At 36.8% G+C, this 144,179-nt stretch overlaps 3 pseudogenes across 3 annotated transcripts; 1 reads left to right on the top strand and 2 right to left on the bottom strand.

Annotated features, from left to right (window-relative positions):
• The first annotated feature begins 2,959 nt into the window (after positions 1-2,959).
• On the top strand, positions 2,960-3,829 carry LOC308557473 (GPN-loop GTPase 1 pseudogene; annotated as a pseudogene). The gene is made up of 2 exons: positions 2,960-2,986; positions 3,115-3,829. The product of its transcript is annotated as a GPN-loop GTPase 1 pseudogene (transcript).
• Positions 3,830-32,507: 28,678 nt separating this feature from the next.
• LOC308557474 (peptidyl-prolyl cis-trans isomerase A pseudogene) lies at positions 32,508-86,691 on the bottom strand (annotated as a pseudogene). The gene is made up of 3 exons: positions 86,669-86,691; positions 83,630-83,719; positions 32,508-33,020 (listed from the first exon to the last, which is right to left on the bottom strand). The product of its transcript is annotated as a peptidyl-prolyl cis-trans isomerase A pseudogene (transcript).
• Positions 86,692-120,389: 33,698 nt separating this feature from the next.
• LOC308557475 (hypoxanthine-guanine phosphoribosyltransferase pseudogene) lies at positions 120,390-122,727 on the bottom strand (annotated as a pseudogene). The gene is made up of 3 exons: positions 122,685-122,727; positions 120,723-121,320; positions 120,390-120,488 (listed from the first exon to the last, which is right to left on the bottom strand). The product of its transcript is annotated as a hypoxanthine-guanine phosphoribosyltransferase pseudogene (transcript).
• Between the last annotated feature and the right edge of the window lie 21,452 nt (positions 122,728-144,179).

Raw genomic sequence — 144,179 nt, forward strand, 5'->3', positions numbered from 1 at the left:
GAATATGTTCACAGTCAAAAGCATTCTTGAACCCTCCTTCTAAGTAGAAGAGAAGTGCTATTAACTATGGTAAGGCTGTATGTTAAGAGAAAAGCTATCTTTATTCATCCATTTTCCCAAATTTTATTTTCCAGTGAAGTACAAAGTAGAATAATGGCAGAGCTTTCCCAAATCCATTTGGCCCCACTTCCACATTCTAAATTAAGTATTCTTAAATATTTTTATTTTTATTAAATCAAACTCTCTGAATTGCACAGACTTTTTAAGAGCTTATAAAGTATGGGCTATCACAAAAATGCATTTGATGGTGGCACTTACTTTTGTCCTATTTTGACCACTCTTTTAATGTTTCTAGTGCTCTATTAAGGAAAGATTTAATACGTCTTACTGAAATTTATCAGATCACAGAACGCATTACTTCTTCTGGTGGTAAGTACAGTGTGTCTGGGTGTCGGACAGGGCTGAAATCTATCTCGCTCTGACAAAGGAGTAACATTTCCTGGTGGACGGTGGCAGAGCAGCCACTCTCCCGGGTATCCTGCCCTTTACTAACCTGTACAAGTGAACAGAAAGAAGAGCTTACATTTATAGAGCATCCACTTGTGCAAGTTACTCTACATAATAAAAGCTAGCTTATAGAGTGTTTTGTACATGTATTGGATCTGTAAACTTAATTCTGAGATGCGAGGTCCCTGAGGTAGATTCTGTTGGGCTTCCTGTTTTACAGATGAGGACCTGGGCCCACAGAATAGTTACACAGCTTGCTTAGGTTACCCAGCTGGGAAGGGGTAGAATTGAAACTTGAAGCCAGGAAATCTGGCTCTTTACCACCATGCTGGTTAATTCCTACCACAACCTGCTGTGTGGATGTCAATGTTTTACTAAAAAAAAGAAACCAAAAACAAAACTGAAGCTCCGGGAAGTGAAATAAGTGGTACTTGCCTTCCACGTTCCACCACACTCAGATAAAGAGAAAGGAAAAAAGTGTCCCGTCACACATATCAGTGTCTAATTGCTTCTCGGTCAAAGGGAAACAAAAGGCAGGTTTGGGTATAGTTATGCTCACCTATGGTTGCTGTCCAGGGCCCTGCACGCTGGCCAGGTGGGCTGAGTCCATGAAGGTGCTCAGGAGAGCTCGGGACAAGTGTGAGACCCACTGAGGCCTCTGTCAGGAAGCACATTTGGAACCTATGTTTGCAGTCCTCCCAGAACACCTGCTGGCTGACGGAAAGCTGGCTAAAGATTCAAAAGATGCCCTGAGCTGGCTCTCTGAGGCCATAATCCTCTCTGGGCTCGTCTTCTACACGCTGGCAGAGGAGGCCGGTGAGCAACCTCCCGCAGCCCCAGGGCTGCCCGCACAGGAGACTCTCTCTGTGATGCTCCTGGTCAGGCTGAAACAAAGGGAGAAGAGCGGGAAGGAGGCCAACACAGGGGAGACAGGAAGAGGGAATGAAAAGGGAGTGAAAGAAAGGAGGGGAGCCTGGAAAAAGTAAAGAAGTCCGGAGCTGGAGCTTGTCTGCCCCGTCGGAGGTTGGAGGGGAGAGTAAGCCTGCTATGAAGCCGAGTCTCCTGCCCCCCTGCTCCTGGGGAGAAAGCGGATTTCCTCCCCTCTGGGCTTTAAATTCCGCGCCAGGCAAAAAATTTATTTGAAAAATTAAATTACGTCTGAGGAGCCAGCACCCTCCAAAAGGCCCTGGAGGTCAGAACGATCAGGATTTAAATTAATTGCTTAATGGAAAAAACATTTCTGAGAACAATGCTGATAATTTGCTAAAAGGAGGGTATGTTTGTAACTTTCTAAATGAATTGAATTGCTGGTTACAAGAATTAATGCTTATAGAGAAATCGTGATTGAAATCCCTGAAGTTAAGTATTTCTTCCTTAAAGGAATAGGTAATTAGTGAAGTATTGTGCACGTACAGTCAGTATTATATTCAGCACTTAATTATATACTGTCTCAAACTGTTTCCTAGTTGTTGCATGTATGTGAGTCTTGTCTCCCTGAACTTGATCAGAAACTTGGTGAGAGCAAGTGCCAGGTTTCGTTCTTTCATTGGTGTTTCCCACCATGCTTGGCACAGCCCTAAACACACACCAATACTCAAAAGTGGGTGGATGCTGGTTGGAATAAACCCATGAGCCTAGAAAAATTTGGATCTTTGAAGGAAAATATATTTAGTTATTCCAGCATGCCAAGATCAGGGTACATTTCTCAGGAGAGCCAAAACAGGTGAACACCTTATGTAGCTTGTTAAGTGGAGTAGAAAATTTGAAAGGAGACATCCTATTTGAGTGAAAAGAAGTAGATGACTCCAGGTCAGGTGCTTGCTGCAAAGCAGCTGGATTGGGGTTTTGTTTATTTTCCTATATTTTACAAAGACTGAAAATAGTTATTAGGCCTGGAAGGGGACAGAGAACAGAGGGCTCCCGTGCTGCATGGCTGCCCCATGTTTTCTGGGGTCTCTTACTTCTCAAAACCTTAGATTATGATCTGTTTATAAAAAAAAGCAACTGAATAAAACAATACTATGATCCATGCATGAGAGACAAAAATAGAAGTATTTACCATTATGTTTACTAAGTTGAAATTCATGTCTCCACTTGAGACGCTTAGAAATAACAACCTCTGTTCTAGGAACAGTCACTCATATTTTCATATTTTCTGAGTAAGCCTTTTATTTAAAAATATTTAATGCATGTACCCTAACAATAATTCTCTTTAAAAGGATACTGAAGATGAGCCCATGTCTCATATATGTTCACTTTGATTTTTTATGAAAGGTGACAGTAGTGGCAGCTAAGCCCAGGTTTCTGAGGGTCTTTGGCCCCCAGTGTATGTGTTGATGTTGGGAATGGTGGGATCTGGGAAAACCACCTTTTTGTTCAAAGGCTCACAGGACACCTGCATAGCCAAAGCTCTGCACCGTATGTGATCAATCTGAACTCCCCCCCCCCATGTATGAAGTTCCCTTTCCTGCCAATATTGGTATGAAATTTATCATTGAAATTCACCTATAAACAATTTAAATCCTCAACTAAGTGTCCAGATGTGGACTTGGGCCTGACGGTAGCCTCGTGACCTCACTTAATCTCTTTGCCACCAGATCCGATCAGGTGATGAGATTTATTGAGAAGGATCTTAACTCGTCTAAATACGTCTTGATTGACACATTCGGGCACATTAAAGTATTTACCTGGTCAGCTTCTGGGACAATGGTCATTGAGGCCCTGACTCTTGTACAAAACCAAGCTTCCGTTCATTGCGGTCGAGAATAAAACTGATGTCATAGATCACAGCTTGGCAGTGGAATGGATGCAAGATTTTGAGACTTTCCAGGATGCCTTGAATCAAGAGACTTCCTATATCAGTAATCATTCAATGAGCTTGGTGTTAGAGGAGTTTTACAGCTCCCTCAGGGTGGTGGTGGTTGATGTGTCTGCCGTTCTTGGTACAGGCTTAGATGAACGCTTTGTGCAAGTCAGCAGTGCTGCAGAAGGCTATGAAAGCGAGTAGCGTCCTGAATATGAACAGCCGAGGAAATGACTGGCCCAGGCACAGAGCCAGCAGTGGAAAGAGCAACTGGAGCGCCCTCGGAAAGATACGGGCTCTGTAGCTTTGGACACGGGAGCTGCTACAGACAGCTCATCTCCTGCTCGGGACCCTTCAGACTTGGTCCTGGGGACTCAGGGAACCTTGGATGAAGAGGGTGAGGAAGCAGACAGTGACACTGATGATAATGACCACAGAGAGGAAAGCCACGAAGAGCCAGGGTTCCAGAATGTTATGCAACAATCAATGGCACAGGACTGGGAGAGAAGCAGCAGATAGTTTCTCGAAGTTCAAAAGTTTGGAACTCTGTGAGGGAACTATCCTTGCCTCTGATTGGGCTTCCTATAAAGAGCAATTTTGTTTAGAATAGCAGAGTTTCTCATACTGGGGAAATCTCCTAACTTGGATGAAGCCAGGGATAGGAGCCAAGGATAGAAGACCTGGCAAGTAGATGCCAATTCCCCTTGGCCTTTCCCTTGGATTCTTGCAAGGAAGGATATTCTGACTGCTCTTGGCTGCTGATATTCCTTCAAGTGTAAAACTCACATTTTATCATCTGACCTCAAGTGCTTTTGCTGCTGACAGATGGAATTTAGAGAGAACATATTCTCTTCAGGTCTCTATTATTGCACTGGATCTATAGCCTCTATTTCCTTAGCATCTTGCCCTTGACACACGAGTTCCCCTCCTTTCAGCAGAAAGGGAAAGGGAAAACATGAGCTTGGACAGAGTGGCAGCGGGGTCTCCTTGGCAACCAGTCAATGTTGGTATGAAATGTGCCTCGCGCTGGGTAGCTCATTATAGGATACCAGGTTTGTTGAAGAAAGTGGGCAAAACATAGAATTAATGAATAAGAGCTCTGCTTTCAATGGTGACTTGGATAAAGAGTTTTTAATTTTAACTTTGTTGTAAGACTGCCTGTCATAATTTCAAATAAGAAAATTATATAATTACAAATAGATTAACTTCTGTTCATCAGAAAGGTTTAAAGGCACATGTCCAAACCTGTCTCAGTAAGGAGGTGATGTTTACTCAAGTTTCCCCTGTACACATACCTAGTAACCAGGTATAGAGCCAGGCCCTGTTTGTATTGTGATATGAACTTAATGCAAATTATTCTTGGTGATTTACTCAAAGGCTACGGATTTGGGTCCGGTGGACATTCCATGTATCACAGTCATGGTAAGGTTGTCCCCTGCCCCCATTCTTCACAGTATCTTAAAATGTAGTACCCTTCCCTTAAGCAATTTTATCTCTGCCTAATCTGTACGCCAGTGGCCCTGAAAGTGTGGTCTCTGGACCAGAATCATGGGAATGAGCAGCACCTGGTGAATTGTTAGAAATGGGACCCTGAAAACCTGAGTCAGAAGCCGAGGGTGGGGCCCAGCAGACTGTTTGAATCGCTGCTCTAACTCAGCGGTTTTCAACCTGAGTGCCCCAAGAAGTTTTAAAACAGGCACTACCTGACTATTTAGTCAGGGGCACTGATCTCTTTTCCCTTAGATTGTCAAATAAAATAATGGCAACAGCCAACTCCACAATATCTATCTGGTGTGAATGAATAAAAATTATACCTTTTTTTTTTGGCCAGATCAGCAAAAAATATAATATCATTTTTGGTGCACTGCAGAATTTTAGTAATTAGTTTATATGTGCCATGAAATGAAAAAGGTTGAAAATTGCTGCTCTAACTCAAACAGCCTGTGACAATTCCAGGCCAGGTGAATTTCAGGGATCAATCCTCATATGACCTGCTTTATCAGAGTACCCTAACCCATCTCCAATTTAAACATTCTAAAAATAAAAGGGTTTTTTTTTGTTTTTATTTTAGAAAAAGATAACAGTGGTGATGGAAGGCTGGGAAAATATAAACAAATCCACTTTACAGCAATTATAAGGTACCTAAGACGTGATTACAGATCATATTACTAGACATCAATTCCAGGTAATACTCTTACACTAAGAGAACACCCTCTGGGAACTTGCCCCTATCTGTTTCTCAAACCTGTTTCCCACTGTTCTTCATATTACATTCTATATTTCAGGGACTTCCAATTGCTTAGGGCTCCCTGCATACAACCCATTTTTCTAGTTCAGTGAAATGTAGAAGTGCTTGGCCTAAAATACCCATCCTACTTTTTTTTCTTTTTTAATGTTTCTTTATCTTTATTGTTGAAATCATTACAGATGTCCCCTTTTTAACCCCACTGATCCCCTCCACCCCTCATCCATCCCACCCCCAGGCCCTCCCCATACCAATGTCCACGTCCATGGGCCATGCCCATAAACATACAAGTTCCCTGATTAATCTCTCCCCACCCACACCCCCCTCCCCGCCTTCCCTCTGAGATCCCTCAGTTTGTTCCAAGCTTCTATGTTACTGGATCCACTTTGTTCATCAGTTTATTTTGCTTATTATATTCTACATATAAGCGAGATCATGTGGTACTTGTCCTTCTCTGACTGGTCATTTCACTTAGCATAATACTCTCTGGTTCCCTCCATGCTGTGCCAAAGGCCAAAAGGTCCTTCCTCTTCACAGCCGCATAGTACTCCATGGTGTAAATGTGCCATACTACTTTTCTTGCTAACTCTTTACTTGGACAAACCCTCCAGAAAGCCCCTCTCCCTAAATCCTCAGAGTGGATTTGTCTTTCTTTTCTCTCTCTCATTCTTTTTTCTTTCTTTTCTCTCACTTGCACAGCACCAGCAGCACACAGAAAAGGCTCTATACATTCCGATAGTCATTGCTATCGTCGTTATTTCAGGGCTGAGATTTGAGTTCTTACGTGCATTCCAGATAAGAAATATTTCAGTTTAGAGTTTTTCCAGATTGGAAAGGGTATATCTCCTGAATATATTCCCCTGGCAGGATTTTGGAGCTAATCTGAATTTGCATTTTTGGTTTTGTGTATGTCAGGATTCTCAAAACTTTGAAAATATGATTACACTTGAAACGGGGACTTTTACATTAGATATGAAATTTTATACCTAATGGAGTGTGGGGTTATTTAAATGTAAGCAGCTTCATAAATGACTGAAAACATTCTTTTCAAATCTTCAAAATATAGCACAGCCCTTTTACTTCTCCCAGAAGGAATAAATGACTCAAACAACATGATATAGTAGAAAGAGCCTGGACTGGAACCCAGGTGGCTTGGATTTGCCTTCAGCTGGCTGGTGGCTTTCCGACAAGCTGCCCGGCTCTGTGGTCCTTACCCTACCTTGATTAGAGGGAGGTTGCCACAGGGACTTTAAACTCCCCTCTAAATGCCCTCTGGTGCTATGATTTTATAGTAAAATGTTTTAAATGATCTAGTAAAGATGCAATCCACGGATGGAAGGGAGGAAGTGCAGAAGGAAGGGCTAGAGTGGGGTGTGACGCGTGATGGAAAAGCTCTGGGAAGAGGTGGACTCTTAGTCTTGGAGGAAGAGATGAGACGCCTCCCAGACTAGGATTCGAGGGTGAGCTGAACCGCCTCCATGGCTATTTCATCCCCTTGCGGCTCTTACTTGTGGGAACTGGAGGAAGCAGGAGAGTCCACTGGAGTCAAGGTCAGATTTGCAGACCCCAGTCAGCAAGGACGAATGGAAAAGGGGAGCTCTGCCAGCAGAAATGGGTTCCTGGGGTGGAGCGGGGGTAGGATGCTTAAGGGCTCTGATTCCTTCCTTTACATCTTTCTGGGGGGGGAGCCAACAAAATGTAATCCTCTTTATGTAAAGCATTATTTTCCCAGGTCTGTTCTCTCATCTCCAAATCCTCATCTGACCTGATGCCACCCCCTCTCTTTCTGTTTCCCTCGCCTTCGGGGCAGCCGTGATAAAGGCAGCAGAGTGGGCTTAAAAATAAACGTCAGTTTACAAAGTGTGGTTTGCTAAAAATGGCTTTATCTTTTCTGTCCCTGTCTCTGTTGCATTTTCTTTTATATTGCAAGCTCCTTAAGTATACACATTCAAGCATTTGAGGTGCTTCAGTTTTAGCTTACTTGTCAGGTAGCAGTAAAATATGAGATATTATTTTAGGTTATAGAGAGGGATAGAAAATTATTATTATTATTTGTATTATTATTGTAACCCACAGAGGAGAAAAGAAAATAGGGACATTGAGAGTGACTCATTTCCCCAGGGTATCCTCCATGTATATATGAGCTACGTATGTTAATATACTTCTGTTTGTTTTTCTCTTGTTAATCTGTCATTTGTTACAGGGGCTGTGACTGAGAATTTAAAAGGGTAGAAGGAAAATTATCTGCTGCCCCCATGCCCACTCTCCAACACACACACACACACACACACACACACTACAATGAATAAAGAGGCAGAGATAGAGAGAGAGATGTTACAAAGGATAAACACACTCCAGGGCCTGCACAGAAAGGTAGAGATGCTGCACTTAAATGAAGAGGAAACGGACACCAGAGACGTGCTTCATAGTGATCACTGCATCTTGTGAAGGCACAGTTTTGAAAGCCATGTTGCATTTTCACAAATACTTTAACAACATTCTTTACCTTCAACTGCCTGGGGATGGGATACAATATTTAGCCAAGGGCTGCTGCTTCTCTGTGTTGAAGAGAGACAAGGACAGTGCAGAAAGGGAGACTGAGTACCATTTGCTCCTTCAGCTGGTCCTTCAGCTGATGTACCGTTTCACATGCATTCTCAAAACTAAATATTGACATCTGAATGGGATTATTAATATAGCCATAGAAGAGAGGAGCCAATAAAAGATTCAGGAATCATCCTAAGTCCCATTTATCTCCATCTTTCAATTTCTAGGCATATTTTCACAATCTTTGAAGGCATATTTTATGGTAGAATGAATACCTGTGCAGAAACCAAAATAACGGAAATAAATGGGAGAACATCTGGTTGATTCAGTCATGTTAAAATTTGAAGTCAAACTTGGCTTATTAATATTTATGACTTGAAAATATGTTCTTGGATTTTAACTAACAGTATCCAATGTGATATTTAAAATTGAATAATTTTTTTTTTTTTAACAAAATATTTAAATACTGTGGCTCAAATTTTTCTTTCCAAAATAATCAAGCCTTTGAAAACTCATTTTATCACTTCTTATTTTTTCCTTAGGATAATAATACTTCATTTGGATATTTGCTCATCTCAAGTGTATGATTATAGTAAAGTTGTAGAAATCAATGTTGTTTGGCTGTTAACTTAATACCTTTAAAATGTAAGGCTCTAGTAAGTAAAGATACTGTACTATGGTAGGTATACTGTGGATGTGAAAGTTGGTGTCTCTGCTGTGAGCTGTACTAGCCTCAGATGGGTTCTAGAAAAAAAGCTTAAAAGTATATATTTCAAGAGCTATATTGATAATAATTATAGTTACCTTTATTGAGTACTTATTTTTCGGCAGAGTCCTAAGTATTTACATGTATTATCCCATTTCGTGATCTCAACAAATTTTCAAGTTAGCTATTTTTTATCCCTGATTAAAAGATGAGGAAACTGAAGCTCATTGACTTTACAGAAATTGCAAAAGTCTTATACCTACTAAGTGGAAAAGCTGGGATTAAAATCTGTTTTTTGTTCTAAACTCCAGACTTCTATCTATTAGGTTAATTGATGTTATAAACATTTTAATCAGATAAAAGGGATTTAGTAACTTCTTTGGCATGACAAAGATATTTCATTAAAAATATTTATTGAGAAAAAAACAATACTAACACTACAAGACTTTGCATCTCTTCTATACGAAGATAAATCGTTGCCACTTTCCAGTTTGGAGTCTGCTGAGAATACTTGAAACTTTAGCTCAGAGAGAACCAAGGACAAGATGTCTGGGATATCGCTACCCTTTGAGAAACAAGCTCTACGAATATCTAGGGCAAAAGGATAGAGCGGGCATTAAAGGTCTATCTCCAGTTTGCAGAACTACCTACAGAATTCTTTCTTGACCTTATTTTAACTTGACCCCATTGTTTGTCCTTCCATTTCTTCACCTTACCCACCCTTCCAATCTGGCATTCTAGACCACAAACTGGAAAACAGAAAAGAGCAAGCACAAACTTTATAGGTTTGTTGTTTTCTCCCCCATGAATCAGATATTTACTCATCGCTACCTTTAGCCTAATGTATAGATTGGGCAGCTCATTCCCTTCACTCAGAGGCTCAGTCTTTATAGCTGGCTCGTAGTTTAGCTCATTCCGTAGCTGAAAGTACCCCTCATCAGGTATGTCATTTTATCTGTCCTTAGACCGCCTACCATCACTTTTTAATACCCCCTTTGGCCTCTACCCAAAGAAAAGGGGACGTTCTGGATTTAAGTTCCCCCCACTCCCCAGTGATCCTTGAGGTCGTCTTTGTGAAAGCATCCTCCTGATCCCCGGAGCAACTGCGCTCACGGTTTCCATTCAGGGACATGTCCGTGAACGGTTCCTCCCATGTGGTGCTGCCCTGACCACGATCAGAAGCAGTTTTGTTACCACTTCCTTTCCCCTCATTCATGTTTTCACAAAACCACTTTCACTACCCTGACTCCAGGCCTGGCTTTTCTTATCTCCCTGCTTTAAGTGTCTCTAAGGTAGGTCCTACTACTTTTTGTATTTACCTCTTTCTGATCTGTCGATTCTATTTAAAGGTTTCCTTTTCCCTTTTCATATTATCCGATTTTGACAACTTTGTGAGCACTCTCTGAAAGCTTCTGATTAAATACATTTCGTTCATTCTAAACATTATTTTACCTAAAACTGTGACATTATAATTGTGGTTACTTCTGCTCCTTTTGGGACCCTCCCTATTTATGGGACACTTCATCCTCTGGGGTTACAAAGAGAGTCAGTGCTGAGCTGTGTTTCTAGCTTCAGTTTTCTGGTGTCCAGAAAGCTTATTCCTCACAAAAAACAGCAAGCATAGAGGCTCACTTGGTAGAGATTAGGTACTGCTATCTGTGTATAAGGTTAAAACTGCACAGAGTCAAAACTAAACTTGAATAGACCTCTGAGATATCCATAGGGTACAGAATGGAGACTTTTTCAAATATGCTACTCTGCATATATAGTATTATGCATCTATAAATATATAATGTATACAGTGATGTTCTTATTTAGTAGGGACAAATAGTTGGCTTGTATTTAAAAGCTATAGTGAGTAAAAAAAATTATAGATATAATGCATACATATATAGGTGTACATGTGAATATAAATGTACATTCATATTAATCTTTAAATAATTGAATCACATCCAATGCACTTAAAGTGATCACACAAAGCCACACATGAGGAATCAACGAAATCACACTTATTCAAAGGTAAGGTGTGCTCCTGCTGGATAGAATGGTGAATATAATTATCATTATCTGCACTATTTAATTTTTTCTCACTTTCTTATCTAATTATTTTTGTTTTTTGGCTACTTACTTAGAAGCAAAATAAGTTTGAATTCTCCTGAATGAAGTGTTATATGATCTAACAATACCACATTCATGTTTTAAAAGGCTTGTCTCATCTAAACATGTCTAGTAATACTGGTTCATGTATCATTCCTGCAGTTTTAATCAAGAATTCTAATTTCATTTAACAAGAATAAAGAGAGGGAAATCCATGGTTTAAATCTGTACTTTTTCAGATCACTGCTCAGCTTGTAAGAATCACTCATGTTGTGGCAAATAATCTTGCAAATTAAACAAAATTTTGCAAAGACAGACCTCTAACACAACAAATACTAGCTTGTTGTTCAGTCCTGCTTCACCGAGCTTAAAATAACGATCAGACTTCAACTGTCATCTCTCCTTTCATTTTCAATTTCTTCTCTCATGTGGATCTTTATACCCACAAATCCACGGCCGACTCCTTCTGCTCCGCCACGGCTGCCTGGCTTGGCAGGCCTGCGCTCACACAGTGATGGAAGTGTCAGGTTGGACAGTGTGTTTAGAAGGCGAACTGGGTTCTTTCTTTTGAAGCCGTGTTTGCTTAGCAAGCACTTCTTTTCTTAGTTCCTGTGTTTTTTGGGGGGTTTCAGGAGGTTAAATGGCAAGAGGCTATGGGCACTGGTTTGCCGTTTGCCCCATCTGAAATTCAAGTAGCTTCTCAAATCAGAGCTTTCACGGTCACAGAGGCCTCTTTTCTCCTTCTTAGTTTTGTCCTCCCCCCCCCCCCCCAATAGTCATTGAAGAACAAACTTGTTTTAAGCGTCTTTTAGTTAGTCTGCTTCTGATTAGTTCATTGATTTCTTTCAGGTTATTTAAATCCTGAAATATGAATCAACTTACATTCTTTTTCTCTTTTCAGTTTCTTTCAGCAGAAGTATCTTTGGGCTATATTTAAGCTCCTGAGTTCATATCTTAATTCTATTGCCATAGATTGTCCCCTTGATAATCTTGTACTCTAGTGAACAATCATTTCTAATAGGTTTAGGTCTTTCACATTCAATCGCTTGGTCTATAGGAAAAGGGGCAATAACAGAATCTATAAAAGAAGTCAAAAGTGATGATAACAGTAGCACATATTGAGGATATAGCACCAGTACTTCATACCTTCTCCAATTTAATCCTCATGTGGGGCAGGTTATTGTCCGTTTCTTATTGATGAAGAAAATGAAACCTAGGGAAGTTAAAAATTATAAAATATGTATTGCTAACATTTATTCACAAATACGTATTAAGCTCTTCCATGAAGCTAATTACACACAATCTTTAATTATTCCTTAGAAGTTTCATGTGTTCAGCTTTTTTCTACCTACCGATTATATTATTTTGAGGGTAGAGGCTGGGTTTCATACTTTTTCATGTCCTCATATCACTGTTAATAATGATCCTGCAACAAATAATTATTAAATTAAATTATTGTATTTAGACATAATTACCCCCCCCTCCACTTTGATCAGCATTTTTGCCACTTAAATAGAGCAAATCTCTACTGGGTGCCATTGCTGCTAGATTCCCTGGGAATCAGCAACTGAGCTCAAGATGATACTCTCCTCAGATGGACCCTGCAAAGAAAGGATTGCAAGAAAGTATCACTGTCCTCGACCTTACTTTACTCCCAGTAGGGGAAATGATGTATATTTCTTCATTCCTATCACCCATCTTTCCAAGTCCACATGAGAAAAACATGAATTTCCTTTTCAAATTTAATGCTGTGGGTAAGGGGCCGGAATGGAGGAAGTATATATTGAAGTGTAGAAATTGCGTCACTGAGATGGAAATCAAAGGTAGAAGCTGATCTAAAATAAAAGGCAGGACCTCTTGGTTCTCTTTGCCATGGTCTTTGCATTAAGAACACTTTTGTTTCAGTAGGTCTTGGGACCATCACACATGGAAGATCACAGCCCTATTATGTCAGGTGAGGACTTATAGCTAAGATTCTAGATAAGTGTGCCCTGCAGATGAGTTAGCTAAACATGCAACTATCAAACTCTAGACAGTGTCACAGAATCTTCAGGTACAGGCTACAATTAGGACTCGGCACAGTCCTGAAATAATTTCATAACTTTTTTCACTGGGAGTTTTCTAAATTGAGTGGTACCTTGTCATACTCCATCTGTATCGACTTCCATTCCCAGCAGGTCAGCCTAGTAGGTCTGGTGTTTTCATTCTGGGGCATAATGACATGATTCTCAAAAATTTGAGAATTTTTGAATTCTTACTAAAAAAAAGCAGCAACACTTTTCCTGATAAAATAAAAAACATTTTCATGAACACATATCTGTGTCTCAGTTCTGTCTTTCGTTTTAAGAAATGACTGTCATTTCTACTCTACTCGTAGTTAAAGAGACAAAACTTGTGCTATAGCTTTTGGTACAAGAAAAAGCAAAGATTTATTTTTTCTAGGTTAAGCACCTGTAGCAAGAGAAAAAGTGGTGGATGTCATGTTAGACATTTGGGGGTGAGGAAGTGAGCTCTCTTGGTTATAAAAGCTCAACTCAGTACTGTTTTGGTTACTAAAGTGCAAGGAAAACTAATTTATGAAACCGTAAATAATGGGAAAGAATGGAGTGGGGACAAGGGCAGCTCTGAGGATTAGAACTGGGGACTTTATTGCTGCCAGAGATCTCTCTTTCTTGCCAACGTTCCTCTCTGCTTTTCTCAGGTTTTGGGTCTTATATGGGCAGTCACAGGCCTTTTTCTGGATTCAGGAAAAGTAACTAACAGCCTCTAAGAAAACCATGTGGTTGGAGTTTAGGATGACACATTTGATAAAGAAAATGAAACTTATTTCTAGAACAAGAGCAGGGGGAGATGATAAATAGGTAGCTAGGGATGGAGCAAAAATACGTTATTTAACACTAATTTATTGTATTAGTCTCCCTCCCACCCCAAATAACAAATTACCACAAACTCAGCAGCTTAAAATAAACTCATTTATTATCTCACAGTTTCTGTGGGTCAGAAGTCATGACCAGGCAGGGTCTCACAAGTCTGAAACCAAGATGTCATCCAGGGCTGCATGCTAATCTGGAGCTCAGAGCCCTCTTCCAGACTCACTAGTTGTTGGCAGAATTTGCTTCCTTGTGGTTGTAGCACTAAGGTCCCTGCTTTCTTGCTGCCAGCCAGCGAGAAGGTATTTTCAGATTTTAGAGGCTTTCTAGTGAACCCTGCCACATGGCCCAATTCAAAGCATGGCAGCTTGTTTCTTCAAAGCCAGCAAGAGACTTTGTCTCATTTTGAATTTCCCTTGTAGGGTTAGCCTTGGACCCTCCTGATTAAGGCAAGACTACCCCAAATAATCATCTTTTTGATGAACTCAAACTGATTTAAGAACTCAGCTGTATATGCATAATTCCTTCATCTTTGTTGTATAATTTAATCACGAGTAACATCCATTGTGATCACAGCTGCCAACCACATTCAATGGGATAGGATTATGCAGAGTGTATATTCTGAAGGGTGAGAATCTTGGATCCTATCTTAAAATTATGCCTAAACATCTAAGTTTCCTGGAAATAGATACAATGTATAATAACTACAGAATGAATATCTATCTAGATATGGATACACACACATGCATCTATATAACAAATTATACAGAATTCTATATAGATGTACTTGGGATAAACTTTATTTTTGTTTGTAAATTCCAATTAGTATTATGCTATGCAAACTTACTTCTTACATTTACACTTAGAAATGTTGCATAAGGAGTAATTTCTAAGCATCATTTATATGAAATTTTTGGTGTATAATTTTCTCTCACCTGTGCCTTGACATTTCAAATATTGGCATCCAGCTGTCACTATTATCTGGCTTTATTTCTCTGAGGTGTCCTAGAGAAAATTATTTTAAAAGTCCACTAAAACCAATTGCAGTATGTAAACCAGGGCCTCAACCCCCAATCTGTGAGTCATCTTTACTTCTTAAGATCTTGCATGAGGGCCAGTGATTGCTTTCAAAAAAGTGTGAATAGCAGTGGCCTTGGCAGACTTAGGAGGCTGTGGTCTTTGGGGAATCAAGGTGTTTTAAACTTTGCTATAGAACAAAGGCAGTACCCGGAATATCACTTCTTCTTGCAGTGCTAAAGTTTTTACTAACCTAATTATTACAATATATATGTATTGTGTATTCACTTTGTTCCTCAAACAGTACGATTGCCCTACAATTTGGGAATATCAGAGGAACTGGAAGAAAATGCAACTAGTGACCTCAAGTTGCCCCTTAGGAAATCTATGGCTGATTCTGTATTAATCTAGCTTTTAATCAGCCCGATAAGTGTTTCCCTTTAAAAATGTTCTTCTTTTCCTTTCTTTTTCTTTTTTCCCCATTGAATATATATAATAACATGATTAACTAAATGGTCTTATAATACTTGTCTTGGGTGACTATTTTTAAAAGTATTTTAAGAAATGCTTCAAATCAAAACAGCATCACTGAGAGCTGCTTACTAAATTACAAATAGCTCGTTGACGATAAGGACGACGATGATGATAATGATAATGAAGGCTTTCATTTGTTTAAAAAATTTCAAATGTTTCTGAGGCTGTCAATAACTGCATATACTTAATGTTATGCTGTATTTTCTAATCCTAATATATTTTCTGTTTCTGTGCCATGGGCAGCATTTTGCATTGAGTATTTTTTTGTTGAGAGACACAGAGAAAAAAAATTAACCTTTTTTCTATAAATTTTTAACATATTTTTACATTGAATAAAAAGAAAAATATAATTAAAAAAATACATTTTGGTTGCCCCAAGGTTGTTTTAATGTTTTGAGGCAAATCCAGTTTGGATTTATGGGAATCCTGTTCCTAAATTACTACATTAATAAACTCTGAAAGCACTCAAGAATTTTTGGAAGAATGACCATCTCTCCATGATGTACTCTGCAGAGCGCCTGGGAACACTGCTGACTCATCTGTGGAGACACCAGGAAACACCTCTCCTTCACCGAGCATGAGGCCTGTTTTCAAGGCTGAAGGGTCTTCGGGGATGCGCACAGACCCACTGCCCCAGGCCTCATCGGTGTGCGGCATCTGTGCCTGAAGAGATCATGCGTGATGCTTAATTAGCCTGGGCCTGGGGAGAGCAGCCATTCGTCCCCCGTCTCTAGTTTCTACCTTGGTGTTAAAAGGCTATATTTCTATCACTGTCTTCAATCCATTTAACTTTGTGTCAGACTCAGGGTAGGAAGAAGTGGTTTTGCTTATGACACGGTCTGAGAATGCAGTTCTGAGACAGAGCGTACGTGCAGCTTAGGTCACTACATGCCTATCAGCTTGTGGAACGACTCGCACTGTTTTTCCACTGCTGAGAAGCTGTCTGACTGTTCAGCCAGAAAAAGCCAGGCAAACTTTACATATCTCCTCCACGGCTCTCTTGACACAACCTCTGCAAGCACGCGGGGTTTGTTTTAATTCCTCAGCATGGTTCATGGTGTTTCTTCTCTGCCTTCCTCTGTGGAAATTCCTCTCCTCCTCCCCCTTCCCCCTCTCCCTTTTACTCCCCCCCCTTTCCTCGCCTCTTCCTTCACTTGCCTTTCCTTCCTCCCTCCCTCCCTCCCTCCCTCCCTCCCTCCCTCCCTCCCTCCCTCCCTCCCTCCCTCCTTCCTTCCTTCCTTCCTTCTTTCCTTCCTTCCTTCCTTCCTTCCTTCCTTCCTTCCTTCCTTCCTTCCTTCCTTCCTTCCTTCCTTCCTTCCTTCCTTCCTTCCTTCCTTCCTTCCCTCCTTCCACTGCTATAAATGCTACTGTTCAGGTTTCTGTGTGCACAGAAGCTTTAAATTCATTTGAATAAATAACAAGGAGCACGATTGATGGGTTGCACAGTAAGAGTATGTTTAGTTTCCTGAGAAAGTACCAGGCTATGTTCAAAAATGCCTGCACCGTTTCACGTGCCCACCAGCAACGAATGAGAGTTTCTGTTGCTCCATGTTTATACCAGCATTCGATGTTGTCAGTGTTTTCAGATGTTGGACATCCTCTCAGGTATGTAGTAATATTCTTTAAATTGAGATATTTTAAACATATAACATTATTTTAGTGTTAGGGGTACAATATAATGATTTGATATATGTATATATTGCAAAATGATTATTGCAATAAGTTAATATTCATCACCATACCTAGTTACAATTTTTTTTCTTATGATGAGGACTTTTAAGATCTACTCTCTTATCAACTTTCAAGGATGCAGAACAGTCTTGTTAACTGTAGCTACCATGTTGTACATTCTCTCCCAGTACTTATTCAACTTCTACTTAGAAGTTTCTACCTTTTGACCACCTTCATTCACTGCTGATAGTTCTTAGTATTCAAAACCCAGTTCAAAAACCATTTCCTCAATTTCCTCATAATCCCTTAAATTCTATTCTAATAAGCAATTCTATCAATGCCTAGCATAGATATTTTATGAATATACAGATTGTCTCCATAAAGAGATTATGAGTTCTATGAAGTTAAAGACTCTCTTATGTTACTTTGTTTTTAACTTCCCGTTGCCTATAGCATAGAAGGCCGTGCTCGACAAAATTTTTTCCAATCCGAATCAATAGAATTCTTTCTCCATTTCGATAGCTGCTTAAATTTATACAGCAATTTATAACTTGGAAAGAGCTTTCGTGTATATTTTCAGTCAACACTGATCTTTTTCATTCCACCCAATGGCCTCACTTTACTACGTGAGATATTTTCCACAGTGAAATGAAGGGAGCAAGCTGGGGGAGGCTATGTAAATAAGGGAAGACTCGACAAGATGGAAACTGGAGCAGAGCTTCAGGTAGATTTGAACCCCAACAGGGAGACGGAAGCTGAAAAAGTTCTATCATCTATTTTTTAAAATGTTGTTTACCTATTATTGCTGAGAATCACATCAGCCAAATAGCAGTAAATTATGTATAGAATCTAGTTGAAAAGATTTGGCTCATGTTAAGTCAATTATGATTAAAGACTGTGAAGACTGTGAATAAAAAAATATGTTCACAGGCATTGCTACAGCTCCTTTATTTAATGAAAATTCAGACTGTGCTTTAATGTTTCTCACTTTCTCATCAGAAAGACTCCTCTTTTCACACCACTCAGAACACCTTACTGACCTTCTTGGCCGAGGTCCTTGCAGCACCAGGAGGACAGGACAACATAGGAATGTGAACGGTGGAGTCCGTTTGTTCAATTAAAAGGAACATCAAATGCAAGGGATTTAATCAATTGTGACCTTGGGCTGCTCATTTAACTTCTTTGGAGCTCAGTTTACACCTTTGGGAAATGAGGGGCTTATTGTGCAGATGGTATTCATACATTTTTGCCCATAGAACATCTCTTCATGTAATTTTATATTCATATGACCCAGCGAGGTAGTTATTAGTATTATCATCATTTCATAGATGGAGGAAAAGATAAATAATTTGGTGACTTGGTTAAGGCAACACAGCTTGTAAGTGGTAGGGTGATGGGTCTGATTCTGAGCTTCTGTTTTTAAATACTCTCCCTTTTCTAACACCCAAGTTGCTTTGCTATCTATAGTTTGAAAACAATGTATATTCCACATTATCTTTTTGAAAGCCTTCAAAATAATACAAATCCAAGTATCTCATCTTACCAAGTTCAAAATAACATTGGCTAGTATTGTCATTAATTTCCTAGTGTGGATTTGTCCTGATCTTCTATACCCCAAAGGGAATGGTAATGAAAAAGGAGACTTGTTACTTGTAGGATTTCTTTCTTTTTTAGACAACACAGGCAAATTGATGATATCAAAACTCATGAAGGGTGAGAATTTAGAATTTCTCTTGTTTTTCATATCTATTTCACTTTTTAGTTCACTGTCAAGTCAGGGCAAACACATATCTGGAAACAAAAGCTTACTGGTGGCGACATTTTCACATAGGATTTGATAACAGAACAAAGCCAGAGCCCATGTTTTCTATTAGCCGCCAGCCCTGCCACATAAACTGCAGATGTGGATGAATCTGGGCATTTGAGTTGAATTGGCCTCAAAACTATATTCTTAGAAGTACCTGCGAACTTCAAAGGTGATGTCAAGCCACCGATCAATAATCCAGACATAAAGTATTAGTCATTTACGAAATATTTTAATGGAAATGATTGCAAATAATGCACATAAAATTTCCATAAACAAGGAAACAATTTGGTGAAATGTGGCTTGTTTTAGCAGGAAGATCTCTTGACACATATTGTACTTCATAAAAATGTATGTTAATGTCAAAAACCACCCTGTTTCAATAGCCATCTTACAGCTTGTAGCTCGGGAATTTTAGAATATTCTTGGCAAAGATGTTACACACCTCTTGAAAAAATCTTTTCCAAATGTGCTTGTTGGAATTCTGTTTTGTGGCAATGATATGTATTATTGTTGTTTCTTATATACATTCCCTTTTACTATGTTATTATTTTTTTGTATTATCTGTGTTATACTCGGTCATGAAAACAGAAAAGTGCACCAAATATAAATGCACACAGCTCAGTAATGATATGAAGGAGATCACCTGTATAGCTAGCAACCCCATCAAGAACAAGAACAGTGCCAGAGACAGAAAGAAGGCTCTTTTGGGTCCCCTCCTGATCACAACCCTCTCTCAAGGTAACCGCTATCTTGACTTCTGATGCAATAGTTTAGTTTTGCCTGTTTTTGAAACTATAAGCCTTGCATTCTTTTATGTCTGATTTATTTTACATTGTTTTCAAGATTCATATTATTGCTGAATATGATTATATTTCATTTATTTTTATTTTTGTAATAGTATTTCATTTGATCAACATACCACAATTTATTTATCTAATTACTGCTGGTGGACATTGGGGATGTTTAGATTTGGGGGCTATTAAAAAATGCTATTGGAGGACTGCATTCTAACAAACATGGGGTAGCAGGATGGGATAAGTCATTCCACCTGCAGTAACAACAACAAAACTAGAAAAGATATACACAGTGGTACCTCGGTTTTCAAACGTCTTCGTTGAGGAACATTTTGGTTTACAAAAGCCATAAATCTGGAAGGAAATGCTTCGGTTTTCGAACACACCACGGTAGTCGAACCTGCCACACGGCTTCCACTGAGGGCAGGATCCTGAGGCCCAGCTGTCGGCTGTGGATCCCTCGGTTTTCGAACTTTTCAGAACTCGAAGTATCTCCCGGAACGGATTACATTAGAAAACCGAGGGACCACTGTAACTGTTTCCATATACATTGGACATTAGGCAATGAAGACCAGTGATCTCTGTGAGACGGGAAATACATGAAGTGTTAAAAAAAGTACCCCAAATTATTGGCTTTAGAAAGTTTGCAGGCCTTTGTGCAAGAAAGAAATTCCAGGTAGACTCCCTGAGTCTGCAAAGGCGAGTACAAGAAAAAAGATAGCCTCACAGAAAGAGGATTCTGGGGATCTTGAAGGTTCCCCTTGAGTATTCAGGAGAACACTGACCAGCACACGCATGTAAGGAACCTACCTGGGGCAAGAGAAAGAACTACCAGAGAATATTAGGGGGGAAGTACCTGCCATTCACCTAGGGCTGGGAATAGAGCCTGATCCCCCCAGTTTGAGTGAAAGGCCTGATTATTCACAGGGCACTGGATAAAGTCTGTTGCCCTGCTCCCACCCAATGCATCTTAAAAGCAAGACAAGATACACAATTTGCAGGACGCTGTGTAAAATGGAAACACCTGGTCCCTTATTCAAAACTATTAAGACTTTCAACTGGCAAGGGTAGAATGCAAAGCCAAGCTTAGCCTCTCTAAGCACCAGGTCACAAGCCCATGAAGCAGCCCTGCTTAAAAGCAAGGACTGAAAGGATCAAACTGCTTCCCCGTAACTGTGCTTGTCTCTCAAGCTCTTGCAGATCTGTTGTTGCTGTCTGCTTTTTTTCCCTTTCATATTGTTTTGGTTCTTCAGATACATGATTATCTTGGTGAAATGCTGGATATTGTATGTGAAAAGCTGTAGAAATAATTTCTAACCCAGATTGATAACGTCTTCCTCCAGAGAGGATATGTGTTTTTCTGGCAACCTGTTTGGGACAATAGAAGGTAAGATTCCCTTAATCTATTTTCAGGGATTGAGTGTTAGGCTTTAGTTACCGCAAGAGCTGATCCAACTTCGAGTCAGCATTATTCCTAGTGTGCAGTTCTTCACAATTCCAACCAGAAGCTTTTAAGAGATCTTGACTCTAGTAGGCCCTGGAGTCCAATCTTCTATTTTCCCTTTTTGTCCCCTTGGTCCTGTTTGTTCTGATCAGCTTTTAGCTACCTTTCCTCAATTAGCAACTAACTGCCCCTAGGGAAAACATGTTCCCTCACAACTCTCGAAGGATATTCTGAAAAAAATCACTTTAGTTGGTTTTAAGCAATAATTTTATTTTTAAGAGGAAGTGACAAAATAAATTTCATGCTTTCTACTGTGCTAGATGCTTTAGAAAACTCATTTTAATGTTATTAACGACCCTAGCAGGTAGGAAGTAGTATCCTCATTTTAGACAGCTGGAATCCCATTCTCGGGTTAAATGAGGTACTCAAAATTAAAGGGCTAGTGAGTGATAGAGTCACAGTTTAACCTTGGTCTTGCTAACTTCAAAACCCATATTCTTTAAATAAAACTACATTCTCTCATTTAACATAATGTGGATCGCAGACTTTACAAATATTTTATAACTGCATTTAAAAGAGTAAAATAGCTAACAGTGTCAAGCATGGTCTTCCATGATGACACTCTAGTAAAGGACTGATTTTAAAATTTATTCTAGTCAGTTAATTAGATGATAGAGATTTCTGTCCTTATATGGAGGTAGATTGAAGACTCAGTGGGTGAATCTTTTACAAATACCTTTGTGACGGAGTGCAATCCTGGGTCTCTCTGATTCCATCCTTTTGGGGCCTGTTTGTTGATCCCTTGACCTTCAGGCTAGTGGCTCCTGCTTTAGACATGCTTGTCATTAGAGGATTTGCTTGGGACTTAAGTTTTTACGTAAACAGTCCTCCCCATTTTCTCTTCCCTTGACATAAAAGAAGTCTGAACTCTATACTGTTTGTTTTTTTTTAAGGTATACCTTGAATCACTTTTGTCTAAAAAAATATGTTTTTATTGATTTTTTAGAGAGAGTAAAAGAGAGGGAGAGAGAAAGATGGAAACATCCATGAGAGAGAAACTTTGATCAGCTGCCTCCTGCACGCCCCCTCCCCTGGGGATCTAGCCCGAAACCTAGGCATGTACCCTGACCAGGAATTGAACTGGTGACCTCTTGGTGCAAGGGAGGACCCTCAACCAAGTGAGCCATACTGGCTGAGTTAAACTCTATACTTTCTTATGATAGATTTGAAGATTAGAACTCCCATCTTCTCAGTTGGCACCTTCTCAATCAATAGAGTTTCCTTACTCCAAACTCTGACTTTCTAGCTTTGGCCTTTTGAAGCTTTGGGCATGTGGACTTTGGGCCAGTAACACCTGTTCAGTAATGTGCTGCAATTAAGAGGTATCTATTTTACAGCAAGGCGAACCTGTGTGTGCACATGTGCATGTATGTCTGACCGAACTCAGAAAACAGGAAAGGAATTATTTCAGTCCATCTTTTATCACTTATGCTCTGTATTGGGTGGGTCTGCTGGCTGAAAGTAGTAATAACCTGGCAGTGCATTACACCTTTATGCTGTTTCTGAACAGCTTCGAGGGTCTTAACAAATCTCTGAAAGCTATGGCTTTGTCATAAACTCTGACACAAAATCCAATATGATCTTTTCATAAAAACTTGGCCGTAAAATATTTATCATTTATAAGCACAAGCATAAATAGCCAGGCTGTTTTCATCTAATTTTACAGCAGTATTAGTGTTACCACATCCAAAAGAAAAAAAATACAAATCCAATTTTAAAAACACTGAAGGTGTTCTGGTTTACAAATGCAGTCATCCCCATCACACTGAAAACATCCCTAAAATTTCCCCTCATAAATTTCCTTATCTCCAAATTCCCACTTCATAGAGGAGCTACCTAAAGCTCTGTCTTTCTTATCTCTGCCTCCCAGCCCCTCCTCTGGCTGCTGCTTCTTCGGTATGTAAAGTTTAGGTTATAATGTGGTGAGTTGCAGTCCAAATATAGCCAAAGGGTATTTGGAGTTTAGCTTTCATGGAATGTTGAATTAGTTGCCAACCTTTTCTGAAAGTCAGGATATCTCCTGTTAAAACCCAGATATCTGCCAGGCTGGGCATGGCTCAGCGGTTGAGAGTCAACCTGGGATCCAAGCGATGGGGGTTCAATTCCCAGTCAGGGCACATGCCTGGGTTGTGGGCTAGATCAATGACTCATCATTGATGTTTCTCTCTCTCTCTCCCTCCCCTTTCCTCTCTCTGAAATCAATAAAGATATATTTAAAAAAAAAAAATCCAGATATCTGAGTATCCCTTGGCACACCAGAAGATCCGGTGACCCTAGACCTTCTGCCCTATGGTACAAAGCAGTTAGCAGTCCCCACTCAGCTCCTTAGACATTCAGATTGGCCTGTGTAGTAAAGGGGGCCAGGCTAAATTATGTTTCTCTTACTTGCATCCAACTCATTCAAATAAATATAGATAATAGATTCCTTAAAATGTGGGGAGTGAGGGGGTCTGAAATGGGCAAGTATAATTACTCATAATTTAAATGTTTCCATCACATGCAAATCCAAAAAAAGTGCAGTGCCTGTCCCTTAACAATTTACAAATAGTGGCAGTGTCATGTTCTCAGGCCTCAGCTCTCTCACTCTAGATAGGCACATCTATTATTACTCCCCAGGCTGTTTAGGGCAAGGCTCTTTGAAAAGGGGAGGGTAGGGGTGATACTGGACTGTTTTCTATCAAACCTGTCAAACATTATCCCTCATGATGTGAAATTCTGTTGTGTCGGTAACATAGAGACCTCAATTTTCCTAGAAGTTCTCTGTAAAGGAGAATTTTCATATTTTCTCACCACACATAATATACCGATTTGCTCTCAAGTTCAGTATATAATTTTTTCTCCACAGGCAAGCTTCTGAGGCATTTTGCTAATGTAAGTATTTGAATGGTGTCGTTTTCTTAAGCGACAGAGAAGTTAAACTGAAATCCAACAAGGGATGGTGAAGGCAGAAAGAAGCAAAGAGGTTTAGGAACTTGCTGGGGTGAGAGAAGTAGGAGATAAATGGATGTTATAGGTTATCAAAGAGGGAATAAAAAGATCTGAGGTACTTAGATAGCAGGATACAAAATACACATGCATATAATTTTCAGCATTTGGATTTCAAATATAAAAAGTAAAAAGCAAGAATTTTTATGGTTTGGAAACCTGTGGACATTTATTTATCAAGATACTAGAAGTTAATGGGTCCTAGATACAGCTGTGTTGTATGATACAGAATTTGACTTAGGCAACTATCTTACCATATTCACAGTCCCCCACATTGCCTGAATTTTTTTTTTTTTTTTTTGATCCTCACCTAAGAATATGTTTTTATTGATTTGAGAGAGAGGGAGAGAGAAACATCGATATGAGAAAGAAACATCTATCAGTTGCCTCTGGTACATGCCCCAACTGGGGATCAAACCCACAACCTTTTGGTATAAAGAATGACATTTCAACCAACTGAGCCACCCAGCTAGGGCCATATTGCTGAATTTTAAGGTACTTAATAATGAAAAAAACACTTAGGATAGGTGTTTAGATTTTGCAATTCAAATTTATATTAAGTCTATTATAATCACACTGTGCTTGCTGCTCCTCAAAACATCACAATCTTGCTCTATGATCTATGATAAGTATTTTATTTTTTAAATTTTTAAAAATTGTTGTAAAATATATTATCATCTTAAACATTTTAAAGTGTACAGTTCAGTAGTGTTAAGTGCATTCACTGTGTTGTGCAACCAATCTCTAGAACTATTTTCAGGAACAAAACTTTTAATCAGAGAAGTAACATTTTTTAAATGAATTATTTTAAATAATAATTCACTTTTAAATGCAATAATAATAATGCCCTTCATAAAAGGGTTGATGAATATATTGATATGTGCCTCAGGACTTAATGTGCTTTTTGAAATATAAAGTATTTTATTGCAAGGTAAATATAAACATAATATCAGTATAGTGTCCTTTTCACCATGATTGATTCCAAATATATAATATGATAAAAAAAAGTGTCACTGGATACCTTGAAAACTAATGTTGTATATTACCTCTCCCCTTGGCATCACTCAAATCTTCCCCAGGCCACCGACGTCCCTCCCTCTGCAGGTGAGTCTCCTACAGAATTTCAATGGAGCTTAGAACATGCTGTCCTTTTGCCCTGTTATGGCTTTTTTTCCTACATATCTACTTCATATTTTTCCCCTCTTCCTGATTCTCTTTCACCTAACAATTTCATTCTAATATTTTATAGTTATTTACCTTTTTTTCCTTTTTCCTGATTTCACATGTAGGGATGGTATTTCTTCCTGTTCTTTCCTTTTGTTCCCTTCTCTTTCCTTCCCTTTCCTTCTTTTCCATTCATTCTTTCACTCACTTATCTATATTACTTACTTTTTTTTCTTATTTTGTGTATGTGTAAAAAATTTACTGCCATGTGTGCAGTTCCACTAATCTTCAAAAAACAAGATATAGCCTTGAGAATAAGAAAGGAACTGTGTATAACCTAAACCTTCCTCACCTGCCTCGTCCCCGCCCACAAGGGAACAGGGTCCAGCCCCTCCGCTCTCTCACATTTCTCAGGGGTGCAGTGCGCCCCACAACACTGGCTCCCAAGCTCCTTGTGGCTCCTGAGGCTGTTTTCTGTTCTCCGCCCAAGGATGCACCAAGTTCTGCAGAGCGCCATTGATACAAGACTGTTGAGCATCACAGGCTTTAACGTGGACGTGGTCAGGCCGCTGTGCCAATGCATGTGACCTTCCTTTCTACAGGGCTTACAGAGCTGCGATCAGGCCGCTGGTCTCTACTGTGGTCCGGCCAGGTTGGCAGAGGGCTCTACCCTGGAGCTCAGCTTTACGCAGGCTCTGAGGAAGAATTCAGCTGACACTGTTAAAGTTCAAGCGCATAAAATGCCAGGCATGACAAGACAAAAAGATGCTCTTCTGGTGACAAATAAGCAGGAGCCAAGAGGCACAATAGTCAACTTCCATCAATTTTATTTCCATCTGTTCATATCCACTTAACTACCCTGAGTTTATTTAGAGAATATTATCCATGGCAACAAACTACATCAGTTCCTCCGAGGAGTTTGTAATTTTTCACGAAAGACTCAATGAAAATTCAAAACCAAGAGACACCACAGTATAATTCCCAAGCTAGTTATTGTTAATTACAAAATAAAATTAAATCTGCTGAAGGGAAAGCAGTAAATGCACTCCACTCTTTTAAAAGTCTTTACAAGGAAGAAGTGTAAATTTCTTTAGAAAGAGACTCACATGTAGATGATTATAGATGAAGCCAACAAATCATACTTAGTTACCGCTTCGCAAATCCTGAATTTCTTCACTTTATCTGAACAAAACCAGTGTTTATTATTGTCAACCCTATGAGCAAATAAAAATATTGTGCTTTCCCCTCATTGCTGCATCAGAAATAACTCTCAATGAACTTTTTTATGTGAATTTTTTTTCCAACTATGGCATTTCACAAAGATGTCTCCTGACATGTATAATGCATATTACTGTCAAAAAATTAAGAGACAGGCCTGGCTGGACGTAGCTCAGCGGTTGAGCATTGACCTACGATACGGGAGATCGTGATTCCATTTCCATTCAGAGCACATGCCCAGGTTGCAGGCTCGATCCCCAGTTGGGGGCATGCAGGAGGCAGCTGATCAATGACGACTTTCATCATTCATGTTTCTATCTCTTTCTTTCCCTCTCCCTTCCTCTTTCTGAAATCAATTAAAAAAAAAAGAAATTTAAAAAACCAAACATTAAGAGGCAGAAGTGGTTTTAAGTCAGGAAATGTGTGTAGTTACTATGAATAGTCACTGCCAAAGACACCACAGAAAACGGAGAAAAAGGGGAAATACCTCGGCTTACCTGCTTGTCCTGTCCTTCAATCCTTGGCCACTGCCTTTCAATTGGCCAAGCCTACCAAGAAGCTGGGGGGCAGAAGAGCCTAGAAAATATTTCCTATGGAACAATAGCAGAGCTGGGGAAGGGAAAGAAGGTATTTGAAGGAGACTGACAAACAGTCTTCTATCAAATGATGTTAGATAACTGAGACAGGAAGACTTGTCGACTTATTTGTTAACTCTGGACACCAAAGTCCCACAACATTTGTCACAGGCATCCATCTACTTCAGTTTCTCTACTCACTTCCTGGAAAGTTATTTGAGTTTGGGTTGATAAAAAAGACCACAACAAGATGAGAATTGATACCTGCTTCACAGAATAAGCTATATGCTGTTTCTTAGATGAATGATATAAGCATGATATACACATACCTCTTTTTCAGATAAATCTATGATTATTGATATAATTTTACTGCTATACTGTGATTTACTACTAATCAACAACCTTCCACCTCACTGCCCCATAGTTATTTGTGAAAACCCTTAAGTAGGTGTGGTTAATGTAAAAGTGAATAACATTTTTGTGTTCAGAGGCCTAACCCAACTGTAGGTTTTTTTTAGAAAAAAACCTGTGGTTTATTTGTACGTGTATGTGTGTGTGCTTATGTGGGTGAAACGAGGACCAGAACTCTGCGTTTGTTGAAGGAATGAAACACCCTGTGCTCCAGAAGGCAAGGGAGTAGCAGGAGCCAAGGCTGGAAGGGTCCTGGAATGGTGCGTGAGCTTTTGTTTGGGAAAAATAGGTTCCAGTTCCAAAAGGCTGTAGCTGATGGTACCTTTCCTTCCACCCACTACTGAGAGTAGGACATTAGGAGCCACAGCCTATTTTATTCAAGTCGTCCTCTCCCCAAAGGGGAGAAGGGAGTAGAACATGGAATCAGTGTTTGTTTGTTGCCCTAAACATTGTAAGATGTACTATATTCTTCACCACCTTTAATGTTTCTTAACACGTTTCTGATGCAGAATTCTTAAGCCCAAGTGGCAGATTAGAAAATCAATACTGGGAAAAATTAAGCAACTCACTGAAGGTTACATAGCAAGTAACCGGTAGAGTCAGCTTTTTAACCCAGGCATGGAGAACTGAAAAGAAAATATTGTACAGTGTCTCCTGATGCTCACCCAGGATGCCTAAAATCACTGAAGTGAGTTAGAGGACTCCGCTTCATGGAGCAGTCTAGAGCGCCGTCACCTAAGTGATCACCCCAAACTCTTCCCAGTTGTTTGAAGTGTTCAATGGGAGAGGAGCTTATATCTCACAGTTACAGAGAAAAGAAAGCCTTACAAAGCAAATTGGACTGTGATTCAGTAAGTATTAGTGTGAATAGTCTAAGTGAATGTGCCAATGACTTCTTTCAGCTTTAAATAAAAGAGGGAGCTAGCATGAGAGGGACTAAATGCACCAGAAGTAGGGACAGGCCAGACTACCAAAGAGAGAAGAGGGGCAGAGCAGTGGTGCTGTGCGCACTGAAGACAGGTTTCAACAACTTGGCAGTTTTCTCGTAGTCATTCTTTCTAATCTTCAACTGTAGATGGAAAAAGCAAAGCTGGGTTCCTGCTACTTTGTGTTGAGGGAAATGTCTCCCCGATTCTCTCACTAGATTACTTCTTTTATCTGCTGCTAACATCAAGCTTTGAGTTGGAATTTGTTTGAGAAAGGGGGTCTTCTGGGGGGGAAAAACGTCTGAATACACCAACCTAGAATGTTGTTGACAGTTGGAGAAAAACCGCTGACATAAGGATTGGGGAATCCAGTTTTATTCTAGTTCTTTCTCCTTCTAAAGGGTGGGAAAATTGTTTCACCCCCCAAACCTCCCTTCATTTGTTAGTGGCACCAGGATCTCACTAATTAGAGTCCTGCCAGCTCCTACATCCTGTGTTTCTTCCATGGAGAGATGCATTTTCCAGTCTAAATTGATTCTTTTTAAAAAATATATCTTTATTGATTTCAGAAACAGGAAAGGAGAGGGAGAGAGAGAGAGAAACGTCAATGATGAGAGAGTCATTGATCGACTGCCTCCTGCACGCCCCCCATTGGGGATGGAGCCCGCAACCCTGGCATGTGCCCTGACCGGGAATCGAACCCCGATCGCCTGGATCCTAGGTCGACGCTCAACCACTGAGCCACACCCGGCCAGGCCAACTTGACTCATTAGTCCCCTTTGTTGTCGTCTCTTCAGGAACTGTAAATTGTTAGCTCCTGTATTATTGGAGGATGACCGAGCATGCTGGGCTGCTGTTAGCTATAGGTTAGCAGCATTCTGAGGTGTGCTAGTTCTAATTGTTAATTCTAATTAGGTTGAGTTAGCATGAGGAGAATTTGTTCCCGAACTTCCTTCTTCTAAAGCTTACAGAGTTGACTGTGGACCTGTTAACATTATCTGGGACCAAGATATCACTGTCAGACTCTGTTATAGGGACCCACATAATTTCTTCACCTCCTAATCCTCCTGGGAGGCTTTGGACTGGGACACTTGCCCTGCCTCTCCAGAATACAGGAGGGAATCTCTAGGGGGGACCCAGGAAAGCTACGGAGATGGGGCTGGGTACCTGTTTGTGCACTCATACATCAAACCCACCCAGCAGGCACCAGTGTCTCTGTCCATATACCAACTTTACAGAGCCTTGTTAGTGCCCAGGAATATATGGCTAGACTAATGAAGGCTCTTTTTATTTTATTCTAACAATTTTGTTTAGTGTGAGCTTTCCTGATAGTGACCTGTGTAGATAATAATGGATTTGTTTAGGAGCTACAATTATGATAGAAAATAAGACAAATCTGCTGGTCCAGAGATGCAAGTTTAATTCTTTTCCATTGATTTCCTTTTTTATTTACAAGGATATTCAGGAGGTTTATAATGAGGAACCTTTCTAGAATATGAGTTGTAAGGGACTTTTTCAGCTGCCTTGGATATAGAGCATGTAAAAAATAACTAAAATAAAGTACGGACTTTGACTCCAGATAATAATGTTAGAAGGTGTCTGTGATCCATGAGATATTCTGAGTTTTGGGTGAGAAATGACAGGATAGGTTCTAGTTCATTGATTGGCTCCTAAGCCACTCACAGCACAGTGGTAATAAGAAAAATACACAAATCTAATTGTTTATTTATTCAGCAAATATTTATTTATTTATTCAGCAAATATTTATTGAGTCTGTATAGTGTGCCAGGCACTGTATTAGGTTCTGTATGAATAAGACATATGTTTTAGGACATAGTGTGAATAAGACATTTTGACAATATCTCTGCACTCATGGATATTATTTTATTGTCAACAAGACAGTAAACAAATAAAGACTCCCCTACTACATAATGTAATATCAGATATTGACAGTGCTCTTAAGAAAAACAAATTAGATAAGGTGATAGAGAAAGAGGGTTGGGTTTATCATGAAATGTGGAGTCCTTTCTGACAAGATGGCATTTCAGCAGAGATCTGAAAAGTTGAGAAAGCAATGATATAAATATTTGAAAAAAATTAAGATATTTGTCACTACTCTTATTTTAACACTATGGTTGACCATTCTGTTTCCTACACTTAGCATGCCCTCTTCTTTCACAAATTTTGGCATTGAAGGCCCAGTCTATAATACACTTTGTTTCTTAGTACCATCTTGGGAAAAATTCCTCTTGTTGAGTCTAAAGATCCCCTTCTTGACTTTATCATACAAAGAATAATTTTTTCTTTATCTTGGGAAAAATAGAATAAGTGTGACAACAAAGTGCATTGCATGAGGCTTGGTATGTTCTTTCTTGAAAACAAAATATCATGATAAGTAATCTGAGCAGCATATTTGTGAGAACTTTCTTTGCACATAAATTATTCTTCCTTGGTTTGTTATTGCTTATACCTAACATTAGAAAAAGTCTATCCCACTGCAACTGCTTCAGATGAGGTTCCAGAGTTATGACTAAATTTTATCACTTCCCATCATTCCTCCACAAGAGAAACTGGTAACTACAGACAGATGCCAATGTGGCAGACAGAACCTCACACCTGCCCACGAGGATGAGTGAATGGGTGTCCTCATCAACAGGGACTATTTTTAAAAGCTTTTTTTTTAAATTGTGGTATAAAATACCACATCAAAACTTACCATCTTGACCATTGCTAAATGTGTAGGTCAGTAGTATTAAGTATATTCACATTGTGCAACCAATCTCCAGAACTTCATCTTAAAACTGAAACTCATTACCCATTAAACAATAATGCATCTTCCCGTCCCCGCAGCCCTGGGAACCGTCATTCTACTTTCTGTTTCTTTTGAGTGTGACTATCTAGCTACTTCTTATAAGTAGAATCATACAATATTTGTCTATGAATGGCTTATTTTACTTAGCATAATGTCTTCAAGATTAATCCATGCTGTGGCATTTGTAAAAATTTTCTTCTATTTTAAGGCTGAATAATATTCTATTATTTGGAATAATATTCCATTTTGTTTATCCATTCATAAAACAGTTTTATTAAGGTATAATTGATATAAAGTGAACTGCACACATTTAAAATGTAAAATTTTTAAGGTTAGACATATGAATACATCCATGAAACCACCATTACAATTGAGATTATGAACATATCTGTTGCCTTCAGAAGTACCTCATCTCCCTTTATAATCTCCTCTTCTACTCTTCCCACCACCTGGCTTCAGGCGACATCTGATCGGCTGTCTGCCGCTACAGCTTAGTTTACATTTTTTAGAATTGTTTCTGTCATTCATTGTAATTATTTTGAGATTCATCTATGTTATTGCATATAAATGGAGTTCACCCTTTTTATTGCTGACTAGTATTCCACAGTACCAATATAGTTTGTTTATGCATTTGCCTGTGATAGATATTTGGGTTGTTTCTATAAATTACAAATATGTAAGTATTACAACTACAATTACAAATACATGTGTGCTAATGACATTCACGTTTAAGTTTTTGTATAGATATTCTTTTATTTATCTTGGATAAATGCCTAGGAGTAGAATGGCAAGATCATACTCTAAATGTACATCCATTTTAGGAAAGTGTCAAACTTGTCCAAAGTGGTGAACAATTGTCCATTTCTACCAGTAGCATATAATAGTTCCGGTTCCTCCACATTCTTGCCAATACTTGCTATGATCAGTCTTTTAATTTTAGCCATTCTAATAGGTGTGCAGTGGTATCTCTTTGTGGTTTTAATTTGTTTTTCCTAATGCCTAATTAAGATGAGAAAAAGAAAAGATGAGTATCTTTTTATTTGAGTATTTGCAATCCACATATCTTTTTGGTGAACTGTACAAATCTTTGGTTCATTTTTGTTGTTGTTACTGCTTAGTTTTTATTTCAAAATCATAAACATAATTCTGCAATCCAGCCAGATTTGGAGAATGACAAGGAAAATATGGAACCCAATGAACTATGGCAAGAGCACACAGATTATAGGATATTCTGAGTGGATGGGGTGACAGGGTTCTCTCCTGAGCTACAGAAGGAATGGGCTGGTGGTTGAGATAAATCACAAGCCAAATTTGTTAGAGTTGTCCACAGTCAGCAATGGTGATCTTCTTGCTAGTCTTGCCATGCCTGGACCCAAAGCACTCCAGGCTTCCACAATATCCCTGCTTTCTCTCACCTGGCTGGAGACCACATGCTTGCCATCCAACCACCCAGTCTTGGCAGTACAGATGAAAAACTGGGAACCATTGTATTGGGTCCAGCATTTGCCATGGAAAAGATCCCAGGACCCATATACTTCAAGATGAAGTTCTAATCATCTAATTTCTCCTCATAGATGGACTTGCCTCCACACCCCATGCCCTTATGGCGTGTGAAGTTAACACCCTAGCACATAAATCCTGGAATAATTCTGTGAAAGCAGGAACCTTTATAACCAAATCCTTTCCCCAAGTGCTTAGAGCACAAAAGTTTTCTGCTGTCTTGGAATTTTGTCTGCAAACAGCTTGAAGGAGATGCAACCCAGAGGCTCGCCATTGATGACCATATTGAAGAACACAGTGGGGTTGACCAAGACTGGGTTGAGGCATCTTCAGGGTGGTGACATCTGCAAGGCCTGGTTTATTTTGTTGTTGTTGTTGAGTTGTATTCTTGTTATTGAACTTGGGGCTTTTTAAAATGTATTCTGCACACAAGTCCTTTAGCAAATACATGATTCGTAAATATTTTCTCCCTATCTATGGCTTACGTTTTTATTCTGTTAATTGTGCCCTTCAGAATATAGAAGTGTTGTTTTTTATGAAGTGTAATTTATTTATTCTTTTCTTCTATGGATGATGCTTTTGATGTCATTTCTAAGAAAACTTAGCCCAATCCAAGTTCATAAAGATTTTCTTTTATGTTTTTTTTCTAGAAGTTTTATAGTTTTAGGCTTTACATTTAGGTCAATGATCCATTTTGAGGTGGTTTGTTTTTTTTTAAATATATAGAAATAGATTAAAGTTTTTTCTGTTGTTTTGTTTTGTTTTACTTACTTGTTTTTGTTTTGGCATAAGCATATCCAATTGTCCAAACACGATTTGTTGAAAGGCTATTCTTTCTTCACTGAGTTGATCTTACATTTTCTCAAAAGTGAGTTTTCTGTATGGTATATGTGTGTGTATTTCTGGACTCTTCTGTTTTATTGTTCTGTTTTTCTGTTTTTATGCCAATTCCACACTGTCTTGGTTACTGTAATTTAAAACCAGAAAGTCCTTTCTAAGTTGTTTTAATTATTTTCTGCCTTTTGCATTTCCATATAAAGTTTAGAATTAGCTTGTCAATTTCTTCAAAAAAATGCTGTTGGGATTTTGGATGGGATTGTATTAAATATATGGACAATTTGTCGAGCATTGGTGTTATAAAAAATATTGAGTTTTATGATGCGTGAACATAATGTATGTCTCTTGTATTTTAAAAAACCTTTTTTTTTTTCTTTCAGCAATATACTGTAGTTTTCAGTGCAGAGGTCTTGAACATATTTTATTAGATTTATAGTTAATATATTATAGCTTTTGGTGCTATTGTAAATAACATTTTTAAATTGAAATTTCCAATTTATTTTGCCAATATGTAGAAAAACAATTGATTTTTGTATGACAATCTGTCAGATCCTTTTAATAAGGCTTGTGGTGACACACACAATGGAGCTCAGTACTTTTACTGAATCCCAATTAAACATTGAAGTGATTATCTTGACTGAGTAATCCATTTGTTGAGTGTTAAGTCTGCAGCTCATCCTAGTCCTGTGAACTGTCTGTGGCAGAAGGTTATGACTCTTGTTATTAAATCAGACTTAGGAAAGAATTTAGAGGTCTTGTTTTGTTTCCTTCTTAGGAAAAAGAAGAGATTCATTAGGGATATTTTGAGAATGTTCGGAAAGCATTTCCTCCCCTCCCCCCATAGATTCATAATAACACCAGAATGGACAGGTGAGGAAGACATGCCTCCATCCACTGGTTCATTTTCTAGAGCAGACATCCCCAGACACCCTGATAACAATCATATATGGGGGACACAGTAAACAGGGGTAGAAGATTCCACCCTCATCTCATCTTTTTTGAACCACTGGTAGAGTAGCTGAGTGAGAGTGCAGAATGGAGATGGCAGGAGGGGCTGGCACACAGGATAGTGAACCAGAACAGTCGTCAGAAGACCGGGATTTAGTTTGGCTGTATCCCTTTCTTGATGCGTGGTCCTGAGTAAGTTATTCAAACCTCACAGGGTCTCAATATATTTTTGGTTGTAGAAAAAAGAGATAATAATGTGCTTTTACTGCAGTAATTTAAAAAAAAAAGAAAGAAAGAAATCTTACCAGTTGCATAAATACAGATGGACTTAGAGGGTATTGTGCTAAGGGAAATAAGTCAGACAGAGAAAGACAAATACCACATGATTTCACTTATATGTGAAATCTAAAAAACAAAATAAAGGAACAATCACAATAGAAACAAATTTGTAGATACATAGAACAAACTGAACATTTCCAGATGTGAGGGAAGTTGGGGGACTGAATGAAAAAAGTGAAGGGATTAAGAAGTACAGATTGGGCCCAGCTGGGCGTGGCTCAGCGGTTGAGCGTTGAGCTAGGATCCAGGCGATCAGGGTTCGATTCCCGGTCAGGGCACATGCCCAGGTTGTGGGCTCGATCAATGACTCTCTCATCATTGATGTTTCTATCTCTCTCTCTCTCCTCTCCTTTCCTCTCTCTGAAATCAATAAAGATATATAAATATATATATATACTAAAAAAAAAAAAGAAAAAAGAAGTACAAATTGGTAGTTAGAAAATAGCCATGGAGATATAAAGTACAACACAGGGAATATAGTCAATAATATTGTAATAAATATGGGTGGTGCCAAGTGGGTGCAAGGCTTATGGGGGGGGGTGTCAGTGCTATAAATTATATAAATGTGTCAGTGCTATAAATTATATAAATGTCTAATCTGCATGCTGCATAAATGAAACTAATGCAATATCAAATGCCGACTATAGTCAAAAATTTTTTTAAAAATGTTTTAAATAGACAAGATCCATGTACAGGCATTCTCCGTTTTACTGAGCTTTGCTTTATTGTTCTTTGCAAATGTTGCATTTTTTTTACCAATTGAAGGCAAGACCCTCCACTGGCAAAAGATTACAACTCTCGCTTGTAATACTGGCTTTGTTGTAGTGGTCTGGAACTGAATCCACAATATCTCTGAGAGATGCCTGCATACATAAGGTTGTTGGATACCGTAGGGAGGTATAAAGTTTTAAAAGGTATCAAGCCATACACTTGAGATGCCAATCGTCACTATATTTTAATGTACATTGATACAAAGCACACATATAGAGATGAGGGAGAATGGTCCTTAAGTAGTCACGGAGACAAGGACGTTTTACTTACAAGTCTCCTTCCACCCCAACCCTATTACTCATGACCGGTTATGGTCATCCTTGCTGGCTGGTTTCAGGTGGAATGTTGGGGTATCACCAGGTCTGTTGTGGCCAGAGACTCCATGGTCACCAGGCAATCCCTGTGCGGATGGTCCATGGATGGGCTGCGGTCCTCTGTGGAGCTAGGTTTTGGACCCATATTTGGGAAGATGGGAGGGGTGGCGGTAGAACTGCTGCCCAATAGCTTGAGCCCACACCTCACAGTCAATGTCCTCTAGTGGAATATATTTGTGTGTCCTCCTGTCATCGGCTTCTTGGTGGGTCTCTCATTTATAGTCAGACTTGTTCGGTCTGTTGGGAGTCCACTCTATGTCACACGTGAAGCACAGGTCGCAAAAGCACTGGCTGCACAGATTGAGGAGAAATGCCAACCATGGACAAGTTCAGTGCCGCGAAAGAGGAGCGGGCAGAGATCAAGTCATCCTTAGACAATGCCAGGCATGAGTAGGAGTCATTAAATATACCCAAACTTAGCGATGCTTACAGAAAGGGGACCACAGTCCAGTGGATGCTGAGGCAGGAAATTATGTCCCTGGTTCACTAACTGAAGGAAGAGAGATCCAAACTCTCAAGGCAAGAGGAGGAGATGGCAGAGAAGCTAAAGATCCTTAAGTCCCTGGAAGAGTTTGTGAAAATCATATCACAAGCTGCACTTCCAAACCTTCTAAGAGACCAAAGCCAAGTTCTGATGGACCCCTCCTAAGGAGTGTACCTCCTCTCCACAGAGGCCTCCCTAGCTGCCAACTGTGCTGCCCATCTCCACCTCCACCTCCACCTGACAACCCTTGAGGCCAGTGGACGCAGGAGAGCCCTCTCCCCGTGCTGGAGTTCCTCCGCCTCCACACGCTGCACACAGCAGTCAGCTTCTGCATGGAAAATTCCTGCAAATGTATATATTCGCCTCCTAAATCAGCAATTTTGAACCTGTGTGCACCAATAATTTTTAAAACATGCAATAACCTGACTAGTCAGGGATACTGATCTCTTTTCCCTTAGATTGTCAAGTAAAACAATGATGACAGCCAGCACAACAATAGCCATCTGGTGTGAATGAATCAAGATTATATCTATTTTTTTGGTCAGGTTGGCAAAAAATACATATTTACATATTTTTTGGTGTGCTGCAGAATTTTAACAATTAGTTTATGTGTGCCATGGGATGAAAAAAGTTGAAAATCGCTGTTCTAAGTGAACATTTATATTTTATTCTCTCCTTAAATACTGTATTTTAGTTTGAAAATGTATGCAGCTTTGCAATAAAGATTTCTAATTGTCAAAAAAATAATAATCTCTCTTTCTCGCTATACATTCTATTGGTTGTATTTCTCTGGAGAGCCCTGACTAATATAGATACATACAAGACAGAAACAAAAGATGAAAGACAATGGAAAATGATGGAAGAAATTTTGTTCTTTTTACTTTTTATTGACATGTAACATACATAAAGAAAAGTGAACATAAATGCTAATACTCTGCAAAAATTCACATGAACACACATATGTAACCAGGACCTAGACAGAAAAATGGGACATTACCAGCACCCTCATTCTGATTCTACCCTCAGCTTCCATTTACAATCACAGTTCTGATTTCCAAAAGCAATCTCAGTTTTACATGTTTTTGAACTTTATTTGAATATTTGTACATATAAACATTTTACTTGAATGTAATAGTTTATTTTCATTGCCATATAATATTTAATTGTGTGAATATGCCACAATGTTTTAATCCATATAGGTATTTAGGTAGTTTCTAAATTTTAGCTGTTTTATGTAGTTGTTATGCACATTCTAGTATATGTCATTTGGTGAGCACATGTATACATTTCTGGTGGGTATATCCATAGGAGTGGAGTTGTTTGCTTGATTATAGAATCACAGAAGAGCAACTGATCAAATTAGCCTTTTAGAAAGATCTGTCTCATAGCAATGAAAACGATCAATTAAAGACTGGTGAGAATAATCTGGGTAAGAATTGATCAGGGTTTGAATTAATGCATGTAAGTGAGATAGACATTTAGAGATGAATATGAGAGCTATTTAGAGGGAAAATAATTGAACCTCATGGTTTAATTAGACATGGGTATGAGGTCAGGATGTCTTCTAGGTATGTAGAGGGGTGGATATTGGTGCCATTCATGGAAATAGGGGCTATAAGAATCTCATTAAATAAGCATAAATATACTTTCAGGAAAGTGCTATTATTCATTTTGGAAATGAGGAAATAGAGAATGACACAGTCAATAGCTAATAAGTGGTTTATTTTCTCCAAAATGTTTTTTCCAATTCTTTAAACACACTGAACAGTTCCCGGCTTCATATAACAATTGTCATGCATTCTAATAATTATATCCACTGATACCTACAGAAAGCTAAAACAGACAGACCTGGGTTTGAAGTTACCTCTGTCATTCAGAAATTACACGTATTTGGGCTGGTTATTTTACATCTAAGAGGCAGTTCTTCACCTATAACATCAGGATAATCAATGAGATCAGGTATATAAAGCCTCCGTTATATATGTTAATGTCAGACACATCATGATTTTAAATGATAGTCATTATTATTGTTATATTTAGTTATTACATTTCAATGCTCCTTTACCACTTATGTTCTCAAATCAAGAGAAGACACCATCTTTTTCTCTACCCTCAACAATTTACCCTAAAACCTGAGCATTTGGGTGTTAAGTAAAAAATTGACATCATATTTAGCAGCCTTGAGTCAGGCCCAATCAATCCCTTGAGGTAGCTTCTGATTTCAGATAAGGATGTGTGTACTGGTGTCAAATATGATTCTGTTATTTGACATTTCTAGATTATTCCATTTTAATGATATTATCTGCATTTTCATAGTCTTCCCCATTTATGAGTTTCTATCAATCTTTAGCTATCTATTTTTAGTAAGCTATTTTTTCAGATTATATATATAAGGTTATGAATAATATATTATCATTCAAAAGAATAATAAATTATTTTTATTTAGCATTTATCTATATGCTCTCATATTGTAATAAAAAGTCAAATTTTTATTTAATCAAGCTTATGTTCATAATAGGTGCATTCATATTACAAAAAAAAGTTTTCATGGTTTTTCTTAAACTTTTGTCTAAAATAGGTTAATACATTTTTTTTCCATTTTTTAGCAATATAAATGAAATTAATACAACTCTTTGATACAAATTTTGTAGAAGGCATCTCTGTAAACATGAAATGTAAATTGATCCCATATCTTGGAGGAAATGTTAATAGAACTAATGAACATTCTACAGAGTTGTTATCTATGTAGAGAGGACAGATTGTCTAGGTTACAAAGTTTGGAGTTGTATAGAGCCAACAAGAGTCAGCTGAATGGCCACAGCTGTTGAACCAGGGGCTAACTAGGTGTATATTGAATGAGAATGAAACTGCCACTAATTCATGGATTTTTGCTGCTTCACCCACAGCCAGTCACGAACAATGGCATGATTATTGCTGAAACCCTGCCCTGGGATATTGACTTAGGAAGCCTGCAGATTTTCTTAAAGGCTTGCTAAGTTCCCAACAAGTGCACTGAGGTTCACTGAATCTATTCATTCTGGTCTAACTTTTTCCAGAATGGTGAATCCCCTGTTCACCGTCTCCGTGACCTAGGAATAACCAGCTTCTGCTGCTCAGACTCACTTTATAACAATCTATCTCTATAAAAATTCTATCCAGAGAGATTATAAACAAGAGGAAATACTTAGTCAATTTCTTTCAAGTCTGCTGCCTAATTTCTTCCCAACTGAATGGTTGTGGATGTTTGGCATGCGGACTAATGCAAAGGGACAAATCAGGAGTCCCAACTCCATCATGTACTCATAAACCCTGAGAGCAGGGTTTCTTAACCCTAGTGGCAGAGAATCCCCTGGGGAGCTTTCACATATTATTGCTGGCATGGCCCCACCATGGCCAATTAAGTCACAGTCTTTGAGGATGTGTTGTAAACACTGGGATTGATTAAGTTCCCAAGAAGATTCCAATTTGCAGCCAGAGTAAAGAACAACAGCTGGAGTTTTCTAAGGTGATTAAGAGTCCAGACAAAGCACCTTAGAGACTATCTAATCCAATATATGAAACAGATCAAAGTAGCTCTGGTTAACATGGAGAGGAGCTTCCAGACTTCTGTCCACTTGTCCTCCTACAGCATGGATCAAAGAGACAACTATTCAGGTTATTGAGTGAAAATAATGACTAAATTCCATGTTTATTATTACCACTGTAGGAATATGAAATTGGAGAATTTAGTGACTGATCCAGGTAACAGCATTGTACGTAATGATGACAAATTTGAAAGCACTAAGCTCAAGTAGTTTGTAAACCAGCATTACCTTTTTTTATCATATTTGTAAAAACATAATGTTTGACATTTCCATAGTGCCTTTATTTCAAGATCTAGGACTCTAGACCTGAATTAATTTGAAAAATGTACTATAGTCACTTATCCAATGGCTATTCCTATCATCTTGTTTTTTTAGAGTTAGTAATTATTTAAAAGGTCATTTGTACCCACGGATGATCTTTTACCGCTTTGCAGGTGACAAGGTTGAAAGAGGTCAATGATTCTGGTCACTGCAGAAGGAAGGATGAGAGCCCTATCCTGAGGAAGAGCAAATGAGAAAGTGAGACGATGGATCCAAATGCCAATTAAGACAGCTGCCGGTGGTTCTGTGATGAGCAAATAAATTGTGGGTTTTTTTACATAGCCTCCATTCACATATTACGTGTGTGTCCTTTGACTGCAATAACAAGCTGTGGATAAACATTATTAGAGACGAATACTGAAGAAGTGACTAAAGAAAAAGATAAAGCACTGAGGGTGATTACTATCATCCCAGCAGGGAGGGGAGGCAGAAGACAATAGCATGTTTTTGTTTTTACTTCTCAGTCTCAGATGCTGCATGTACCTCATCTACACATTCTCCAATAACCTTAGAATATTTCATTGACTTTTGTGCTGCTGTCCAGTGATAATGAAGGGCAGATACAGCTCTGCAATCCTGAGGCTATTGAACATATTTGTTTATATATGGTATACATATGGTATAAATATGTAAAATATTTATACATTTATATGCCTCTGGCCTAGGTTTAAAAAATGTATGTCTCAGAGTAAAACTCACACTTTAGAATTTTCAGGGCAAACCCATCCAATTCTACCATGCACCTAAAGTACAGGAAATAGCCATGTAGAAGGCGGCCAGGAAGAGGCCATGAGAACTTTCTTGAAATATTTGAAAGGGTACCATGTAGAACAGCGTGTGATTTGTAGGCTCATTTTAGGAAATGGAGCTAGGAGAAATGAGTAAAAGTTTGATTACATATATGGAAAAAAATCCTAACAAAATAATATTCTAAAAGTATTGTCTATATTCTTGGGAGGTAGGGAGCTTACTCATGATGGTGTTAAAGCTTAATTTCTGTCAACACTAATAGAATTTTCTGTGATGACAGACATGCTCTTATTTCTGTATCCAATATGGAAACCACTAGCCACATGTAGCAGCTTATGAGCACTTGAACTATGGCTACTGCAATGGAAGAACTGGATATTTATTTTATTTAACTTTCATTAATTTAAATTTAAACATCATCAACATATGTCTAGTGACACCCATTTGGACAGTATAGGTCTAGCAGACTTTTTGGCAGGCATACAACTGATTTGAATGGTCAATGAGTAATCCAGTTGGAGTATATGACTTCTAGCCTAAAATTGTATGATTCTTTTCTTTTATAATTGATTTTAGAGAGAGAAAGTGGGAGAGAGAGGGAGAAAGAGAGAGATGCTAGTTGGAAAGGACAGAAGAGCATGAGCATGCCTTGGATTGTCTAAATTACTTTAAAAACACATTCACCATATTTGAAAGTGTGGTAGAGAGTAGACTATTCAGTCTAATATGAAAATCCAGGAGCTACTAAATGTTTGTTATAATTCATCTAAAGGTAACAGGGGACAAACATGGTTGAAATACAATATTGTTGTAGCTACTATAATTATAGATTATTTATACAAATAAATTTATAAATAGAAAACTGAGACCCAAATGGTTTGAGTGACAGGGTGCTCATGAAATTTTAGGCAGCCTGAGTTGAAGAGCAGTTTCTCAAGCAATGCCAGTTTTAAAATAGTGAATGTTAGAGTGGGCACTGCAACTCTGATTAGCTGACTGAGTCCAGTGCACATTCCTCTCACCACAAGGCCTGCTGAAAACACATGTAAACCAGGAAGACCCTGCAAACACACCCAGGATATTAACATAACTGTCACATGGAGGAATGCCAGAGACCTGAAGCTCATTAGATGTATGTTCTGGAGCTTTAGCTTGAAATTTTAATTTAGTTCAGAGAAAAAGTACAAAATATGTTTCTTGTGAAAGCATGAGCAACATTCGCAGGTTTGTTTCTTAGGTTCTCCGTATAGTGGAGAAAGCAGTGACCTATGTCTTTGACAGATATCTTATCTATAATAAGCAGGGCTTTGAAGAGAGAACTGCAACTTGAAAACTAGTTGCCTGGGTTATAACAAGCATTAATGTCAGGAAAGTCAATTAAGAAGTGACCTCCAACAACAAGTCTTTGTCATTTAGGTTTAGTCTACATTCTTTGTCAGCCTCAATGTGAATAACACTAACTGTTGCCCTTTTGCTTTGCATTGAAAGGTCACTAGGAAAAGTTAAGCCTCCAATGTGTTTACTCCTTTTTGAAGGCTGCTGTTCTCAACATTCCATCAAAGAGGTTATCAAAGGAGGGGAAGAAAATACTGGGCAAAGGCAAGATGAACTTTTTATCTATAAACTACATTGAGCAGATCAAATTGTCACCTGCCATTTAGCTGTATAATTACAAAATGCTTTTCTTTAAACTTCATCCAAATACCGTATCTCATTGTGATAGCAGCAAGAACATGTTACCTTCACCAATGAGTGGCTGTGTTTACTTCTATACTTTCGTACTTTCGGGTGGGGGAACATCCTCCCCGTGGGCTATATCACTTGGTCTGGCCTTGCCAAGGCCTCACCAAAGAGAAGCAGTTCCAGCCATCACATAGGGGTGAGTTAACGAAATGTTTGACCAAATACAGAAGGCTAATTTTTAAGCTGATGATTTTGTATGTCCCACAAATGATGTTATAAATATCCAAATGGCCCTTGGCAGAAAAAATGTTCCCTGCCCCTGGGCCTTAGATGGAATTGTCTATTTCTCTGAGCTTTCTTTTCCAGTGTCTTTTCCGAATCAAAGACATCTCAGAGAGCCTATCAAACTGAACTGCTATGGCTTAAAAAATGTGATAAATGAAAGTAATGAGTGTTATAATGTAATTAGGAAAATCACTAATAGATACAAGTGAGAAAAGCTCATTTTAATTTAGGGGTATGTTTTGGAATCACAGGTAAGAACCATAGAAGTATAGATATTCTATGCATGAAAAATAATTTCTGATTGGATGTTTAATATTACAGAGAGAGGAACAGCTAGTGAAATGACAAGTGTGTAACTGGTGGGTAAATAAAAACCTTGTAATATAGCCATACCAAGGCCAACTTTAGGAAAATCCTTTTGCCTCCATTTCACTAGGTAAAATGTATATATAGTCTGCCTCAACCTGTTTTATCAAGACAATAGGACAATACATGCATCTATAAACACCTCAATACCCTTATGAGAAAAATGGATATACAGTTTTGCCAGTGTTATTACAATCATGATTATAGTAAATGAAGGAAAATCATGTGTTGACATATACATGTTTTGCTAAAAATGGAATTTTGGATTAATAGATAATTCAAGATCCTGGTTGGGCAATAGCATCAACAGTATTTGATTTTACAGGTATGACATTCTAAAACTGAATTCCTGGGATGGGGGATATGTAGTTTCAAAGAATAATCTCAACCAAAGACTATGGGTTTGCTTTTTGCAGAAACATGTAATTTTCCTAAAAGCTGCTATGTTACGAATTACATAGAGTAATAAGTATAGGTCTTTGATAATATGTTGTCTTATTTTTGGCTTTAATTTGTACAGCAGTGAGTGTAATTCCATAAAGTGTCCTCTTTGTGTGAATACACATAATACATTCAAGTGCATCATCGGGGACATATCTTTTTTATGTTTATTTTTAAATATGTCTACTGTTTACTAAAGTAATATAGTAAAATGGAAAGGATATCCTATATAAATTTGACAATGAAATTTATTCCTTTCTTATTACTGAAATTTGCTAGATGTTAGGATTCGGTGGCTGTAAAAGCTGCAAAGATGGATTACTACTGAAAATCAGTATTTTCCTTTTAATCATTCAATAGATGCTACTGCAGGCAGGCAGTTTGTTGTTTCCTGGCTCTCCTAGAATGCTAGAGGTTTTTGTGTGTACTCTATAAGCTGGTTCATAATTTTGATCCTGCTTTTTGATAAGTGCTATTTCCAGCTGGTTCTTGGAGAAGGCCGTGCACACATTGTCTCGGTGTCAAGCAGAAAGTACTGGCTCATCATAAGAGCCCTGTGGCTTTTAATGAGGTTTGCCATCAGACAGGTATTTGCATATTGTTCAGTGGCCTTGTGTCTCACTATTATATTTTGCTTCAAACTTTGATTAAAGGAGAGTTGCAAAAAAATATCCTGGCAAAGCAATATTTACTTTGTGTATAAACTTTAGCAGCACATCAAACTCAAGAAGGATGACAAATGTTCTATATCCAGTCTGCTGTCACTTCTCCCTTTCCTTTCTGTTTTTTCTGGTGGTCTCAAAAGGGTCAAGAAACAAAGGGGTGAGAGTATGCTCAATTGCTGGGATGCTCCTGATGAAGAGGGATTACTCAAGCGTCTTAGCCATGTGGTAATGAGGAAGTCAGAGTAGCCATGATCCTTCTTTCTCTCTTAATCTGTAATACAACAATTTGGTGTGCTTGAGATAGCCCTGACTGTCACAAGCAGCACATTTTAAAAAGGAGAAAATGACCCACATCCTATAATGAAAGTACATAGTGGACCCTCAGTAAAAGCCTTCTCACCTTTACCTCCAGCTAATTCTCCTATTGACACCCAAAGAACCAAGGCTTTTCTCTTCTTTAGATAAGATTACACTACCCTAATGAAAACAGCAACCACTAATGCTGCTACTGCTACTGATAACAATAGCTGCTGTGGTGGTGAACTTTACCTGTCAAGTTGACAGGGTCAAGGGATTTTCAGCCGATTAAACATTATTTCTGGGTGTATTTGTAAGAGTCTATCTGGAAGAGATAAGAGTTGAAATGATGGCCCAGCTGGGTGTGGCTCAGCTGTTGAGCATTGGCTTAGTATCCAGGAGATTGAGGTTCGATTCCCAGTCAGGGCACATGCCTGGGTTGTGGGCTTGATCCCCAGTCGGGGGCATGCAGGAGGCAACCGATCAATGATGACTCTCTCATCATTGATGTTTCTGTCTCTCTCTCTCTCCCTCTGCCTTCCTCTCTCTGAAATCAATAAAGATATGTTTTTTAAAAATTAAAAAAAAAAAAGAGTTGAAATGATGGACTGAGTAAAATAGGTGACCCTCCCCATTTGGGTTGATATTATCCAATCCATTGAGGACCTGGATAGAACAAAAAGGTAGAGAAAGGTTGAATTCTCTCTCTAACTTTCTGCTTGAGCTGGAAAATTGATCTTCTCTTGCCCTTGGTGCTCTTGGTTCTCAGGCTTTCAAACTACCACCAACTTTCTTAGGCTGCCAACTTGTAATACATATATCCTACTGTTTCTGTCTCTCTGGAGAACCCTGACTAATACAGCTGTCATTTATTAAATAAATACTCATTTAGGATCTGTATTACATTCATTGCATGCATCATTATTAATCCTCACTACAACTCACATAGGCAGGTCGCCCTCTATTGTAGATGAGGAAACAGGTTCAGAAAACTAACATGCATACAGCAAGTAAATGGTGGGTCCAGGATCTGTAGCTGTCAGTTGTAGCTCAGAAAACTAAATTTTGATATCATTAAGTCAATTAGTGGGTAAGAGGTATATACCAGCATGAAGAATTTCAGACTGTGAATCATATATAGCAAACTCCATGCACAGAGCACTGTATCTGAATCTCTCCCATCTGAGCTCTTTTGTCCCTCCACAAGCCATCCTGGTCCATCCAGTTTGGGATTACCAGTCATGGATTTGTGTGTGCACCTCAGTCCCACATTCTTGCTCTATATTTTTCTCACTTCATTTTAGCCCCATTTCCCCCAAATTTCTCTTTATAATTAAGACCTTCACTTTGCTGTTTTCTTTCTAACAGCAATAACATACTGGACCTTATTTCAATATTCTTTAGTGTTCATTTATTTACTGTTTAGAAATTTAGTGAAGACTGATAATACGTTGAGGAAATCAATAAAAATGTAAACTAGTCCTTGCCATTAGGAAACTTGCAGGCTAATTGGACTTAGGAAAGCAGCTAAATACAATCCAGTGTGATATATAGAATTATATATGATACACACATAGCAATACATTTTAAAAATAGGTTGGAATCATCAAAGGTCTCTCCCTGGAGAAAACAGTAACTGAGTTTAGTGTTGAACACCAAAAAAAATGAGTTAAGCAAGTGAAGAAAAATAGTGCATTTCATAAAGAGAAAATAGAATGTATAAAGGCAGAGTTAAAAGAAAAAAGCAATTAATCCTGAGCAATTGGGATTTAGGTTTGGGTGAGGGGTGGAGGCCTGTGAGAGATCTGATTGAAGCGCTCAGAGAGCAAACCAGGAAGGATTTTGGAGGCCATCATAAGAAGATTGAATTTCATCCAGTGGACAGTCCTTGGGTGATTTTACACACTAATCCAGAAAGGGATAATAAGGGCTGAACTAAGGCAGTAGCCACAGACTAGATCAAGTAAACAATGTTGCCCTGATATTGGCACTTGTAGGGGACTTCCAGTACTTTAGAAATTGTGGTCCCCCAAACTACATTATTTACCACTAAGTTCTATCTGCTGCAGGAAGGGGGCTCAGTAACAGCACTATAACTGGAGTCTGGAAAGTAACCCCTAGGCAGTGATTTCTCACAGATATAGTTTCCTCTGTACCCCAAGCTCCCCTAAAAAATTTAAGTTATTACACTGATTTAAAACTTCTTTTGAAGAACAAGGACATTTAACCTGAAGCAAGTGGTTATTTGTGTGTGTATACATGCATGTGTGCATGCTCCTTTCTATCGGACTTGGTCATGTGCTTGATCTTTCTTGAAATCAAAGAGTGATGAGTTTGGCCTTGGGGAAAAGCTAGGCTATCTTTCTTGGCTAATCAATACTGGAATAGCTTTTAGTATCCTGTCAAATATTCAAGAAGGAGCATCAATCAACAATATACAATTAAGGACCTACTATGTATCCACATTTTACTCAGTTGTGTGAAATGTAAAACAGGAAATAATTATGTCTCTATCCTCAAGTTGCTAAAGTGTAATTGGAGAATTAAAAAAGGCCCTAAATAACAAGATTTGGAGGCAATACCATTGTTTTAAACTTGGTAGTATAGGCTACGAAAGCCATGGGAGTTCAGAGAACAGGTCAAGGCAGAATGTGCTTGATTAGAGGTGGGAATATATTTAGAAGGAGATTCTGGCTGAGCAAAAATAAGTTATTAATCCTGGATATTGAGCGTTGAGGGGGCTGGGTTTGAGGTGTAAATGATCAAGAACCTTTAACATCAGGCAAGAAATTTAGGTTTTATTGGATACATTGTGAATAGGAGAATATATTAATGAAGCCCTTTGGGGAAAGGGGGATGGACTACTCTTACAGTGGTGTATGAACTGGCAGCTATGTGCTTCAAAGGATTTTGTGACATCAGTGAACTTCACTGTCCTCACCTGGTTCCCCTATTGAAACCGAGGCTGAGATAAAGACTTATATGAGGGTAATTTATTTTGAGAAATCACCCCAGGAATCAGGAGAAGAGAAGAGGGGACTGGGATAAGGGAAATTGGGGGGGAAGACAAGCCAATGAGGGGTTCAGTACTAAGCAGGCCCTGCAAAGGCAGTTGGAGCTGATGGGGCTGGGACTCTCTGAGGAGCTATCTCACAAAATGACCACCCAAGGGCTAGAAGAAGGAGCATTTCTTCACAACTGCACCATGGGGTGTTAACTCTCTCATTCTTTCTATTACATTTGCGTGAGTGCTTGCTGCTAACTCAGGGAAGTCCAAGAACAGGCCTGAGAGAGTCTAGGTAAAGATGAGAGTAGGTGCTGACGTGATCCACTCTGTCAAAGGTGGTACAATGAAGGGACTGAAGGTCAGGATGGGCTAAGAAGACCCCACCCTGAGAAGGGCACTAGGTGTCAGATACGTCCATCATTTCTGCCTAATAGGAGCAAAGCCTGTCAGAATTTTAAACTATTACAAAATAAATGCAGTGTTATTATTGGCAAAAATATCATTGTAATAATGGGCTAACACAGTGTTGCCTAGAAATCATTTGAGCATATCTTTTAATGAACAATTAAAAATGGTTTGCTATTACTGTCATATTTCTCATAGCCTAGCATGGTATTTGGTAGAGCAAATGCTCAGTAGCATGTATGGAAGAATTAAATGTGTCAATTCGTGTAAACAGGTGCTTCAAAATGCATCGAAAATTATATTCCTCAGCACAATTTGAGAAGATTGTGTCCAGAAATGGAAGAGAGGACCTCTTATTTAAAAAAATAATAATTTATTTTGCAAACATTTACAGATAGCACCAGGGAAAAGTATAGCTTACCTTTAAACCAAATTATTTCGAAAGTTATTTCAAATTGTAATTGCTCAGTATTTAAAGGAATGGGTGTGTGGGTTGTTGTTTTTTTTAATTAAACCCCTTAACTATCTCCAAAATGCTCTGTTCTCTATAGTGACCAGAAATGGCCTCATGTGCAAATCAAGATGAAAAAATGTCACTGAAGAGTTGTATAAAAAATTAATAAAAAACTATTTTGTAAAGTTTCTAACGTGCTAATAATGCTTCCATATCATAGACACAATTTATAGTATTATTTATAAATATTATGGCAACATGAGGAATTTTCAAGATGTGGAACTGATTGTGTATCTGTTTTCTGAATGTTTTTTGTGCAATGAATACATCAGTAAGCAAAAATTGACTGAGTACCTGCTGTGTCCACTCAGCACTGTTTAGAATAAGTGTCAGCTCTTATCTATACCCAAATCTCTCCTGAAGGAGAACATCCACCTACTAAAGAGTTGCTGCATGCCAAATTTTAATTACAAAACACAGGTATTTGACTGACAATGCTCCCATTATGCTCTGGGAAACCATGCTCTGGAATGTTCCCTCAGATCTTCTCAGATTAACCATGGAATAAGAATCTCCTGGGCATACAGGAGGCTCTGGCCCCTTGCTCTTGACTTCAGTAGATTATGAAAAATCAATTTTATTACATTTTCTGTCAACTATGGAGCTTTAAATCTGAGTTGTCACTTCGGAGATATGTTTGTTGGTTTAAATTCTGCAGCATTGTGTGGGTTTGCAAGCTCCCAGAATTTCTAATGCCCATAAACATAGGCATAGGAGATTCTTCTTCCATGGTGGTTAATTTTAATTTCAAGTCATCTTAATCCTTGTAACAATGAATGATTTAATTTTAATGAACTAATTCATAAAAGAGAAGATATCACATAGAAAACAGCTGGAAAACTATCCTTTTTTGTTTCAGACTGAATTTTGTCAGGATTCTGAAGAAATTAGAAAAGTGGAATCAGAGCTGGCCAATGACTGTTTATGCAGCATTGTAAAACTCATAGTCATCCCATCTAACATATCTATCTTAAACCTTATATACCAATGCTTAGTAAAATTATATATTTCCCAATGTAATCTTATGTTTCAATATCAGAAGTCTCATGTTTTAGAAACTTGTTGCTTAAAATATTAGAGGTTAGCACCCAATTGTGAAGTGTGACAGCAAACCACATTTAAATATAGATTCTCTCCTATTTTTATACATAATATGTTCATAAAAAATTGAATGTTGAAAAGTCAAGAAATAAATATATATTAAAGAGAAGAGTTTTAAAATACTAAAAATTCATAATGTCCCCTCCTTTTTTAGATTAAAATCTTCTCTAACTAAGGAGATTGTGTCATCACCTTTATTTGCTCAAATCATTTGTCTGGGTAACCACCTTTAATGGTTCATTTCCCTTCCATTAGTGAACATTTTGTCCTGTCCAAAATGTCCATGGGTACATTTGGTCTATGCTAAATGGTCTTTGAAATTTAATACTATTCATAATGTCCATGGATACACTTGGTCAGTGCCAAAAGTCCTTCAAAGTTGATTCTGTCCAAAACATCCACATTTATAAAACATCCCTGGATTCAAATAGCCCATAATATTTATATCCACCTTAGGTTTATAGGATTAATATATAAAAAATGCTATCATATCTTGTTGGTTCAATAATTGTTGTGGCTGTGTTGCCAATAATACTAATAATAACCCTGCTTGTTTCGATTGCCTAGCTGGTCATGGCATATTGAGTTAGGTAGATGGTGGGGCTTGGATTAAATGGCTCCATGGACATTTTGGACAGGTACAAATGTCCTGCAAGTTTTCCTTCACCACCATTCCAGCAGTTCCAATAGGTCTTTTCCCAAAATATATTTGTTTACCTACCTATTTTCTGTTCCATACATGTCATCTCCCAGGTTGAAAAAGTTTCCCTCCATTACTAGTTTGCTGAGAATTGTTATCATTGAAAGGTGTTGGATTATTTTCAAATGCTTTTCCTGTGTTCATTGAAGTCATCATATAGTTTTCTTCTTTATTGTATTAATATGATGAATTACATTGATTGATTTTTCAACCTTAAATTTCCAGGATAAACTTCCACATAATCATAATGTAGAATTCTTTTTGCATATTTATTGGATTTTATTTGCTATATATGTATTCTTAACAAATTTTTATTTCTGCGTTTATAAGGAATATGGCTCTGTGATTCTGTTTTCCTATGATGCCTTCATCTATTTTTGAATGCAAGGTAGAACTGGCCTTATAAAATGAGTTGGGAATTGTTTCCGTCTCTTTATTCTGAAAGTGTAGGATTGGAATTACAAAAAAGAAATTTTCAGTGAAGCCATTTGAGCCTGGAGAACTTTCTCTTTGTTTTTGCCAGAGGTGTGGAGTGGGGGTTAATTATGTATTCAATTTCTTTAATTTATGTAGGGCAATACAAGTTTTCTACTTCTTCCTGAATAAGTTTTAATAATTTGTGTCTGTATCTATTCTATACAGGTTGTTGTATTCTTTGCCATAATTTTTAAAATAATATATTCCCTTGTTATTTAAAATTCTGAAGGCTCTGTAATGATGTCACCTCTTTCATTGCTTTTATAATTGTGCCTTATCTTCCCCCCCCCCCCCCCCCCCGCCGTTCCTCTTCTCCTTTTTCTTCTCTCTCTCTGGATAAACATTTATTCATTTAATTGATTTAGCCCCTAAAATATTGTAATTTCATTTATTGTTTTTTATTTTCTAGAAATTTCATTGATTTCTGCTTTAATATTTATTTCCTAACTTCTGTTCATTTTGAGCTTAATTTAATTCTCTTTCTATTTTCTTAGGGTAGAAGCTTAGACCCCTTTCATTTCAGACGCCTCCTTTTTCAACACAGATTTTTAGTACTATACGTTTTCCTCTAACTATTGCTTTAATTACAAATCACAAATTGTGATACACTATATTTTTAATCATTAATCTCATAATTTTTTTTACCCAATATTTATTTAGAAATATATTGCTTAATTTCCAAATATCTAGAACTTTTCTGGAAATCTTTTTATTGGGTTTTAAATTACTTACAGTGGGATTAGAGAATGTACTCTGTATGATTTCAAACTTTTTACATTTATTAAGGCTTTTTTTATTGCTCAAATTAAGTTTATCTTGGTAAAAGTACCATTGCATTTGGAAAGGATGTGTATTCTGCTGTTTTGGAATGTAGTGTTTTATAAGTATCAATTAAGTCAAGATACTTGATAGTGCTGCTCAGATTTTCCATGCCTATTGATTTTTGCTTAGTTATTTAATAAATTCCTTAGAGAAAGTGTATTAAAATCTTCATGTGAAATTGTGTAATCATACAATTCTCCCTTCCAGTCTAATTTTTTCCTCATTTAAAAAAAAAAATTCTGTTATTTGGTGCTTGCACATTTATGATGGTTATCTTTTCCTCATGAATTGACACTTTATTATTTTTGTGTACAGTTTTTTTCTCATTGATTACCTCTTTCTATTTCTAGAATTACAGAAGTGAAATTGGAGTAAATATTAAAGATTATGCTACATAGCACTCTCATTTTGTAAATAATTAAATCACAATTCTACTAGACCTTTTACCCATTGTTCCCATCTTTCTTTCTTTCCAATTACAGTTTACATGCAATATTATGTTAGTTTCAAGTGTACAAGCCAATGATTAGATATTATATAACTTTCTAAGTGATCATCCCAATAAGCCTCATACCCATCTGACACCATACATAGTTATTAGAATATTATTGACTATATTCCCTATGCTGTACTTTGTTTCCCCATGACTATTCTGTAACTATAAATTTGTACTTCTTAATCTTTTCACTTTTTTGCCCATCCACCAACCTCTTCCCATCTGACAATCACCAAAATGTTCACTGTATCTATGAGTTTGTTTCCATTCTGCTTGTTTGTTTATTTTGTTTTTTAGATTCAGTTGTTGATAGATATGTATTTATTGGCATTTTATTGTTCATATTTTTTATTATTTTTTCCCCTTAAAGAAGACCCTTTAACATTTCACATGGTGCTGGTTTGGTGGTGATGAATTCCTTTAGCTTTTTCTTGTCAGGGAAGATTTTTATCTGTCCTTTAAATCTAAATGATAGCTTTGCTGGGTAGAGTAATCTTGGTTGTAGGTTCTCGCTTTTCATCACTTTGAATATTTTGTGCCACTCCCTTCTGGTCTGCAGAGTTTCTATTGATAATTCAGCTGACAGCCGTACGGGTGCTCCCTTGTAGATAACTAACTGCTTTTCTCAGACTACTTTTAAGATTTTCTCTTTGTCTTTAACCTTTGGCATTTGTCATGCTATGAGTCTCTTTGGTTCATCTTGTTTGAGACTTTCTGTGCTTCCTGGACTTGTAAGTCTATTTCTTTCCCCAGGTAGACAAGTTTTTTGTCATTTTTTCTTCAAATAGGTTTTTAAATTCTTGCTCTCTCTTCTCCTTCCAGCTCCACTATGATGCAAATATTGGTTATGCTTGAAGTTTTCCCATAGATTCTTTACACTATTCTCACATTTTTTAAAATCATTTTTCTTTTTGCTGCTCTGATTAGGTGTTTTTTGCTCCTTTATGTTCCAAATTGCTAATTGCTGATTTGATTCTCACTTTCATCTACTCTACTGTTGACCCCCTGTAAATTATTCTTTATTTTAATTCATGTATCCTTCATTTCTGACTCTTTTTTTTTCAATGTTTTTTAAGTCCTTCTTTATGCTATTGAAGTTCTAGGTACATCTACTCTTCCTGTAAGTTCATTGAGCATCTTTATAACCAGTGTTTTAAACTCTGCATTAGGTAGATTGTTTGTCTCTGTTTTGTTTAGTTCTATTTCTGGAGTTCTGATCTGTTCCTTCATTTAGGACATGATTCTTTGTCTTCTCAATTTAGCAACCTCCCTGTGTTTGTTTCTTTGTATTAAGTAGATATGCTATGTCTCCTGCACTTGGCAGAGTGGCATAATATAGCAGGTGTCCTTCCTGTAGGGTCCAGTGCCCCTTTCTTCCGTGTGGGCTATGGCACTAGCAGCAGCTGGCTTTGGTTCACAAATTGGCCTTTCCTGGGCACCTCCAAGCCCAGCAAAAGTAGCAGCCATCTGCAGACCACTTTGTAGCTCATGCTGGGTGCCCCATGAACACAGGTGGTGGTTGAACTTGGCCTGAAACTCCTGTGAGGCTCCAGAGCCAACACACACAGTGGATAGCTTCAGGCCATGTTGAAGCACCACTTAATCACCTCCATAAGCAACACACTCAAAGGGCTGACTCAGCAGGCACCAGAGCCCTGCTGAAGTAATTCTCTTAATCTTTTCTTTGTTAATTTTTGTTTCTCTAAAGTTCATTCTGTAAATTTTTATTTCAGAAATTTATTCTAGAACTTTCATTTGTTTTTGTTTTTTCATTGTTTCTATTTCTTGGTTTATGCTTTCTATTACTTTGATTATATTTTTATTTAAAGAAAGCATCTTTGTTTTAGTTCATTGAAAATAACTATAATAGCTGCTTTGTGATTTATACTTGTTAGTTCCAGTATCTGGTTAATTTAACAGTCAGAGTCAATGGATTTTCCTTTCTTTTGAGAAAGTGTTCCATTTTCTTGATCCTTTTATTTCAGGTAATTTTGGACATTTGGGATGCTAATCTGTGAAGATTCTAGATTGTGCTGTTTTGTCCAATGAGTATTTCTTTTGTCCTATAAAGCAATTTTCAGTTGGCTGGAAATAAGCTGCAAACTTCTTCTTGGGCAGCATCTTTGATTTTGATTCAGATCTTTTTGTTTTTGTCTTTAGCTGAGCTTCTCTGAGTTTGTTCTGTATATGCTTGATTTAGGAGGCAGTCAGAAATTTGAGAAAACAGTTTAAGCATTTCCTCTCTGGCTCTTTCCCTTTTAGGTTCCCCTACTCTGTTCAGCATTTATGGTTTTCTGGCTTCATTAGTCCAAGGTGAAAAACCTTGTAGACTCACTGGTGTAACTGCTCTCTTTCTTCCTCAAGCTTTTATGCGCTTCTGAGAGAACCTGTTTATGTTGGTTTTCCAGTATTTTCAGAGTTGTTTTTTGCATTTTGTTCAAGATTTGTGGTAATTTTCTGCAGTGAGTTAATCCAAAAGGGTCTTAGATTATCAAAGTTGTAAAAGGAAGAGGCTCTCTCTTGCTCATGAATCACCATAGATTTTTAATCTGCCTCAAAGTCTCCCTTCTATATAATATTTTGTATCTTGCTAAATAAGTATTTTCAAAGCAAGGACAATGTCATGAGTTTTCTGTAGCTGCAACATACAGTAAACATTCAATATGTTTCTGCTGGATTTAGCTGAATTTAAACCACATTGACTTAAATACATGCAATAGTGAAAGGATCTTCCAGCTACAGGAAAGATAGAGGAAGCTTCAACAATGCTAATTGAGGCATTAAACTCATGCTATACTAATTTAATAGCATAACACTATGTAGGAGTCTCATAAGTACAAAATTCCCTCAGATGACCAATTTGTAAATTTTGGATCCCTTAGTAGCTAGCCTTTTTATTTAATCTGATATCATCTTGTTAGAAACTATATTGATAGAGAATGAAGCACATAATTTTTTCAGGAGTTCAAGGGCCTTTACGGAGGGGAGTAAATAAGAAAAGATAAAGGTATCATGGGAGAATAAAGGAGGAAAGACAACGTCTCCAAGGGCACCACTGATTTGGAAAGAAAATTACCCTGTTACTTCAGCAATACACAGCATGTATCTTATTGTTGATGTGTGGGAAACATGAGTTCAGGATTTGCAGTAATTCAGAAAAATTGTAGCTGCCTGCATAAAGGCTATCAATCTATCAATATGTACTGTGGCAGAGTTTAGATATTCTGTACTCTGTTATAAGACCTCATTTTGAGTAGTTATGTATGCTGAGACATTTGCGAACATTTTATTGCTTTTGTTATTGTGACATGCAGATGTGTGTTCTGGCTCCTCAGTTTCTCTTCACTGATTAACTTTGTAAAAAGGCATATATCTTGAATGTATTAGAAATTAAATTGATTTACCATTAAAATCGCCCACATCTGTTTTGTGATCAAAGATAATGTTTATTCATTCTTTTTAAAGGTGGAAGGATTTTGCAAAGTCAATCTGGGGTTCGCTTTTATTTACAAAATGATTGAGGGGAAGGGTTAGGATTAAAAAAAAAGAAAAGAAAATGAGTGTAAAAGCCTCTTTGGCCCACAAATAATAGTAGATATAAGGCTAAAATTTCCAGGAATTGAATCCTGGTCTGTGAGTTTAAAAGTGCTTTTTGAGTAAGTATAGAAAGACTAAAGTATGACTATATCTTTTAACATTTGGAAGATTAAGAGGTTAAGACTGGAAGGTTTGCTCTCAACCTGAGGCCCAGAAATAAGGGACCATTCCTGCCTAGTATAAAATGTTATAACCCATTTTATGAAAGTGCCACATGGGCCAACTCTGAACTGAGCTCAACTTATAATATCAGCTTATGCCCACCATAGCTATTTCCCTTCCTATGATACCTAAATAATTAGTTGACTAATGTTCTACATTCATTTTGAGTTTCTTTGTGGAAATAATACATGATACTCTTAACAATAAAGATAAATAAAAATAAAATAAAAAAGCATAATGTTTGTATCCTCTATTTATGTGCTTTCCTATAAAGTCCTATAAATTATTTATCTTGGTGAAAAAATATAATTAAAAAAGTAAATAAATCATTTGCTTAACAGCTAAAAGCCTTTAAAATCCTGGGCATCTTTCCTTGTCGTTGTTAGTTCATTTCAAACATACATCATAATATATTGGACTTCAATTCTAATAGTGAACCTTCAAAATTCACAAAAGACTCAAAGAGTCCTCTTTTCTCTGTTCTTTGTTTTTTTTGAAATTTTTCAATGTTCTGTGACACCATTTAACTGATCTCTTGAGTGGACTTCTTTTTTGTATATGTTTTGAAAAAATATATTTATAAAATAAGTTTCATATCACTGTTTATATAAATTGAACAACTTGAGTGTCTTCTTTGTTTGTTTGTTTTGCTGGTTTTTAATAAGGATCTGTTACGATTTTTAATTTTAAAATAAGTAAAACTATTTGATAATTGGAGAGGGTCCTCTTCTCTTGTTTAGAATCTTCAGAATAACTAATTTCTTTTTGTTCTTTTTATGATTTCAAATATGGATTAAAAAAGCAATGTTATATTTTGATATTTTATTAGCAATTTTTTTCTTGTGAACACAACATTGCTGGCATTTAATTATTCAATTTTAAATTAAAAATGGTTTTCCAGTTTGTTACATATCATGATCTTTTCCTTTCCTTTTACTATTGTCCTTTGAAGAAAAAAAATCCCAATTAAACTACACTTTAGAAGTTTAATTGCATAAGTTCAAAGGAGATTAAGATACTAAAGGGAGAAATATAAATATATTGCTTCTAAAATAGTGATCAACATCTTTTCCTCTCAGTAAGTAATGTGAAATTTCTTTGTTTGTAAATATAGATATTTGAACTTGGGAAAATCATCCAAAATGTATGTCTTAAGTTGGTTACAGAATAATTTTGTTATTCCTTAATGAAATTTTAGAAATGTATTTTATCAATTTGATTTGATAATGTGACACACTTTAAAATTCTGAAATTAGATCCTTGTGGCTCAATTTATTTTATGTTTCATTTAGTCCTGCCATACAAATAGAAGTTAAGATTAACTAATCAGACAAAAGATATTCTTGACCCTGCTCAATGTTTAAAACCCAGTCATGAACCTCTACTGGATTCTCTAAGGCTTTTTAACAGAATGGAAAAATAAATTTTATTTAATCCTTACTTAGGCTAGATAAGTACAATGTTTGAGCTAAAATAGACAATTACCCTAACACATTTTCAGCAACCTAAGCAAATGTTAATTTTAAGATTTTAACTTAGCATTCTAAATATCCACTTTAATTAGTGATTGTATAGGCAGATGGCTAATATAGATAAAAAAGATTCAACTTATTTTAATAAATTTATACTTTTATAAATGAATATAAGAGTGCCTTGCATTTGGATATAATAGAAAAGGTCATGAAGGACCCTAATTCTTTCTGACACAACAAAAGTCAAAGGAGAAACCAAATAATCACACATTTAAAAATTTCACTGAAGATTTTTTAACACAAATAAATCTAAAATATCTAAATTCCAAAGAGACAGCTCTTCCTAGATGAAGAAGATACATAGGATGCTTTCATGTTTGGATCCAAGTTGCTGATGGTGGGGACAGGGCAACCAGAGGAGTGACCCTGCAGAAGAAGGACTACCTCTGCTTAGAGAAAGAGAAACTGCCCAAATTTTCGATGAACCTATGTGCTGAATGTTGAATTCCAGTCTAGAATATTGAAAAGTACCAAGATAATCAATTCCTTGCCATATGGACCTTTCTCAGACAGTCTTTCCCAAATGGTGATTTGCTTCATCAAAGTGTGTGAGACAAGAAGTCAATAAAGAGAATCAGCTAGTAGATGGAAATCACACTCTTTTGTAACCCCATCATGGAAATGCTCTCTGATTACCTTCACAAATTCTATTGGTTGCAAGCAAGTCACTTAGTCTAGCTCACACTCGAGAGAAGGTTATTATGCAGACAAGAATTCTAGAAATTAGACATGATTGGGAGACCATCTTAGAAGTTTTCCTACTAGAGACTTTTATTGTCTTTTCAGACATATTGTTCAGAATTAAATTAAAAAACAACAACACACAAAACAAAACATGGAAAAATCATGAAAATATCTGATTCAATAGACATTTGATCAATAAGTGAGCTGTTCAAATGACCAGCCAATAAATTTAATATGTATTACAAATATGTTAAATAATTCAAGAATCACATAATGTATGAATTGAGGGGACATTTCAGGAGTATTTAAAATATATTTCTAAAAAAAAAAATCAAATGTACTGAAAGATCTAAAACTGTACCATCTGAAAAATTAAAAAGTACTTTGAATATTAAAAGCAGATTGAACACAGTAGTTAAAAAATAAACTTTAAGGCAGGAAATAGCATTCATTTAAACTGAAACACAAATGGGAAAAATAGTTGAAAAAAGTGAACAGGTCTTCACTGATTTGGTGACAGAACAATTTTAAGAGTTTAAACATATCTGTAATTTGAGTTTCAGAATAAGAGTAATACAGAGGAGCAAAACATAGTTTGAAGAATTATTAGCTAAAATTTGCCAGAATTTTGAACAAAAACCTCAACCCACTTATTAATGAAGTTCAAAGACCTCAAGCAGAATAAATATAAGGAAAAAACTCACTAAGCACATCATAATAAAAATCCTGAAACTATGAGAGGGATCGTTTTAAAGGAGCTGAGACAGGAGCTTATCTATGGTACCTAGAGAAAAGCAACGATAAGGATGCCAGGAGATGATCATTTAATTATTCCTTAGCATGCTTAGATGCAGGTATGCTGGAAACTAAAACAAAACTCAAAGAAGGCAGAGAAGGGTCTCGCATAAACATGGACAAGGATTCCCAGTGTGTCAGTAATCATGTGAATTGAAATGACACGTGCTTCTTCTTTATGGATTTTTTCTTGCCCATAGAGGAGCAAGTAAAACATAAATCTAAATCTTTACTCATTATGATAGTAAGGATTTGGAGAGTCAAAACCACCTACGTTAGCTTCCTAGGTTATCTGAATGGGAATCTCTTCAGACATTGTCTCCTATTCTTCTTGCCTACTCTCATGTGCTCTGGTCTAGTATCCCAGCCTGTACACTGCTCTTAAAATTGGATTGGTGTCTCTGCCTTGTCTCTTTGTCATGGCTCCTCAGTTGGAGGGTACGTCTCTTTTATCTATGTTTGTTGGATTACCCTGATGGCCCATTCCACTCCCTCTAGCCAGTCCTTGGCTCCTACTCATCCAGAGAGGGAGAATACTTCTTGATATAACTCTCAGCGTGTGGTTATTTTGCAAGGATGAGAAATCTTATACTAGTGACTAATTTTGAACTAGACATAAAAATAAGTTCTGGCAATTTTTTCCCGGGCTTAGTGGAAATCAATCAAGAAGCTCAAGCATATATTCGATCTACTCCACTTCCTCTGGATGATTTTAGTTGGTTTATTTATTTTTTATTTTTTGGAGGTGGGATAATATTAGATATTTAGACATAACCTTTCAGCTACTTAGTTTATCTAATATTTGCGTGTGTGTGTGTTTCATTTTCTGTGCATGAGGCTTTGTCTTAAGCGCTGGGGGTTAAATGGAGAAACAACAGATATGCATCCATGATTTATGGTTCAGTGGGTGTTGGAGGTTGGAGGAGCCTATTTCCCCCCCACTTTTGTGTTTCCAAGTAGAGGAAAATCATCAGTCTTGGATTTCCTATACTCCTTTACCAATCCTCCCCAGAGGAGGTGAAGTGGCTTCTCTGATGGGAAGTTTGGGATGGGGTACTGACATGGCTCCACCCTTGTGGGACCACTCAGATCTTCTCTCTGTTCTGTGATTAAAAAAGACACTTTCCATGCAAGCAGAAGCTAATGGTTATCCATTTGTGACAACTGGTAAGTGAATGCTATATAGTATAGCAACAGTGATAATTATTATCATGACTATTTGTTCAGATGCCTCAGCCATACCCTTTATTCTATGTTTTTTTCTTTTTATAAGACAGTAATAAAACTGACATTTAAAAATCTCCATCAGTTTGATTCCTGTGTCTATATATCTTTCTTGGGCAAGGAAGGATTTATTTATCGAACCCTAAAATCTCAATAGTGGGAATAGAGTCAAGCACATTCAATATCATCAGGGCTAAGGTAAGTGTAATAGAGAGTAAGATAGGAGCCAGAGAAGGGCACCTTGTCCAGACTGGTAGGACTGTGGTGGTCAGAAAATATTTTTTTTAAGTGTATAAGTAGAATTCTCTGTACTCTTTAGCTAGTGCCATGTGAAAGCCAGTGGATTCTGGGATGTGTTGGCACTTAATTGATTATGAAATCAGGCCACTGGAAATAATTTCAAAGTTCAGGTCAGTTACATCTTACTTTAGAGTTATCTATTCATTTATTTAATGATTTGTTATTAAATGTATATCATGGGAAGTATTTCTTTTAGATCTGGGGATACTGAAGAGGAAAATCTTTTTTTATCACTTTTTTTTAATCATCACCCAAGATATGTTTTTTAATGGACTAGAGAGAGAGGGAAACATCAATGTGAAACATCATTCGGTTGCCTCCTGTTCTCGCCCCAACCAGGGATCGAACCTGCAACCCAGGCATGTGTCCTGGCCTGGAATCGAACCCACAACCTTTTGGTGTACAGGACGACACTCCAACCAACTGAGCCACCTGGGGCCAGAGCAAAATAAAATTGTGAAACTCCAAAACCCCATGAAACTTACATTCTATGGTAGAAGGTTGAGATTTGTGGTTGGTTTGAAGAACCATAGCCCTCCTTTGTATTTTACTGAATGTGTAAGCTATACTCCTAAACAAGAGCCTTAGCACTTGCTATTTTTTTTCTGCCTGGAACAATTTATCTCCAGATAGTCTTACCTTGATCCCTCATGGGTTTTAGTTCTTTCCTGACCCACCCGGTGTAACATTACAACTAGATTTTTCCAAGAGCAGTTCTTCCACACCTCTCTGCTTTATATTCTTTAGGGCCATGATCACCACCTGGCATACAATGTTCTGTCAACAGAAATACCACAAGCTTCCCTTTCTCCCACAGTAAGCTCCCAAGCTCTCATGAAAGTTTTCAAAGCCCTACGGTCTGCACCCATCTCCATTTCTTCTTCAATCTCATCTCTTTTTCTCACTTCTCCAAGATGATTTTACTCTGACATTAAAAGTGGTTTGAGCAGAAGAGTTTAACGCCCTGACTGAGGTTTAAAAGGATCTCTCTGTCCACTGGGTTGAGGGCAGACTGGCACCGGGTGGGAGGTATGGTGATTAAAGTTTGAAGCCAGGAGACCACTTAGAAAGCTTCTGAATTAATCCAAGTGAGAGATGACTATCACTTGGATCTGGGTGGCTACAAACCAGGGCCCAGGAAGTAAAGAAAATTAGTCAGTTCTAGACATATTTTGGAACTAGAACCAACAGGATTTTGCTAAGAGATTGTATTTGGGTTCTGAAAAGAAAAGAAAGGCTATGGCTGGCTGGTCTTGTGGTCTTAGCTGAGCAACTGCAAATAATGACACCACATTTAATGGATGGCGATGACTGCAGGGGAAACAGGTGGGGCTGGAAACCAGGAATGCAGTCTGTGACATGTCACACTTTAGGATGCCCACTTGACATCCATGAAAAAGTGTTGAAGACTCAGTGGGGAACAGAAGACTGAAGTTTGAGGGAAAATCTGGGCTAAAAGCCTACATTTGAGGGTCTTTGGCATACAAATGGTATTTAAAGTTACTAGATGGAGTAAGAGCACCAAGATGTGAGGGTAGATAAAGAAAAGATAAAGGATCGACCCTGGGGCATTTTGACAACTTTGTGGTCAGAGGCTGAGGAGAGGCCAGGAGAAGAGAATTCAAGGGAACATCCTGGGAAGTAGAGAGCAGTGAGATGTGTGGTGTCCTGGAGGCCAGGACCTAAGAATTTCAATAAATAGGGTTGGTTAACTGCCTCAAATGCTGCTGATAGGTCGAGTAAGAGTAAGGTGCATTAGCCATAATGTATTGCCTCGATCACTAGAAATATGTTTCAGCAAATGTCAGGGGGATAAATTAAACACTTGCTATATTTTTGCCATGTAAAATGTCAGAAAGGAGAGTTCTGGTAAATTCCCAGTGGACACAAGATTTATTAGTCACAGTTTCATCTCAAAAAATAAACATATACACACACATACACACATATACCCTCCTTTTATGATTACTGTAGGTTGATACCCAGAACTCTTACTGCTCCAGAGTCCCATTTAAGGTGATTGAAAAGTGTGACTTTTCTAAACATTTGTATATTCGTTGAATTTGGGCACATCAAATAAAATTATTTAATTTAATGCCTTTTTATTTTTTGTTATTATGTCTCTCACTCTATTCTTAAATAGCTCTTCCTGCCACTAGCTTTACCTTTTCCAATTTGGCTTAATTATCAAGCTTTTGATAACAGAATATTTTTTAAATATTTAATTTTCAATAGTTTATTTATTTAAATTAAAGCAAATTTAAATCAATCACTTAATTTAGTTACATTTATTAAAGTATTTAAAAATATTTAATTTAAAATACTTGGAATAGTATACAGCAATCACAAAAATAGAGAGCAGCAAGAAAAGTGGAAGACCAAATATGGATTGTTTGTCTTCCTTTTGTAAGTTGTATGAGTTCCTTATATATTTTGGATATTAACCCTTTACGTGATGTGTTGCTGGCCAATATGTTCCCCCATACAGTGGGCTCCCTTTTAGTTTTGTTGATGGTTTCTTTTGCTGTGCAGAAGCTTTTTATTTTGATGCAGTCCCATTTGTTTATTTTCTCTCTTTCAAAGATGTTTTATGGTAACTTCTCATGCATTAGTTTGTATTATTTAATTGTTTTATTGTATCTATTGTGTGCTGCAGGCTAGTCTTTAAGTTTTTGAAAGTCAAGGTCATAAAACATATTCAAGCAACAGCAAAGAGAACTAATTTTTAAATATACAGGAAACTGAGTATCTCACGAAAACAATTAACATCTCCTCAAGATTGTTTTACATTTATTTCAATGATATTGCTCTTTCTTAAAAGCACACACAAACAAACAAAACAACAATAGTCTTTGCAAGCATTCTTGGAATTACCAGTAGAGCCATTTTGAGTAAAACGAGTAAATAAATCTTTTATTTATTGAGTCACATTTCTTCTTAGACTCCTAAAATGATATTATCCAAGTGAATAAATTATCTTTCTCATTATATTGGCCTCTGAAAGACACTTGGGTATTTCTTAAAAATTAACATACCCTCAAACACCATTCTTTCTAAAAGTTGAACCTGAATCTGCTGAAGTCTCTAGAATTAATTACCAATTTACAGGAACTCGAGGGGACAGAGAAAGGTGTTAATGTTGCCATGGGGATGCAATCCTCAAAATCCAGCCTGAAAAAATCTCAGGACAAAAAAAAAATCTGAACTCTTCAAAAACTAATTGGCAATGAAACAAATAAAAGGTAATAAATAGAACCTATAAATCAAAGAAAATTTTAAAATCTTAGGAAACATATCAGCTATCTGCAAAGCATAAATCTTTTGGAATCTTGATTCAAATAAACAAGCTATAAAAAAAAGAGAGAGAGGCAATGCAGGCATTTTAAACACTGTAAATAGTTAATGATATTAATGAATTATTATAATGTTTAAGCTAGTTTTGTGGCTATATTTTTATAAAGAGTCCTTATCTTTTAGTAGTTCAAAAATGTAAAAGTTATAAGTGAAATGACATGATACCTGGGGTTAGACTCAAAATCATCTGAGGTTGAAGAAATGGGTCAAGAGCCTACGAAACAAGATTGAATTGTGATTTATAATTGTTGCAGCTGATTGATAAGTACATGATAATTCATTATTCTCTTCTCTCCTCTTTTCTATATGTTTGAAATTTTCCATGAAGTTTAAACAATAAATATATCCCCTGAAATGAAGGGACACTGCCATAATTGACAATAATACGATGCCCACCTCAGAAGGCAGTCTCCAAAGGGGACGGTAAAAATATCCTGTGCGCCAGAAGCGTCATCGATAGGCCACAGCTCCTCCCTGCTCGGACCTCCCTGTCTTTCCCTGCATCCTTTCCTTTCCTTCACAGGTGACTAGGCTGCATAGAGATTCATAAATATAAGTCACATGCTTACTGACAGAGACGCAGCAGCGGTCCGCTCCTGGGGGCACCACCAAAGCCTCCAGGGCTTCAGCCTTGGGAACAGTGTTTCAGCTTTGCCTCTTGTTCTCAAGTCTCTGCGGCAACATGTGTTTAGGCCATTGTCTTAGGTAAAGTAGCTTCACTGCGAGTATAGATAGAGATTTAGCCGAGTACACGCTAAGAGCCAATATTAACTATAACCCATGGGCACAGATAATAGTGTGGTGAAGGCCTGGGGCAGGCCGGGGGACAAATGGGAAAAAGGGGGACATGTAATCCTTTCAACAATCAAGATAAATTAAAAAAGAAATTAGCGTTGTAACGAGTTAATGTATACCCCAATTGGGGGTGGAATGATTTAATTCAGAACCTTCTGCCTGCTTTTCCTTCAGGTCTGTCTGTGCGTGGGTCTCTTTATGTTCCGTAACGTTTGCTGAATTGATCCGGATTAATTTTGTTGCCGGAGACATACTGAGCCAACTTCTTCCCAGACCCATACCCCTTGGAGGGTTGTAGATAGCAGCTGTTTGATAGTTTATATAAACATCTTAGATTTGCTCTCTTTGAGTTAACTTTTTAGTTGTCCACCTTACAAATTTCTTCTTTTTACAGGAAAATATTGGGGCCTATACCCTGTAGCTGGGGTTAGAGATTCAAAGATAAATGAATCACATAGTGTCTGCCTTCAAAGGGCTTAGTCCGCTGTGCTTCTACCCACTAGCAAAGATTCTGAGAAGTTTAACAACTACTACTTATTTTTATTGACTTGTCATTCCCACTCTGTAAGACTTTTGTTCTCTCAAACAATGAGATTTCACACTGCACTCTTGCTTCATATCATTTATAAGATGTTAGATTAAAATTATTACAGAATTATTAAAAAAAAACCACCCACTCTACTTTTTGCCGTATATAGAAGCAATCAATTACCCCTACCAGTCACTTCTTTCTTAAAAGCCACTTCTTTTCTGACCAAATAACCTTTCCCTTCCCCCAGTCTCCTTGTGACTCAATTTTTAAACAATCTTTAATGAAATTTAACACAAACCTTTTCAATAATCTTTGTTTACTCTTTGTACCCAGACTAGCTTTGTCATCCCACCCTCAACAACCATAGCAAAACACTTTGTTTTCTTTACAATTGCAAATGTAATTATGCAAGTTGTGAGAAGTTAGGAAATGAGAGAAAAGTTTAAAACAGAAAGTTATAGACACCCAATAACCTCAACTGGTTAATCTTTTATGCAAAAATCCCTCCATGGACTAAATAAATCATCCCATTGTGGTCCTATTAAACTCATATTTGTTTGGTTCCTTTGAGAATGTTTTTATTGGTTATAGCCCCTTCCAGCTTGCCTGGTGTGAAAGTAAAAGCAAGAGTTATAGTTGTAGAGCTCACAGAAACCCCTAGGGATTCTCTCCATGCTCAGCAGAAGAAAGTACTCACTCTTAAGGCCTATTCTGTGGGAGTTTTACACATTTGTGTTTCAGAACTAACTGGACTACGTATTTAAATTGCAAAGTTGTATGGACCATGATTTGTGAATTAGGATTTAGGGATTTGACCTTCCCAACTAGGCAGAGTGGTAAACAACATGCCTTTGGAAGTGAATTGTTTTTGTCTGTACTAAAAGATCATCTCTAAAATTTTTGTTGTCTTTTATTTCCTTTTGCTTTTACTGTTTTTGTTTGTTTTTTTTCAAAAACTCATTAGTATGACCTCACATTCACCTCAGCATTGTATGCTTCTTTATAACATGTTTCTATGCTGATTATCTCCCTTGAAAAAGTGTTTGGAATTGTGAGGGCAAATACAGCTAATGGCAAACAAGCCCCTTTATGACCTTTGGGCAATAAAATGATTGACACTTACTAGACAATGCTGGCATGTTAAACATTATTTTAGAAAATCAGACAATCTAGTGTTTGTGAACCAGAAAAATGCTTATAATAAAATTTCAGTTTTGTGTATCTGTTTTTTTCCATATACCATTAAAAAAGGAAGATATTTGAAATTCTGTTTAAATTAAGAAATAGTCATAAACACTATTAATGATCACTTCTGCTAGGAAACAATTGTAATTTCACAGTCTATAATGAATTTTACAGTTGGGAGCATCTGAATGTGAAGAGAAGCTGGACCAGGTTACTTTTATGATTCTGATTATTGCTATTATCATTTAATTCTTCCTGGTCTACATTTCTTTGCTAAGTGTCTTTCATTTCCAAAAGACTTTGCATTTATTAATTCTAAAAAATTATTTTGCTTTAAACATTTTTTAGAGAGCTTTTTAAATTGAGGATTCATTTCATATGAGTTTAAATTACAAGAAAGACTTTCATGATTTTGATTGATTAAATATGAATTCCAAATTGGACTTTATTTTATACAGAATAAAAACCATATGAAGAAACATTGGTAAAAGGGATTTGAAGTCGCCCCCCCCCCCCCAAATATAGAAGAGACTTTGGGCCCCTTAAATTAATTTAAGCCTCCAGGCTCAGCTTGGAATTAGATGGGTTTTTTAGAGGATGGAAGAGATTCCAGAAGGTGGCAAACAGGCAGAAGTGATTGCAATATACTAAAAGTTAAAGTAGCGAGGGCTCATGAACTCCAGACTGATAGTGACTTTGATGCCTACCATAGGTAATACATTACTTAATTCTTTGATTCAGACACTTAATAATCATTTATTGAGCTCTGATGTGCCAGACATGGTATTAGGTGTTGGGATATAGGGATAAACAGAAAACTGTCCATAATTTTAAAGAGTTTATAGTCCAGTGGAGATTACATGCAAAATTGAATTCAAAAGAGCCTGAAGTGGAAAGAAGCTTTTCATCTGTTACAAAAGGCCCACTAAGAGATTAAGCTGTGAAGGTATTTGGGGAGAGGGGGAGGGCAGGACAAGTTGGGAGAAAGAGACTGAGATGAGAGAACTTTCCAGAATAAAAAGATGGCAGAGGCCAAGGTCTGAAGGAAAAAAAGAGCATGGTGTAGTTGAGAAGCATAGTAGGGGTTCAGGAAGGATTGTAGAATAGTTCATGGAAGGGATTATTAAGGATCAATACGGTTTTACAAAGACCAAGGCAAATCAAATTACTCACTGTCTTTTTTCTCCCCTCCCCTCGCCTTCCTCTCCCCTTTCCTCCCCTCCCCCTCCTCCTTCCCTTCCCTTCTTCTTTTTGTTTTTTTTACTCACATTTCCTAACTATTGCTCTAAATGAACAAGGCAGTGCAACTGGTAAACCATTTCAGGAATTCAGCAAAGTGTTTAACATTCAATCCCTGTTAACATACTTGTGGACCACACGGTGAATTAACTTTACCGAAAGGATATTGCCTAATATATGGATGTTTCTGGTGGCTTAAATTAAGGCCCTGTCTTTAGTCCTATGCAGCTGAGTCTTTGCACCCAAAGTTTGGGTAAAGATTTGGGGACTTCATTTCTCAGGCTTTAGAAATAATATAAAATACATAGGAAGGCTAAAACAAGATCCATAAGTTTTTAGGGTGAAATTATAGCTTAAATGTGACAAGATAAATTTTGAAAAAAAAATTCTGATTATAAAAGGAACGTATATTCATTGTAAAAGAATTAGAGCCATATAAAAGAGTTATAGAGTTAAACACACTCACATAAAGTTAACACATATATTAACTTAATTATTCCAGTAACCTGAAACATCAGTTATAAAACTTGATATATATACTTATGAAGTTTATATATATTTCCATAACAAAAATGCACTTTGAAAATGAGACTGTGTTATAATACTGTTTTTATTGTATTATTTCTTAATTATTGTCATATTTCCATGTTAATATATTCATATCTAGTCATCAGGATGATGGCTGCATATGGCATATATATCACAATGTAATTAACAACTTCCTCCTGCTAGCATTTGGTTGCTTGACATTCACTGTCCTTATATAGGCTCTTTTGATAAACATCTACGTATATTCATCTCTATGTACCTGCCTGTGTATATTTTTAAATTTCTGGAAATTGAAATGCAAGGTCAAAGGGTAAACTCCTTCAAATTGTGATAAATGTTGCCAAACAAACAAGATGAAATTTAATAGGCATACCTGCGAGACTCTGTGAACAAGCACAGCAAGTTGAGAACCATTATTTCTGAAAAATATAAAGAATTTTAGATGATGTTATTCCACTACTGTGATGTGGCTGCTTCAGTAGCTGTCTGGGTTTCAGAGCTGGCATTAAAACCTACCTCAGGAGACATTTGGAAATGTGAAGGGACCTTTTGGTTGTCACAATGACTGGGGGTATTGTGGACATTTGATGGTAGACAATGCAAAGGACAATCGAGCACCACAAAATGCAATAATACTATCTTTGAAAAACACTGAGCAATTGCAATCATAGGGTAGTTAATAGAATGGTATCTAGGTCTATAGGGCATAACATCAATATTAACTAAAAGGCATCAGTAATATTGTTTTTAAATTTATGTCTTGCAGTTTCAGGTATGGATTGGGTGGGGCAAATAAGTTTCTTTTTATGTGTCATCTCCTGTTGATGATTAGCAATAGCCTTGAAAGAAAGTTGTGGTGAAAGAACTCAGCAAACACTTCTGGGCTTGGAATGCTCTAATCGGTTACTAATGCCAGTCAGGTTTGTGAGACGGGAGGTAACAGCACTTACACCAAGCATTTGTCATAACCAACAGGGCAAACTGTACTCTGCAGTCAGGAAGCGCTGTACTCCATAGTCAGAGATCAAAACTGTCTCCTGATTCTATGCACACACTCTATTTTGTTAAAATGTCTCTTGAAGAATTTCAAATTTTAAGCATTCAGTATGGAGCATGATGATTTTTAGGTCTCTTATGGGCGGAATTATTGCATTCCCCTAATTCATATGTTGAAGACCTAACTCTCATTACTTTGGAATGTGATTATATTTGGAGATAGGGCCTTTAAAGAAGTAAAGTTAAAATGAGCCCTAACCCAACATGACTAGCGTTCTTATAAGAAGAGAAAATTTGGACACACAAAGAGACATCAGGAATGCACACACAGAAAAAAAAACATGTGAAGACACAGCGAAAAGGCAGTCATCTGCAAGCCAAGGAGAGAGACCGCAAGAGAAACCAAACCCGCGGACACCTTGATCTAGGATTTCCAGCTACAAGAACTATGAGAAAATAAATTTCTATTGTTTAAGCCCCCAGTCTATGATATTTTGTTATGGCAGCCCTGACAAACTAATACAATATCTTTATTAATATTTCATTATGTAAATTTAAATACAAAATTTTATCACAATGAAATCAATGGACAAGACAGTTTGGATGATGATTATACTTGAGATCATCCTTACATATACTGCAGTTATAGAAATTAAAGAGCCATCTCATACTGTGTCTGAGGACCAATCCACCCCAAAATATGACCTTCTCTTGCACTTCCCACCCATTCCTTCACTGTTTCTTTCTTCTGGCTTGAAATTTTCAATTAAAATTACCTCTTTGGACAACTGGAAAGAAATACACAAGAAACCTTTAAAATGTATGTCATCGGTATCTTTACTCCTTTACTTTCCTTCCGTTGGAACAGAGGTGTGGATGAGTTGATCAGATTAGCTCATTGCTGCTCTAGAAAGTTCACAAACAGAAGAGGAGATACAGGAAGAAGCATGTACAAACAGACAAGTAAATGGAAATAAGGGTATAGAGACAAAAAAAAAAAAAAGCAAAACAGCTGTAAGTTCTTATTCACTGAGAAACCAAATGAAGTCTTAAGCCTGCGGAGGAGAAGAGAAATGACAACTGAACCCTGGGTCTGGTCTCTCAGAAGGGTGAGACCCAAGAGAGGCGAAAGAGCCAAACTTTTTCTGTGATAATTTAGAATAGACTGTGTCCTTCCTACTAATTGTTCAGACTTCTCCCACTATATTGGCAAGCAGGAGCTAGTCCTATAATTATGCTTTTGGAGCCTATATTGTGCTGGAAGTGCTGTTACTGGCTGGGGCCAAATTGGGCATTCATTCCCTGATTAGCACCATTCTGTGATGCTGCTTGTGGGAGAAGCCTCCCAGGCATCCCTGTGGGGCGCCCAGGGGTATTCAGTATTTCACTGCACTGCCACGAGAACCCCTAGGGACCCACCACCACCTGGGAAGCGTGGCCCCTGTCTGTGGACAATAAGGTATTTATGTTGATACTTCAACAGGCAGATGGAAATGCCAAATGTACAATAAAGCTATTCAGAATTTCCTGTATTTTAACTTGAAAACAAGTGACAATGCATTTTATTTTTAACACAGTAATCTGGCAAACCAAGTGGCCATAGTCTATTTGATTTTGCAAGTCTTTCTCCAAGATATGGAATATTTGGGGAGCACTGCAAGGTTGAGTAAACAAACAAAAAACATATTTAAAGTTGCGGATGTTATTTCTAAATTGTTCGTAAGTAACAGGAAACTGCAGGATGATATTTACTCTGTAGGTAGCAGGCAATTTGCATTTTTAATATCAGCGTAATGAGTTTAAGATGCACATTGATCCCATTTTATTTTATAAGGAATGCAAAAAAGCATGTTAATGGGTAAACTAAAAGCATATAAATCAGGGAAAATGTAAAATGTAATAAAATGCAGAGCTGTCGTAGTAATTGTGCTTGTTTGAAACATCCCACCCAAGTTACCCACAATGGCTGTGCAATTAATACCAAATGTAATTACAGTAAATGGAGAAATGGAGATTTTTCTATTTTCAGTTTTCCATGAGATACAGTGGAGGATTTGTTCTAGAAAGATGTCCCACAGTAATATCTTATATGATTGACAGCACTTTAATTAAAAATAAGAAGCTATTTTATAGTCTTGTTAGTCTTCCTGTCTCACAAATAGCTAATAGACTTTGGCCATGCTGGCCTTTCTTTGTTTTTCAGTTGTTGCTCATTAATTTAATTTTTCAGAAAGTCATAACTCACTTAAATATTCAAAGAATCATTTTATCCAGCGAGGCATGTGTAATTTACTCATTCGTCTCAATTTTGAGAGAAATACATCACATTATTTCAAATTATTTTTATTTTATGATTTTGTTTTTCTTCGTGGTTGCCAATTATTTTAAGAAGGGCCGAATAAGTACATGAGAATTGTGAGGATAAATGTTGTAATACAAACACAACAGAGTCAATGTGAACAATTACAGATTATCTTTCCGTATATAAATGCTGTTGCTGTGGTCAATTCAATTACTGTGAGTCTCCAGGCTATCAGTAGGTAAGGGCCACTTATTTTTAGGAACGTACTGTTTCTTTACTCACAGTCACACAACCAACACAACAAAAAGATGCAAAATGTGAAAATAAGGGTACTTTTAAAGTATGCTGGCTCCCTCTAATAATCAGAGCAATGCAAATTAAAAGTATTTGTGTACCATTTCACGCACTTTCAATCGGTAACATTTAAGATTCTAATAAATGGTAAAGGCATGGGAAAATAGCCTTGCTGGCAGGAGAGCGAATTGCTACGAAAACTTTGGAAAGCAAAATGTCAGAACCTAGTAGAGCTGAAGACTCCCTTTGAATGTACTCGACATCCAGAGTGGAAGATATCTAGGTATCTTCTCTAGAAACAGTCTCCCAAATGTGCAGAAGAAGGATCATTTTAGTGTTTTTAAAATAGACGAAGAATGAAAACACTACCTAATCCCTCTGAATAGAGGAACGAATGAGGGTATAGTTTTAATTGATAAAGTGGAATATGCATAGTAATTAAAATGAATGAACCAGAGATAAATGTAGCCAAATATATGTATATGTAAAAAAATGAGGTTGAGTGATAAAATGATATTTTACCATGTGATGATGTTTAAGTAAATTAAAATATGAAAATTTATTAAATTTGAGAGACAATAGAGTTGTGGTTAAAAAACAGATGGTAGCCATACACACACACACACACACACACACACACACACACACACTACTTGCATGCCTATATCCTTTGTCCTGGGACACCTGTATTTAGGCATACATCTTAAACATCGCTATAAATTAATTAAGAATAACAGAGTAGATAATAACACAATGAAAAGCCCTTCACTGATGTCTAGTTTCCAATCCTATCTCCACCAATGTCCTGCTGAATGATTTGTGGCAAGTCCTTCATTATTTTAAATGTCAGCTTCTCCACCTTAAAACACCATGGATTAAATCTGACTACCTCAAATGACTGCCATAAAGATAAAACAATGGAATGTATTTGGAAACTCATTGAATGATGTACAATTATTCAGAATGTTATACTACAAAGATAGTTTATTTTGATGTTTTAATGTTAAATGTTATTTATTTCACACAAAATCTGAGAAAACATACGTACTGTCCTGAATCCCTATAAACACGTACACTCTTATGCATGAATCACAATTATTTAATAAACAACTGTGTATGAAATTCTATTATGGATTTTTTTTTCCATCTGAGACACTGCTCCTGTGGCCGTGGCTCAAACTCAACAGAACTGAGCTCACTTCTAGCTTCTATTTTGTGACTTTTGCTTCACTGTGTTCAACAAGTTCCATGATTTCTGACCTGAAGATGAAGGTTTAGGTCCCTCTGAGCACCATCAGGGGGGCTCTCAGAAAATACAACACATAATACCCACCTCTTTCCTGTGAACGAAGCTCAGAATTAACCCAGGGTTGATTATTTTTAGCATTAAATTGAAGATGAAGTGACTGGGAATTGCCAGGCAATTTAAAGAAAATGAGCCAGTGAGTTAGGAAATATCAGATTTGGGTCTCACAAGGGAAATAAGGTAGCTCCATGTGGAAATCCAGGTGAATCCAGAATGGACAAAATTTTATAAAAATATGCTGGAAAACTCAACTAATTAATTGAGATATTGAGTCACTGCCTGAATCTTGAACGTTCTATTTTTTCTTTTTCTTTTTAACTTCTATAAGTGACCTTAAATTTTACTCTGTTAATTTTACTCTTTTACTTCCTGACTTCCTCTGTCCCTTTGCCTTATCTTGTGCATCTTCAAGATGAACTTAAAATGGAAAGTTCTAGAATCCTCAGTCTTTAGTTTTCATTTGGAGTCAAAGACCATGGTGATGTTTGCTGTACAACCATTTTAAAATTAAGAAGCCCAGCACTTTCTTTGCACTTCACAGACTTGTAGAAACTACCTTTTCTTACAAACGAAGATGGGTTGTCCCTGCTTAACAGGGTTCATGTGACAAAAATGTAAGGGGATATCTTATGATCCTGGGGCAATATAGAAAAAATGAGAATCTATTACGTAACAGCTACTAGATAAATAAGAGCTATAAAAGGATGTGAATAAAGTTAATGTTATTATAGAAAAAGATAATTAAGAATCAAGGTAAACCCAGATATGCTCTTTGAGATTGAGATTAAAGCAGAGAAGATCTAATTGAATCACATGGTTCGAGTGACTTTGTGGAGGGCAATTTGAACATGAAACCCAGAGGATAAATCAGAGTTTCAAACAGAAGAGTGCCCTGCTCTCTTCCTGAAGGCTGTGGCACCAAGAGGAAAAATTTATCCTGAGGTCGGGGAAAGAAATCTCAAGCATAGAGGTGGGTCTGTTAAATAGGAGAGAGAGAAGCAGTAACTTTCAGCAGAGAGAACTAGTGCCAAACTTAATGAAGAACATAGGACTGTGTATTTACATCTTACCAAATCTGCATGCAGTGTTCATTCTAAGCTGCCCTAATAAAAATTATTAGGCATCATGAAATGTACTCTAACTTACTCTAAACTCTGAATTATTTTTGAATATTTGTTTCTGGGTGTTATTCCAAGTAAAACTTCTCAACTGGATACCTGCTCTTCTATGTTCTGTAGTTCAGAGATACTCTAAACTGATTACCAGTGTTACCTAGAGACTTAACAAAAATAGGAAAATGGACAAATGTTGATGGATGGGTAGATGGATGGACAGGTTTTTATATCTCTCCCCAGATTTACAAATTCGAAGCCCAGCTTCTAAGATGATTTTGACACTTGACCAAGTTGGTGACTCATGTGGCGTTGCTGTGGAGATTGTGAGGGAAGAATATTATGAGAAAAAAAAAAAAGAAAGAGAAAGAAGAAAGAAAGAAAGAAAGAAAGAAAGAAAGAAAGAAAGAAAGAAAGAAAGAAAGAAAGAAAGAAAGAAAGAAAGAAAGAAGAAAGAAAGAAAGAAAGAAAGAAAGAAAGAAAGAAAGAAAGAAAGAAAGAAAGAAAGAAAGAAAAGAAAAAGAGAATTGAGAATTCTAAGGGTTTAGTCTCTGGAGAAATGACCCTTTCTTTGCTGCCCAGTGGTGGCAGCAGAGAATTCTGAGGCGTCCCTCCTATGGGAATGGCTCTGGTGGATCCTTCTGTTGGAAGTTGCTATAGGGTCCTGGCTCCATCTTTTAGCAGTCAGATGAGCTGAAGGGAAGCAATGTCTATAGAGCTAAAGTGTTTTATTTTCACGAATAGGCTATTACCAATGACCCTTAAAAGGTGGTAAGGAAAATGTTTTGGAGTCCACTAATGGGAAGGGGGTAAGAATTACAAGACTGGCCCAATAAAGACACAAGAAGGGTGTGCCCAAAGATCCCACCTTTGGTAAGGGGTGACCATTGTAAGGGTGCATCTCCGAGGATAACCAGGAGGTGACCTTTCTAAATGTGGTGGGGAAAGACCCAGCACCAAAGCAGTGTTCACATATCTGAAGACAGGTAACAACTGTGACTCTACCCTATTCTCCACGGCAGTCCCACACTTCACTCTTTCTTGCTTCTGGTGTCACAAATAAAGCATCTTTCCTGAATGGCCTGAGAGGCGCTTACTTGAGTCTTACTACACCTCTAGTTTGCTCTATTTACCTCACAATATAAATAATACCCCACATGCAACACAACATCTCACTGCATCACATCTCTTCACTCCTTTTTAAAAATGTGTAGTTATGCAAAGATGACCATCTCAATTCTTAAACCCAACCATCACAAAGGCATCAAAACAAAAGTGGTCATTTTCTTTTTCTGAACAGTGTGTTAACATGCTAGCTAGGATGGTGTAGTAAAAAAAAATACATCCTTTCTACATACCAAAGACACTTTGCTTTAAATTTCTCCTATTGCTTTTCTAATTTTATGACAAGTTACTATAAATAACTATAAATAAACTATAAATTGAAGATAATTCTACTTTTGGGGGCTATTGTTAGAATTAAATGGGATAAGAATATAAACTATTTCTCATGTAGGCATTACTCAGTAAGAATTAAATATCTTTCTGCCTTCTACTTACATTTATAGACATCCGAGAAATATTTATTTTTCTTTTCTCTTTGATGAGCTCCCCAAATATCCAGCATTCTAGTCTTAGAATCAGGGATAAATAATGAGGGAGCCATGGGCAAGTAGGGGTTCCATAGATGGACTTTTAAGTGTCAATAATGGTAGGCATATACATTTTGAGGGTAAAAAGTTAATGGTTCTCTTTAGATTCTGAAATATTCTTTGACCTATATAACCACATAAAATGTTGGGGATCATTTTTATCCGACTTATAAATCAGATTAATTTCCACCCCTCATTTGGAAATCCTCTCTCTGTAATCTTCCATGATTTTACTTTCAAATTTTTGTGAGCATATTTTATCAAGATACATTTCACAAAGTGTGAGATCAAATGAGAAAATGTATATAAAATATTTCTTGAACTGTAAAACTCTACATAAATAAAAGATATTGTTAACATTAGGAGCAATGCGTACTATCTTCTTGCCTTTGTGGCTGTCGGATATCTCCTCCTGATTTGCTATGATAAAAATCATCATAATGATTACATTAATCACAATTACATTGCAATCTTATCACAATGCTCACAGCTGAGCAAGTTAATTGAAAACTTGATAAAAACTAATTGTGGCTGTTTATAATTTTTTTCTTGGGCAGCACTTCCTATGAATTTAGAACTACAACATTTTCATGTGCGAACAAATCCTTGATAGCATCAAATTTAACCTCTTTGTTTTTAGATGAGGGAACTGGGCCCTGGTTCCCTCTGTGGCTGTGAAAAAAGGATTTGTCCATAATTATATAGCTAGTTTGTTGAAAGTTAGGATAAGAGAATGTAATTAGGCTGTTTCATTGAAGTTTTTGATTGGTTTATATAGTAGATCTTTCCAATTTTTTTAAGGGAACAATGTTTTTAAAAATTTCTGCTTAAAGTATACATTTTGATAGATAAGGAAGATGATTAATATTGTCAAGGGAAAAAAATACATAAATCTTCCATGGAGCATCTGCCCCTAAAATATATTTCAATTGGGATGACCCAGAAATTTGCCTCAATTGTACAATGTGTTTTCCCCAGTAAGAAGCAATGTAGAGCTTAAACACTGGCATTTTGGTCCAGGTGCCTTGTAATAAGGACCCCCTTTAGGCTTGCTTAAATACGAGGCTATATTGAAGAACAAAGAACCAAATCTCAGTCAGGCTCTGGGGAGATGACCTCGGAGAACATGGAGGTCTTCAGGACCAAAACTTTTCTTTGTATGTGTTCTAATCTTCAAGTGAAGTGAAAATACCAGCTTTTTCTATTTCTCAGCATTGTACATGTGGTCTAAAATAAAGGAGTCAAGAATGACCCTAAATGAACTTCCAGTTCAAGTGCCCAGCCTATTGTATTGGGGTCTCTGTGCCTCTTTATTCATGCTAGAGAAGCAGATTCTGATCATGGAGTAGCTAGGACCCAACTCTGGTCTTTCCAGTGACTGAAGGTGGACTATTCTTTTGTTCCATCAGTCAGCTAATCCCACATTTTAGTAGAAGGAATACAGTGTTCAGTTACCAGGGAAGAGTTACCTCTAAGAGTAAATTTAAAACTAACTTAAAACACCAGAATAAAAGGATGGCTCTGAAATTTTTAAGGTTCAATTTTTCTTCCCCAGAATTATGTGTTGGGAACCTATATTTTGATACACAGCCTAGCTACGGGGAAGGGTTTTAAAAATAGATATGATACATCCTGTACAATCTAGGATATATGATTGCCATAATTCCAGTACCAGAAAATATACACAACCTAGCTATGGGAAAGACTTAAAAATAGATATGATGCATCCTATATAATCTAGGATATATGATTGCCATAATTCCAGTTATCAGGAGATATAGAAATTTCTGTTTCCCTGGGTAAAAGCAATGGTCCAAAAAGTTTCAGAGGGATTCTTATTGGCTGTGAGGAAGTTCAGTTTGTTTTTCTTTCTTTTTTTCTGGTTTAATATAGAATTGATTGATATAAAACACTCTCATCATAATTTCAGGTTATCTTCTAGTTTTTGTCACTAACTCCCACCTCCAATGCTGCTCTTGAGTTAAGGACATAGTATTTCAATGACTACAACATACCCAGGGAATTTGGGGTTGTTTAAATATTTTCTGAAAAGTTGCAGATCTTCTTGTGTTTTATCAGAATTACATGGTGCCATTTTTATCAATTCAGATAACTTCTTCAGAAATGCCACCAATTAGTATATATTTTGAGCTATTTACATACACATATTTATATATACAAATTCTAAAATATGATCATGACAACTCTGCAACTACTTAACATAAACTAAACATAGAAACGTTATAATAATCCGATGCATACTGATAGCCTTTCTGTTATTATTTTTTGAAGTAATGGTTGTACTATTCCATATCCCTATTAAAATCTAAAAACTCCAGAGTTTTCTTCCCTTTCTCCCCTCTGCAGAATGAAACAGAAAAGAGATAAAAATAATTTTAAAAACTAATTAATGAAACAGATTTCTTACTGTGTGGTTTATATCTATCTTAATAAGAATAAATAACAGTATTTAATTTTGTAGCTGAAATTGATGACTAGGTAGCTAAGGAAAGGAATTTATTTTTCTTAATGTAAGGCTGAGGAGGAAGCAATAAATTGTTTCAATTTGGTGGTGGTAGAAGATTTTAAGAGAGCAAAGAGAAAATAATTTTGGTCACAGAATCTAGTATGAATTTCCAGAAAATATTCTTAAAGTTACCAAAATAGGACAGGGAGGAATTGCAGATTTGCTTTTATTGATGAAAGAGGGAAAGAATAGAATTTTAAATATACTATAAAAAAAAAACCATAAAATTTATTTCAAATGATGTGGTAAATAATACAGAGTCAAAGAAGAGTCTTAGATTTCAGGTGGTGGAACAGATGATAAAATATCAATGTCTACTGAAATGTATCATTCCTACAAATAGTTGAGTATCTATAAGGAGCAAGCATTATATCAGGTCCTGTGAAGGACACAGGAGGGAATCAAACAGGGAGAACTTCACTAACTTGTCAATAGTCTAAAAGAAGGTACAAGGCATTTACAGATTTGGAATAAATGCCTGAATATAGAAGTAGATTTAAAAAACCACCAAATTCTATGGAAGTTCAGAAATAATACTTCAAAATGGAAAATCAAAGACTTTTTTATGAATAACATTAGACTTGAATCTTGCAGTTAGAGAGGGTTTCAGTATGTAAAAGTAGAACTAGTGCGGGAGAATATTCCAGAGAACACACACACACACACAAACAGTGGTGTTTATCTGTATATTGAGAGGCCAGTCAGTGTGCATAATAGTGAGAAATAAACAGCTTGAGGGAAGAGGCTACCTTATTTATCATTTTTTTCTGGTACCTAAAAATGTTGAATGCTGTCACAATGGGTAGCAAGGCCAAGGGAGATGAAATAATTTGACCAATAATTATTAAATAAAGAAAAAGAACATAAATGTATTATATATATATACAAAGGAAACACATTTTTTTTTATTTAAAAAAAGCTAACTATTATAATTTTTTGCTTCTGGGGAATGACACAAGGCATACCAGTGGGGGAAAATACCTTCCCCCTTTTATTTTAGAGTTTCATAGGAGACAGAAAAAATGGCAGAATGAAAGTTCTAGTTTTTGCCTATTTTTCTGGGCTACTTAAGTTTAAGATATAGAGTAGATGTGTTTCTGTTTAGAAAAGCACATAAATAAACCCTTGGAGATAAAAACAGGCTTACTAGGAAAAGAGTTTGAGGAACAGGGAAAGAATCAAGAAACATCTTTTGAACTGGTATTTGATGAAAAAAACACTACTGAACAGATCCATGAGTGGTGACCCTTGAAGGACTTAAGAATAGGGAGGTTTAATATTTAATTTTAATTATGTACATTATTAAACTATAAACTTCTTTCTTGACCCAAACTTTTAACAGTCATCTATACATGTAATTACACTGGATGAGTAGAATTAGAGAAATCTAGGGAAAAAATGTGTTCCACAGCTAAATCAGAAAGAAGGTAGAAAAGAGATTAACTGTGATATAAAGAAGAGATTGAAATAAGAAAATAAAAAGAAGCAGGGACTCAGAGACAGATGTAATTACAAGAAACTAAATCCTTAGAAAGTCAAAAAAATCACAAAATTGTGGATTAGTAAACTTGAGCAATTTCATTTAAATTTCAAAGAAGGGTGTGAGCCCAGTTCCATATACTTATCTTAGTTAACACCTGTGATTATGTGACAAAGGCGGAGTTATAACTCCCAGATCTCTTGAGTCTCCTTTTAGCATTCTTTCTATTATTCTAAAGGAGGAAGGTGGAGAAGAACTTGGATATGTTAGGGAACTGGGAGACTATGGTGGGTATGTAAAGAGAAGTATCCCATCTTTAAGCTACCTTGGTCCAACAAATGGAGACACCCATGCTTTATCAAAGAAAGGGGGGTGGGAAGTGGGAGTAATCCATGCTAGTGACCTCCACCCTCCTTAATCACTCTCTTACTCTCTTTCCTCAAAGTTGCTAAGGAAAGGCATGATTATTGGCTGAATTTCAGTTCCTCTCAGGAGACTGAACTAAGGGCCTCATTTCTTCTCTGACTGTTGACCAGTTCCTTACCATGAGGGCCTCTCCATACATGCCTTTCCTCAGCGAGTTTGAGGAAAGAGCAAGAGAGTGACTAAGGAGGGTGGAGGTCACAGTTTTTTTGTAAGTTAACCTTAGAAATGACATCTCTTGTATCTGTTACATTATCTTCACTAGGAGTGAGATAATAAATTCAATCCATGTAGAGGCTTATACAAAAGCAGAAATACAGGAGTTAAAGTTTGTTGGACGTCATCTCAGAGGCTGTCTACAACACTTACTTTACAGGCAAAATAAAGAATCATTAAAAATTTTTAAATAAATGGACCTCCTGTCTTATTTCAGGCACTGCTTTACTCCATGGGATGGAATGATAAATATGACACAGGGTTTTTTTTAAATTTTAAAATTTTATTTATTTTATTGTTCAAAATATTACAGATGTCCCTTTTTCTCCCCATTGACCCATTCCACCCTCCCCAAACCCTCCCCAGTCCCTCACCATACCATTATCTGTGTCCTTGTGTTGTGCATATATGCATGTAAATTCTTCGGTTAATCTCTCCACCTCCACCCACCTGCTCTCCTCCTCTCCTCTGAGATTTGTGAGTCTGGTCCATGCTTCTATGTCATTGAATTTATTCTGTCCATCAGTTTATTAAGTTCTTTAGATTCCACATATAAGTGAGATCATGTGATGTTTGTCTTTCTCTGCCTGGCTTATTTCACTTGTCTTCCAGGAGCTGGTGATCTAGTTCAAGATGTAAGACTGTATAAATGTGATCAGTGTTGTAAAAGCTGTAGCAGTTGTGGGAACAGGAAGGACTTTATAAGATGTGAGAACTCTCACCCTCACAAAGGAGGTAAAGTCTGTGCTGTGTATTGAAGGATAGAGACTTGCCAGACAGAAGGGAAAGAAGACACCTTCCAGCATGTGCCTGAGAGGACCTTTCAGGAACTGTAGGCCTTCTGAATGGCAAAGTCTGAAGTCCACACTGGGAGGGGTGTTGAGGAATGAGGTGGATGGAGAAGCCAGAAGCCATATCATGAAGGGCATGTTGGGCTATACTGCGAACTTTGGACTCTATCCAGAAGTGAAGTAGAATCACTGAAGTATAAGACCAGATATGTACAGTATAAAGAACACTCTGTTCCTTGCCGACAAACAAAAAGAGGAATAGGTAACATAAGTCACTATGTTCCCTGTGTTTTACATCCCCGTGACTGTGCATAGTGCCAGTTGGGGACTGAAAATATCAAGGGGAACACCATGTAAAGTATATAATTATGTGTGTGACCACTAAACTGCACCCTGAAACCAATACAAAATAAAACTGAAAGGAAAAGAGGTTGTGTAATTTCCTTTCCAATTACACAACTCTAAGACTCCCTTGTCAGAATGACTAGGTCATAATCCAGGTGGAAAGCTCTCTGAGAGTTCCTTTAATCAAATCACACATCTCAATGACAATGTACCACATCTCAATGGCATGTAATTTCTCACAAGCACCGCCTTTTATAAGGCAACTGGAAGAATATAATTCAAGTTCATTTTTAGAGAAGAATGAGAGAAAATAGTGGTGTTCCTGCATAATATTCATCATCCTGCAGCCCAGCCCATAGCTCCTTTATTTAGCTTGCTAAATTCAATGAATCTCTAAACACTTAATTACTTTCCACATCCCTTTCTTCTTCCATGGTGCAAACTCTATGCCATTCACTTGTTAAAGCCTCCTTTGAAATTTATTTCTCACTTTTGTCCAAAGATCCATAGGCTTTCTATGTAGAAGTAAAAAGAAGCAATGAGGCATACAGTCAGTGATACTTAAAACTGGATGAGTCACCCCCAAGGAATGCCTGGGAGGTGATGGAGGGCTCAGTCATGTACCACAGTCCATAGTCTTGTAAGAATACAAACAGCTTAGATTCTACTGAAGTATATAATTTCTTCCTTTCTAACCTTCTTTTATTAGCGTCATACTGTCAGAATCCTCAAAACCCAAGGGATTGACCAATATTTACTAAACTTACACCATCATCAAAGGGCGATGATGACACTTTCCTTACACTGTTATGTGACCTCTGGTCGTGCAGTGCTCAACTGAGCAATGAAAAAATGAAGATTTAAACAATTGGCATGTATGAGGTCCCCATGCACATTAAACCTTGCTCTAATACTCTTCAGAAAAATCCAGAACCACTGGGTAAAAACTACATAAAGTGAGATCTAGGTCACCTATTTGCATAGAGATTATAGTCTCTTATCAAAATAATAACATTTTCTTCATGAAATTTTAACTTCAGAAGCAAGTAGGAAAGATGTGATTATCATAAAATACTCCTTTTGTTCTATATTACCATACTTTATAATTTTATCTGCAAAAAGATTTTTTTTTCTTCTTAAGTTAGATTAATTTATAAGCAATCCAGCAGGAAGTTCAGATATCAGAAGCCAAAACACTTGTTTTATTACCCACATCTTCTTAGCTGGGATCATGTAGTGTTTTAAAATTATCATTTAATTATGACTAAGGAAAGGCAAGCTTTGGGGAAAATTAAAGGATCTGACATGGCCTTTCACAGAAGGTGATTGCCAGGGAAAATTAGGAAGTATTACATTAGGCAAATTTGAGTGATGACAGACACAGACATTGAGTGACACAGAAGGAAGTGACAGAATACAAAATTAGAGAAGATACTCAGTTGTCCACTATGGATTATATTGTCAAGTTTGGAAATCTTTTTTAAGATAAAATGTTAACATTTGTCATCAGATATAAGCTAATGTTGGAACAATGAGAGTTCTAAAGTTACAAACCTAGAAGTAATTAAGAAAATGGAGTTGAGCACTTATATAATATCAATATTATATTATGCTATTTTGGAAAGCTAACACCCAAAACTCATGTGTCCATGTTATAGTAGAGAAATGGAAGTATATATGAAAAAAAGAACAACCAACTAAAGCCAATTCTCACCGTAAGTTATATAGGTAAATAGACAGGAACAGAGTAGGCCAAGTATAGACGATCATTAGGGCGGAAAGTCTCAGGTGTCTAGCGATGGGCTAAACTGAGCTGGGACCTTGCCCCGGCAGAGTGACCATTCCTCTTTTTGCATATTGCTGGTCATTTCATTTACATCCTTGGACCTTTCATATTGTTGGTCCTGTGGTTCAAATCCTCCCCCGACTTGCTGATAACAGTGTCCTTCAATCCTGCTACTAACTGGCTATAAGAAAAAGGAAAAATATGGGCAATTAATGGGTTTATGGCTTCCTGCCAGCTGGGCCCAGGGTGTAACCTGCTTGTCTCAGTCCCTAGTTTCACTTCTTTGTTTACCACTCTACTTCTCTCCTTGTCTGTGGCCAAAATAAGAGCTTCTTAGCTCTTTGAAGAGATAAAATTTCTGAGCTTTTTTACTCAACTAAGAATATACTTCAGATAATCTATATATATTTTTAAATTTATTGAGTTTAGAGAGAGGAAAGGAGAGAGAAACATTGATTTGTTGTTCCACTTATTTGTGCTTTCACTGGTTTATACTTGTATGTGCCCTGACCAAGTTGGAACCTGAAATCTTGAAATATTGGGATGATGCTCTAACCACCTGAACTACCCAGCCAGGGCCCTACTTCAGATAATCTAAGAGGATCTCTATTAATCCTCTACTATTCCTCTCCAGGGAATCTCCTTCACATCCAATCTACCCACATTTCATGGATGATTCACTTTTGTGCCCCCTTCCTTCCTGTTTTCATTATGCCTGTTCCATGAAACCGGCTCACCCCATCCTCAGCTAACAACTCAATAAACTTCTTTCTTCTGTGTCACAGTCTCGCCCACTGTTCAGCACCTGCTTTCATGTTTCTTCTAAACTTTTTCCCCTAACGAAGTAGTCAGGAGCATTTTTATTTCTCTACATCCCCCATTTTCCCGTTTGGATCTTCCAGTCTCTGGGCTGACACTCTTCCTTCTCAGATTCTAAAATGTCACTTATGGGTTTCCTGACCTCTAATTCCTCTAGTTGCTTTCTCTATAAAACATGAGCCTATTTGCATTTTGATTAGATTTGAACTGGCTCTGGGTTTCTCTCGAATTATTTCTTTCCTTTTTCTATCCCTTCCTTCCTTCTTCCCTTCTTTCTGGCTTTTATGTCTCTATAAAGATGAAATAAAGTCATGATCATTTGATTCTGACTGTTTTTTCGAGATATCAGCTGTTTTTCTACTCCTTCCCAACTTCCTCCATCTCATGGTCCCCTGTAAAATCTTTTTACAGGTTTTACAAGGGATTCAGCAACATTCAGAATAAACTTTCCTGAGGTTTAGAGGTTAGGAGGGAAAGGATATATTGTATAACCCACAGTATTCTTTGTTTTCTTTATGTTCTCCCCTATCTCACTTGATTTCTCTTCTCCTTAACCCGCCATCCAGGAATTCCTTGTTCAGCCCTGATTCTAACTGGTCAGAGTGATGTCTTCCTTCATCTTAAGCTAGGAATGGGGGCCCAGAGGTTTAGCCAATAACCAAAGGGACTTACTATTATTAACTAGATTAGGTGGGGAAAATACACACTCATGGAAAACACTCCAAACAGTGGAGATACAAAAATGAAAATTAGGTACTCTTGGGCCCCAGGCACCCAGACTCTCTCCCTTTAGGTAAATATTGAACTGGGAATCTTTCTAGGAATATTTCAGGGATGTGTAAATGTGGATGGTTATAAGTCCTTTTTGTAAAACACAAATTGCAGCTTATTATATTGACTGTTCAGCTCAACAGCATAGATTTTTATTGTTGTTGTTATAAACTCCATAAACTCACTACAACATCTCTTTTGTATTTCTCTTGTAGAGGAAAAAGGGGTCCTATGGAAGATAACCTCACAGGGAGATCATAAATTCCTAGCTAGACAGGTCATGGTGAGTAGTCAAGCTCCAGGCAGATAACTTCTTTAGTAAAAGGTTTTTCTTGGCCTTAAGTAAGCCTTGTTTATTGTTTTCCTGAATCTAAGGTAACACACCTTTAAATGCCTCTTTTTCAGAGCATATAATCTTGTTAATTATCTTGTGAACCAATCTCTTCCTTCTTTATGCCGAGTTTATGGAGCTTAGGTACATTCCCTCTTTAAATTTGAATGCATAGAAAAAGCTACAAACTGTCACTTTTTTCTCAGTCAGTTGAGATCTTGCTTTAGACATATTCTCTCTTTGGCTCAAATAAATTTTTATAAAAATTCTCTACAGGTTTGGATATTCTTACATTTATACTTGCTTTAGTTGAATTGAGTAATCTGCAAAAGCAACAATTTTGGAGGAGTTTCTCAAATTACAGTATTAAATTTGTTTGACACCAGTGAATGACATACCATAAAAGTATACCTTGGCATTATTTTTTTCTTTTAATCCTCACCTGAGGACATGCTTAGAGGGAGAGAGAGAGAAATGTTGATTGGCATCGATCTGCCTTTTGTATGTGCCCCGACTTGGGATCAAACCTGCAACTAAGGTATGTCCCCTGACAGGGAATTGAACCAGCAACATCTAGGTGCACAGGATCATGCTCAACCAACTGAGCCACTCCAGCTGGGCTACATGGTACTATTCTTTAACTCATCACTATAAGGCAGGCTTCTTAAACTTTTATCCCGAAAGAACACTCAAAATGATGTTCAGTCTCAGGGAAGTTCTATATAAATCTATTATATCTATATCTCACTGTATATTTACATGATCAGTAAGTTGTAGATTTAAAAATTCAATAATAAATGCCAGTGTTCTATTGAATCAAAATGGCATTTTTAATTTGGCTATATTTATTATAACCAGTTTATTGAAATTTTCTTTTTGTGTGGTTTATCCTCTCCACAAAGATGAGAAATGCTAATACAAGTTGATATAGTAGATGAAAGAAACTTCATTTTTTTCCCTTGTAATAAAAGTCACACTAGAGACAGCAAAGGAAATTAATCTCACAATTCTAGAACAAATTTCATAATGAGAGATTCTTAAATTATCGTAGATTAGGAGATAAAAGTAGAAAAAATCATTTAGGACAGTGTTTCTCAAATTAGGCTACTTTCACAGATATTCTTGGGAGAGGTGCTTGCAAGTTCTTTATGATAATATTTTGAATTTAAGTTTTACTTTTGTTTGTAATCTAAACAAATGAATACATACTTGTTCAGGCGTACCTGGACCATCTTCTCACAAAGCATGATCACAGCAACTGCATGTGTACTTATGATCCCTATAGTGCCAAGTAAAGACCCACTGTGCTTAACTTTTCTTGTGGTGTTTCTCAAATTGGGTCCTCAGACCCTTCACAGAATTGTTGAACATTTCCTATGAGTTCTGTGAATTGTCAAGGTTAAGAACACTGGTTCAGAGCAGTGATTTTCAAGATAGGATTGGCTGGGGGGTGACTGGAAAGACACATGTAGTTTGAAAAAGCACATTCAAAATACCTATTGATTTTTATAATACAAATTCTATAAAGTCAAACTCAATAAAATAATTTTCAGGCAGTAGCTTAAAAGTAATTATAGATTCATCCAAGGGTCCTAGGACAAACTTGGTTGAGAAACACTGGCTTAGACATAGAGGAGTCCTGGCATATGAAGAATAGTTTAGTAAGAGCCACAGAAAGAGAAATAACTTTTTTGAGGGGTAAGTGAGGAAATTCTAAGCTATAACATATCATGTCTTTTGGAATCCAAGGACTAGTCCAAAAGAAATCCAAGATGTTAATCAATCTTTCAGACCTGTGGTTTGTGGCAAGTGAATCCACTTTTAATACTGAGCCAAAAGAAGTAAAGCCTGTTTTTGCCAAGAACTACCCCCCATTTTTTGGTTTAGATATTTCAGAATTTTAAGTAAGCACTTGCTGTAGCTGGGTAAAGGTAACCCCAGATCCATCCACTAGGAAGTGCTGCCATCATTTGCAATGCCATCCAGCTCTCAAGGGAGGCATCAGCCTGGGGTTTGTAATTTCTGTAGAGATCCAATCTGCTTTAGCCACAGTTCTCCATGTTAGTGCATATTTATTAGGTCAGTACATCCACCTGCACACTTTTTACTGATAAAGATTCAAGGTACCATTCTGGTTCTTATGAGCTGTTGCAAATAATCTTGAATCTTGTCTGTGTCACTGGTGGCTGTGATATCAACAAATTCCAAAACCCTATGTGTGAAGGGGAATTGGCTCTGAAAATACATTTTCTGATAAGTGACATGATAAGACTCAGGTATAGGCTTAGAAATATAAAATTATACATATGAGTTGATTACTTGATCTTACTTATGTATCTACATATCATGAAAGTCTGATATTTGAAAATAAATTTAAGAATGAAATTTTATTTCTTTAATGTAAACCCTATGTTTTTTTCTTTGTTTTTTTTTGTGTGTTTCTGCTGCACAAATACTTAATTTATGATTGAAACTGATATAATGACACACATTACATTTTCAAGGAAAATGGGACAATTTCTACCCATGCTTTTGATGGTTGATCAACAAGAAAAAGCTTACACAAACATGTAAGAAATTGAAAAGTACAGCAAAATGTTTATTGCTTTCTTATAATGGCAGGATGTTTGTTTTCTCAGAAATCCAGAAACTGTCTAGAAAAGTCAATTTTCTGTGTATGATCAGATGTAGCTCACAAAGTTCTTTGTCTCCTACATTCATGTTCTTAGGCTGAGAAGAACACTCAGAGAAAAGTTCCTCCATCCAGTTATGCATAAAGACTGTTCTGGAAGGTTCTGTCATGCTTTCAAGAGTTTTCGATAGGACTTGGGAATTGCTTATCTATTTCCTTACTCTCAGGCCCAAGGAGCAAAGGAAACAGTTTACGATTTCCTCTGCAACATGATATATCCACTAATCATGTCACTTGAAGTCAAAACATTTTCTCCAGGACCTTGCAAATGGTTCAGGTGAAGAAAAGTGTCTGCCAGGCTCTACAGACCAATGCTGGGCAGCCATGCTTCATCTTCAAAGCGTTTCAGCAAAAGCTGGCTAATTTCTTAACAGCCCTCCCTTTCTGTTAAAATGCCCTGTTGAGATGCCTTCTAAAATATTTAGAAACAGTTTTCTAAAATATTCTTCAGTGAGATAGCGTTTGTTTACTAGAACTAACCATTTTTGAAGCACCATCCAGACTTTTGTCACTCCAGCCCCAAGAATATTTGATGTAGGAACTTTCTGGTGTGGAAAATAGTCGTATGTTGTGATCACACTCAGAATTTTCTTTCTTCCTAAAAGAAACGAAAGCCTGTAATGGAGAACCATTAGTACCGACACCAAGGCAGTTTCTCCAAGGCACATAACGTGTTTCCCAAAAGGAAGAAACACATATTTGGACTTTTGCATTTGCTTTTGGGAGACAGCTTTTTCAACAGAAAAGAATTATAAATTTCACTATCATTTTCAACTTTTACAAATTCTGAAACATGGCATTTACTGACAAAATCTGTTGACAACATATTTAGAGAAGCTATTGTTTTTCAGCTTTTATACAAAACCTTTCCAACATCATGTTGCATGTCATCAATCAATTTACTTATTCTACCATTTTTTATTAGAATCTTTTCAATTTCTTCATTGTAAGCCTTATCAGAGTTATGTTAGGGAAGGTCTAAATTTCTCCTTTTCCTCTTTATACCCCCTCTTCAAAAATCACCACTTGAATCTTCAGACTGTTTGAAAATCAGAAAGCATAAATAAAATACAAAATAGAAGGGCATAAAAATAACTAAATGAGAAAACTACAAAAAATAGCTAAATGGGAAAACTCCAAAAACATTAAAAACAATCCCATTAGAAATAATCTCTAATCTATACAACCCGTATTGCAATGTGTTCAACTACAGAAGAGAGTACAGCTGAGTGTATCATAAATCCTTCTTTGCAATATATTTTTTTTCAAATTCTGTTACACCAATACAGCTTTTTCATGCCCATAAGTCAGTTAGCGATGTGTAGCAGGAAATTAAGGAAGACAACTTGGGAAGGAGAGGTTACACTCCTCAACCTAACATCACCCTCTTCTTACAATGCAAAAAACGTTAATTGTCAACAGTCTTTTATGCTAAAATGGAGAATGGGATGAGCCAAATAAGCTCAGATATGCTGTTTGCTTCTATTTGGGGTCAATAATGACATTCATAATGGAATGGCTTGGTCACTCTCCACCACTGTGAGCACAAACATTGCACAGTTTTCAAAGCTCAAAAATTATGCTTTTCAAAAAATCCCCACAAAAAACCTATGTGTTGTAGAACCAACCCTACCAACATCTCATAGTACCCTAGAGTTCTGCAGAACCTAGTTGAGAAACCTGCTGTAGGAAACCAGAATTCTACAAAGCTTTTATACTTTCCCAGTTATCTATTGCTATGTAATAGGCCACTCCAAAATTTAGTGGCTTAATTATTATTTCTCAGTTCCTGAATGCCTAGGTCAGCTGGGCGATTCTTACTTGGGATCCCTCATGTGACTGCAGTCAACTAGGAGCTGGAGCTGGAGTCCTCTGAGGTTTTCTTCATTCACATTTCCAGTATGTCGCCTGTGATGGCTGGAACATGTGGGAGTTGGCTGGCAATCTTTCTCTCTCCATGTGACCCCATGGCTAGCTTAGGCTTCCTCGCTAAGCAAGTCTTAAGACCATGTAACGTTCAACTGGAAGGGAATTGGCTCTAACTATTACTAGGAGGAATAACTGATTCTATAACCATCTTTAATCTACCATATACTATTTTTTTTAACTCAGGGCACAGATGTGTAGAATTTATTTATGTTTTGAAATGAGAAAGAAAACTTAGGCATGCTACCAAGGTCCTTCAGTAAATTAATAACAGATAAGTGAAAAGAATTATGGACAAATTTCTCAGTTCTTTAAGCAGCAGATCCTCCACTTGCTGAGTATTTTTTAAAGTGAATAATATACCCTGAATGTTAAAATCTACCAGGATGACATTTTAAAGATTCTTGTTTATATGCATTAGGAGCTTTTGTGCAAATGAAATCTTTTTTTGATTTAATGTTTTCTTTTTTCCATCTCCAAATCTCCAAATATTTCTGTCTCTGATGTTACAGAGACATGTTACAAAAAGCTACTGCACATATAATTTTTCTCAATAGTTATTTTATCCCGTAATTCTATAGCATGGAATAGCTGCTTGCCCTTACCTTCTGAAAATTGAACTGTAATGTCAAGTAGCTATCACAAAGGTTTGCCTATTTAACATATTTTACTCATGAGAATCCACTTAAATCTCATATGCAGAAGTTGAAATGCTAGCACTTTTGGCTCCATGCATTTATTTTAAACTGATTTTTGGAGGAAAAAGAGAACAAAATGGTGTCTTCTAGAAGCTCATTTATGTAACTTTTCAAGGAATAAAGCTGCCTTCTTTGGGCCTCCCCTTAGTTTTTTATTTGATTTTCCTTTTTACCCAAACCAGTTCATCTAAAAGAATTTTTTCTTAATATGTTTTACCACTTTTGGGGGGATAGATTTCCTGAAAGTTTTTTATTTTGTTCATAGACAGCAACCTGATGTTTTTTTGACCAATTGCCAGTGTATATTAGCTTCAAGTTGCCCAGTTAGCCCCTGATAATGAAGGTGCTAGGACAGATTGCATCTTTTCTATATTTCTCAATTTGCCCCAGCAATGTGTAAAGGTGTCCTACTTCATCTTTCTAAACTTTGCAATGAGTTTTTAATATGAGTGCCTAAGCACATAACATGCCTTCATCTGCCAAGTGAAAATGCACAGGACCCTTCCCAGATAGAAATAAACCACCAAATTCTGCAGCAAATAGAAATTTTTGCTTAAAAGAACATTACACTTTATATTTCTTTGCTTATAGGAAATTTATAAAAATAGTTAAAATGATTCTGTATGATATCACTTTCTTATTTAGAAAGCAAGTCGAAATAGGCCATTTGTTAGAACATCACCCACATAACTAGCCTGGCTCATAAAGCAATTTACTGGTTACAATTTGATAATATTTCATGTTAATTTCCCTATAGGAGAAAATTAACTTGATTAGCTGATTAGTCTTTCTACAGTTCTATTTTTCATTTTAAGTTAATATATTGTCATTATGGTCAAGTTTATTGTGAATTAGATGCTCTAATACTGATCATCTTTTGGTTTACTGGCAAAATAAAGTTTCTAGATCTGCAAAGCTGTGACTATACACTTCTCTTTCTTCAACTAGTCAATGGCCATCATTATTAGGATCACCTGTGACTGCTATTGAAAAGGCAGATTAACCATTTTCCTGATCCCTAAATCAAATTCTCTTCTTTCTGGAAGAGGCTAGGAATTTACTTTTTAAACAAATTCTCCTGGTGATTCTTATACACAGAAAAGGGCAAGAATTACCACACTCTATTATATTGATTCCACAGAGGAAAATGAAAAAAAAAAAAAAGTATATATATATATATGGTAAGCTTTTGTTATGTTTCAGGCATTAGAGTAGATTCAAGGAACACATGGTTGAATAAGGTAGAGCTCTGTGTTCTAGGAATGCATAAAAATGACAGACCAATGGTCAACTATCTGTATATGTCATTGCCTTTTTTATTAAAGTTCTATCAAAGGATAGAAAAAAAGCAAGTAACTTTTGTTGGTCACAAAAGGGCTTTCTAGAAATAATAAAATGGAAGCTTCAGAGTCAAGGTCTCGAAAAATAGTCAGATTTGAAACACAATTATGAGAAGGTCCTATTGCATCTAATGTAGAAAAAAATCTCAAAAAAAAATCTATGGGAAACAAACTATGCAGAGGTAGTATAGCTTTATAGAGTGTGAATAACTTTCTTGGGAACAGAATTAGGGACTGAACGGGATGAAAAGGGTCTGGACCAGGGTTTTTCATCAGAGGAGTTAAGAGTGAGTGCTGGCAATGAGGGATTGTTAGAATTACTGTGAGATTATTTTAAATCTCCCATTCCCAGCATTCTCTCCTGCTCCAATGTGAGAATGGTTATTATATAAAATGGGGTGAGGCTGGGAAGAGATGTTATAGCTTAATAAAATTTTCTTAGGATTCTCATACACACCTAATCTCCCATTTGAGTTCTACTGATCTTGGAAATAGTGTTTGCTTAATATTTAGGCTATCAACATGATAAACAATCAGATGCAGTGTTTAGATAAATATGGTATATGAAGAATTGCGTAAGCATAAGGTAGAAAAATCTTCACTGTGATTAGCGAAGTCAAGGTATACTTTGTATTAGGGGGCTTCTTAATGAGAAAATCTTGAAAATAATCTTTCTGGCCCTTGTATTCTGTATTAACAATACTTAGAAAGGTTTAGCTAACCAGATTACAACCATGGCCAGTATCCACAATTAATGTGATAGTACTTAATTGAATTGTGGAGCAGTGCCTTGAAACAAATTAATTGTCTATGAAAATGTTATTTCAGTTGCAGAGATAAATAAGGTGAAAATAAATGCTACAACCATCAAATATAATAATAATAATAACAATAAAAGATTTTTAAAATGTGACAAGTTGCTAATGAAATAAAAGTACAATATTATCTTTGAAATTTTGAGCAGTGGAATTTGGGTACAATTCATAGGAACTACAACAATACCTAATATTATATAGTACTTGTATGTATATTAGAAATTGCTCTAAATTCTTTACATGTATTAATTTATTTAATTCTCATAATAATATTTATTATTACCACTACTACTATCTCCATTTTACAGATCAGAAAATTAAGTCATAGAAGTTAAGTAACTTAGGCGAGATCACTTAGTACCAAATATATTATTCACAGTCCCAAATGTGTAACAGCATCCCCCAAATCCCCCTTATGATTAAGATCAATGAAATCTGTGAAAATGTTGATTCGTCAATCTTGCCTGTTGGGCTCTTAGCCCACCAAGCCTGAAGTAACTGGAAGGCAGCTGAGGCCTCAGGCCTAACAGGACTATGGGAACATCCATAGAACACCACACTTATCCACTGCATCAGTGACATCAAGTTAGTTGAAGTGGATGAGCTAGAAGTAGCAAGTATGCTGAAAACAGAAAGTGCTCTAGCTGGAAGAAATGAGTCTCTTTATATGCTACCATTGAGGCCGTATATCTCTCATATTTTACCTTAATTGTTGATTAGTCACCCTTAGTGGTCAAATTTTTTTTAATCACCAGTTGCTTCAACAACAGCCATCAAATTCTGTAGTCCTAAAGAAATATTTTTTATATGTACAAGTTCTGCCAGATACAATTCTGATTTTTTCTATAAAAGGAAATAATTCAATAATATCATTCTATATGACAAATTCAAATAAGGTAACATATAAGAAAAAATTATCATATTATGTGCAAATGTGTAAGAACATCTCCATCTTATGATGTAGTTCTGATCTCTGAGTTTAGGACAGCTAGAAAAGGAACTATATGGAAAACTAATCAATAAATCAATCACTACCAAAAAAAAATCCTTGATTTTCTGCTAGGCTGACATAGCTGTCAATCTTCAAAGGCGGTGGCGATTTTATGATATATAGTTGACGGACGCCGGTACTGTCAACTATATATGGGCCACATGAACTCTATTTCTTTATGCTTAAATCCGTCTACTCAAGTGGTACATTCAGTGACCCTAGTGAATCCCTGGAAGGGTGAGAGAAAGACTGTGATCTCAAATAAGCAAATGTTAATTATGAGCTGCTCTTCAGTACTGGCCCCAACTGTGCCTTTCTCAGCTGTCCTAGCCCTTGATACAATTCCCTCGTGCAGACTAGGAGACAGAGGGGAAAGCATTGCAGAAACTAAAAACAGTGCATTAAGGATGAAAGAGTCAAACAGATGCTTGAGTTTCTGTACCTTTTGAGGAGGAAATACAGAAGGGAGTGGACAGGATGACTACAAGTGACAGTGAATGGCAGGTAGCTCGGAAAAGGCAGCGGATTCTAAATTTATAAAGCATAAAGTCCTAATGACAAGCAATTTATAAATATATATCTTCTAACATGTTTGTGACTTTTCTGAAGACTAGGTAAGTCATGCCCACAAAAAAAGACATTGCTTTTGGTGGGACTGGAAAATTAACACTAAGTGCATATGTTTTAGCAGAGGAAGTTGAGAAATGTTTAGCTTTCACTTGGTTATTGAGTACATATTACATGCCAGACTGTGTGCTGGGGATGAGAGAGAGAGAGAGGTGCTTAAGATTGAATTCTTACTTTCCAGAAATTCTAGTTAGCTATTTTAGGTCTTATAAAAAAAGTTACAGCAAAGAATATCTATTTATTTAGAGTGAACTGCATGAGTGAAAGCTAAAGTCAATATTGGCATTGTTTCAATTTAGAACCTTTGCTACCAGTTGTATGGCATGAGCTCTTTGCTTAACGCTCAACTCTGCAAGGATCCACATGTCTTACAGGGTTAGCATGAATAACACAGTCTTGTTTGTGTCTGCTCACGCTTCTCTCTCCTGCCAACTGTAGGACAACCTCATTTTATATATAATACTTCATATACATATTTTCTGCTGCTTCTGAGTAGTGACAGACTGTTTTGTGACAGCACAAACACAAAATCTCTTCTTCATCAACTCCCAGATGCTGTAAGAATCTTAAAAGAGGAGAGAAAGCTTGGGAATGGCAGCTGGCTGTCTCCATCAGATGAAAAAGAGAAATTACATAGAAGCTAGTCAGGAAAACACTGCAACATCTTGCTGAATATTTTTGTGATTTAAAAAAAAGAAACTCCCCTTGTACTATTAGAGAGATGCACCCAAACACACTGAGTGTGTCATCACTATTTATATGTGACCTTGTGTGCTTGTTTTGGCAGCATGTATGCTATATGAAAACTTGAGCCTCAAGGGGTCTGCACTGCAGTGTAAATTTGCAATTTTAAAACTACAGCATATGCAGACCTGCTTTATTTGACTCAGCTTGGGAAAGCAGTCCGTTACTGGGCAATATCACTAGGTAACCAAAGAAGAGGTGTCAGAGTTCAAAATTTCTTTTCTTATTTAGGCAATAACACACTGTTAATTGTTCTACAGCTTGTTATTTGCATTGTATGCTATCAGTCAACAGCAGGTTTTTTTTTAGCTACCTAGTGACTGAGATCGCTATTCTACTTAAACAAAACCATGAACTTTAACACCAACAAGAACAAAATGACCAAAGCTTTAAACAAGGCTGCAAAAACAGTCTGTAAATGGATTTTCCTTATAGCAAGACAAATGTAGGTAAAAGCAGAGAGCTACTGATATTGTCTACAACTCTTTGCGGCATATGCTGCAATTATCCATCTTTGTAGCGCCCTCCTGTATGTTGTGTGGTCTATAAGTCAACATAACAATACGTGTACAGGGAGATAAAATTTAAATGCCTCATATCTGTATATTACTGAGATGTGGTTCTCAAATTAGAAAGAAATAATGGTCTCAAGTTTAGACTTATTTTACAGAGAAAAGACAAAAAGCCCATAATGTTCTAGAAGATACCCATGTCTTCTCTTTCCCATCAAAAATGCCTAAATATTGTATTTATCTACACTCACTGCATCATTATTCTCACCTACACTTGCTCTTTTCACCCTAATCTGGTTTCTGCCTTGAACACTTGATGACATGGTTTTCTTAAAGGTCACAAATGCCTTCCTAATTGCCATGTATCATTTGACCGCTCTATAATCTGACATGGTTGTCAATATGATTGCCTGTAACTCTCTCTTTCCCTCCATTCCATTCTTCTGATGGTCCCCCTTCTTTTCTAATTAAAGCAACAGCACATTCATTTTTTATTATTCCTCAACTTTTTTTTAAAATCCTCACCCTAGGATAGGTTTTTATTGATCTTAGAGAGGAAAGGAGAAAGAGAGAGAGAAAAACATCATTGTGAGAGAGAAACATCAATCTGAAGCCACCCATATATCCCCTGACTGAGGATCCAACCGAAACCTAGGTATGTGCCCTGACCAGGAATTGAACCCACAACATTTTGGTATATGGGACAATAACTGAGCTGCCCGTCCAGGGCAATTCCTCATCTCTGAATGTCATGAGTTTTAACCAGATGATTTAATTACAGTATAGTTATTGAAATAGCAAACAGCACAGGGTTCACAGATAGTAAGGATTCTCTCCATTTCATATGGAAGTTCCTTGTGACACAGAGCTGCATTCATTTCGTGAACTGTTCCTCTTTCTTCCTCAACCAGCAGAATGTGCAGTTGCAGGGATCATCATGATTCATGACCTCTTCCCAAAGAACATGTGCAAATCTCTTCTCTGGGTGAGCAGCAGGCCTTCAGCCTCGCCCCCTCCTCGTTGCTCTGGTGCCACTTCAGAGTCCATGGAAGAACCTAATACTGGTTCCTACATAATATGTTTTCTTTTATTTTTTTTATTACTATTTTTTATTAAATTTATTGGGATGACATTGGTTAATAGGATTATATAGGTTTCAACTGTATATTTCTATTAGATATGATCTGTATATTGCATTGCGTGTCCACCACCCAAAGTCAAATCACCTTCCATCACTGAATAGTTGGCCTCCTTTACTCCTCCCCCATTTCCTTCCCTCTAATAACCACCATACTCTTGTCTGTGTCCATGAGTTTCAGTTTTATTGAAGAACAGTTTTGTTGCCTCCATGTCTTGGCTACTGTGAATAATGCAATGAACATAGGGGTGCATATATTTTTGCGAAAAAATTCAAGTTTGTTGCTTAGATACCCAAGAGAGAGATTGATGGGTCATATGATAACTCTATGCTTAATTTTTTGAGGAACAACCATGCTATTTTCCATACTGGCTGTATAAGTCTACATTCCCACCAGCAGTGAGTGAAGATTCCCTTTTCTCCACAACCTCTCCAACACTTGTTATTACCTGTCTTGTTGGTAGTAGCCACTCTAATAGGTATGAAGTGGTATCTCATTGTAGTTTTTATTTGCAATTTCTTAATAGCTAGTGGAGTTGAACATCTTTTCATATATCTGTTGACCATTTGTATGTTTTCTTGGGAAAGATGTCTGTTCAGGTCCTCTGCCTATTTTTTAATTGGATTGTTTGTTATTGAGTTATATAAGTTCTTTATATATTTTGGATATTAATCCCTTGTTGGAGCTTTTGTTTGCAAATATCATCTCCCATTCAGTTGTCTTCCCTTTTGTTTCATTCATGGTTTCTTTTGCTGCGCAGAAGCATTTTAGTCCCATTCGTTTATTTTTGCCATTACTTCTCTTGCCTTTGGGGTCAAATTCATAAAATGTTCTCCACAACCAAGGTCCATAAATTTAGTGCCTATGTTTTCTTCTATGTAATTTATTGTTCCAGATCTTATGTTTAGGTCTATGATCCATTTTGAATTATTTTTTTACTTGAGGACAAACTGTAATCTAGTTTAATTCTTTTGCATATGGCTTTCCAATTTTCCCAGCACCATTTATTGAAGAGGCTTGCTTTATTCCATTGTGTGTTTTTGGCTCCTCCTTTATCTTTTTTTAAATTTTATTTTTAATGGCAGTTTACATTCAATATTATTTTGTATTAGTTTCAGGTGTACAGTAGAGTCATCATATAATCACATACACTGTTTCCCCAATATTTCCAGTCCCCACCTGGCACCATAGACAGTTATTAGAATGTTATTGACCATGTCACCTGTGCTGTACTTTATACCCTGTGACTATTTCGTAACTACCAATTTGTACTTTTTAATCCCTTCACCTTTTTCACCCATCCTCCCAACCTTCTTTCCCTCTGGCAACCATCAGTCTATTCTCTGTATCTATGAGTTTGTTTCAATTTTGCTAGTTCATTTATTTTGTTCTTTAGATTCCATATATAGGTGAAATAATACAGTATTTATCTTTGATTGACCAACATAATATTTTCATTGTTCCTGGTATGAGTTCTGGGTTTTTCCCTCAATGTATACCATCTCCTAGGGACAGCTATGCACTGATAGCTTGAGATCTTGAAATCATTTACTCTGGTTTTCTTTTCATACATATTTTATTTTCATTACATAGTTTCTCACACATAGTAGTTTGGGTAGTAAATATCTTCCATTATTTTAATAGGAGACGTTTATTTCAGTTTCTTGTTCTCTTTCTTTTTGAGATGCTTTTCAAGAGAAAAGGGGGACAGGATTCTTTTTTTCACCATTTAACAATTGTAAGTAAACATACATTTAGATCTAATCTATGCTAAGAAATACTTTCTCAGAAGGACAGAAGGGTGGTCTCACCCCTCTTTATTAAGATTAAATTTCCAGTCCAATTCAAATGTATGCATTTTTTATTCAATTAGAAATGCACAAAGAAAAAAAATGTCACTGCCACAGATAAATGTCAATAATTTGGACAATAAAAATGCTGGCACTGAGCATTTTTTAGCATATAATGAGTTTAACATTTAACTGGGTTTTAGGCTGTATATACTTTAAGAAATTACAGGATCTTTTTTTAAGGTAGCTACTTAAGCAAATTCAATTGCAAGTAAAGAAGTCAATTGGTACTCAAAGGTTTATATATTACTAAATACAAAAGGTTGTGCTGAAATGGCAGCAAAGCAGGTGCATAATTTCCTGCAGGAGTAAAATAATTTACTTTTTGTTAGACTAGTGTAGGCATTTATAATGTAAAGATCAATAGTTTAATGTTATTCTAAGACCAATAGAAATTTACTCTGGTGTTTCAATCTCAGCTATGTCGCAGGGAATTTTTCTTTTTCCTGGATTCAGTTTGGTAACTATTTCATTTATCTGCGATGGACAAATGCAGAAAAATGATAAATTTAATGCAAATACTGTTTTTTACTTTCTGTATTTATGTATGAGCCTGGAAGTGAATGACTCTTTGTTTTGATGGGATCAGGTCTTCTATGCAGGTCTATAAGAAAGAGTGAGGCTAACACAACAAAAAAAGGGAGAAAATAGTCAGATAGCTGATTATTTATAAAAACAGAGAATGTTACTTGGAAAATAATGGATTTCTGTTTTGGAGAGCTTTTGCTTATGGGTTTGGCACCCACTGTTATTGTGAAACACTGTTCTTATTTAAACTATTTTTCTTTATCAAAAACAGAGGAACATTTCTTGGTAGGACAGTTCATACCAACCATGAAATTTCTACAAGAATATCAAAGTTCAAAAGTGTACTTTGAGAAGCATGGCATGGTTTTTCAAGGGTCAACTTTCACCATTCTCGGACTGATAGATTCTTAATGAGTTATTGTGAGAAAGGACTTACACAAAAAACACGCCCCCAAAAAATATTGTCTGGAGACAGGTTATCTCAGGAGATTAGCAACAGCAACATGAAAACTTCAACCTCAAGGTCAATAGCTCCAATCTACCCTTAGTTAATAGTGGCTAAAAGTCACTATTTTTCTAGGAAAGTGTTTGAGCAGTTGGATTATCAGTGATTTATTTTCCCCCAATTCCTATTTTCTACATATTACACAATAAAATATATTTCTTTTTGTTATGAGGAACAAAAGAATTAAATTTTTTTCCTTTCTCAGAGTCACATAAAATGAAAGATAAGCCCATCATTTTCTCTATCTGTTTATTTCTTGACAAGTCACTCTTCTGTGAAGCATTCGATCTTGTCTTCAACAGCTGGTCCAATAGGTTATCTTTCCCACTTCCTCATAATTTAGTAATTATGCATCCAAATTCAGTATTAAAATAGGATAAATTGTCATATCTCCAAAAACCTCTAATGTATTATCCGAGTATTTTTCAGACTCAATATCATGTTAGGAATTTTGCTTACTTTGACCTAGTTCATCTTTTTATTTAAAAAAATATACTTTTCAATAAGAGCTAGTACATACTTTTTTTAAAAAGAAAAAGAAAGTCACAGTACAAGGCTTATAACAAAAAAAGAAAAAAACAAAATAAAACAGGGCTCTGCTATCCCTTCATAGCTCTCATCTTGCTCTTCAGAGGTAATGACATTCAACATAAATGTATTCATTTACTCATCAAATGGCTAATGAAGGCCTACTATGTACCAGCCACTGTTCTAAGTGCTATGAATTAGCAGTGAGCAAGCACATAAAAGTCTTTCCCAATATGGAGTGTGCATTCTTGGGGAGGAGAAGACAACAAACAAATACATGAATAATAAGTGTATAATATATTTAGTGGTAAGTGCTCAGAAAAAAATAATAGGGAAGAAAATATAAAATATATGGAAGGGGTGAAATACTAGATAGATTGTCCAAAGGCAGCATCAATAAAGGGTGATTATTGTTACCTTAGGGAAGTCAGTGAATTAGTCAAAGTATCTTAAGGCCGAGGTTTCTGGGTTACAAAAGAAAAGGTCCTGAGGCACACATGTGCCTAGTGATTAAAAAAATCCTCAATTATATATAGTTCTCCTAGTATTTTTCTACAAAGTGAATCAATGAGACTTTTAGCCTGGTTGGCGTGGTTAGGCCGTTGAGCATCGACCTATGGTCAAGGACACTGAAGTTCGATTCCCAGTCAGGGCACATGCCCAGGTTGCGGGCTCCATCCCCAGTGGGATGTGTGCAGGAGGCAGCCCATCAATGACTCTCTCATCACCAGTGTTTCTATCTCTCTCTCCCCCTCTCCCTTCCCTTCTCTGAAATCAATAAAGATATATTTTTTAAAGAATAATAAGACTTATAAATATTAGACATATTCTATTGAATCCCACCAATATGAGTCACTGTCTCTGCTGCAGTACTGCCCCATCCCACTTATCCTCTTATTCTCTAGCCCAGTAATATTAGAATATTTGATTAAGTTGATTGCCAGCTTTTATATTATTTTGACAATACAGATAACACTGATAATAACTATAATTTTTTTGCACCTTCATACCATTCTTTTATCCATAATACATTTGGTGTGTGTTGAGTAGGTGAGAAGTACTATTCTGAAGGCACCTGGAACATGGGATGGGAAACATCACTTCCAAGAGTAATCAGCTCTAGGACTAGTCTACACTTTATGGTAGGAGACATCATTGAAAAAATAAATTATGACCCACATAGCAGAGCAAAAAACAAATAATTATTGGATTTGTTTACATGCATGATATGTTTATAATAAGCAATAAAGATTTTCTTGAAAGAGAGGAGTTTGCATGTGGCACAAGGACTGATGTGACTGATTCAAAGTCCTCCCCACCCTCTGGTCTTGGTGAGGGCGGTTATGTAGATGCGCTTTTTATCTCCTGGTGTGAGACTGCCACCTGAGTGATGCCCATCCCATTCCTCACCCCCAGCCCTGAGAGTGTATTTTGCAGTTCTCTAAAGGCTCTGAAACACCTGAGCACTCTTACAATGAGGATTACAATATATACACAGTATTCACAAAATGACCTGTTTAAAGTTGATCTTGGCTAATAATGTTTCATTTTATTCACTAGCAGATTTTCTATTGGAGCTTTGGTGTCTCCCAAAGCATGAAGCACAGAGGGATCACCTTGCTTACTATACCCCAGTGACAGCTGCCACCAGTCAGACAATTACAAACTCTCAGGTCAGATGTGCCAAGCCAACCAGCGTATCATAAATTACATGTGTGAAATGCCCAGGGGCCCCTGGCTAAGTCTGCAACAGAGCTGAAAATAAAACTCCCGACTCTTCCCACACAACTGCTTTGCCTCTCTGAATGTCTCAATAACCATGGTTTTCTACTGTCTTGGGTATCTCCCTTTGCTGTTCAATTCAGCTGTCTTCTTTAATCTCTGCAGGCTCAGTAACAATTTCCATTTTTTCCTGATCTTATTAACAGGTGGTCTAAAGATATATGTGTCATTATGCCATGGAAATAAATGTCTTCTTCATTTTATCTCTCTCTTACTATTATGTCCTCGCTCACGCGCGCGCACACACACACACACAATTTCTCTTCATATTTTTTATGTATGATGATAAAATATTACTCTTGTGTTAAAAGAAAGCTTAAACTTTAAAGAAGCTCTTTAAAGTGTTCTATGGCAAAGAGTTACTTCAGCTCTTGGAGATTAACAATGCACATTAGTACTATTAAAGAAATAGTGCTATTAAAGAAATTTTACTTTGTTTAATCCTATATTTTTAAAAGTTATTGATGAAAACAAATTTATATAATGTTTTTATAAATTATTTTTATGAAAGTATTATTTTTATGCAGTGTGGGGCACCAATCTCAAGTTTACAGTCTGTCTAGCTTTGACACATGCAAATATCTATATAATCCCCACCTCCCTATCAAGACATAAAATAGTACATCACTTCAGAAAGTTCCCTCTTCCTGTCAGTCGATTTTTCCAAGTCCTGATGAATCCACAAATCTGTATTCTGCCATTGTACGTCATTCTTGCCTTTTTAAATATAAATGGAATCAGACTATACACTCTTCTGTATCTAGCTTCTTTAAGTCAGCATAGTGCTTTTGAGATTCAATCATTTTGTATATTTCAGTAGTTGAATCATTTCTAGTTCTTATAGTATATCATTGTATATTTCAATTTATCAATTCTCCTATTGATGAACACAGATAATTTCCAATTTTTTGGCTATTGTGGCTAAATCTGTTAGGAGAGTTTATGTACAAGTTTTCTTTTATGTACATGACTTCCTTTTATTAAAATTTCTCAATTTATCTTTATTGTTGAAAGTATTATAGACCTCCCTTTTATAAATTGGTAAGAGTGGATTTGGTGGGCCATAGGGTAAATGTAGGTTTAACTTTTTACAAAACCGCAAATTTGTTATCCAAATTAGTAGTACCATTTTACACTCCACAAAAGTATATGAGAATTTCTGACCATAAAGATTTTTTGTAAATTTTTTGGTCAAACACCAAGTAACACACTGCAGTATGTACTGTGAAATGCTAATGTAAATATAGAAGTGGGTGTGGTCAGAATAGATGAGAAAGATAGGAGCCCACTTTTTTAAGGTCTGATTCAGGTAAATTCAGCTGTATGTCTTGAGGTTGTTTCATTCACGATTCAAAGTTTTCTTAAGGTGTAACTGATCTCTGGTGGCTGAGAGATTTTAGGTGTATCTTCATGTTTTTAAAGAGTGTCCAGATAATTTCACTGCACAATGTTTTTTAAATTAAATTATAAAGGCTGTTGCAAAGTTTCTATTCAGTTTACTCCTGTATAGTAGAATTGGTAGTTATTCTGGAAATTCATATTTCACATTTATATTAAAATGACAGGTGCTAAGTGACAATAAGTAGCTGTATATTGAATGTAGGGAAATTTTCTTTTCAGTCTATAGACTGAAACTTCAGAGTATTCTTACAATGAAGCTTGAGTTTTGTAAACCTTATTTCATTCTGGACTATTTGCAGTTTTATTTGGCTAATAATATATCAGGCAGCTCTATCAAAGCATTTTAAAAACGTGCTTTATCACATGTTTAAGTCTTGTATGAGAGAATATCTCTTCACTCAGGGAGTAAGACATGGGTAGGCTGAGGAAGGGAAGGGTTCACTCATTTTGTTGTTGTTGTTGTTTAGCAGGAAGAATGAGAATATGATGATTTGCAACTACTGAGTCACTCATATCCACTTTACTTGACCCGCAAAATTTTCTAAACATTTTACGATATATTTTCCATTTATAGGTACGTATAATGGTAGACTAGAAAAAGGCCTTAAAAGCTTGCATTAGATGCTTACATTTCTTCTAAGCCATCTTTCCCAGTTGTTGTTTACCTTCAACAATGGATGTATTTGCTTTATTAGGCATAAAAGTCTATGGAACCTATATTTATAAAATGGAAACAAATTTTTTGTCATTCATATCTGTCATACTTCTTTTTGTATTTCAAGACAGAAAGGAACACGCAGAGAGTGCATGATCACATAAGTCTCATAAAGAAAGGGAGGCAGATTGATGCCTTTCCAAGTGGAAAGCAGAGATGAACACATCTGGAGAGTACCATGGTGTCTGCACTTAAACCCACAATGCCACAGCCACCAAAATGCCTTCTCCTCTGAGATTCCTTCGTGTGCCGTCATCAGCACAGTGTCGTTGAGCTCTCACTGCATTTATTGCTCATCGGTCACTGCCCCCCTCCAGTTCTCAGATACTGCATCCGAATAGTATTGCTACTGTTCTAGTTTGTTACTATTTTAATTTTTTATTGTGAAGAATTTTTTCCTTGAAGAGAATCAATGATTATTTTAAGAATCACGATTTTAATCTACTCTCACCAACCAAAACTAATAATATTCCAAATAAATACATTTTCTTTTTTAACTAAGTCTTATTTTAAAGAAAAGTGATATGAATGTCAGAGAGTAAGAGGTCATCTGACTCAGAATATATCCCAAAGTGTTTTTGATAATAAAATCAGAATTTCTCTTTCTCTAGATACAGCAACCACTCATTGCTAATATTATCATGAGCCTCTTATTATCGTGTAAAACAATTAGGTTACTTTGGAAGGGACAGAAGGATGAAGAAGAGATGAAAGCAAAGGCCAGAGGTTACAGGGAGCCATTGGATTCCAGCTGAGCTTTGCTTATGCGATGTGGACTAGGGTACACTGGAGTCCCTTGTGAGCATGTCATTGTGAAAGGCAGAAATCTAAGATGCCCCCTATGATTCTGAGCCCCTTGGTTCACATGCCTGTATAACTCCAGGGACTGTGACTATAATCCATTTCACTCTGGTAATGAGATTATGCAATAGGTAGAGTTTGCTTTAAGAAAGGGAGACTATACAGGTAGGGCTGGTCACAGAAGAGAAAGTGAGAGAAACACTCTGGTTGACCAGGGGAAAAACAAACCTCATTGTTATGAATGGCCTATGGAGGCCACATGGTAAGGAACTGGAGGCCACCTCTAGGGCTGAGAATGGTCCCCAGCTAATACCCGACAGGAAAATAGGGATCTTTGTCTTAGAACTGCAAGGATGTAAATTCTGCCAACAACCAGTGACCTTAGAAGGGGCTTTGAGTCCCAACTGGTAGCCCCAGATGTCTGACATCTTGATTTCAGTTCCATGAGACCCTAAGCAGAGAACTCAGCCACACCATGGCTAGACTTCTGATTCACAGAAACTGAAATAATAGATGTGTGTTGTCTAAAACTGCTAAGAGAAAAGTAATACAATAAGGCAATCCAGATGAAGTGATTTCTTAATCAAAACCTTTCTTTAAAGCAAAAAATCATGAGAAGTGATATAGGCATTTAAATTTTTAAGAAATACATGCATAAGTGTTTATTAACTTCCTGACTTTTGTGGGAAGACAAATGAATTCCACAATTAAAATTTCAATTGTCTTTTTATATAAACCACACTTACAATGGTTCCTCTATGTTTTCTAATTTTGTATTCCTTAAAAATCTCAAAAGCAGTTCAGTAATGTATAACTACCAAATCATTCTCAATACTGTGATTCTCCTCATCTCTGCCCCAATCTTTTCAGTTACCTTGATCACACCTATTTCCACAGCAATCATTTAATGAGTTACTTTTATTAAGTCTTTTGAAATCATTTAACTTAATTTTCATCAATTCAACAACATTTTTCTCTACTGTTATTTCAGCATTTGATATATCTAACTAAATTATTTGTTTTTAGTGACACATAGCATTGGCATAAACAGATTTGGGAGCAACACAGATGACTAGTGTACATTAACTTGATAGAAGTACCTACATACAGGCACCGTGATCTGTTGGCCACAGCGTTCAATGTGTTTGGGTCTCAGTAAGAAGACATTATAGAGGGAATGAAGAATATCACCTACTTATATTTGGCAAGTAAATAAAGTGGAGGTGGGTTAGTTTCATGAGTCATGAGGCAAGCTAATGTCTCTTTCCTCACCAAATGGCATGCAGGTAGAAGGAGAAACATCAGTGGAGATATTTTAGAACTGTGGAAATTGGCACTTTTCAGGGAGATCGATAAGATGATGTGTGTAAAGAGTAAAAGAATTGGGAAGTCAAGGAAAAAAAGGGGAAATGGATTAAAATATTTAATTGAAAGGTAAGAGAATCTCAAAATCAGTTTGGAATCCTTTTTTTTAATTGATGTGATAATTTAGTTGTTCACTGAAGCTTCAAATGGAGGCCAGGGTTCCAGGTCACACCTGTTGCATTGAGTGAGGTTCATAATTTATGTCTGCGACCTTTTGGGGCATGTTGCAGAGACACTGGTTCTACCAAAATAAAGCATAAGTATACTCTTCTTCCTTGACACACACACACACCACCCCAAAATCTTTTATCTGTGAGCTTCAAACATTTGTGTGGCCACCTGTTAGGCCAGCTGCAATGTCTTTACAATAATGCCCTTGCTAATAAAAGATGAACAAAATCGAGCCCAAACTCAGCTGTTTCACCATTTAAGTTTCACTATATTATTGTCTATTCCTATTTCTTCATTTATTAAAAAAATATGTTTTAAGCATCAACCACATGCTGTCCTCTATTCTTGGAAAAACAGTAAGAAACAAAGCAAATAAAACCTCATGGAGCTCAACTTCTAGTTTGCAGAAATAGGACAAAAAATTTAAAAATATGAATATATGATATGTCTGGGGACTAGGGAGTACCAAGGTGGAAATAAGTTATTTTATATAGCGTAGTCAGAAAGGGTCCTATCTGATGAAAGTGACATTTAAATAGGTAACTGAAAGAAGTGAGGGAACAAGCCATGGGAATAGCTTTGGAAAGAGCATTTTAGGCTAAAAGTTCATTGAGTGCAAAGGTCTTGAGCTAGGTTTATACTTTATGCATTTTAAATACCATAGCAAACATAAAATTTTGCGTTTAATATTCTTGTATGTGCATATGTTAATAAATATATTGAATATACTGAATAAAAATTTATTTTTCTAACCAATAGACTTTAATCACTAAGGTCCATTAGCAAAATTGAACAACAAAAATATCTACCCAAACTAAAGGAGACTAGAGTAGCTCAAAATCAACTAAACCAAGAGAATCTATCCACAGAAGAAAAAACATAAAATTGCTAGACATCCTGATATTTAAAAAATACTTAAGGAAGACAATTAGTGCCCAGCTGAGTGTGGCTCAGCAGATGAGCATCGACCTAGGATCCAAGAGATCGCGGGTCGATTCCCAGTCAGGGCACATGCCGGGGTTGCGGGCTCGATCCCTAGTCGGGGGCGTGCGGGAGGCAGCTGATCAATGACTCTCTCATCATTGATGTTTCTATCTTTCTCTCTCTCTCACTTTCTCTCTCTGAAATCAATAAAGATATATTTTTAAAAAAGAAGAAGACAATTAGTGGTGACATAATTTTCATTAAGTTAACAGGTTATGAAAGTTTCTTCTTTCACCAAGCTCCTCAGTCTCTGTAGGATCCATCATCACCAGGATTGACCTGCTTGAGTTAGGGTTGAGTGTATGCAAACTTTTTTTCTACTTCTTCAATCACATTCTTCCCTCAGTCACCTGTTTGCTCAAACACTCTAAATAGACAATGAATGTAATACTTATTACAGTGCCTGATGCCATATTGAATAACTTTTACAGATAAGGTAACAGGCACAGAGAGGTTAAATGAACTTCCAAAGGTCAGATTATAAGGTAATAAGCAGCAGAGCTAGGATACACAGCTGGGCAACTCCTTTTTTAAAAAAAATATTTTTTATTGATTTCAGAAATAGAGAAAAGGAGGAGAAAGAGAAACATCAATGATCAGAGAAAGTCATTGATCGGCTGCCTCCTGTATGCCCCCTATTGGGGATCGAACCCGCAACCTGGGCATGTGCCCTGACCTGGAATCGAACTACGACCTCCCTGTTCATAGGTCAACGCTCAGCCACTAAGGCACTCTGGCCAGGCAGCCAGGCAACTCTTAATCATTGCATTCAACATGCCTTAATGATTTCTACTCTAATTATGTGTGGCTACTTCTAAATTAAGAGAATTTGATCATGTGGGACCGAATTTTTACTTTAAGGTTAGAGACTGGAAGACATAGCCATTTAGCTCAGGGCACATTCATGTGTGAAGTTGGTGCCAGCAGCCAGCAGTCCTTTGGCAGATGTAGATCTTGGTTTTCTGTTAATAAATTATCTAAGTAAATGCAGAGGTAGATGCTCCTAAAATCATGTACTACTTGAAGCAATCCTTTTGCTGAAAATGGAGAGAAATGGGGACACTTGTATTTTCCAAGATTTAATGAAGAGAGGAAAATGGGAGTCTAAAAGTATCAATGACTAAGATGGCAGAAAATCCTAAAACCCTTGTAATGTACCCTCTCTCCAGCACTCAAACTGCCTCCACCTGTGCTATTGTTTCAGAGCTTTATCACAATGGAAAATTAAAAAGAACTCTAGTTAAAGCTTTTATTTTAAAGACTATGTTTGCAAACGCTTAGTTAAGGCTTACTATGTAACAAGCATTGTGCCAATTTTCTTATTTCATAAGCGACCAGCTAATGACACTTGGAAACTCAATGAATTGTTGTACTGCAGGTGAGAAGGGAATGTGCACATTTCTACCTGCAGGCAATACAGAAAGTGGGCTTTAATCATCAGCAAGCAGCACTGCACTTGCTAGCAGCAGCTCTACGGAAAGAAAACCCTCCCCAAGGCAGGTTTCTGTTGTCTGTCCTTCTTTCTCACTTGGTTTCTCCTTCATACCATTCTATACTATAAAAGTAAACAAAAAACAAGCATAAAAAACAAACAAAATCCCAAAGAAACTGTAACAATCTCTCTCATTCTGCCTTCTCAATTTGTAGATGAAGAAATTCACACACACACACACACACACACACACACACACACACACACACACACACACTGTTAAGTTGCTGGACTAAGGTCAGACATTTGGATTGGGGGAAAAAATTAAAACAAAAGAAAATCAAGTGTAGGCTATTGACTACATTAAGAAAAGTAGCACAATTTAATCGCTAGAATCCAAAACACAGTGAATAAATCACAGAAGTATAGAGTTCTACAGCTTACAAGTATCTCATATGTATCATTGAAAGTAAGTGACCAGCTCCAGACCTCAGGCTATCTCAGAGGGAAAGCCAGAAGCAAAGCCTCCATCGATGCACTTCCTTCAGCTTCTCAAATTCCACATCAGCCCAAATGTGTCCTGCTGCTCACCCTGACGCCCCCACGCTGGTGGTTTTTACATCTCATAATGTAGAACTCTTCAAAATCCTTTCCTCTTCTTATGAGGACAGCCAGCATGACAGGAATTGAGGGAATTTAATACGGAAGGCTGACAAGACAAGCAAAATCCCTACCCTCCAAGGTATAATATTTACACGAGTAACCCAACAACACACATATAAACGAATAAATAAGCAAGACCATTGAAAACTGTTATTACCATAAAGAAAATCATTGGGCAGTGAGACAGAGGTGAAAGTGAGGAAGCCACTTTGCACAGGTGGTCAGTAAAGATACCTTAGTCGCTGTGACATTGAGCAAAGAGGAAAGAATGGAAGTCAGGCAGATATGCCGAGAGCTAAGGGAGAAAACCTTTGGGCAGAGAGGCTGAGGGGACTGCTCTGCTTGAGTTGTCTCTATGAAGGTGGGGGAGCTCCCTGCAAATGCAAGGGCCAGGGCATGAAAGCTTGGGCACCTCCCAGGAACTGTAAGACTGAGCATAGCACACAGTCTGGGGAAGGAAAAGCCCTGGGCCTGAAGGAGGGGCAGAGGCCAGATGGGAACCAGCTCTAAGCATTCTGCAAAGGCATGAAAGGTCTGGAGGGATTTTGGACATTTAAATATTTTGTTTCTTTGTTCATTCTAAAGTAGATTTTGTTCTGCTGATTCAGAATTTAAAGGTATCAGGGAACTGATTTTTTTTAAAAAACTGCTTGGAGGAATCTTTTTCAAAAGGAATATAATCAAACTTCATATGTGATTAAGTTTGAAATAAACTTAACTAGTTCACATTTTTTAAAACATGTGAAATGTGGTGTTTGACTGCTTGTCTACAATAACATCCCTGTTCCCTACCCTCTGAAAACACCACCCAATTTAAACAAGAAGAGTACCTTTATGTGGGATCCTTTAAGTTCTGTGTCAATTTAGCCCTGTTGATTTGAGTTAATATGTATTTAATAAGTATTATTATCAAGCACATATCATGCATGAATATTAATGTGCAAACTCTGGAGAGCAAGAAACAAACACACTTTTAAAATTCTCTTTAAACCGACTTAAAATGGCCTTGAAACCCCTTCCTTGTTTATTCTTCTACTCTCTAGAAGGAAATTCTATTTTAATGTGTTTGGGCCCTTCCTTTAACAAGATGGCCCCAGAAACTGGGAAGATTATGTAACATCTGAAATATGGGCTGGGACTTTTGGCTCCACCTGCATTATGATGGCTGCTGCTATCCTCAGTTTCTTTAACTGACAAGCCTCCACTTCTGAGCTACTCATGGGTCGTGGACACCTTTGCATAGGCCATTGGCTCTGTCCAGGGTCCAGCCTGCCCGTGTGCAACATCCTTCCACCACTCTGGGGTCTTGCTTCTCCCTCAGGGCGTCACCACAGAGCAGATCTCCAGTGCCCACAGGTGGCAGGGTCCACTGACCTTTGTTTCTTCCTGATTTCTAGGAATCCTCTCTCTTTCATTTTCTACCCACAGTCTCTTCAATATGTTGGGCATTTACTGAACAAAAGAAGGGCTATTATCTGATTTCTCTCTTGTGAAATTATCTGAGGTAATGAATCTGTAGGCTTGGCCACCTGCTTGAATGGGAGGAGTGGAAATTAAGAAACTCCACACACACATTAATATCCTAATACTGTAGATTGTCCTGCTTATACCTGCTGGTTTTAGGGGTCAAGGTAAGTAATTCATTTAACGAGCATAAAGTGAGGATGAAAATTAATACTGGCTTCAGGTAAATCAAATTAGGTTAATGGGTGCTTTTTTTGCTGGTTTTAAAATTGACTCTAGGTCAAGCAGATAATCTCCTCTAGTTCACATTGCCCAGGAGAGAAGACGAAACAAAATAAATCCCCCAAGTCTAAATAAAGACAATCACAAGCTTTTAACTCAAAATCACGAGTGTAAATTTCTGAACAATCATAGTAAATTGCCTAGATTTGCCTCTTTCCTATCCAACTACATTTTTCTCTGCAATCAACTGATGCTCCCTGCCCGCTTCCATAGTTGAGTTCTGGATCATCTTGCTGAAAAACAGTGTCCTGCTTTGGTGGGAGATGCATTAAGAAGGCAAAGATTGCTAACGGTTTCCCCAACTATGGTTCTTTGGTGCCAATGCCAAGTAACTTCTCTTGCCTTCCTTTCCAGCTCCCGTGGCCCCCTGAATTCCCTCATTCTGGACTACCCAAGGTACCCTTTCATATTTGTGTGGTTTGATTTTAGGCTTGTCTGAAAGGCTCTGCTTTTGACTCCTCTGTGTTTCTGAGCTCTGCCCCCAAGCTCTGCTGCTAACAGGGCCTCCCCTCATTCTCTAACCCGGATTTCTACCTACACACATGACACAAAATGGACTTGAGCATTCGCTTTGACAAGGCTACGTTATCTCAGAAGCCCTAAATTCCTGTGGTTTCACAGAAAGATATTTTTTATGCAGAGTGCTCAGCACACACACTAAACATTAATAATAACACAAGAAGTACAGATTGCAAAAAAAAAAAATGATTATTTAGACAACTTAATGACTCAGATTTTTCTCTAAGACATATTTTCCATTTGCCTGGGCACTTGTCAACACATATTTAAAAAACAGTCTCGTTACTCACAGAAAAATAATTTGTTGAACTTTTTGATGATTACACATTTGATGGCTCTGGAACATTGTAAGCGATATAGAAAAGGAAGCACCTATAATTTTGTTAACAGTATGTCACTTTTGTTGCAATGTGGCTCTGGATATATTACTGCCACCTGCCCAGAAATCTCCTAGGAAGGCAAAGAATTTCCTGAAGGCTGGAATTTCTACTAAGCAACATCCTCTCATCAAGGCCACTTGTCTTATATGCCACACAATTGGTTACCTTAGAGAACAACAAAGAAACAACATCAAAATACCTCATCTGCATCCACATCCTTCATCTGCAAATCACAAGAACCTTGATTAATAATAAATAAGTGCCTTATAATAGTGTAGTGGAGATTGTAGAAATGATGACTCAGACATTTACCTAGCTAGCCTCTCCAAGCCTTGGTTTCTTGCTTGCTATAAATGATAAATATCTCTATGATGACTTACCTTGTAGGAATGTTGTGAAAACTCAATGGCATGATGGATATAAAATACATAATATTGTACTTGACAAAAAGTGAGTATCAACATTTTAATTAGTTTCTCTTATCTCAACTTTTTTGCTTGGGAATATATAATACATCAGCTATCACAAGGCTCCTTGTTAAGAACCAGAAATAAATGAATTTTAACTCAACACACAAAGGCTGGGACAGGAAAGTTGAATAAAAATATTGCAGACATAAATTTTTAACCTTTAGTTTTTTCATTGGCATGAAGTATATTCAGTCTCTATGATGTACCATTTTATGAATTTCAGCAGTTATGTATCTACCAATATTATTATGATACAGGACAGTTCCTGCATAATAAAATTACGCTTGTGCTGCCCCTTTGTAGTCAGTCTTCACCCCAATTTCAACCTTTGCAACTACTGATCTGTTCTCTATCCCAGTGGTTTTGGCCATTTCTGAATGTCTTATAAATGAAATCATACAAAATCAAATTTTTGGTCTGACAACTTTTACTTAGCAAAAAGCAACTGAGATTTATTCATGCTGTTGCATGCATCAGTAGTTGATTCCTTTTTATTGCATTGTATGGCTTTACCACAATTTTTCCATTCACTGGTTGAAGAATATTTGATTTATTTCCAGTTTTTGGTGATTTTTTAATAAAGCTGCTATAAACACTTACATACAGGTTTTTATGCGAACTTAAGTTTTTATGCCTTTGGGATAAAAACCTAGGAGTCTAATTGCTGGGTGATACAATAAGTGTACAATTAACTATAACAGAAACTGTCATACTATTTTCCAAAGTGGTTGCAATGCTTTATATTTTTACCAGCAAAGTGAAAACGTTCAGGTTGTTCTATATCTTTGATAGCACTTAGTATTGTCATGTTTCCCCCTCACACACATTTTAATAGGTATGCATGGTATCTGTTATAGTATTAACTTAAATTTTCCTAGTGACTAGCAATGCTATGCATCTTTTCATGTGCTTAGTTGCCATTTATTTATGTCCTTTGATAAAATATCTATTCAAATATTTTACCCATTTAAAAATTATGTTGTTTGTTATTTTATTGTTGAGTTTTGAGAAGTATTTACATATTCTTTTTAAAAAATTTATCTTTATTGTTGAAAGTATTACAGATCCCCCCCCCCCATTTATCCCCTCCACCCCACATCTGCCCCCTGCCCAGGCCTTCCCCACACTATTGTCTGTGTCCATGGGTTATACATATATGCATATAAGTTCTTTGATTAATCTTTCCCTACCCACTTCCCCACCCCCGCCTTCCCTCTGAGATTCATCAGTCTGTTCCACGCTTCTATGACTCTGGGTCTATTTTGTTTATTAGGTTCCACATATGAGTGAGATCATGTGATACTTGTCTTTCTCTGATTGACTTATTTTGCTTAGCATAATACTCTCCAGTTCCCTCCATGTTGTCTCAAAGTGTAAGAGATCCTTCTTTTTTACGGCTGCATAGTATTCCATGGTGTAAATGTGTCACAGCTTTTTAATCCACTCATCTACTGATGGGCACTTGGGCTGTTTCCAGATCTCAGCTATTGTAAATTGTGCTGCTATGAACATATGGGTGCATAAGTTCTTTCTGATTGGTGTTTTGGGTTTCTTTGGATATATTCTTAGAAGTGGGGTAACTGGATTCTTGATAAAACCTCTGCCAGATATGTAATTTACACACACATTCCTCTTGCCTGTGATTTGTCTTTTTATTTTCCTGGCAGTGTCTTTTGCAGAGCAGAAGTTTTTAATTTTGATACAATATAATCTATCTCGTTTTCCTTTATGTATAGAGCTTTTTTTGGTGTAGACTCCTATTAGTCTGTATTATCCAGAGTAACAGAACAAATAGGATATATATAGAGAGAAATATTTTTATTTTATCTTATATTTTTATTTATTTCAGAGAGAGGGAGAGAGAGATAGAAACATCAATGATGAGAGAGTCATTGGTCGGCTGCCTCCTGCGCGCCCCCTGCTGGGGGTGGATCCCGGAACCCAGGCATGTGCCCTGACCGGGAATGGAATCTTGATCTCCTGGATCATAGGTCAATGCACAACTGCTGAGTCACACTGCCTGGCAAGAAAGATTTATTTTTTAAAGAATTTGATCATGCAATTAGGGAGACTGGCAAGTCCAAAGTTTGCAAAGTGTGCTGTCAGGCTGTAGACCCAAGAGGAGTGGTTCGAGTCCAAACGCCATCTGCTGGCAGAATTCCCCCTTGCTCAGGGGAGGTCAGTCTTTTGTTCCATGCAGGCCTTCATCCTATTGGACAAGACCCATTCACATTATGGAGGGCAATTTGCTTTACTCAAAGTCAACCAATTTAAATGTTAATCTCATCCAAAAATATCATCACAAAAACTTCTAGAAGGATGCTTGACCAAATATCTGGACACGGTGGTCCAGACAAGTTGACCATAATATTAATCATGCTAAGTACCTAAGGACTCTGCCAAACTAAATGAGACAACATTTGGATATATACACACACATCCACACACATAAACTCTAGTGGTTCTCTTTATTCTCTGGAAAACTCTAACACAGAAGTACGTGTAATACAATGATAAAACGACTCATAGGAGTGATAAGAAACAAGACCACAATGTCCTCTGGTAGGAAGGGAGGAGCATATATTCAGGAAGGAAAGCACTATGGGTTTCAAATCTATTGATAATTTATTCTTCAGCCATGTGGTTGGTACGTAGACATTTGTTGTGTTATCCTATTTTATGTCTAATTTTAACATTACTTATTTATTTTTTATTTTTAAATACATCTTTATTGATTTCAGAGAGAGGAAGGGAGAAGGAGAGAGAGAGATAGAAACATCAATGATGAGAGAGTCATTGATCCGCTGCAGCCCGCAACCTGGGCATGTGCCCTGAGCGGGAATCGAACCCCGATCTCCTGGATCCTAGGTCAACGCTCAAATGCTGAGCCATGCCTGGTTGGGCATAAATTTAATATAATTTAGAATATAAAGTCAAACAAAAGACACAGAGAATAATTGTGGAAAAACTTTTGGGTATCTGAAAAGAAAATTTCTCAAGGGAATTTTAAGATAAATTTAGATTCACAATAGATATTTAATGAAAGCATTTAGTATCAATAGTAATGACCTAGAATATCAAATATTTCATTTTACCATGATGAGGTAAGGTGACTCAGTACGAGAATTTTCTGTGATGCTTGCCCTGTCACTATATTCTCTCAGGGAAGGACACCATTATCAATACACATCACATCTGTCTAAACTGCTAATGGCCAAGAGCTCGCAATTCTGCTGACCACCTAATTATCAGCTTTCTGTTACTTTGTCCAGTGGTGCTTAGAGTGGCAGAATAGTGCTTTGCTTGTGTGCATAAAATCCAAGACTATCTCTAGCCAAAAAATGAGCCAGAACTACTGCTTTAAATTCCAAATCAATTACACTTTCTAACTATTGATTCTGTGATTGATGCGAATGTCTTCCTCTATACTGGCCTGAAAGGTATGGCGTTTTCAAATCCATATCAGTTTGTTTGGAATATATTCACTACAGGAAAAGAATTTATAATGAAAACTGAAATTAGTTCGCAAGTTTTTTATGTTTTTCATGTCCTTCCACTGTCTCCTTTACTCTTTAGGGAAAGTTTGAATAGAAACTAATACAGGTAGGTTGGGAGACTGGCATCTGCTTATATTTGGAACATCCACATTACAATTTGCTTGAATGATATTTCCAGGGGTAAAAAGTGTTCATTGTTGATTCTTTTAGATTTCTAGTTACTTATTCCCAAGTGGAAGTATATGCTTTTCTGTTGACCATCTCAAAAGTTGAGGAGTTGTCTATAATAAACTTGATATTTGAGTTCTTGTTTTGATGTTCAAAATAAAATACCAGTATTAGCATGTATTTATTGAACACTGTACACCTAAGTACTGCCCCACAATTTCTGTGCCTATATTTGGGCTTCTTGCTTTTGTGTTTTGTTTTGTTTTTAATTATCTTATTAGCACCATGTAAAGGTGTATAAGCTCACAACACACTGTAAAAATAAAATATTTCAAGGTAGTTTAAAGTGAGAAAAATATGCTCAAAAGGTTTGTTATCAATACAACAAGGATGGTACCAAGATGGCAAACTAAAAAGTTAAACCTATATGTTGTGTTTATTTGCAGTTAGTAAAATTGTTAGTATGGAACAAATAACCTTTATGTTCCAAATTGCATCAGTAATTGACAAAAATGTATTTTTGATGCACATTTCAATAATGCAGCAATGCTAACCTTACCTTTATATAAACAAGTTAGGTTTAAAAACTTATCAATTGACACCCCATATACATTAATATTCTGAAGCTCACTGGTAGATTTCTGACTAAAGATGAATCCTGGGTGAGGTCATTCACACCACAGTATAAAAACACTTCTATGAGTAGCCATTCTCAAATATACCAGTAATTTCTTCTGTTTCTAGTTTTGTTTTGTTTTTCCTTTCCTTTAACATGGCTACTCCTGGTTTCTCAATTAGTCAGTAGGTAGTGATCTAACAGTTTCATTCAAGGAAAGAGCAATATGAGTCTTAGCAAATTTAAATAATCATTTCTCTTCAGATGACTTAACTGTCTCTTTTTTTTTAGAAGCAGATCTCTTTAGTAAAAATGTATATTAATAATACTAAACTATATTTGCATAATAGTAGAAATTTTCAACATGATAAAGATGTATATAGAATGCTCTTACAAACAGCTTAAAATTTAGTAGAGAAATGTAGGGTCTGCCATGATGAACAAAAGCAAGGGTTAAACTAAAAGTAATAGTAAAAACTTGGAGAAATAAAACAATCTGAATTGGGTGGTGGATGGGAGGGGTAATAAGAAGTGGGAAACTGGGTGAAAAAGAAGAAGGGATTAAGAAGTACAAATTGGTAGTTACAAAATAGTCATGGGAATGTAGTCAATAATATTGTAATAACTATGGATGGTGCCAGGTGGGTATTTGAAATATCAAAGAAACACTTTGTAAGGTATATGATTGTCTAACCACTATGATGTACACCTGAAACAATTACAAAATAATATTAAATGTAAACTATAATTGAAAAATTTTAAATGGCTTCACAGATGACTGTCTTAAATATTTTTGCATCAATATAAAATAATTTTACATTAATATAAGATGTAAGATTTTTATATTACACCTTAACATATAATAACATTAACCTAAGCTATGGCTTGACATAAAGCATTATTTATTTTGTTATTTCCAATTGTAATAGTCTTCAGGGTGCACAGTGTTTAAATGTATTTCTGCACTTTGCAATGAACTTCTGGAATAGAGACACATTTGCATTTATTGCCTAAATAGAAGGGGCACATACAGAAGCTGGAAATTATTTTAAAAATGAGAATGGATTGAACAATTTCTCTTAAAGTCACAGGGAAAAATTTAGATTTTGGATAGCGTTGTCCTAGGCTACTGATCTAACTAGAAAAATTTTTTTAAATTTGTCTTTATGGTTGAAAGTATTACTACAGATGTCCCCTTTTCCCCCCCACTAATCCCCTCTACCCCACAGCCACCCCACCCCCAGGCCTTCCCCATACCAATGTCTGTGTCCATGGGTTATGCATTTATGCATATAAGTAATCTTTCCCTACCCACTCCCCCACCCCCGCCTTCCCTCTGAGATTCCTCAGTCTGTTCCATGCTTAGAAAGTTATTTTAATTAGAAGTTTTGATTAGTTTAGTTAGTCTTCTAGGTATCTTACAGCAATACTTAACTTTTTTCCTAATGTGTTAAAATAAATAGATTTTACCCTTGTTTTCATTTGTAAGTCAATCAAGACTGGAAATTATAGATGTATTTTTCTTAAATAAATACATATGTAATCATTGTATAAGACTCAGACTATATAAAAAGGAAATCAAAAACTACCCATGATTTCACTGCCCCAAGATAATGATTACTAACATTGTGTTGAATAGCCTTCCAGTCAGTTTTTCTATAGACATGTGTAGCCACACAGATTTACCCACATTGAGACACATCCACATACACAAGTGAAATACTATTAATATACACACTGCTCTGTTAAATGACTTTTTTTATCTAAAATATATTATGGACATCTTTTGGGCTCAAATTGCTCATTAGAGATGTTTACTCAGTATAATTTATTTTAGCAATGGTTTCTTTGATAATTTACAGCTTTCTAGAGATTTTTAGAAAACATTTTCTTCCACAATACTGTAGAATTAATCAACTAAATTTTCCTCTAATAGTTTCATGGATTTATTTTTATATTTAACTAGTTAATTGCATCTGGAGATTTATAACAGTTCAACTTTTGGACTTTTGCCCCCAATATTCATCACAAAATAATATACCAAATAACCACTGATTCAAAATACTGAAGTCTTAAAAATACTCTATTTTGGTATTCTCTATTCTATCGCATTGAAATGCTTGTGTTGTCAACAGAGTCACAGTATTTTATACACTGCAAATTTATAATATACCTTCATATCTGAAAGAACAACTCTTTCTGCAATAATTTAAAATGTTCTCAATTTTTTTATTAACTGTTAAAAGTTTATAATTCTAGGTATTCTTTAGGATTGTATTGAAGAATTTAAATAACAATGAGAATGTATATGCTTTTTTATCCTGTTGTTACTAAGTTAAAGCATTTTTTTCCAAATGTATTTGCACTTGTTTTCTAAATTGCTTAGTACCTACTGAGATGATTTTGAACTCAGTAATGTGAACACTTGTCAATATGAAACACTTGTCAATATGAAAACATATGAATAAAATGTTAAACTTTAAACTATCTTCATATTCAAGGAGAAAGCTCTATTTGGTCAGGATATATTGTTATTTTTAATGCCACACTGCTTGCTGACATTTCATTTAGGATTTTGCTTCTCTATTCATATGTGAGATTGGTCTGTTCCTGGTGTGATATTAATTAATAGTATCTTGGTACAAAAAATTGGGAAGCTCTTGTATTTTAATGTATGCTCTCAAACTCACTGCTAAATTTTCTTCTTTTTTTTTAATGTTCATCTGGAATTTATTGATTTGTATTTAAAATAAAGTATTGATGAAGATTCACCTAAAATAATCTGAACAAGAGGGAAAATACAGTTAGTAATACTGAAACACTACTTATATAATTCTGGGACATATGGTTTATCTGATATAACAATATCTCTTAGATGCTGTCATTGATACAGAACCTGACTGCTTTTTACTTTTCTAAACATACAGTGGTATAATGAACAATATTCCATTGCTTCTGTACCTTCCTGAATATATAAAACTTAAAATACCAATTAAAAACTAGTATATCTTCTCTTTAAATGTTTCTTACAGATACAATTTCAATATTTTCATTCAGTAGTGGTATGGTTTAAGAGATTTTCTCATTCACAAGTCAAATAACAATCCACCCAAAGGGAACCTATAGTCTTTAGGCTCATAGTGTAAATAAAGAGTTCAGGAATGCAGCAACTGACATTTCTAAAATACAAAACAGATAAAAATCTTAGAAGATAGATGCAATAAGCTCTACTAAGCAGCTGGCTACAGAACTAGAACATTTGGTAACTTTACTGATGACTTCAATAGAACTCCAGATGTTTCCAAACTCAACTTGAACTCTCATCTTAGGCTTGGAATTTTGCTTTTCCAGTGTCACTAATCACACAAACATGGCTCAAATCCCTGAAGTATTCATTATAGTCAAGGGCATATCCTACAACAAACTTGCCTGGAATTTCTTTCTTTTTTTTTAAATTTAATTTTTGTTTAAAATATTACTGATGTCCCTTTTTCTCCCCAGTGACCCATTCCACCCCATCCCATCCCCCTCCCCAGTCCCTCTCCCCACCATTGTCCATGTCCTTGGGTTGTGCATATATGCATATAAATTCTTTGGTTACTCTCTCCCCCTCCACCCACCTGCCCTCCTCCATCCCTCTGACATCTGTCAGTCTGATCTTGTCTGGAATTTCAAATCCAACAAAGTCTGTTCTATATCCAGCACTTTGAGGGGTCCTAATTTTTACCAGCAAGCTTGCGACCTTGACCATCTTCGGATTATGCTGCTTGACCCAGGAAAGCAAGGTTTGCATTGTTTTGCCAGTAACTTCCACAATCAAGACATTCTTTCCAGTTAAAGCTGAGAGATCATCTCCACCAATTACTTTGATGTCCCCTGTTGATTGGTCATTACAGTAGCTCTTCAGTCTGATAAAATCTACAGTCATAGGAATGGATCTATCACTATACCTGTTCAGCGCTTTGATGCAATCCAGCAGGTGACAAAGAATTTATAGCCCTCCCCCACCACCCCCCCTTGAGCTCGCAGGGCTGCAATGGGCTGGCCTCCCATCTCCTTCAGCACATCTCCAGCAAGGCGTTCTGTCCTTCCATAATGAGGCATAAACACCTTTTCCAAATCCTCAGCGTAATGAGTAGGTATACAAAATAAATCTAGGTCATAACCTGGTTCATCACCACTTATCACCATGCTGGCCCTGCGAGTCGCCCTAACGCCCTGGGCCAGCGAGGGGCGCAGGGCAGCCTGAGAGTCTCCTGCAGACTTCCCACAGGTTCAAGCTCAAGAAAAAGATATTCTGAAGCAGTAAATTATGGGAGGGTAGTGGATCCAGTTGGGTTGGTTGGTTTACCTAGCTCCAAACTCTAGCTAATCCAACTTCTGCTGCTGCAGAAGCTGTAAAGTTAAAACTACAAACCAAAATAGCCCAAATCTCCTCAAAGTAAAAGAAAACTAATAAAGCTTTCATTTTGTCTTTCAGAAGAGAGGCTTTCAAAAGAAGGAAATAAATCTGTATTATTTTCACTGGGGTTTATATTTTGTGAAAGTTACATTAAGTGAGCAGGAAAAAAAAATAGGTCTGGATTTTAAGTGGTGCTTAAAGAAATCACCCTGTGTTGTAAACTCTGCTTTCCTTTCTTTTCATTTACATGAGACCCAGATTTGAATGGGGAAGTATGATTCAAACTGTGAGCGATGTTTTAAAATTTAAACAGTGTTACTTGGCAAATAATGAAAGTTAAAAGTGTGCTTCTCTAAAGCTTTAAACAAGGCCAGCCTCGGGCTTGCAGCTCTTTCCGAAATACTGGTTTCGAAACAGGACAGAAGGTGACTGAGAAGAAAAGTGTGGATTTTGCAGTCAGACAGGCCTGGATGTGAATCCCAGTTCTGCTACTTACTGACTTTGCAACATCTGGTAAAAATTGCTTAACCCTCCTTAAACACAGTTCTCTACCTGCAAATAAGAAAGCATAGCATGTAACCAGGAGGTTGCTGTACAGGCACAAAAAGATGATGTACGTGAAAACTCCTTTCACAGTGTCAGGTGCGCACTGTGCACTGACTGAATAAATATTAGGACCGTTCCTTCCCAACTGGATTTAAAATATGAAACTTTACCCAGTTAGAAATACAGATTTAGCTTACATTTTTTTCTTTTCATTTGATCCACTACATTTCCTTAATAAACCATTAAGTGATATAAATTATTTACATATTTGAAGAAATAGGTTTATCGGTGTTTCACAAAAACAATAAAACACAAAAAAACCACCTCTGTATGTGGAGGGGAGCATTGGGGAAAGCAGTCTGCTAGAGAGAGCCTGGTTCCTTGTCATGTAAGAGGGTTGGGAGGTGGACATCGCTGCCTTGTTCCTGATCTTAAGGGAAATGTTTTTTAGTATTTCCCCCACTGACTATAATGTTTGCTGTGGGTTTGTCATACATGGCCTTTATTATGATGAGGTATGTTCCCTCTATTCCCACTTTGTTGAGAGTTTTTATCATAAATGGGTTAAATCAAATACTTTTTCTGCATCTATTCATATAATCATGTGATTTTTACCTTTCATTTTGTTTATGTGGTGTATCACGTTAACTGATTTATAAATATTGTGCTAACCTTGCATTCGAGGAATAAATCCCACGTATTTGTGTCCTAACATGTGGTCTATCCTAGAAAACGTTCTACGTGCACTTGCAAAGAATGTGTATTCTGCTGTTTTGTGGTAAAATGCTGTGAAAATATCAATTAAATCCACCTGATCTCATGTGTCATTTAAGGCTGCTGTTTCCTTATTGATTTTTTGTCTGGAAGATCTATCCACTGCTGTCAATGTGGTGTTAAAATTCCCTAGTGTGAATGTATTATTGTTAATCTCTCCCTTTATATCCAGGAAGATTTGCTTCACATATTTAGGTGCTCCTATGTTGGGTGCATAATTGTTTACAAGGGCTATATCCTCTTGTTTGATTGATCCCTTTATCATTATGTAATGCCTTGCTTTATCTCTATTATAGCCTTTGCTTTAAAGTCTATTTTGTCTGATATAAGTATTGCTACCCTAGCTTCTGTTTGTTTGTTTCCATTTGCCTGACATATCTTTTTCTACCCCTTTACTTTCAGTATATGTGTATCCTTCATGCTGAGGTGGTTCTCCTGCAGACAGCATATATATAAGTCTTATTTTCTTTTCCACTCAGCTACTCTATGCTTTTTGATTGGACCATTTAATTCACTTATATTTTAGGTGAGACTATTGGTAGTTAAGCATTTATTGCCATTTTATATCTTATAACTATGCTTGTATTTTTTTCCCTGTTTCTTCTGAAAAAAGACACTAAAATTTATTATAATACTGGTTTGGTGGTAATGCATTGCTTTAGTTTTCTTTCTTGTCTATGAAGCTCTTTATTTCACCTTCAATTTTAAATGATAACTTTGCTGGGTAGAGTAGTCTTGGTTGAAGATTCTTGCTTTTCATTATTTTAAAAAATTCTTGCCAATTCCTTCTGTCCTGAAATGTTTCTGTTACTATCAACTGAAAGTCTTATGGGCACTCCCTTGTATGTGACTGTCTGCTTTTATCACTATTATTTAACATGGCACTGGAAATCCTAGACACAGCAATTAGATAAAAGGAAAAAAATTAAAAGCATCCAAATAGGAAAGGAAGAAGTAAAACTTTCATTATTTGAGAAGTACTATGACTAAGTACTGGATATAGAGAACCCTCAAGATGCCATGAAAAAATTACTAGAATAGAAACATGAATTCAGTTAAGTAGGAGAATAGAAAATTAATATTCATTAATCAGTTACATTTTTATATGCCAAAAATGAACTATCAGAAATGGAAACTAAGAAAAAAATCCCATTTACAAGTGAAACAAAAAAATACAATATCCAGGAATAAATTTAACCAAGGAGGTAAAACAGTTGTTCTTGGAAAATTATAAGACACTGAAGAAAGAAACTGGAGAAGATGCAAATAAATGAAAGCATATATTGTGTTCATAGATGGGAAAAATTAACATCATTAAAATGTACATATGACTCAAAGCAACCTATATATTCAACTCAATGCCCGTCAAAATACCAATGGCTTATTTGCAGAAGAACTAGAAGAAATAATCCAAAAATTTATATGAAACAACACACACACACAAATTAATAGTCATAGCCATTTTGAGAAAGAACAAAGTTGGCAGAATTATGTTACCCGATATCAAACTATACTACAAGGCCATAGTAATCAAAACAGCATGGTATTAGTATAAAAACAGACATATAGATTAATGGAACAGAGTAGAGAGTCCAGAAATAAACCCATGTCTATCTGGTCAATTAATATTTCACAAATAAGGAAAGAACATACAATGGGGTAAAGACAGTCTATTCAATAAATAGTGCTGGGAAAATTGGACAGATATTAGCAAAAAAAATTGAAACTGTACCACCAACCTACACCATATACAAAAATAAACTCAAAATGGATTAAAGACTTATATGTAAGATTCAAAATCATAAAATTCCTAGAAGAAATAACAGGCAGGAAAATCTCTGACATTTCCCTTAGCAATATTTTCTTCTGATATATATCCTTGGGCAAGGGAAACAAAAGAAAAAAAATAAATAAATGGGACTACATCAAACTAAAAAGATTTTGCACAGCAAAGGAAACCATCAACAAGATGAAAGGAAAGCCCTCTGAATGGAAGAATATATTCACCAATGATACACCTGATAAGAGGTTAATCTCCAAAATTTATAAAGAACTTATAAAATAAAATACTAAAACAAGAAATCCAATTAAAAAATGGGCAAAAGACCTGAATAGACACTTTTCCAAAGAGGACATATACATGGCCATTAGACATATGAAAAGATGCTCAACATCATTAATCATTAGACAAATGAAAATTAAAACCACAATGAAATATCTCCTCATACCTGTCAGGATGGCTATCAATAAACCAACAAACAATAAATGTTGGCAAGGATGTACAGTAAAGGGAACCCTTGTGCATTGTTGGTGGGAACGCAGATTTGTGTAGTCACTGTGGAAATCAGTTTGGAGTTTCCTCAAAAGATTAAAATTGGAATTGTTTTTTGCCCAGCAATTCCACTTCTGGGTATATGACTGAAGAAATCTGAAAAACTGATTTGAAAGAATATATGCACCCTTATGTTCATTGCTGCATTATTTATAATAGGCAAGATTTGGAAGCAGCCCAAGTGCCCACCAGTAGATGGGTGGATAAAAAAGCTGTGGTACATTTTCACAATGGAATACTACACAGCTGTAAAAAAGGGGAAAAACCTTATCTTTTGCAACCTGGATGGACCTGGAGAGTATTTTGCTCATTTATTTAAGTCAGTCAGAGAAAGACAAATACTATATGATTTCACTTATATGTGGAATCTAAAGAACAAAATTATAAATTAAAAAACAAAATTGAAATAGACTCATAAACACAGTGAGTAAAATGGGAATTGCTAGATAGGCAGGGGCTTGGGGTCTGAGTGAAAGAGGTGAAGAGACTAAGAAGCACAAATCGATAGTTATAAAATAGTCATGGAGATGTAAATACAGCACAGGAAATATAGTCAATAATATTGCAATAACTATGAATGGTACCAGTTGGGGTACTGGAAATATCAAGGGGAACACTATGTAAAGTCTATGATTTTCTAACCACTAAGCTGTACATCTGAAACCAATGAAAAATAAAATTAAAAAAGAAAATACTGTGGAGGGAACAGGATTGCTGGGATATTAACAGTAGATAGAAAAAGACTAATAATCAAATAAGAGAATTTCAGAAAAAGGAAGATGAATTTTACCTACTTCAGAAATTTCATGAAAAGTTACTTATTTTATGAAATGAATTCTTCATTTGACCATTATACAGTTGAGTAGAGAACAGAATAGTTTAGAAAAATAAATTTTTTCAAATCTGCCAAATGAAAGTGCTGAGCACTTAGGAGATTCTCAGTGAAACTCACGAAGTAATTATCATTGTTCAAATAGCTTTGGGCCAAAAGAATATAAACGTGAGTTTTAATTTTTTTCTCTCAGAAATCTTTATAATGATTTCTTACAGTATAGGCCAGTATGCTTCTGGTCAGTTTTATAAAAAAACTGAGGAATGTAGAAACTAATTTATTTGCCCAGTGTGAAGAAGGAAGTTGATAATGAAGAGAGAATTCAAATCTAGGTCTTTATATTTCACTTCACCTTATGGCCCTTGAAAATAACCTTTAAAATTGTGCTCAAACAGTGAAATTTTTCAAATGGTTTTATTAAAAGACACTGTGACTTAAAATAATCTATGTGTCCATTTAAGACATATTCGAGTCTTACAATCCAACTCCTTAGATTATAACAATGAATCTTTAAAACCACATTAAGTATAATAACCATCTTTGATGGCTCTTAAAGTGGGAAGTAAAATTTTCCTACTGCTGAGATATCATCAAGTGGTTTCAAAATAAAATTATAACATTTTAAACCATAAGGGTTATTAGGGATTATTAATTCCAGCACCTTTTTTCATAGATGAGGAAACTGAGGCCCACAAATAGTAGTTGACTGGGTCAAGGACATACAACTAGCATGTTCACAGCCAAGACCCGCCCACTTGTCTTCTGACTCTCAGACCCCTGTTTTTTTTCTATAACAATACCTCTGCTTTCCTAACCTCAGTCTTTTGATGGGTTGAAAAATATAAATCATATATACATGTGTGTGTGTATAGTTTTACATACATAATATATACACACATACATATTGTTATAGTGAAATAAGTTCTGGTTTTGGTAGTTAAGTGCATTGAGCAGGGAATTAATCAACATCAATCAGTTCTCTTATTGATTTAAAGGGAATGCATTCTCAGTCTGGTTCCCTAATGAAGATCACAGTAGATATTATGCATGAATACTCTTTGTAAATTCTAAATTGTCAAGCAAACGTAAAGGGTTATGATGTCCTCAGAGAGTGAGTGCCAGAGTAGTGAGAGGAGTAAAATGGAGTTTGCATTTCTAACTGAGGTGGAGGGGATGTTCTTTAGGCTCATTTTGCCCTGCTCACTGGAGCAATAGGTTGTCTATTTTATTAGTCAAAGTAATTAATACTAAGCAACTATGATTTTTTTTTAGAAAACGCCTTTAAAAATCTCAGTGGTACAGGACGAAGTTTATTTCTCTTCTTACAAAATGTGATGGAAGTTGATGGGAGTGTTTTGACTTAGAAAATATAATTTTAAAATGAAGCTGAATCACTTGTACTTATTGGTCAATTTTGCTGGCTGTTCTCCTTTTCAAATCTCTGGATAAAAATAATGGTCACATAGTATAGTTTAAGTTTATAGAGTCAAACTTACTTTGGGTTAGAGGAGTTTAAAGTGTTTCTAAATCTAGCAATGTAAAAGTTACAAATTATTGAAGGTTCTCCACTTGGAAAATAAATCGCTCAAGGAGTTCAACTGAATAAAGAAGATTCAGTTGGCACTGCATAAATAGCCAACATGAATCACTAGTAATTACAGCTAATGTAAAGCAGCACTAAGTATCAGGCTATTTAGACCATTTACACTCACAAATTTCCAGTCGGAATTGATATATGCTGAGAAAGTAGGAACTAGTATTACAAAGCCAAAAAGGCCACTGAAGACACCACAGGAGAGAAGCAAGGGCATGAGTGTCTTTGCAGGAAGGAGAAGCACTCCCTCTGTCTCCCCAGAAAATACCCAGTGTACGTGAGAATTTGGGTAAGAAAGTGAGTCTAGTATGAAGTTTGGTAAAAACCATGTCTTGACAGAGAGGAGATAAAAGGCAATTAAAATGAAGACAAAGATGTACAAAGCACAAAATTTTAACATTCTTCAGATGATTGGCCACCGTGGATTATTAGGTTATTAATTAATTCAACATAGATAAATGCATTGAGAATCTCCAAAAGTCCATTGAGATTTTTCAAAGTTTTCTCAATCCATCTTCATTAACCTACTGTATGTAGTCCCAGCTCTATTCCATGTCTATAAGCATTATAAATTCTAGCAGATTATAGACTAATTTGCATAGTGCTGATGTACTTATACTTAATGACTTGAGGTGTATTTTACCAGTAAATTGTCTTAAACCTGTTTAATTAAGAATTACACATGCAAATAAAATATAAGTGCAGAAAAACAGTACTAGTTTCCATAAAAATTCTTTGAACTCTTTGAGATGGTTTAAGTAAAGCTGAGCTGCTAAGGCACTGCTGTCAAATCAGGTGTAATAAAACAACTGTTAAAGATTGGTATCTGCTTCTAGGAGACCTGTAGTGGTAAAATAAATAAATATATATATATGGCAAGATGGGATGTAAGAATTTCTCACCTGTTGTCCAGGTGGCAAAGGAGGACCACATCTTGAGTACAAAGTGGGGCACAGTTAGTCTCTAACCCAAGGGGATGACCAGTTGCTAAAGATTTCACAGTGGTGATTAGAAAAATGTGCCAGTAGAGGAGATCACTATTGCCAGTGGGATGAGTCAGGCCTTTCAAAGATATGGGGAGTATTTTTTTTTTTTAATATATCTTTATTGATTTCAGAGAGAGGAAAGGAGAGGGAGAGAGAGAGACAGAAACATCAATGATGAGAGAGTCATTGATTGAGCCCGCAACCCGGGCATGTGCCCTGCACTGGGAATCGAACCCCGATCGCCTGGATCCCAGGTCGATGCTCAGCCACTGAGCCACGCCCGGCCAGGCTGGGGAGTCTTTACTCTACCCATTTTAGAGTCTCTGGCTGCAGGGTATAGGGGGATGTCCATAAATCAGATTGGCAAAAGACAGATTAACAAGAACAAAGCAAGCAGAAGTTGACTGACATGTGCATTTGCAGGCACTTAGACCACACAGTGATGAGTAACACAAAGAGGTGGTTAGAACTTGGGTTTCTATATCACCCTAGGCTAAAGAAAGGAAAATGAATTTTGGGCTTCTGGGCAGATGAGGCAAGTTTTGGAAAGATGACCAGGAAAAGTGTGGTAAACAGGGTTGTTTAGTAAGGTTTACTTTAGGTGGGTGCCTTCTCCATTGATAAGACTGTTAAAAGTCCTCCTCATCCCGGTATGGGAGGAAGGAGATACCTTTCTATATGGAAATTTCATTTATAAATGTAAATTTCCTTTACCAACAGAAGGCTGGCACTATGTTTTTAAAACTTTTCCTGCATCTGCTAGTTCTTGGTGGCCTTTATTTAAAAATACTCTATATGTTAAAAAACTATATTTTAATATTTTAATGTGGTAAAATCTGGTTCCCTTCAGAAGGGAGCCAGGTTTACAAGCACAATGAAATTGGCTGTTTATTATTAAGTTGTACTGTTGCCAGGCCCATGGGATAATGAAGAATTGAGGGCTGTCAACAAAAATCCAAGGTTAAAGGCTTCTTTGAGTGACAAAAGCCCCTTATTTCCTCTAGTGAAAGAGCAGGACACAGCTGAGAAACTCACGATCTAATAGCTGGTGTTGCAGAATTTAGTTAATGCTTCACTAAGCACGATTGTCATGCCAAGGCAGGTATGGGTACAGCTGCGTGTATGTGCTGAGGTGTTTTTTTTCTCTCTCTGCAGGCCCCCTATGAACCCTCAACACTTGCAGAGGTCGCTCACCACTCATAGTACAATATAAGCTAAAATGCGAGAAAACACAATAGTGACATTTTTCTCTCTATCAGGACAGCAGGTTTCTGCTATAGGAACTGTTTTTATTTATTTTTCTCAAAGTCAGGCCAATATGTAGGGTTAAATCCCAGTGCAATTGGGAACATACAGAGTCTGATAATGGAGAAAAGAAATTACACCCTGAAAAAGCTGTAAGACTAGTTGGCATGTTCTTACAGGAGCTGTAGTGATAGCTCTGGAATTTGATTTTGAGGGCACTTGATCAGGGGTCTTGAATATAAAACTGGACAAGTAAGAATTCATTGATTTGGGGGACAGATTTCTGGGATGTAGGTTTAATAACCTGGCAGAAACTCCAGAGAACTGGGTGATATGCTAGTAGGATGGCTCTTAAAAGCCTGGAGAAAGCATGGGTCATGCTGAGAGAAACAGAAAGCCTGAGCTTTCCTGGCATACAGAAGAGGAATGAATAAAAGAATTAAAGAAAGTGGTCATGCTGGTTTCAATTTATTGAGACCAGAAAACCCACCACAGATTGTTTCACGGGAAGGCCCACCAAAACACACCATTCACCAAAGCCATGAAGAATGTGCTCATGAGAGGGAGCCAGCATCACTAAGTTCTCTTTCGTGGCTTTCCTCTTCAGGCTGGGCTGGCAGTAGGTGATTACAGAATTAGCTTGTTAATTACCATGGGGATCTGGCTCCAAAGCAACAAAGGTCAGATGACTGAACTTAATTGACTGAAGCTAGGGACCATATTATCATAGGAAATAGAAAAGTCAGAGGGAGAGCCAAGGGAGATTGACCTGCCAGGAGATGTGGAGATGGTTAATAGAACATGTTTTCCCCAGGTACATGCCATTAGGCAGCCACTGAGGGTGCCATTTAACATCAATAGCCAGAAGAAGGCAAGAATGAGGAAGCAGGAGTCTGAGGGCAATTACTCTAGTAAAAGCTGTGATCCCTTGTTCAGGTGCAGGTCCCAAGCCAATATGAATATCTGGAAACTACTGACTGAAGAGGTAGCAGGGGCCCTAAGTGGAAGGACTTTACAACACCATGGAAAATATATTCTCTATTGATTCCATCAGTGTTCAACCAAAGGGGCCTATAGAATTTTACTCAGGTGCCTGTGCACTGGGGGAAGTGGAATATCCAGGCATTTCAAGGACTGTTGGACAAAGCATCAAGCTGACGCTGATACTCACGGATATAAAATCTGATCATGCTTTGCCTGATAGAGTTGGGTAAACAGAGACGAGGTAATAGATGGAGTTCTAGTGAAAGTCAGTCTCTTAGTGGTCCACTGGGTCTGTGAACGCACCCCGCATTCATTGTCAGGTCCCAAGTGTAGAATTGGATGGACGTGCTTGCTACTTGACATAACTCCCACATTGGGTCTTTGGCCTGTGACTAAAAGCTAACAAATTGGAGAAGGCCAAGTGGAAGCCTCTGAAACTACTCCCTACCAAGGATAGGAAATCAAAAGCAGTACCAGATCCCAATGGGCATGGTGGATATTAGTGCCACCATTAAGGACCTAAAGAATAAAAGAGTGATAATCTTTATCATATCATTCCCCAATTTCCTTTGCCAGTCAGACTCCTGCAGAAAATGAGCAGATGCTGGAGAATGACAGGGGACTTTCAGAAGCTCATTCAACCCTCTTGTGCTGGATGGAGTATCACTGCTGGTGCAGCTTAATAGGGTCTCGGAAACATGCATTGCTGCTATTGATTTGGCAGATGTATTCTTCTCTATTCTAATCAGAAAAGAAGATGAGAAACAGTTTCTATTCACATGGAATGAACAACAATATTCATTAACAGTTTGTTCTCAGGGCTGTGTTCATACTCCTGCCTTCTACGATAATATGTCCAAAGAGATCTGGATTATCTGGACATCCCACAGAAAATCACATCCATGAAATACAGGAAAGACTGCATGCAGATGGGGCAGGATGAGCAAGAGGTGGTTGGTTGGTCTACTAGAGGGGCTGATTTGACACATGTGCTCCTGAGGGTGGTTGATAAACTCACAGCGAAGTTTTTAAGAATCCGGCAATCAGGGGTGTGTTGGGAAGTCCCCTTCAAGGCACACTTTAAATTTCTGAATCTCACATCCATGTCTTCAAAGAATGAAGCCCTTCTTTGGCTTTAGAAAGCAACACAATATACACCTAAAAACTGTGATGAGACCCATATACCAGGTAACACAAAAGGCTCCTGCTCTGAGTAAGAAGCAGACTGAAAAGGGCTCTGAAGCAGATCCATGCTGCCATGCAAACAGCCCTGTCACTGAGGCCTCGCGATCTGGTAATTCATTGCTGTTGGAGGCGCCAGTGGTGGGGAAACACGTGATGTGGAGTTTGTGGCAGTCTCCAATGAAACAATTTCAACCTGGTCCCCTGAAGTTTAGGACTAAGGACATGCCATTTGTTGCAGAATTATGTGACTTTTGAGAAACAGCTCTGGGCCCTGGTAGAAATGGAACACTTGATCATGGGGTACTAAATGACTGTGTATCGGAATGCCCATCAGAAAGCCCATTTTGAGCTGGCCTTGCTTTGACATAAAGACAGTCCATGATAAGTTGGAAATGGTACATTTACTGTTGTAGTCACACAGGTCTAGGGGGGCACAAGAAAATTGTACAAAGACCACAGACCCTCAGATGACCTATCACCATAGCATGTCTACCTCTCCCACAGCTATATGGAGAGGGGGTCCCAAGTAATCAGCTGAAGGAGGAGGGAAAGTCCCCCCTTGGTTTAAAAATGCATTGGTTTGTGCTGTGAGTATAAGCTAAAAATGGGTGATGGCTGTATTAGGGTAATAATCAGTGATGGTTTTGAAAAAGGGTAAAGCCAGGCAAATTTTCTCAATAAGCGAAGCTGCAAATGATTCTTCTGGTCCCCCCATTTTGGAAGGAAGGTGGCTGGGTGTGGGAATATGCATGGGTTCCTGCACGGGAATCAATGGCCCAGTTAGCTATTCAGGGACCTGAAAAAAAAAGAACTGAAAGATTCATAAAAAGGAGGTGGGGTAATGTGGATAAATATATGGGAATAGACACACTGTAAAAAATTTTATTTACACATAATGCTCATGAAAAAGCATTCGCAATGGAGGAGGCGCTGAAGAACTAAGTAGACAACATGGCTTGACCAGCTGAGATCAACTAGTCCTTGTCAACAGCCTTCTCTCTTCTTCCTCCTAAAGAAATGGCATTTATGATGAGTGAGTTTCAGAGAAAGACCAGTCTGCCTGAAGAAAACATAATTAACTCTTCTGGTCAAGATCAAGAAATAAGTTTTGCATTATCAAATGATATTGTGGGGTGAGGCAGTGGGACAGAGAGATGTTCCTAGCTGATTGAAAATGAACATCTAATTTAGGAATAAAATCGTGGCAGGCCCATTCGGCTAATGAGCCTAAAGATACACATTACTTTATCAGTAATAAACTGATAGGTTAGCCCCTTCTGTCTGACTCCTGTGCTCATCTCGCCTTTGCTCTCTAATGTGGGTGTTTTTGTTAGCCTCTCAAATCCAAATAACTCACAAAATAGAGAGTAAAGGTTATTTAAGGGTGCTCTATATGTTTTTCATAAAGATTATTATATGAGAAAAATTAGCCGGTAGTTCATTTTGGTTCTCTCATTATCTTGTAGGTGATTGAGTGGATCTTTCCTTTCCCGTCTCTATTTAAAATTTTATTTTTAATAAGATGGAGATTTAAATTATGCAAAAAATCCTACTTGATGTCTACATTTATTAAGTTTTAAATGCCAGAACATTGGGCTCTTTAGAGCAATGAAAGTCTAGGGTAGGCACTTTGTTAGCAGTAAATCTAGAGAAGCTCCCACATTCTCCAGAACAGACAGAGTCACCTCTTTTATGCCAGATAGGACTGCAGTGGAGTGGGGAAGCTGCTTTCCCAGCCACTGTGCCTTTTTATTTGACACTCCGTCGTCTATTGCCTTTAAGGGCCTTTTGCGTTCGCAGTCAGCAACTGTATGTTGTATACACATATTTATTCATATAACAAGTGGAAGATATTTTAGAAATCACTGAGTTTCAAACCGGTTTTTCTTAAAATTAGTCAAATACTTTTTTTTTTTTTCTCACCAGGAAGCCCATGAGTAAAGCAAAGGAAAGAGAAGCTATATTCTGTGGATACCACAAGTACACACTGTTTTCCCTGAAACAGCCCCATAAAATGCTGAATTCAGGAGTTAGGGGACATTGATAGAACATTCCTTCCCACTCTAAAGGTTAAGAAATTTAGAAGTGTTGTGTTTCTACCACAGTGTTGAGTGGCAAACAAAATTGTTAAATAGATTAAATGTAACTGTTGTTTAATACAGTTCTCTTAAGTTTATAATGGCATATATCATCTTTGAAAATGGCATAAAGAACATAAACTTTAGAGTCTAACAGATCAGGTTGTAAGTTTGTTAACTCCCCCTTAATTTCTCCATTTGTAAATAAGAGTATTGACCTCATCATAATGCTTGTTCTGATAATTAAATTAGAAAAAATGTAATATCATCAGTCGCAGGACCTGGTCATATTAAAAATTTAAAAACAGTTAGTTTAAACTGTTGGTTAGTTTTAATTTTGCCTCACATAATGTCATTGTAAATCTGAATTGGAGCATAGAAAATTCTAAGTGTTCAATGTTGATAAAGGGCCTGGATACCCAGATACTCACTTTCTTGTTTGTCAGGTTTTTTATTAGTAGAATGATAATAGCATGACATTAAATGCATTATGACATGCCCTATTAATAAAAAAGTTGGTGACTTGTTAATCATTTGTCTAGATAGCAAAATGTTGATTTTGTCTATTTCATAGATAGTCTTAAAATGGGAACTGTAGAAAGAATGAAACTGTGGCCTTGAAAGAAAGAGTGAATTGTGTTGATACACACACTTGAATAGTGTTCGTGGGTATCAATTTCATTTTAGAAGTATATAGAGAGACTCTTTCCCTTCTTTGCAAAAGAAAAACAAAACAAAACAAGAAAATATAAAACAAACAACACTCTGAAGTACCTGATTCAATCCTGAAATTTTTGGAAAGGCTTTCTAAGACCATTAACACTTCCTGCACAACTTGTCGGCACTCCACAAACACCGAGATTGTTTTATTTACATTTGACACCTTTTTTTAATTTATAAAAGGAGCCAATTTATCTACATCTAAAATTCAACATGAGCCAACACAAGGAATTTATTTAGCTTTGTTATCCCTAAGTGATTTCCAACACTTACAAAGAAATATGTAGATATCTAAATACAATTAACACATAGTACATTACCTCTTAACCTTGAAAACCATCATGGTTTGCTGGCATAGTGTGCAGATACCTCCTACTAAGGTAGAAAAAAGTGATTTCAAAATTGCTATTTTGTGTAGAAAATTTAAAAAATTAGAAGCAAATATTTTCTTTAAAGGATGTGAACATATTTCAATTATCAAGTTACAATGTTTGCTATTTTTAATATTACTGTTTCATACTGTCTTTTCTTCTCTCTCTTTTCTTGTCTTCTTGTATTAATTCATTGGGACTACCATAACAAAATACTACCGACTGGATGGTTTAAACAACAGAAGTTAATTTTCCTATAGTTCTGGAGGCTGAAAATCCAAGATCAAGGCAGTTTCGTTAGTTGTCCTGAAGTCTCTTTTCTTGGCTTGCAGATAGCCACTTTCTTTCTCTAGGCTCACATGGTCTTTCTTCAGTGCATGTGTATCTGTGATGACTCTTTCTCTTCTTATAAGAATCTCAGTCATTAGGGTCCCACCCTATTGACCTCATTTTAACTTATCACCTCTTTGAAGGCCTATCTGCAAATACAGTCTCATGGATCAGAGCCTACCCTTTCAGTCTTAGTGAAGTTGCAATTTATTGCTGACTAAGAATTGATGAGCTATTGGAAAAGGGAGTTGTAATAAAGACTTGGAAAACTCGTTTATTCTTTTAATAACTGTATTCTTTTGAAAAATGGGTATGTTAAAATGAATATGGCCTGAGATGGCACTGGGAGAGCTAATGGATTAGCTATGTGAAACGGTGCCTGTTCCTCTCTAGTTATGGGACATTGTGTAGATTACTGTATTTCTTTGTCCAAAGTTTTCTTGCTCATAGAATGATCATTTCATCTCTATGGTGCTTTCCAGTTCCAACATTTTACATTTTAAATGTTTATGAAATTTTACCTCTAAGCTCTTCTTACAGACATATCAACATTATTCTCTTAATAACCTTGTGGATTATTACATTTTTAAGAGGCTGGAGAGTGGTACAGCAAAGCAAATTGACTCATTCAAGGCTACACAATCTTCAAAATGGCTAAGACCAAAATCTATTCTGTGTATTCACTCTGCTATTTTTTCAATAGATAATGATGCACCCTACATTGAGTGTATAAACTATAACATATTGTTCTCAAAATATTATCTGTGTTCCAGAAATATGTCTTAGAAATAGAAGAGTCTTTTCAAATCTACCAGTGCATATTAAAAACATCAGCCCTGTCAAGGTAATAGAAGAACAATGCAGCACATAGTGGAAAAAAGCAAAGATGTGAATAACTCTTTAACATCTATAAGCCAAGGCCAACCTATAGGCAGTCAAACATTTTAGTTACATTGAGGGTCTGGGCTTGTCTGGAGGCTTCTCTGATTCCTTGCAGCCCTTGGCATGAACTACTGAGGATTCCTTATAAATTATGACAATGGTCTTTAAGAGCTGTATCAGAAAGGTCGAAGAGGCATGGAGAAAACTTTGCTCTCTAACTTTCACTCAAATCTGCAGAGCTCAGAACCCTTCCTAACCTTTGGGACCAGCATAAATCCTAGCATTGGGGCTCCCCAAGGCAACTGAATTTAGCCTGCTGACATACTGTATTCATTTCCTATTACTATTGTAACAAATTATCACAAACTTAGTGGCTGAAAAATAATTTGTTCTCATACAGTTATGGAAGTCGGAAGTTTTAAAATCAAAGTTCCTTCTGGAGGCTCTTAGGGGGAATCTATTTCTTTGCCTTTTTCAACTTCTAGAGACTGCTTGCATTTCTTGGTTCTTGCCTTCTTCCTCTGTCTTCAAAGCCAGCAAGGTACATTTCAAATCTCTGTTTTTTTCTGATTATTACCCTTCTGCTACTCTCTTATGAGGGCCCTTGTGGTTATATTGGGCCCACCTGGACAATTCAAGATAATCTTCTGCATCTCAAGGTCCTTAACTTGGTCACATTTTTGAAATCCCTTTTCCCATGGAAGGTAACATATTCAGACAGTCTGGAGATTAGAATGTAGGCTTATTTGGGGGCTATTATTCTGCCTTTCACACATGCTAAACTGAATAGGTCCATCTGGATCTTCTTTACTCTCAGAAATGGTGTTTGGTGAACTTTTATTAGACTTTCCACTGGATGAAAGCAGATTCCTGGTTGTCTAATGTTCACATATTTTTTAACCTAGAAGCCAATTCAACGCAAAACACATCAAGCCTACTGTGGTTCTGCCACAGGTCATACACTGGCTGTTCCTTCTGCCTGGGACATTATTTCCTCAGTCACATGCTAATCTGCTTACCTTCTTCAAGCCTTTGTTTAAATGTGATTTTCTCAATGAAGTTTTCTCCTATCAACTGAAAATTGCAACTGCCTCCCTTCTCATATGTGTAATCCACATTACCCTGTTTTAGTTTAGATTTTTTCACAGCATTGCAACTTTCATATAATTATATAATTTACTTTGTTCAAATTTTAATTGTTCAAATTTGAATTGGTTAACAGTTCCCATTTTAATTGCTTCCTAATTTTAGCATGTTAACTATTTTGCTTTTTTTGTATTTTTAATTTTTTAAAATATGTTTTTATTGACTTCAGAGAGAGGAAGAGAGAGGGAGAGAGAGAGAGAAACATCAATGATGAGAGAGCCATTGATCAGCTGCCTCCTGCACTCTCCCTATTGGATACCAAGACTGAAACCCTGGCATTTGCCCTGACCAGGAATTGAACCCTGACCTTCTGGCTCATGTGTCAATGCTGAATCACTGAGTCATGCTGGCCAGACTCTTCTTGTATTTTTTACCTCTAGGTCAATATTTGGCACTCTTAAGGAATCAGGCTGAGACTGGTCTCTCCAATTATTCAAACCTTGGCTATATTCAGAAGGAAAATTTACTCAAGCTCTGGCCTTAGGACACAAGACTGGCACCAGTTTACTTGGCAGATGCCTCAACTGGACTCATACAGCCTGAGATCAGAATTAATCAGATATTTTTATAGCAAATGCTTCTCTAAAGTACTCTCATACTGGTTCCATGAAACCGTAGGAGTACAAAAGGAAAGGATTTGTTGCCCAAAAGTAATAAAATCTGGCTTTATAAATATTATAAAATATATAACTCTTTTTCTCTTCATTATTTCCTGAGCATCCTAGCTTTGTTTCTTTCCTTGGATAAAAAGTGAAAATGTTCTTCATACCTCCAAAGTGATTCATTTCCTCTGAGGCAATTCTGCAGAATAGTGGAATCTCATGGGTTTGCCAGCATTGCTTTGAGGCCAGTGCTACATTTATATGAAACAAAGCATGAGAAGGAACAGTTTTAGAGGTGATATTGCAATGCTAATTTTTTTGAAACATCTAGTAACAAATATTGATGTTTGCCCAATTTGATGACTAGTAATTGGTTGCATCTTTTAGACCAGACAATCTTTGCTACATGTAATGTGCTTTCAAAATGTGACCAATATAAATGCATAGTTCTCTTGACATCTACCATACCATAAGACAGTTAGGATATTATAAAGAGTCACTAAAATGTTAATAACCAAGGAGATGAAATATTTAATTTGCATGTCATGTGAATCCTCAGGAAGTAAAACTCCTTGTGTTACCCAAGCACTGTTATAAACCCTTTTATTAAGTCTCCCTTTGCTGGCTTCACCACTCTGCATGCTGAGCTCACTACTTGCATGTCATATTCTGCTGAAGAGAACTGGATGACAAGGCTTGATCTGTGTCTGCAGTAGCACAGCAGGTGAGTTTTACTTGGATGAGCCAGAAACCATTCTCAGCCAAAGAGATGTCTTATTAGCAAGCATGAAAGGAGGAAACACATTCAACTAATATGCAGCTTACAGGAAATGTTTTGCAAGAGCACCAGAAGCCCGCTATATTTACTTATCAATTCATTTATATGGAAAATCATTTTGCACCTTAAAAATGCTTTTGGAAAAAGACAGCTAGAGCTCTCTAGACAGTTTATATCATCAAAGAACCTCGTTTTCAATTAAATAAAAATGTATGTGAAGGTGTGATATTTATATTTTAAGCCTTTATTATCTACATAGTGGATATGTTAACAATGTCTAATGCCAAATTTGAGACCAAGATGTTGTCCTAAGATTTTCCATGTTTCTTTCACTCATGTCATCAAATTTGTGATAACTCCAATGTTTTCAACACCAACTGTAAAACCAGATTAAGCTTAAAGAAAAATAGAAATGTTTATGACTGCAGAGAGTGACAAAAGTGTTGACTGGAATGGAACTCATCATATTCTCTCAAATGTAATTCTCTTCCTAACATCCTTCTTTCTTTCACTCAGGTTTTCCGGGATGCCAGATACAGGCCTCTACTGCTTCTCTAATCTTTCTCCTGCTTTACTATGTACATTCCCTATATATATATAATCTATAATCATCTATAATCTATAATCTATAATAAATATATAATCTATAACATATATTATAATATATAATCTATATATAATCTATAATATATATAATCTATATTTATATATTATATATGTTGTATAATATAATACTATATATTATAGGTTATAAATATAATTATAGATTATAGATTATATATAACATATATGTAACATATAATGTATAATATATAACATATAACTTGTACAACATATAGTGTATAACATATAAATATGTAACATATAATATGTGACATATATTATACATATAGATATTATAATGTTTCTTACCTAGTCATACCTTCCTACTTTTCAAACTTTTTTTCTACCTCTTAATTCCCATTCATAGATTTTTCAGACTGAATTGAAAGTAAACAGAAGGGCCTGATTTTGGCCCCCTAACTAGTTTCTTGAACTGCAGTTACAGTCATTCCCTTGCTCTTCCCCCAACCTCCTCTTGTTTCCCTATATACCATTTTCCTTACTTGGTATCTTAGAAATGTCATGCATTATTAATTATTCCCTTTTGTGGAAAATACTACGTATTTTTGGATTTGATAACCTCATCATTTTTCACCTACTTTCCTTCTACTCTTTGTCAGCTTCTTTTGCTGACTCATCATTGTCTATTGGACTTCAAATGCTGTATTCTTCAAAGACTGACCCTTGACTCTTCTCTGCAGAACCAATACACTCAACCTAGCAACGTTGTCCATGCCCATGACTCAAATTATGACAGCTACATGGACTTTCTCAAATTTATTTCTGTTGTTAGTCCTTTCCTCTTATCCCCATAACCATGCATACAGTTGCTACTCAGAACTGCTGCTTAATTCAAATATACCTCAAAATTAGCATGTCTGAATGTAGATTATCTCCCACACCTAACCTGGTCCTCCTTTATAATTTCTTATAGTAAATAATATCACCAGCATCTAAATAATCAAATCAAAACTCTGATTCTCATGCTTGCTTTCAATCACCCTCTTTCTTTCTGTATCCAATCTTCTTCTACCTCTAAAATATCTTTTCAATAGTTCCAATTCTCTCTTGCTCCCTATAACTTCTGTAGTCTAAGCCACCATCATCCCTTGCTAGAATTACTGAAATGGCCTCCAAATTGGTTTCTCAATGTCTATTTTTTTTCATAATTTACCACTTTCCACAGAGCAATTATTTTTTTAAGAAAAAGGTATATGAATATATGCATAACCCCTGGACACAAACAATAGTGTGGTGAAGACCTGGGGTGGGGGGCTTCAGGGTAGAAGGGCTCAATGGGGAAAAAAGGGGGACATCTGTAATACTTCCAACAATATAGATAATTTTTTTTTAAAAAAGAAAATGTTCCAAGTCATTTCTTGCATGAAATCTTTCATTAGTTTTTCATCATCCTGCAAAAAAGACCAGTACCCTTAAGATGGCCTTCTGAGGCTGTGCATTATACATTGTCACCCTTGACTATTTTCTACTCACACCATACCTACTTGTTCTTTGTACACCATCTACCTGGAACCTCATTTAGTCCTCAAACATTCTGTGCTCTTTCCTATAATAACTCTCGTCTATTCTCTTTCATTTACCTGGAACACCATCTTACATTTTCTTTATTTTATGTATTCTCATGCATTCCTGAGTTCTTACTTACTTCATCAAGAGAGTCTTCCCCATATCACATTAGCCCTCCCTGTACCACATTTACATAAGCTCTAATACCATTCTGTTTCTCTCTTCAGCACTATTCCAATGAATAACTGCATATTTATTTGTATTTATGAATTTGTATTCATAAATAAAAAATGTACAAATGTACAATCATTTATATAAAATATACATACTATTATATGTAAATATAACATTTATATATGTTATAATATATGTAATATATATATATATATTTGATGAGGGAAGGATCTTATTCAATGACATATTATTAGTGGCTATAAGAAAGGGTGTATGATATATGGAAGTGTTTCAACAAATTTGTTGAATAAATAAAGGCCAAATAAATCCACTGTGGTCACATTGTTAAAAAGAAGAAAAAAAAAACTAAGCTAAATGGCCTTCGTATTGCTTGCTTTTAAACTTCCTTATGTGGCATTCAACACTACATAAGCCTGGCTGTCTTGTGTTTTACAAGGCCTGACCCTAATAAGTACTGTGGATATGAATGTGTTCCTAAAGCAGAGCCTGGAAGATGCTATGGGAAAAATTGCACATTCATAATTGGTCCCAAAGATGTATTAACTAAAGTCCTGTAAGAGAAAGTAATTCAGAATTGTGAAAATGAATGATATGATACAGAGCAGAACACATTTAGATGCTTTAGCACCATTTGGGTATGAGCTCTGTAAGTGAAAATCTAACTTAGTAAGTCTGAAACAAATGACTGTGAGAAGTAATGATGTGCAATGATTATGTGGGGGAGTACATTAGATTATGATGATTATGGAAGAGATGATATAGTAGCATGTAGAAATTGAATTGAACAAATACAAGCATTTGAAGCAAGAGGAGTTTGTAAGAGATCAATGTTTTCAGAAAAATAAAGGTTTACTAGAGCCACTATGCTGTACTATATTTTAGTCACATCCCACCTCTTATTCAATGATTTTGAAACAGCCCATAAAATATAACATATATACAGAAAAGTTAATAAAATCAGAATCTTGAACCAGAGGAGAAAGCAAGTAGATGGAAGGTTAATCATTCAGAATTCTCAGCTGCAACAGAGAGACACAGACCCTAACTGATTTAAACAGAATGAGCTCAAAGGACTGGTGGAAATCATGTGGTCCAATCCTCTCAAATTTTAACTGACAAAATTAAGGATGGGTTAAGCTACTTCCCTGAGAGCTCATGGTTCAATTGCATTAATGTCATAGGTTATGATTTCTCTATCTTATTTCTTTTAATATGTTTTATTTTACTCCTTGAAAAGTTTCTGGTGGATCTTGGGTGTAAGCACTTAAATGAATTTACTTTCACTTTTTTACTATTATTCTTAATTATAAGAATATATGATGGATAAATGAAAAGAGATTGGGAAAAAATGCATTACATTTCAGAGTAAAATGTATAAATATAAATTAATCATATATTTTGAAGTAAAATGATGTTAAAGGTCATTTCTCTAACTTTTAAAAGTTTATGAGACATTTGGGGAGATCAAAGATCACAGCAGAGTAGGTGGAAGCTACTTTCATCTCCTCAGAACCAAACTGGAATTACAACTAAAATATAGAGCAATCCATCTGAATAACCAAGCTGAAGAGAAGTCTTATACCAATGATTTATAGAAGAAGCCATACCAAGACTGGTAGGAAGCGCAGACAGGCGAATAGGGATGGCCCTACTCCCATGGGCATCAGCTTAGGTTTTGGAGACATATCTCAGCTGCAATGGTTCCTCCTGAGAATCATGGGATCCCAACCCCAAGCTGGGCTCCCCAGCTTAAGCACCAGAGCCAAAAAGAGGCACCCATATAACATCTGGCTGTGAAAATAGGCAGGGGAAAAATAGTCTCTGTCTGCAAGGGAGAGACTCCAGGAAGAGAAGGGACTATGCTAGAGGCACAGGTGCCCTCTAAATGACCAATGCACAAAATCCCTTTTGCAGCCACTAACCCTGAGCTCCAGCAGGGGGAGGGTAGAATGAACTAGAATGGCTTGAGGAAAGACTAGTGTATTTGGCTTCAGGGAGAGAGCTGAAGGGACAGCTGCCAGGATCCCTGTGCTAAGTTAATCTCCCATCCCACAGACACCATCTTTCTTGAATGGAGGACTCCTCTCTGTGTAGCATCAACCTCAGGGAAAGCAATATCCCCACTCCCTGTACTCCCTTTCACTCTACACTGCAAAGCTTGTGCCCTGCTGAGGAGTCAGTTGTCTGGGCTGTGGTGTAGAGGTCTGGGCAGACTCAGGGGGTGTCACTGAGTGAGTTGTGTGGCTTTGGGGTGGGGGCCATTATTCCCACTTTTCCCGTGAATCTGACTGGCACCTCCCCCTTACACGAGATCCATATGCCACACTCTCAGGATTCAGGGTGGCCCTACCATCCTGACTCCTGAAGGCACATCACTGCTGAGGTCTGGGAAGAATTCAGGACAGGCTGACTTGTTTTGCACTGTTTAAGCAGTCACCCCACTGCCATTCCCCCAATCCTGACCAGCACCTGCACCTTATGAGATATACACTAGACCCATCCTCCTGATTCCCAGTGGCCCCATCCTGCTGAGATGGGACTCCTGGAAGAATCTGTGACAGACTGAGTTATGTGGCTCTAGGACAGGGAACATTTTGCCCATGCATGCTCTACTGGTGCAGAGCCCTCACTTTATACAGCCAATTCTTGGTCTGTTTGGACCTGATAAGCTGTGCTGGCTTCATCCTGATAACTCCTGAAGAACCTGCTCCACAGTGAAGGTGTGTGAGCACTCAATAGGTGGCAGCTAAACTTGGTAAACCCTGGGGTATTTGGTGAATGGACTCAGACCCAACACTAGCAACAAGTTTGAACCTATATCAGTCTGGTGAACAACATTCACCCCTACCTGGCAATTCACTGAGAACCTAGGGCATGTAACTTGAGTGCTATCAGAGGCTCTTTCAAGAACCTATTTAAAGAAATAATGACTGAAAAAATTCCCTAACCTGGTCAAGGAAAAATACACACAAATTTAGAAAGTAAGAGAGTCCCAAAGAAGAT

This window comes from Miniopterus schreibersii (assembly GCF_964146895.1).
Source record: "Miniopterus schreibersii genome assembly, chromosome: 5".
Classification (NCBI taxonomy): Eukaryota; Metazoa; Chordata; class Mammalia; order Chiroptera; family Miniopteridae; genus Miniopterus; species Miniopterus schreibersii.